We start from the raw sequence: 144,179 nt of genomic DNA, 5'->3' as shown, positions 1-144,179 counted from the left end.
TAGAAAATTTTCTCAAAATTTTATATCTATAGAAAACTTTGTCAACATTCTACTTCTATAGAAAATTTTCTCAAAATGTTATTTCTATAGAAAACTTTGTCAAAATTCTACTTCTATAGAAAATTTTCTTAAAATTTTATTTCTATAGAAAAGTTTTTCAAAATTTTATTTCTATAGAAAATTTTCTCAAACTTTTTTGTCTATAGAAAACTTTGTCAAAATTCTACTTCTATAGAAAATTTTGTCAAACTTTTATTTCTATACAAAGTTTTTCAAAATTTTATTTTTATAGAAAATTTTCTCAAAATTCTATTTCTATAAATTTTTTTTCAAAATTTTATTTCTATAGAAAATTTTGTCAAAATTATATTTCTATAGAATATTTGGTCAAAATTTTATTTCTATAGAAAATTTTCTCAAAATTTTATTTCTATAGAAAAGTTTGGTCAAGATTTGGTTTCTATAGAAAATTTTCTCAAAATGTTATTTCTATAGAAAAGTTTGTCAAAATTCTACTTCTATAGAAAATTTTCTTAAAATTTTATTTGTATAGAAAATTTTCTCAAAATTTTGTTTTTATAGAAAAGTTTGTCAAAATTTTATTTCTATGGAAAATTTTCTCAAACTTTTTTTTCTATAGAAAACTTTGTCAAAATTCTATTTCTATGGAAAATTTTGTCAAAATTTTATTTCTATAGAAAATTTTGTCAAAATTTTATTTCTATAGCACATTTTCTCAAAATTTTATTTCTGTACAAAATTTTATTTCTATAGAAAATTTTGTCACAATTTTATTTCCAAAGAATATTTGGTCACAATTTTATTTCCATAGAAAATTTTGTCAAAATTTTATTTCTATAGAAAATTTTGGCAAAATTTTATTTCTATAGAAAATTTTGACAAAATTTTATTTCTATAGAAAATTTTGACAAAATTTTATTTTTATAGAAAACTTTGTTAAAATTCTACTCCTATTGAAAGTTTTCTTAAAATTTTATTTCTACAGAAAATTTGTCAAAATTTTATTTCTATAGAAAATTTTGTCAAAATTCTATTTCTGTGGAAAATTTTCCAAAATTTTATATCTGTAGAAAATTTTATTTCTATAGAAAATTTTGTCAAAATTCTATTTCTATGGAAAATTTTGTCAAAATTTTATTTCTATAGAAAATTTTCTCAAAATTTTATTACTATAGCAAATTTTCTCAACATTTTATTTCTGTAGAAAACTTTATTTGTATAGAAAATTTTCACAAAATTTTATTTCCATAGAATATTTGGTCAAAATTGTATTTCTCTAGAAATGTTTCCCAAAATTTTATTTCTATATCGGTTCAGATTTAGATGTAGCTCCATTATAACATATGTTATATGTATCTGAACTAATTTTAGCACATTTCATGGCAAGCTCAAAATGAAGCAAATCAATATGAAATTTTGGCCTATAGGGCCATATAAGTATATATCGGGTGAAAGATATATATGTATGAAATATCAAGAAGATCGGTTACTAAACACGTTAATTATGACCATATCGGTGATAAATATATATGTCTGCTATATCTAGGTTAGGTTAAGTGTAATGGCAGCCCGATATTTCAGGCTCACTTAGACTATTCAGTCCATTGTGATACCACAGTGGTGAACTTCTCTCTTATCACTGAGTGCTGCCCGATTCCATGTTAAGCTCAATGACAAGGGACCTACTTTTTATAGCCAAGTCCGAATGGCGTTCCACATTGCAGTGAAACCACTTAGAGAAGCTTTGAAACACTCACAAATTTCACCAGAGTTACTGAGAGGGCATAATCCACCGCTGAAAAACTTTTTGGTGTTTGGTCGAAACTGGGGATGACCAACGACCCTGCAAGGTGGGCATGCTAACCATTGCACCACGGTGGCTCCCAAGTTGCTAGCTATATCTAAATATGAACCGATTTTCCCAAAATTGTCTGTTGGATTATCTTTGAGCCGCAGTAAGACCCTTTGAGGAGGATTGGACTTAAACTGCGAGCTGTACTTTGAAAGCAAAAAATATAACAGACCCGATGTCCGTCTATAAATCGAATTTAATTCTAAGCTGATAACAGACCCGATGTCCGTCTGTAAATCGACCACGAATATAATTCTAAGATGATCCGTATCCTCCGACGTGTCTTTCTTGGAGTTACCAACAATTGCACAAACTTATTATACCATGTACCATAGTAGAGGTAAAGGGTATACAACTTGTGAATTGTGATCGCTCATTTCAATGAACGAAAACGCCCAATTGTACCCCCGATCAAAATTAAATTGATTTTAAAATAGTAGGAGTTTCTAATCTATAAAAAACGTATTAATTGGTGATCATGGTCAAACTACATACTCAATGCCAAGCGTAAAAAGTATATTTCCCATGTATTAATTTTACGATTCCAACTCCGCCCTATCCATGTAGCTAAATCTCTACGATATCAGCACCTAAACTGTCAACTCCATATACAATTAATTTCATATTTCTTTGGTTGAAAACCAGTGAAAGTGAAGTTACAACACAGAAGCTAAAAAAATGGAATGGAAATATCCCCGCACAAAGTTCCTTTAATGCCCGAGACACAAAAACATAAAACGTCCATAATGATTGAACTTGACAGTTGAAGCTACTTTGGCGCTCAGGCATTTCATCCATAATACTTCGATATTGGCCATGAAAGACAACATCATTATTATAGCTCGTGCTTTTTAGGTCTTATGTTATTTTATTTTCCAATCGCTTATTTTGTTGATCCATAAAGACCACATCACCCCAAAAAATTAAATAATGTGTGCAGCATCACGTTATCGCTCGTCCAGTCACTAAAATACCACTCAGTTGGCCATCTTTATGTCCGTCCTCCGAGTCTTTCGTAAGTCCTTGTCCATCCATTTGGAGAACATTATTTTCAGTGAATGAATTCGGTACGTGCATGCTGGAGATGCCAGACTGTATTGGTGCTGATGATTTTGTTATCCATAATAGCCCATAAAATCGAAATGGCTAAGAGAAAACCAACCAAACAAAATTCAAGTGTCAGCTAAGAAATTCGTATAGCACAGCTTTTGTATGGATTTCAAAAATGTTAGTGAAGAGCTGCCTAAATTTCAGATAATTTAAGCAGTGCATCTCTATGGAGGAGAAACGCTTTAATACTGAAAGAAAAGAGTGTTCTGAAATAATATTGCTAACTTTACTGACGGCCATTTTCATGTATCTCTGTTAGGTTTTAACTCCCAGTTAACAGGAAGTAAAATCGAAATATCTTCTCTCCGGCTAACTTTATCTGAGAATTTTTCAGCAGTTAATATCCTAACTGACATATGGATTATATAAGCCAGATTTCATATATGTCCGTAGTACGGTTTAAAAGTTCGTTAGCTAACGGAGCACTAACGGGGATTCATGAAAATGGGCGTGAAAACGAAATCTAGAGTGTAAAGGAACAATAATTATTCAGGTCCAATAACAAAATTTATATATCCAATTATTTTTTTTATTGAAATTCCTTCTCTCATGATAGAAATATTATCAATCACAAAAATTAATAGATGTACCAAATTCGGCAAACCGCTCAAAAGTGAACATTTAGGAGGTGCCCAATTATGAACGGTTCGTTTTAATGTGACAATGTAGCAAACGTCCCATGAAAGTTGTGAACTTTTGAGAGAACACTGCTTTCCAGAGTGTCCAAGTTTGACAGGTTTCACTGTATTCTTTATTAAAAACCCAGTATATATGGCCGTAAGTTCGGCCGGGCCGAATCTTATGTACCCTCCACCATGGATTGAGTAGAAACTTCTACGAAAGACTGGCATCCACAATCGAATTACTTGGGTTGTGGTATCTTAAAACTTCTTAACATCGTTTTCTAAATTGTGAGTTGGTCCATACGTGGATGTATGCTAACCATTGCCACCGTGGTGCAATGGCTAGCATGCCCGCCTTGCATACACAAGTTCGTGGGTTCGATTCCTGCTTCAACCGAATCGAAAGCTTCTCTAATTGGTTTCACTGCAATGTGGAACTCCGTTCGGACTCGGGGTCCCTTGTCTTTGAACTTAACATGGAATCGGGCAGCACTCAGTGATAAGAGAGAAGTTCGCCAATGTGGTATCACAATGGACTGAATAGTCTAAGTGAGCCTGATACATCGAGCTGCCACCTAACCTATCAGACAAAAAAGGTATGTATAGGTACATCTACAAATAATTACGAATAGATATGGACTTTTGCGCGGTACGTAGAGAGCCAGAATTGAAATATGGGGGTTTCTTATTGGGGATCGATTTATCTGAGGGCTATATATAACTATCGACCGATATGGACCTAGTTAGGCATGATTGTTAACGGCCATAAACTAGCACAATGCACCAAATTTCAACTGACCCGGATGAAATTTGTTCCTCCAAGAGGCTCCAAAACCAAATCTCGGGATCGGATTATATGGGGGCTATATATGATTATGAACTGATATGGACCACTTTTGGCATGGTTGTTAAATATCATATACTACACCACGTTCCAAATTTCAACTAGATCGAATGAACTTTTTTGCTTCTCCAAAAGGCACCGGAGGTCAAATCTGGGGATCGGTTTATATGGGGGCTATATATAATTATGGACCGATTTCGACCAATTTTTACATGGATGTTTGAGGCCATATATTAACACCACGTACCAAATTTCAACTGAATCAGATGAATTTTGGTCTTCCAAGAGGCTCTGGAGGTCAAATCTGGTGATCGGTTTATATTGGGGCTATATATAATTATGGACCGATGTGGACCAATTTTTGCATGGTCGTTAGAGACCATATACTAACACCATGCACCAAATTTCAGCCCGATCGGATGAAATTAGCTTCTCTTAGAGGGTCCGCAAACCAAATCGGGGGATCGGTTTATATGGGGGCTATATATAATTATGGACCGATGTGGACCAATTTTTGCATGGTTGTTAGAGACCATGTACCAACATCATGTACCAAATTTCAGGCGGATCGGATGAAATTTTTTTCGCTTTGAGGCTCCTCAAGCCAAATCCGGTGATCGGTTTATATGGGGGCTATATATAATTATGGACCGATGTGGACCAATTTTTGCATGGTTATTAGAGACCATATACTAACACCATGTACCAAATTTCAGCCGGATCGGATGAAATTTGCTTTCTTTTAGAGGATCCGCAATCTAAATTCGGGGGTCCGTTTATATGGGGGCTATACGTAAAAATGGACCGATATGGCCCATTTGCAATACCATCCGACCTACATCAATACCAACTACTTGTGCCACGCTTCAAGTCGATAGCTTGTTTCGTTCGGAAGTTAGCTGTTGAAATCTCTAATGCGTAAATTGGTCCATATCGGTCCATAATAATATATAGCCCCCATATAAACCGGTCCCCAGATTTGACCTTCGGATCCTTTTGGAGAAACAAAATTCATCCGATCCGGTGAAAATTGTTACGTGGTGTTAGTATATGGTCTTTAACAACCATGCCAAAATTGGTTCATATCGGTGCATAACCATATATGTAGCCCCCATATAAACCGATCCCCAGATTTGGTTTTAGAGCCCCGATTCAGTTGAAATTTGTACATTGTGCTAGTATATGGCCGCTTACAACCATGCCAATCTAGGTCCATATCGGTCTATGGTTCATCCAGAAAAAAGGGCTCTAATGCCAACTGAACTTTATTTTAGTTCATGAAGATTAATTGAGTTTAGTTAAATTTTGCACAATATGAGTAAATGTTCCTTATTTGAATAATTTTTTGCTAACTTTAATGACGTGAACTAAAAATAAGAAAAAAAGTTGTTTACAAATATAGTGCACAATTTTACTAAAAAACAAGTAAGGAAAGACTAAAGTCGGGCGGGGCCGACTATATTATACCCTGCACCACTTTGTAGATCTAAATTTTCGATACCATATCACATCCGTCAAATGTGTTAGGGGCTATATATAAAGGTTTGTCCCAAATACATACATTTAAATATCACTCGATCTGGACAGAATTTGATAGACTTCTACAAAATCTATAGTTTCAAAATTTAATTCGGCTAATGCACTAGGATGGAACACAATGTTAGTAAAAAATATGGGAAACATTTAAATCTGAAGCAATTTTAAGGAAACTTCGCAAAAGTTTATTTATGATTTATCGCTCGATAAATATGTATTAGAAGTTTAGAAAAATTAGAGTGATTTTTATAACTTTTCGACTAAGCAGTGGCGATTTTACAAGGAAATTGTTGGTATTTTGACAATTTATGTCGAAATCAGAAAAACATATATATGGGAGGTATTTCTAAACTGAACCGATTTCAACCAAATTTGGCACGCATAGCTACAATGCTAATTATACTACCTGTGCAAAATTTCACCTAAATCGGAGTTAAAAATTGGCCTCAGTGGTCATATGAGTGTAAATCGGGCGAACTCTATATATGGGAGCTATATCTAAATCTGAACCGATTTCAACCAAATTTGGCACTCTTGACTATACTGCTAATTGTACTCCTAGTGCAAAATTTCAACCAAATTGGGACAAAACTCTGGCTTTTAGGACCATATTAGTCCATATCGGGCGAAAGATATATATGGGAGCTATCTCTAAATCTGAACTGATTTCAATCAAATTTGGCACACATGACTATACTACTAATTGTACTCCTGGTGCAAAATTTCAACCAAATTGGGCCAAAACTATGGCTTCTGGGGCCATATAAGTCCATATCGGGCGAAATATATATATATGGGAGCTATATCTAAATCTGAACCGATTTCAATCAAATTTGGCACACATGACTATACTACTAATTGTACTCCTTGTGCAAAATTTCAAGCTAATCGGGATAAAACTCTGGCTTCTGGGTCCAAATAAGTGCATATCGGGCGAAAAATATATATGGGAGCTATATCTAAATCTGAACCGATTTCAATCAAATTTGGCACACATGACTATACTACTAATTGTACTCCTAGTGCAAAAGTTCAACCAAATTGGGCCAAAACTCTGGCTTCTGGGGCCATATAAGTGCATATCGGGCGAAAGATATATATGGGAGCTATATCTAAATCTGAACCGATTTCTTCCAAAATCAATAGGGTTCTATTCTGACCCAAAAAAGGAACACGTGCCAAATTTGAAGACGATTGGACTTATATTGCGACCTAGACTTTGATCACAAAAATGTGTTCACAGACAGACGGACGGACGGACAGACGGACATGGTTATATCGACTCAGGGAACCACCCTGAGCATTATTGCCAAAGACACCATATGTCTACCTTGTCTCCTTCTGGGTGTTACAAACATATGCACTAACTTATAATACCCTGTTCCACAGTGTGGCGCAGGGTATAATAAAATAGTTCATATTTTCCTAAAATGGCAGAAGTTTGCTTAAATTGAGTTCATAAGTCTCTCAAATGAGTAAATTTTACTAAATGTGTACCTGTCTCGAACTTCGTACGGCGCTAAAGACATTTTAACAATTTTTAAATCCAATTTTTTCTTCCAGCATATGAAATTTTCTTAAACAATAGAAAAAAATTATTTTTAAAAAATTATCTTCAATTTGACAAAAAGTATTAACTTATTTGTAACAAGTTGCAATTAGAAAACTATTTTAGTTAAAATTTTCTAAAATTAACCTACATTTTCTTCCACGGTGGGGTCACTTTTTTTTTGGGTGTTCTATAAAGCCCTCAGATAAACCGATCCCCAAACACACAAAAATTTGTCCATAACGGATCATAATTGTATATGGCCTCCATATAAAGCAACCCCCATATTTCAATGCTGGCACTCTAATTACCGCGCGAAAGTCCATATCGGTTCGTAATTAGTTGTGGACTTCCCTATATATACCTTTTTTTGTCTAATATGTATCACGTATGGTCTAATTTAAAATTTAGAAGACGATGTTAAGAAGTTTTGCCATTGGTAAGTATTACCACAACCCAAGTAATTCGTTTGTGGATGACAGTCTTTCTATGCAATCCATGGTGGAGGGTACATAAGATTCGGCCCGGCCGAACTTACGACCGTATATATTTGTTTATAATTTGAAAATTCGATTTTCATCTCTTCACCTCAAAAATCATATTGACTCCTAACGTCACAACCAAAACGGAGTAATTTGCCCAATTAATTTGTGTGTGGTAAATTTTTGGGGAATACCCATTGCATTCAATATCTATAACAGTCTAAATAAAATATTTTCCTCTCTCTCTCTCTTACAATCATAAAGACTCTCTTCAATATCACCTCAAGTCCCTTTAACACTATGATTCATTATTGCAAGCGTTAATATACCGGCAAAATGATATGGAAACATAAAAATTGGAAACTAAACAAAATTGTCAAAATTACTGGCATCGGTGGTATAATTAAGTCTAAATTATATGTTGACGTTACTTGGCAATATTTGGTAAGGAAATGCCACCACGATGTTAGCCAATATGGCAGAAATTCTCGTAAACACTCATTATCTGCGTTAACATGTGCTGATAGGTATATTAGCATAGAGAGAGGAGAGAGAGAAGGTTAAAGAGGTCTATAATAATGATGAGGGCACATGTGGTCTACCTTATCTGTGTGTGTGTGTGTATCCTCCACAACCTTGATAATAATACCTGTATGAAAACGCATGAGGTTTATAATCAAATTTGCAAATATTCGGGTAGTGATGATTGCAAAAAAATTATGAGGGCTATTAAGCAGTTAATATTTTTATGCCCTTCATCACGTAAAGTCCACGTCGTACTGACCATAATCTGTGTACAATGTTAACATTGCATTTTGAAGTTCACCTTGTTTTTCAAATCTTTATGGCTTTGTCATCTCGATGACCAGTATTTCTTTTAAACAGCAAAAGCCACGACATTGTTGGCATTAAGATGATGATATGTGAGCATCGATATGATTATCTTCTAAACCAGGAAAATGAAGGACGAAAGTTATTTTTCTTACACTGAAAAAAATATTTACGTGATATTAAGATTACGCAACCTAAATTTTAGGATGTGAAATTTACAAATTCTTTAAAATTATGAAACTTTAAAATTATGAAAAAATTAAAATAAAGTTTATAATCTTTGTTTCAAAAAATTTTTTCCATTAAATTTATGACACAAATTTTGTAAATTTGCGTCCATCCGTTGCATATCTTTGAACTAAGGCTAATTTTTGATTTAATGAAATTGTCCTTAAATTAACTGAAATATTGAAACTTTCGATTTAAGATAAAAACGCTTCAAATACAGGCTAAGACTTATTTTGAGATTTGTAGTTTTTGGTTTAAAGTTTTTTTTTGCGTTGATTCAAAAGAAAACCTAAATTTAGTTCCTCAAACCTTTTATTTCTGTGTATTCTACATTAATACAATTACTACATTGAACACCACATTGTTTTCATACTCATAATAGAATATCATCCCACTCCTGTTACAAATCGAATAATGTCATGGAAATCAAGACTGATGAATAATTTTGTGTTAATTGAGTGTAATACCATAAAGAACTAATTCAAATTTGATATTAATTCGAAATAAATAATCCCTCTATTCATCTTAATAAATAAATTGAAAATACCTGGTACTTAAAAAAAATATTGTTCCATGCCGGCTCATAAATCCACAAATGGCAATGTAAACCGCCCAATAGAATTAATAAACAGGTTGTGCTCCCTCGATACCATAAACAGTTTAATTATGTTTTCATTATGAGTTTCCTAAAATTACAAAAAAAAAAACGGAAGGTTGTTTTTTATAAAGTGGTCTGGATGAGACGTTTATTTACAATGGCAATAAATTTGAAGATTAAAAAAAAAAAATAAAAGATTTTGATTTATTATTAGAACACCTACACAAAAGATTTTCAAATAACATTGAAGGTAGATCGAGAGTTCATTGATATCATATCACATTACATGAAATCCAAGATGGAAATCATCTAGACATCCACTCATTCATCAGTGAGAAAACGTGTTAAGAACCAACTGTGACATCATTATTGTAAAACAGAACTCATTGAAAAGTATTTTACATTAATAGCGTATTATTTTTTTTTTTAAGAATTATCTAAGCCCTCTTGAGAATTTAGAAAGAATATAAATTTGGAGTTCAAGAAAACTGCGTTTTTGTCATAGGGCACAAGGCTTATATACTCCACCATAAATTTAAATACAGAAGGTATTTTACTAAACCTGCACAAAAACAAAGTGTCGCTAAAGAAAGCAATGAGCAATTGTTCTTTATAGATCTGGAAATGGCGCAACATCGGATCAGAAGAAATGTTTTTTACATTGGCTTGTCATAGGGGGAAGGTTCATATTGGTGAGCAATAAAATGTATTTTTATGAACTTTTTTAACAATAAACGAAAAATACGAAATTTTGAGACAATTTTTATACTGTATGTCTCAAGCAAATGGATATATGGATACAAGAACTATAGCCGATATTTTGTATTTGATATTTTTGTATTTTTTCTTACACTTCGACATACATTATAGGCCAAATAGCGTTTATTTTTGTAAGGCTATTTAGGTTAGGTTAGGTTAGGTGGCAGCCCGATGTATCAGGCTCACTTAGACTATTCAGTCCATTGTGATACCACATTGGTGAACTTCTCTCTTATTACTGAGTGCTGCCCGATTCCATGTTAAGCTCAATGACAAGGGACCTCCTCTTTATAGCCGAGTCCGAACGTCGTTCCACATTGCAGTGAAACCACTTAGAAAAAAACTTTTTGGTGTTCGGTCGGAGCAGGAATCGAACCCACGACCTTGTGTATGCAAGGCGGGCATGCTAACCATTGCACCACGGTGGCTATTTGGTTACAATTCAAGAATCAAGTTTTCAGAACAAACTCATATAACTCTTGAAGTAATTGAGGTAGGTCATCAAAATTAAATTTTTTGTTCTACATCCCAGCAAAAAAATTTGGAAGTTCCTTCTACACACAAAAATTTTTTTTTCTGATTCAATCACCAAATTAATTGATCCAATTAATTTTTTAATTGAAATGTCTTCAATCACGAAAATGATAGTGTCAATCACAGTTTTAATTGGGCATAGAAAAAATTCTTGATTAAAAAATTAATTGATTTTTTCAGCAAATTTCAATTAATTTTTTAATTGATTCAATTAAAAATTTAATTGATGTTGATTGCAAAACTCAATTAATTTATTAATTAAAAAATGTAACTATTTTTAATTACTTTCTGAATTGACTTAGAGTTTTTATTTGGATTAACAAATGATTGTTTGAAATACATTTTTAATTAAAAATTAAAAAAAAATCAGCACTTTTTTTAACTGAATTAGTCTTTCGAATTTGATTAAAAAGTTAATTGTATCAATTAATTTTTTAATTAAAAATTTTAAATTTTTCAATCATTGGCTTAATTAACTTAATGTTTCTATCATGATTAAAAAGTTAATTGTATCAATTAATTTATTAATTGAAAACATTTTCAACTTCAATTAACTTTTTAATTGGAAATATTTTGGTGATATTTTTTTCTGTGTAAAGGCACAACTTTAACAAGTATATACGGCCGTAAGTTCGGCCAGGCCGAAGCTTATGAACCCTCCATCATGGATTGCGTAGAAACTTCTTCTAAACACTGCCATCCACAATCGAATTACTTAAGTTGCGGTAACGCTTGCCGATGGCAAGGTATCTTAAAACCTCCTAACACCATCTTCTAAATTGTATGTAAGTCCATACTTGGTATATATTAAATCAAAAAAGATCGATCCAATACGTATATAATTCAGTTTGACAAAGTAGACATAAAATTTTGACAAAATTTTCTACAGAAATAAACTTTTAACAAAATTTTCTATAGAAATACAATTTTCACAAAATTTTCTATAGAAATAAAAATTTTGACAAAATATTCTATAGAAAGAAAATTTTGACAAAAATTTCTACAGAAATAAAATTTTAACAAAATTTTCTATAGAAATAAACTTTTGACAAAATTTTCTATAGAAATAAAATCTTGGTAGATTATTTGTGGCTCGACTGGCAACCATGATTATGAACCGAATAAAATTTGAACAAAATTTTCTATAGAAATAAAATTTTGACAAAATTTTCTATAGAAATAAAATTTTGAAAATGATGAAAATTTTATTATGAACCGAAAAAAATTTTAACTAAATTTTCTCTAGACATAAAATTTTGACAAAATTTTCTATAGAAATAAAATTTTGGTAGATTATTTTTGGCTCTAGTGGCAACCATGATAATGGGGGCTATATATAGTTATGGGTCGATGTGGACCAATTTTCGCATGATTGTTAGAGACCATATACCAACACAATGTACCAAATTTCAGCCGGATCGGATGAAATATGCTTCTCTTAGAGGCTCCACAAGCCAAATCTGGGGATCGGTTTATATGGGGGCTATATATAATTAAGGACCTATATGGACCAATTTTTGCATGGTTGTTAGAGACCATATACCAACATCATATACCAAATTTCAGCCGGATCGGATGAAATTTTCTTCTCTTTGAGGCTCCGCAAGCCAAATCTGGGGATCGGTTTATATGGGGGCTATATATAATTATGGACCGATGTGGACCAATTTTTGCATGGTTGTTAGAGACCATATACCAACACCATGTACCACATTTCAGCAGGATCGGATGAAATTTGCTTCTCTTTTAGGCTCCGCAAGCCAAATCTGGGGATCGGTTTATATGGGGGCTATATATAATTATGGACCGATGTGGACCAATTTTTGCACGGTTGTTAGAGACCATATACCAACACCATGTACCAAATTTCAGCAGGATCGGATGAAATTTGCTTCTGTTTTAGGCTCCGCAAGCCAAATCTGGGGATCGGTTTATATGGGGGCTATATATAATTATAGACCGATATGGACCAATTTTTGCATGGTTGTTAGAGACTATATACTTACACCATGTACCAAATTGCAGCCGGATCGGATGAAATATGCTTCTGTTAGTGGCTCCACAAGCCAAATCTAAGGGTCCCTTTATATGGGGGCTATACGTAAAAGTGGACCGATATGGCCCATTTTCAATACCATCCGACCTACATCGATAACAACTACTTGTGCCAAGTTTCAAGTCGATAGCTTGTTTCGTTCGGAAGTTAGCGTGATTTCAACAGACGGACGGACGGACGGACGGACATGCTTAGATCGACTCAGAATTTCACCACGACCCAGAATATATATACTTTATGGGGTCTTAGAGCAATATTTCGATGTGTTACAAACGGAATGACAAAGTTAATATACCCCCATCCTATGATGGAGGGTATAAAAACGCTTACCAAAGTGTTCTCCCAATGATGTTCTTTATTTTAACTGCACAGGAAGTTCAATTGAGTTAATTTTTTATAACTCGCTTTTTTCATACTTTTAATGGGAAATTAAATTTTTTTTGTTTCAAATAGGTTAAAAATAGATTAAGCATTAATAAAATTATACAAATTTTTTTTAAATTTTGCGGAAATAAATTTTAAATCCATTCTGGAAAACTTGCGAATTCAGTGCAACGGCAACTGAAACGGTGTACATCCGTCCTATGACAAGCTCGTGTTAAATTCATCGCTTCTGTGCCAATTTTGCACCACTTCCGGATCCAAAAAGAACATTTTCACTACTTTTTTAGCGAAGCTTTTTTGCTGGGATGCTGTTAGTACAAGTAAAACCAGAAGAAAAATTAAGGTTTATAACATTAGGTTTATTTCGGTAGTGAAAGTGTTAATGTTTTTATACCCTCTACCATAGGATGGGGGTATATTAACTTTGTCATTCCGTTTGTAACACATCGAAATATTGCTCTAAGACCCCATAAAGTATATATATTCTGGGTCGTGGTAAAATTCTGTGTCGATCTAAGCATGTCCGTCCGTCTGTCCGGCTGTCCGTCCGTCTGTGGAAATCACGCTAACTTCCGAACGAAACAAGCTATCGACTTGAAACTTGGCACAAGTAGTTGTTATTGATGTAGGTCGGATGGTATTGCAAATCGGCCATATCGGACCACGTTTACGTGTAGCCCCCATATAAACCGATCCCCAAATTTGGCTTGGGGAGCCTCCCGGAGCAGCAAAATTCATCCGATCCGGTTGAAATTTGGTACCTGATGTTAGTATACGGCCTCTAACAACCATGCAAAAATTGGTCCATATCGGTCCATAATTATATATAGCTCCCATATAAACCGATCCCCAGATTTGACCTACGGAGCCTCTTGGAGGAGCAAAATTCATCCGATCCGGTTGAAATTTAGTACGTGGTCTTAGTATACGGTCTCTAACACCCATGCAAGAATTGGTCCACGTCGGTCCATAATTATATATAGCCCCCATATAAACCGATCCCCAGATTTGACCTCCGGAGCCTCTTGGAGGGGAAAAATTCATCCGATCCTGTTGAAATTTGGTACCTGATGTTAGTATACGGCCTCTAACAACCATGCAAAAATTGGTCCATATCGGTTCATAATTATATATAGCTCCCATATAAACCGATCCCCAGATTTGAACTCCGGAGCCTCTTGGAGGAGCAAAATTCATCCGATCCAATTGAAATTTAGTACGTGGTGTTAGTATATAGTCTCTAACAACCATGCAAAAATTGGTCCATATCGGTTCATAATTATATATAGCTCCCATATAAACCGATCCCCAGATTTGACCTCAGGAGCCTCTTGGAGGAGCGAAATTCATCCGATCCAGTAGAAATTTGGTACATGGTGTTAGTATATGGTATCTAACAACCATGCAAAAATTGGTCCATATCGGTCCATAATTATATATAGCAAAAGTCATCCGATGCGGTTGAAATTTGGTACATTTTGTCAATATATGGCCTCTAACAGCCATGTAAAAATTGGTCAATATCGGTTTTTAGTTATATATAGCCGATGACTTATTACACAAAAATTGGTCCATATCGCCAAAAATAATCTACCAAAACTTTATTTCCATAGAAAATTTTGTCAAATTTTATTACTATAGAAAGTTGTGTCAAAATTTCATTTCTATAGAAAGTTTTGTCAAACGTTTATTTCTATAGAAATGTTTGTCAAAATTTTATTTCCATAGAAAGTTTTGTCAAAATTTTATTTTTATAGAAAATTTTGTAAAAAAATTATTTCTGTAGAAAATTTTGTCAACATTTTATTTCTATACAAAATTTTGTCAACATTTTACTTCCATAGAAAATTTTGTCAACATTTTATTTCTATAGAAAATTTTGTCAAGTTTTTATTTCTATAGAAAATTTTGTCAAAATTTTATTTCTATAGAAAATTTTGTCAAAATTTTATTTCTATAGAAAATTTTGTCAAACTGAATTATATACGTATTTAATCGGCCTTTTTTTTGTTTAATATATACCCCTTATGGACTAACTTACAATTTAGAAGACAGTGTTAAAAAGTTTTACGATACCTTGCCATCGGCAAGTGTTATCGCAACCCAAGTAATTCGATTGTGGATGACAGCCTTTAGTAGAAGTTCCTACGCAATCCATGGTGGAGGGTACATAAGATTCGGCCTGGCCGAACTTACGGCCGTATATACTTGTTTTGTTTCTATCTCTACACGCAAAAAAAAATTCTTTCCTCCCAAACGAAATTTTAGACAAACAAAGTTCGTTTCTCATTCGCTTTTCGCTTTAAGGAAGTTTCTTTGGGAGAAAAGTATATACTTTTTGTGATAAACGTTTATTCTTGTCCACGATGTAAAAACAATTTCATAAAGACTAACTCAAACAAGTATATACGGCCGTAAGTTCTGCCAGACCGAATCTTATTTACCCTCCACCATGGATTGCGTAGAAACTTCTACGAAAGACTGTCATCCACAATCGAACTACTTGGGTTGTGGTATCTTAAAACTTCTTAACATCGTTTTCTAAATTGTGAGTTAGTCCATACGTGGTATATATTAGACCAAAAAGTTATGTATAGTTAAGTCTACAAATAATTACGAATCCATATGGACTTTTTGCACGGTACGTAGAGAGCCAGAATTGAAATATGGGGGTCGCTTATATGGGGGCTATATACAATTATGAACTTGATATGGACCAATTTTTTGTGTGATTGGGGATCGATTTATCTGAGGGCTATATATAACTATAGACCGATATGGACCTAGTTAGACATGGTTGGTAACGGTCATATACTAGCACAATGTACCAAATTTCAACTGACTCGGATGAAATTTGCTCCTCCAAGAGGCTCTAAAACCAAATCTCTGGATCGGTTTATATGGGGGCTATATATAATTATGGACTGTAATGGACCACTTTTGGCATGATTGTTAAATATCATATACTACCACCACGTACCAAATTTCAACCAGATCGGATGAATTTTGCTTCTCCAAAAGGCACCGGAGGTCAAATCTGGCGATCGGTTTATATGGGAGCTATATATAATAATAGACCGATAGGAACCAATTCCTGCATGGTTCTTGGATACCATATACTAACATCACGTACCAAATTTCAACCGAATGGGAAGAATTTTTCTCCTCCCAGGGGCTCCGGAGGTCAAATCTGGGGATCGGTTTATATGGGCCTATATATAATTATGGACCGATTTCGACCAATTTTTGCATGGGGGTTTGAGGTCATATTTTAGCACCACGTACGAAATTTCAACTGAATCAGATGAATTTTGGTCTTCCAAGAGGCTCCGGAGGTCAAATCTGGTGTTCGGTTTATATGGGGGCTATATATAATTATTGACCGATGTGGACCAATTTTTGCATGGTTGTTAGAGACCAAATACTAACACCATGTACCAAATTTCAGCCGGATCGGATGAAATTTGCTTCTCTTAGAGACTCCGCAAGCCAAATTTGGGGGTCCGTTTATATGGGGGCTATACGTAAAAGTCGACCGATATGGCCCATTTGCAATACCATCAATAACAACTACTTGTGCCAAGTTTCAAGTCGATAGCTTGTTTCGTTCGGAAGTTAGCGTGATTTCAACAGACGGATGGACGGACTGGCATGCTCAGATCAACTCAGAATTTCACCACGACCCAGAATATATATACTTTATGGGGTCTTAGAGCAATATTTCGATGTGTTACAAACGGAATGACAAAGTTAATATACCCCCCATCCTATGGCAGACGGTATAAAAACCATCTTTTCTGGTTAATTGCATTTTCCATCACATTTTTCTCACTTCCACGAGGTTTTTAGTTCTTAGCACCTTTTTCGGTAATACAAACAATGTAGAAGAAATTATTCGAGTTTATAATTTTTTAAATATTATCTTTCGCCTGGACGGAGAATCGAACCGCGGACCATGCAATTTGTACGCCAGCACAATATCCACTGAGCTACGTAGCTGTTATTGTCATCAATAGATAATTATCCATATAAATTATATTAATATAGCATAGCTTGCGGCGCCCACGATTAAACAAACTTTATTTAACAGAAACAAACATTTAGTTGGGCACCGTGGAGCAGTGGTTTCTACGTCCGCCTTGCATGTAAAGGGTCGTGGGTTCGAGCCCTGCTTCGACCGAACTTTTTTTGTTTTACATATATTCCAGATATATTCGGAAAATTTCGAAAAGATGTTCAACATTACATACTACTATATTAAATTTTTGCTAAGATCTGTAAAATGTGTCTTATTAAAGACTTAAATTTAGAAAAGAACAGTGCTTGATATAAACGAAATGAACTATGTTGTTGGTTCAAAAATATTTTTTTTTTTATTGGAAAAATACAAATTTTGTAACAAACGAATTTTTTTGGTGATAAAAGTTAAAGTTTTCGAAGAAATTCAAAAAACTCTAACAAAAGAAAAACGTTTACGGTACACGTTTTTCAAACTTTATTTTATTTGCGTGTATAGCTTCCATATACAGTGAAATCTCTGAAGGGTAGACACCAACGGTTGAGAGGTTAATTTTAATTTTTTAGACAACTGTCAACATTTGGGAGGTGTCCGGTTTTGAGAGTGACCAAGTTTGAGAGGTTTCACTGTATATGGTTTTCCGATTTGGGCAAAAATGGCCAAAATACCCATATTTTTGTCAGATTTAAATGTGTGTGTGTTTTTTTTTGGGACAAGAACCTCTGTATACATCATCCAACATATTTGACGGAGTTGATATAGTATCCAAAATGTATATGTACAAAGTAGTGCAGGGTATAATATAGTCGGCCCGGCCGACTTTAGACTTTCCTTACTTGTTTTCTTTGGATCCAAGTAAACGTTTTTTAATGCAAATACGATGAATAGCAATTCGATTTTTTTATAAACTCAGTAAGTCGAATCGTTATATTTATACACACAAAACAAAGTTTTTTCTGATTCAATCACGAAATTAATTGAACCAATTAATTATTTAATTGAAATGTCTTCAATCACAGAAATGATAGCATCAATTAAAAAATTAATTGATCCAATTATAAAATTAATTGATCCAATTATAAAATTAATTGATCCAATTAAAAAATTAATTGATACTATTAATTTAGGTGATTGATTTTTATTTCAATTAAAAAATTGTTGAATCAATTAAATTTTTAATTGAATATTTTTTAAAACTCAATTAAGATTTTAATTGGAACAATTTTCGTGAAATTGTTTTATTTTAGAAAGTTATATTAAAGTATGCAATTTTGTGATCTACTGTGAACTTGTAACACCTTTTATCTCGTGTACAAAATATATTTTCTCGCGGTCTGTATGAAACCAAAAAGAAATCGCACGTCGCGTCGGTTGTGTATGAACCAGTGCGGTACCATGGTTAAAGATCTAAATTTTCTTCACCACATGAGCCGTGTTATCTTCAATTCAACGTAGAATTATACCATTAATTAGACATCGTACAGCCATACGATCTTCCTTAGATACAAAAGTTACACATTTCAAAAACCAAGAAAGGAAAGTCTAAAGGCGGGCGGGGCCGACTATATTATACCCTGCACCACTTTGTAGATCTAAATTTTCGATACCATATCACATCCGTCCAATGTGTTGGGGGCTATATATAAAGGTTTGTCCCAAAGACATACATATCACTCAATTTGACAGAATTTGATAGACCTTTACAAAATCTATAGACTCAAAATTTAAGTTGGCTAATGCACTAGGGTGGAACACAATTTTAGTAAAAAAACAAATATGGGAAACATTTAAATCTGAAGCAATTTTAAGGAAACTTCGCAAAAGTTTATTTATGATTTATGGCTCGATATATATGTATTGGAAGTTTAGGAAAATTAGATTCATTTTTACAACTTTTCGACTACGCAGTGGCGATTTTACAAGGAAAATGTTGGTATTTTGACTATTTTTGTCGAAATCAGAAAAACATATATATGGGAGCTATATCTAAATCTGAACCGATTTAAACCAAATTTGGCACGCATAGCTACAATACTAATTCTACTCCCTGTGCAAAATTTCAACTAAATTGGAGCAAAAAATTGGCCTCTGTGGTCATATGAGTGTAAATCGGGCGAAAGCTATATATGGGAGCTATATCTAAATCTGAACCGATTTCAACCAAATTTGGCACTCATAGCAACAATGCTAATTCTACTTCCTGTGCAAAATTTCAACTAAATCGGAGTTAAAAATTGGCCTTTGTGATCATATGAGTGTAAATCGGGCGAAAGCTATATATGGGAGATATTTCTAATTCTGAACCGATTTCAACCAAATTTGGCACTTATAGCAACAATGCCAATTCTACTCAACTAAATCGGAGCAAAAAAGTTGGCTTCTGTGGTCATATGAGTGTAAATCTGGCGAAAGCTATATATGGGAGCTATATCTAAATCTGAACCGATTTCAATATAATTTGGCACAATTGACTACACTACTAATTGTACTCCTAGTGCAAAATTTCAACTAAATTGGGGTAAAACTCTGGCTTCTGGGACCGTATTAGTCCATATCGGGCGAAAGATATATATGGGAGCTATATCTAAATTTGAACCGATTTCAATAAAATTTGACACACTTGATTATAGTACTAATTGTTCTTCTTGTGCAAAATTTTAAGCAAATTAGTGTAAAACTCTGGCTTCTGGGGCCATATAAGTCCATATCGGGCGAAATATATATATGGGAGCTATATCTAAATCTCAACCGATGTCTTCCAAAATCAATAGACTTTGATTACAAAAATGTGTTCACGGACAGACTGACAGACGGACATCGCTATATCGACTCAGGAGCCCACCCTGAGCATTTTTGCCAAAGACACCATGTGTCTATCTCGCCTCCTTCTGGGTGTTGCAAACATATGCACTAACTTATAATACCCTGTTCCACAGTGTGGCGCAGGGTATAATTATTATTATTTTGCATAAAATGTTTCTTAAACGATGCAACTTTCATGTTTCGCTTAAAAAGCTTTCATTTCATGATCGAAAACACCCATAAACACACACACACACACACATAAATACATAGTTTTTACAAAAACTATAAAATAATTTAAAATTAGTTTTAAAATTGACGCTCCTTTATTATTTTCTTATTTTGACTTGTGGTGCTTTTGTGAGAGACATTGATTTGACTTCAAACATTGCTGCATACTATTTGCCATCTCATCTCTCCAAAATGACAAGAAACATATACGATATATCAAACGATATTTTATTGTGGAAATATCAAATTCCTTCTATCCCATTTCAGCTACTAAAACAAATTCATAAAACGCACTTCCTTGTTTTATATTAAAAGGATATATGACACTACACACCATGGGAATCTTTAGGTCAACCATCACATTAGCACCTCACAGAATGACATTGTTAAAATGTCTCAAGAGATTTTCTTAAACGCATACATACACACATACATTCATACAATTTTAAATCGCTCTAATTTTTTGCAGGTGAACAATTGCGTGACATTTGCTCAGCAATAAACAACAACAACAACAAATGACTGCTTCTTACCTGATTTTCATCATTTCTCAAGATGATTCACCTACCCTAGATTCACCTACCTTAGCAACAACAACAGCAGCATAAAAAAGATTTGAAAATCTGAATTGCTATGATACTATTTCCAAAGTAAAACAATAGATGAATAGAAAATGAAAAGCATCCTTTAGTAAACAATACACTAACAAGCACAACAACAACAACATCAACAGCAAAACACATAAACAACATCAATAAAAAGGAGAAGAAGAAGAATCATAAAAGGTATCATCTATCAACTTTTACCACAATCAAACCACCCTTAAACACAACTACCAGAAACAGGCCGACAGGCAGTCAGTCGGTTAGCCGAAAGCCGAAGGCGGCATAGAGATGCACATGTGTTAATACGCAAGCATCACATATCCTTTCAAATAAATATTGGGAGAGAGTGTGTATGTGGATTGTGTGTCTTTTAAGAGCATTATTAGGAAAACCCAAAGCACAGTGGGATGGGAATGACATGCAGAGTTGCCATTTTGGTACGATCGGACCAAAATTGCTCCAAAAAAATATTAAATTTGGTCCGATGGTCGGACCAAATGGAATTTGGATGATTTTGGTCCATTTTCTTCAAATCGGTAGTTTTTCAAAATTTTTTAAATTTTGACAAAATTTTCTGTAGAAATAAAATTTTGACAAAATCGTCTATAGAGATAATATTTGGACAAAATTTTCTATAGAAGTACAATGTGGACAAACTTTTCTATAGAAATAAAATTTTAACAAAATCGTCTATAGAAGTAAAATTTGGACAAAATTTTCTATAGAGATAAAATTTTGACAAAATTTTCTACAGAAATAAAATTTTGACAAAATCGTCTATAGAAGTAAAATTTGGACAAACTTTTCTATAGAAGTAAAATTTTGATAAAATTTTCTATAGAAATAAAATTTTGACAAAATCGTCTATAGAGATAAAATTTGGACAAAATTTTCTATATAAGTAAAATTTGGACAAACTTTTCTATAGAAGTTAAATTTGGAAAAAATTTTCTATGTAAGTAAAATTTGGACAAAATTTTCTATAGAAGTAAAATTTGGACAAAATTTTCTACAGAAATAAAATTTTGACCAAATTTTCTTTAGACATAAATTTTTTATAGAAATATAATTTTGACAAAATTTTCTATAGAAACAAAATTTTCTACAGAAATAAAATTTTGACGAAATGTTCTATAAAAATAAAATTTTGTCAAAAATTTTCTATAGAAATAAAATTTTGACACAATTTTCTATAGAAATAAAATTGTGACAAAATTTTCTATAGCAATAAAATTTTGACACAATTTTCTATAGCAATAAAATTTTGACTTAATTTTCTATAAATATAAAATTTTGAAATTTTTTTATAATAATAAAATCTTGACAAAAAAAATGTTCTATAAAAATACATTTTTCACAAAATTTTCTATAAAAATAAAATTTTGACATAATTTTCTATAGAAATAAAATTTTGACAAAATTTTCTATAGAAATAAAATTTTGACAAAATTTTCTATAGAAATAAAATTTTAACATAATTTTCTATAGAAATAAAATTTTGCCAAAATTTTCTTTAGAAATAAAATTTTGACAAAATTGTCTATAAAAATAAAATTTTGTCAAAATTTTTCTATAGAAATAAAATTTTGACAAAATTTTCTATAGAAATAAAATTTTGACAAAATTTTCTATAGCAATAAAATTTTGACACAATTTTCTATAGATATAAAATTTTGACACAATTTTCTATAATATAAAATTTTGACAAAATTTTTTATAGAAATAAAATTTTAACATAATTTTCTATAGAAATAAAATTTTGACAAAATTTTCTTTAGAAGTAAAATTTGGACAAAATTTTCTATAGGGATAAAATTTTGACAAAATTTTCTATAGAAATAAAATTTTGACAAAATCGTCTATAGAAGTAAAATTTGGACAAAATATTCTATAGAGATAAAATTTTGACATAATTTTCTATAGACAATAACATTTTGACAAAATCGTCTATAGAAGTAAAATTTGGACAAAATTTTCTATAGAGATAAAATTTTGACAAAATTTTCTATAGAAATAAAATTTTGACAAAATCGTCTATAGAAGTAAAATTTGGACAAAATTTTCTACAGAGATAAAATTTTGACAAAATCGTCTATAGATGTAAAATTTGGACAAAATTTTCTATAGAGATAAAATTTTGACAAAATTTTCTATAGAAATAAAATTTTGACAAAATCGTCTATAGAAGTAAAATTTGGACAAAATCGTCTATAGAAGTAAAATTTGGACAAAATTTTCTATAGAGATAAAATTTTGACAAAATCGTCTATAGAAGTAAAATTTGGACAAAATTTTCTATAGAGATAAAATTTGGACAAAATTTTCTATAGAGATAAAATTTTGACAAAATTTTCTATAGAAATAAAATTTTGACAAAATCTTCTATAGATATAAAATTTTGACAACATTTTCTATAGAAATAAAATTTTGACAAAATCGTCTATAGAAGTAAAATTTGGACAAATGTTTCTATAGAGATAAAATTTTGACAAAATTTTCTATAGAAATAACATTTTGAAAAAATCGTCTATAGAAGTAAAATTTGGAAAAAATTTTCTATGGAGATAAAATGTTGCCAAAATTTTCTATAGAAATAAAAATTTTGACAAAATCGTCTATAGAAGTAAAATTTGGACAAACTTTTCTATAGAAGTAAAATTTGAACAAACTTTTCTATAGAAGCAAAATTTGGACAAACTTTTCTATAGAAGTAAAATTTGAACAAACTTTTCTATAGAAATAAAATTTTGACAAAATTTTCTATAGAAATAAATAGAAATAAAAATTTGACAAAATTTTCTATCGAAGTAAAATTTTGGAAAAATTTTAATTTTTAAATTATTTTAAATTAATTTGGAAAAATGGTCCGCTGTTGGTCCAATTGTGGATAAATGTTGGTCCAAAATAAAAATACATTGTTGCAACGCTGATGACATCGCATACTATAACTAAATGGCAATTGATCTGAAGTACAGTGCATATAGAATTGGCAAAAATAAAGAGGATGTTTGGATGCCATAATATCATTGGATTACACGCAAAGAAAAAAAAACGTTTGGAAAACGTGTACCGAAATCGTTTTTCTTTAGTTAGAGTTTTTTGAATTGCTTTGAAAATTTTTTATCTTCTATCACCAAAAAAACCCTTTGTTACAAAATTTTTATTTTTTCAATTAAAAAAATATATTTTTGAACCAACTACACGGTCCATTTCGTTTATATCAAGCACTGACCGACTGAAGGAGGTCCCTTGTCATTGAGCTTAACATGGAATCGGGCAGCACTCAGTGATAAGAGAGTAGTTCACCACTGTGGTATCACAATGGACTGAATAGTCTAAGTGAGCCTGATACATCGGGCTGCCACCTAACCTAACCTAACCTAACCTAACCTAACCTAACCTAACCTAACCTAACCTAACCTAATCTAACCTAACCTAACCACTGACTTTAAGTCTCTAATAAGACAAATTTTACAGTTTATAGTAAAAATTTAATATAGTAGTATGTAATGTTGAACATATTTTCGGAATCTTCCGAAAGTATGTAAAACAAAAAAAAAATTGGAGTTCGGTCGAAGTAGGGATCGACCCACGACCCTTGGCATGCAAGGCGGACGTAGCAACCACTGCTCCACGGTGCCCAACTAAAAAATTTATGTTTCTGTTAAATAAAGTTTGTTTAATGGGCACCTCGTGAGAAAGATGTGAGGGCAAATGCAAGTAGCCATAGAAGATTGTTTTTTGAGTTAGTCTTTATGAAATTGTTTTTACATCCTGGAAAAGAATAAACGTTTATCACAAAAAGTATATACTTTTCTTCCAAATAAACTTCGTCACAGCGAAAAGCAAATGAGAAACGATCTTTGTTTGTCTAAAATTTCGTTTTGGAGGAAATAATTATTTTTTTGCGTGTACTAACGTCATGATTTCTCTGAGACCACATAAAAAACAAACTTCCTTACAGCGACTGGCAAATGGCAACCTATGGTTGTTTGTCTAAAATTTAGTTTGGGAGAATATATTTTTTTCCTTGTATGCACACATATTTATTAACATCCCACAGTGCAGTATGATGATTATAGCGAAACGTTTATTTGTTGTATGGCTAGTGAAGCCTACACAAATCGAGTAATATAAAAGTTGGCACACTCATTCTCCCGTGTGAAGGGGAAAAAACACAAACTCACTGGCACACATATACATACATATATACAAAAAGAACGCCAAGCATATCCTTACATACTAAATATATTTATGAATCTCTTCATACCGTAACGTATCCTTCAACGGCTACTTCAATGATATGCCAACCATTCACATCAACTTTTCTTACTTCAGATATGGAGTGTAAATGTGTATGGCCGCTATGTTGGGTACATATTTCTCTTTCCACATTTATTGTGTTGTTGTTCTTGTTGTTTCTCCCCCCTTATTGATGAAGCATAGTTTTTTTGTTTGTTGGTTTTTATTTGGCTTCCTTATTTACAGAGTACACGTTAGTGTCAATAGTCGTCTGTGTGTCCGTTTATTCGTTCCCCAAATGTGTAAATGCGTGCATGTGTGTTGTGTTTATTCATATTGGGGAGACTCTGAGAGTACGAGCATAAGTGCATTTCAATGTTTACTTTTTCACATGGAGTAAACACCATTTCATCGATGGTTGTTTTTTCTGTTGAAATGTTGGTTGATTCTCCCTCTCGCTATTTGTATTCACAATTTGTGAGAGATGAAATATCCAAAGCATAGGTAAAACGCAGTTCACAAAATTTGAATAGAAGGGCCTTTTATGACGGAATTTTTTTAAATAATGAAGTCGTAAGCACTGGTACTGTTGGAATTTTTGAAAAAGTCGCATTTTCAAAAAAATTATTAGAAAAAAATTCACTTATACGTGTGAAACACAAAAACAATAAAAGACCAGTTCATTGAGATAAACCAATATTTTGTAGTATGCAAAAAATGTCACTTCACCAGTTAAAGGTTAATTTGTATAATTTTTTACTTGGAATCCAATCTTCCATATCCAGTAAATTTAATACTGATAACATAGATACGCAGGTTTATTCGTTAATTTGTTTTTCATTATATTAAGTTTAGAAAAAAAAACTCTTTCAGTGCAAATACGGCTATTAGGTTTATTAAAACACATGCAAATTTAATTGTACCGCTTTTTAGGTTGAAATATATGTATTTGAATTATTGAAATTTTTTAGAAAAAAAATTATTTGACAACAGAAGATCAGCTGACATCGATTAAAATGGTATGCAGGAAAATAACGACTACACAAACCGGAATACCGCGTGGGTTAGGTATAGGTATTCATTCCATTGTGATAAGAACTCCTTTTAACAGGTTGGCTGATAAGTCCCCGGTCTAACAGAGACAAGGCCGTATTCAGGGGGGGGGATGTGGGGGATCAAACCCCCCCCGAAATGAATGAATATTTTTATATTAATAAAAATTTATTTTTAGCTGCATAGAAAAATCTTATCGAAGATGTTGAAGAAAAGCTTGAGGTTTTATTTTGAAAAACGCTTCCCAATAAAACTTGCACAAATCATAGAATACTAGTTGAAAAGCCCATCAAACGACGGTCGAAAAAAAAAAACAAATTATTTTTGTTCTCGCACCACAAATTTCAATTTTGGAAAATGTATTTCTGCTTTTTATGTGTGTTTGTTGTTCTTTTTATGAACATGACTCGCTTTGTTTGGCCATAGCAACAACAACGAAACAGCCAAACACATGTGTAAATGAAATGGCGCAAAACCTGCGAAAAGAACCTGCCTAATTCAGCGATGGGAGCAATAAAGAGATTTTTCCAAACGTGCATATTCTTTTAAAAATTTTAGTCACTTTGCCAGTTACTCAGGGATGGAAAATACAATTTTTAAGAAAGTACAAAAAAGGTATTTTTTGAGCGGAAAGGTACTTTTTACTAAATTTCACTGGAAGATTATTGTCAAGAGACTGAATTTTAAAGAAAATAAAATTTTGGCAAAATTTTCTATAGAAATAAAATTTTGCAAAAATTTCCTATAGAAATAAAATTTTTACAAAATTTTCAATTGAAATAAAATTTTGACAAAATTTTCTATAAAAATAAAATTTTGCAAAAATTCTATATAGAAATAAAATGTTGACAACTATTTCTAGCGAAATAAAAAATCGATAATATAGAATCGCATTCTTTTTTCGACTAAAACTTTCTTGAAGTTCAATAAAATCCTGTTTTTGACTATGTCTTTTACAAAATAGAGATTTTCTTCCCACATGAACATGTCTGTTTTGCCATATTTGTAAAAGACTATTAGCAAATAAGGTTGATAAAGACTTTCTCAAAATATTAAAATATTTTGTCAAAGCTATTGTACCATAAATCTGATATCGACTCGCGGGGGTACTACGGTACTGACCGGGGTGAAAAAGGTTTGAAAAAGTACTATAGTACTGCATTTTCCATCCCTGCAGTTACTACGTGCTCATCCGAACGTTCATTTTCAACAATGAAGAGATTAAAAACGTATCTTAGAAATTCGACTAGCGAGAGTAGACTCAAAGGATTGGCATTAATGTCGGTTCATCGCCGAATAAATGTGTCGACTGAAGAAGTCATTGATTTATTTGCTGCCCAAAAAGCCCGTCGGCTCAATTTAATATTATAACAAGTATATACAGCACTAACTTCGGCCGGGCCGAATCTTAAATACCCACCACCATGAACCAAATATTAGGGTTTCCTTTGAAATTTCTGGAGGGCTTGAGGACTTGAGGATATTCCCGTAGATAAATTTAAAGATTTCACCTATGAGGACTATATCAGATTCTGGATTTATAAGAACCATTTTTGTTTGAGTTTTAAAGGAATCATTAACATCTCTTCTAAGTGTGCAAGAAAATTATAAAATAAAGTCTTGATTTGAAATCTTAAATCTGTAGAAGTAAAATCTGGAAATTTTACATTGAGTTTCAAGCAATTTTCATGATCAGTGCGCCTTCTACACCCTCAAGAAGTGAAGTCGGTCTATATGGAGGCATTACCAAATGGATCGATAAAAACTTAATCCGATACACGTTTTTGTGAGCCTAAAATACCAGAATATTTACAATTTCAGGCAAATGAGATAAAAACTACGGTTTCTAGAAACCCAAGGAGTTAAATCGGGAGATCGTTCTTATGGGGGCTATACTAAAATTTGGACCGATACTCACCGTTTTCGGCACACCTCTTTATGACCCGAAAATACCTCTAGATTTCCAATTTCAGGCAAATAGGATAAAAACTTCGGATTCTAGAAGCCCAAGAAGTAAAATCTTGAAATCGGTCTATATGGGGGCTATACCAAAATATGGACCGATACTCACCATTTTCGGCACACCTCTTTATGGTCCTAAAATACCTCTAGATTTCCAATTTCAGACAAATTGGATAAAAACTACGGTTTCTATAAGCCCAAGACCCCAAATCGGGAGGTCGTTTTATATGGGGACCATACCAAAACATGGACCGATACTCACAATTTTTGGCACACGTATTTGTGGTCCTACAATACCTCTAAATTTCCAATTTCAGGTAAATTGAATAAAAACTGCGGTTTCTATAATCCCAAGAAGTAAAATCGGGAGATCGGTTTATATGGGGGCTATACCAAAACATGGACCGATACTCACAATTTTTGGCACACGTATTTGTGGTCCTACAATACCTCTAAATTTCCAATTTCAGGTAAATTGAATAAAAACTGCGGTTTCTATAATCCCAAGAAGTAAAATCGGGAGATCGGTTTATATGGGGGCTATACCAAAATATGGATCGATACTCACAATTTTTGGCACACGTATTTGTGGTCCTACAATACCTCTAAATTTCCAATTTCAGGTAAATTGAATAAAAACTGCGGTTTCTATAAGCCCAAGAAATAAAATCGGGAGATCGGTCTATATGGGGGCTATACCAAAACATGGACCGATACTCACCATTTTTGGCACAACTCTTTATGGCCCTAGAATACCTCTAGATTTCCAATTTCAGACGAATAAGATAAAAACTACGGTTTCTATAAGCTCAAGACCCCAAATCGGGAGGTCGGTTTATATGGGGACTATACCAAAACCTGGACCGATATAGCCCATCTTCGAACTTGACCTGCCTGCAGACAAAAAGCGAGTTTGTGCAAAATTTCAGTACGATTGCTTCATTATTGAAGACTGTAGCGTGATTACAACAGACGGACAGACAGACGGACATCGTTATATCGTCTTAGAACTTCTCCCTGATCAAGAATATATATACATTATATAGTCGGAAATCGATATTTCGATGTGTTACAAACGGAATGACAAACTTATTATACCCCTGTCACCATTCTATGGTGGTGGGTATAAAAATATTGTATACATACCTATGCATAAATAAAATTTTCTACACATGAGATTATATGAATATTTTTTTTTAAAGTTGAACCCCCCCCGAATTAAAATCCTGGCTACGGCCTTGAACAGAGAAAAACACATTTTTTGCCAAAATTCGTTTTTATTATTCAACATAGTTCCCTTCAAGAGCGATACAACGATTATAAAGACCTTCCAATTCTTTGATACCATTTTGGTAGTACTCCTTCGGTTTTGTCTCAAAATAGGCCTCAGTTTCGGTGATCACCTCTTCATTGCAGCCAAATTTTTTCCCTGCGAGCATCCTTTTGAGGTCTGAGAACAAGAAAAAGTCGCTGGGGGCCAGATCTGGAGAATAACATACGGTGGGTGGAGAAGCAATTCGAAGCCCAATTCATGAATTTTTGCCATAGTTCTCAATGACTTGTGGCACGGTGCGTTGTCTTGGTGGAACAACACTTTTTTCTTCTTCATATGGGGCCGTTTTGCCGCGATTTCGACCTTCAAACGCTCCAATAACGCCATATAATAGTCACTGTTGATGGTTTTTCCCTTCTCAAGATAATCGATAAAAATTAAAGGGTGATACGGTCAAAATTTGGTCAATATAAACTTGACGTATTTCTTTCAATTTTGCATTTAAAAAACCTGAACACCCCTCATTTTGAAGGTGTGTGTGTGTAGAATGTTGCTCCTATTTTGATTTTGGAATTCACTCTTCAGTTGTCAAAATGCCGTCCAAGCAAGAAGAGCAGCGTATCAAAATTTTGCTCGCGCATCGCGAAAATCCGAGCTACTCGCACGCAAAGCTTTGTAATTAAATGTAATTAAAGTGTTTGGGGAACGTTTGTCGACAGCCAGGAAGTCTGGATCGGGGGGAAATCGAAAAACGGAAGCCGCTGAGACGACAAAGAGAGTTGCCGGTAGTTTCAAGCGAAATCCTAACCTCTCTCTCCGAGATGCCGCAAATAAGCTGGGTGTATCGTCTACAACCGTGCATTGAGCCAAAAAACGAGCCGGACTATCGACTTACAAGAAGGTAGTGACTCCAAATCGCGATGATAAACAAAATACGACGGCCAAAGCGCGATCCCGGAGGCTGTACACGACGATGTTGACGAAGTTTGACTGCGTGGTAATGGACGACGAAACCTACGTCAAAGCCGACTACAAGCAGCTTCCGGGACAGGAGTTTTATACGGAAAAAGGAAGGGGAAAGGTAGCAGATATTTTCAAGCACATAAAACTGTCAAAGTTCGCAAAGAAATATCTGGTTTGGCAAGCCATATGTACCTGTGGCTTGAAAAGCAGCATTTTCATAGCTTCCGGGACTGTCAACCAAGAAATTTACGTGACAGAGTGTTTGAATAAACGTCTGCTGCCTTTCCTGAAGAAACACGGTTGTTCCGTACTGTTTTGGCCGGATTTGGCATCTTGCCATTACGGTAAAAAGGCCATGTAGTGGTATGCCGCCAACAACGTGCAGGTGGTTCAGGACAAGAACCCTCCCAACACGCCAGAGCTCCGCCCAATTGAGAAGTACTGGGCTATTGTCAAGCGGAACCTAAATAAGACCAAAAAAAAACAAGTATATACGGCCGTAAGTTCGGCCAGGCCGAAGCTTATGTACCCTCCATCATGGATTGCGTAGAAACTTCTTCTAAACACTGCCACCCACAATCGAATTACTTAAGTTGCGGTAACGCTTGCCGATTCTAAATTGTATGTAAGTCCATACGTGGTATATATTAAATCAAAAAAGATCGATCCAATACGTATATAATTCAGTTTGACAAAGTAGACATAAAATTTTGACAAAATTTTCTACAGAAATAAAATTTTAACAAAATTTTCTATAGAAATAAAATTTTCACAAAATTTTCTTTAGAAATAAAAATTTTCACAAAATTTTCTATAGAAAGAAAATTTTGACAAAAATGTCTACAGAAATAACATTTTAACAAAATTTTCTATAGAAATAAAATCTTGGTAGATTGTTTTTGGCTCGAGTGGCAACCATGATTATGAACCGAATAAAATTTGAACAAAATTTTCTATAGAAATAAAATTTTGACAATGATGAAAATTTTATTATGAACCGAATAAAATTTTAACAAAATTTTCTCTAGAAATAAAATTTTGACAAAATTTTCTATAGAAATAAAATTTTAACAAAATTTTCTATAGAAATAAAATTTTCGTAGATTATTTTTGGCTCTAGTGGCAAACATGATTATGAACCGATATGGACCAATTTTTGTGTGATTGGACCAATTTTGGTATGGTTGTTAGCGACCATATACTAACACCACGTTCCTAATTTGAACCGGATCGGATGAATTTTGCTCCTCCAAGAGGCTCCGGAGGTCAAATCTGGAGAACGTTTTATATGGGGGCTATATATAATTATGGACCGATATGGACCAATTTTTGCACGGTTGCTAGAGACCATATACCAATACCATGTACCAAATTTCAGCCGGATCGGATGAAATTTGCTTCTCTTAGAGGCTCCGCAACCCAAATCTGGGGATCGGTTTATATGTGCGCTATATATAATTATGAACCGATGTGGACCAATTTTTGCACGGTTGCTACCAATACCATGTACCAAATTTCAGCCGGATCGGATGCAATTTGCTTCTCTTTGAGGCTTCGAAAGCCAAATCTGGAGATCGGTTTATATGGGGGCTATATATACTTATGGACCGATGTGGACCAATCTTTGCATGACTGTTAGAGACCATATACCAACACCATGTACCAAATTTCAGCCGGATCGGATGAAATATGCTTCTCTTAGAGACTCCACAAGCCAAATCTGGGGATCGGTTTATATGGGGGCTATATATAATTAAGGACCGATGTGGACCTATTTTTGCATGGTTGTTAGAGACCATATACCAACACCATGTACCAAATTTCAGCCGGATCGGATGAAATATGCTTCTCTTAGAGGCTCCACAAGCCAAATCTGGGGATCGGTTTATATGGGGGCTATATATAATTATGGACCGATGTGGACCAATTTTTGCATGGTTGTTAGAGACCATATACCAACATCATGTACCAAATTTCAGCCCTATCGGATGAAATTTGCTTCTCTTTGAGGCTCCACAAGCCAAATCTGGGGATCGGTTTATATGGGGGCTATATATAATTATGGACCGATGTGGACCAATTTTTGCATGGTTGTTAAGACCATATACCAACATCATGTACCAAATTTCAGCCCTATCGGATGAAATTTGCTTCTCTTTGAGGCTCCGCAAGCCAAATCTGGGGATCGGTTTATATGGGGGCTATATATAATTATGGACCGATGTGGACCAATTTTTGCGGGGTTGTTAGAGACCATATACCAACACCATATACCAAATTTCAGCCAGATCGGATGAAATATGCTTCGGTTAGAGGCTCCACAAGCCAAATCTGAGGGTCCCTTTATATGGGGGCTATACGTAAAAGTGGACCGATATGGCCCATTTTCAATACCATCCGACCTACATCGATAACAACTACTTGTGCCAAGTTTCAAGTCGATAGCTTGTTTCGTTCGGAAGTTAGCGTGATTTCAACAGACGGACGGACATGCTTAGATCGACTCAGAATTTCACCACGACCCAGAATATATATACTTTATGGGGTCTTAGAGCAATATTTCGATGTGTTACAAACGGAATGACAAAGTTAATATACCCCCATCCTATGATGGAGGGTATAAAAAAAAACTGCTAAGGACGAGCAGCAGTTCAAGGCAAACTGGCTTTCTGCGGCGAAGAAGGTGGACAAGGTGGCTGTACAAAATCTGATGGCAGGTGTCAAGCGTGAGGCCCGGCAATTCGGATTTGCAAAAGCGAAAGCCTAACTGAATATTTTCCCTGAATTTTATACTAATTGAACTTGAAAAAGAAATTTAATTTAATTTTTTAAATAAACGATCCCAAAAAACAGAGGCCATTACTTTGCCAGCGGACTTTTGAGTCTTTCCACGCTTCGGAGAAGGTTCACCGGTCGCTGTCCACTCACCCGACCGTCGATTGTACTCAGGATTGTAGTGATGGAGCCATGTTTCATCCATTGTCACATATCGACGGAAAAACTCGGGTGTATTACGAGTTAACAGCTGCAAACACCGCTCAGAATCATCAACACGTTGTTGTTTTTGGTCAAATGTGAGCTCGGGCGGCACCCATTTTGCACAAAGCTTCCGCATATCCAAATATTGATGAATGATATGACCAACAAGTTCCTTTGATATCTCTAAGGCCTCTGCTATCTCGATCAACTTCATTTTACGGTCATTCAAAATCATTTTGTGGATTTTTTTGATGTTTTCGTCGGTAACCACCTCTTTCGGGCGTCCACTGCGTTCACCGTCCTCCGTGCTCATTTCACCACGCTTGAATTTTGCATACCAATCAATTATTGTTGATTTCCCTGGGGCAGAGTCACATAGATGGCGTCGCTAGTATTATCCCGCCTCAGTAATGCTGGTGACATTTCTGAGGGTTTCAAAACTTCTCTAATGGAATGTGGAACGCCGTTCGGACTCAGCTATAAAAAGGAGGTCCCTTGTCATTGAGCTTAACATGGAATCGGGCAGCACTCAGTGATAAGAGAGAAGTTCACCATTGTGGTATCACAATGGACTGAATAGTCTAAGTGAGCCTGATACATCGGGCTGCCACATAACCTAACCTAACCTAACCTAGGGCAGAGTCCGGAAACTCATTATCAAGCCAAGTTTTTGCTTCCACCGTATTTTTTCCTCTTCAGAAAACAGTATTTTATCAAAACACGAAATTCCTTTTTTCCATTTTTTTTCGCAATAACAAAAGTTGCTTCATAAAAGACGCTCCATCTCACAAACTAATTGACTTACAGCCGTCAAATTTTGACACGAATCATTTAAAGGTTGGTACTATATAAAAATAATATGCATTTAATACTAGCGACGTTGTCTATGTGTCAGACCGGGGACTTATCAGCCAACATGTTATACCCCCCATCCTATGGTGGAGGGTATAAAATATTCTTCTATTAAATGAAATAAGGAACTTGATTAGAGTAAAGCGAATATTCTTAATTTCAGTAAGTTATTACTTATATTTTTCTTTTGTTTTTATATTTGTTTCCTAGAAAAATTGCTGATTGGCATTATGTCAAAAAAATTATACAAATATTTTATACGTTCAATCACGGAATCAATTAATCCAATTGAATTTAGTACGAAAATCAAATTTCATATTTTATTTAAACAAAAGTTTACTTTTTTACTCTTAATTAAAATTAGTTTTCTTTCAGTTATCAAAACTAGCCTACCATGAGGTATTTGAGGCCCCAACTCCTATTTACTCATAATGTCTTAGTACAGCAAACACCCATGCTGTCATTGGTGGCGATAAGATATCAATAAACTGAAAACCTGTTTGATGTGCCTAACCAGAGAGAGTGGCAAAAGATGGTTGTAATAAGGGCTCTTTCTCAGTATGGCTAACACACATATGCACAAATATTTAACAATACACAACACAATTGAGCGAGAGAGAGTCAAAAGAGAATATCCATATCCAATTCCCCTACTTTTATGCCGGCTAAAATGTGACATGTTGGTGGTTGAATTTATTTGTATACTGGCAATTAATACAATGAGCGGAGAAGAAGAGAGTAAGAGAGAGAGAGAGAGAGCCAGTGATGGAAGCAAGAGATGTAAACAAAACATTTTAGTAAATCAGTTTTTGGCGGTACACCGAACGTAACACATCGTTGGTCGGGATTCACGTTACTTTGAATCACAAAAATTACAAAACGGAAATAGTTCGAAGTGATTACAAAAAAATTGTACGTGAAATGACAAAAATATCGAAAAATTAAATATTCCAAAAGAGAATAAACAAAAAAAAAAATAATTATCAACCAATAAAGGAATAAACAAATCCACAATGCAGTGAAAATTTTATTATATTTTGGTGTTTTGAGTTAGGGACTATTTTGTTTTTTTAATTTTCCAAAAAAAATATTGCTGTTAAACTAGAGAGAATTCCTACAAAAATTTCGTGAAATTAAAATAATTTAATTGAAAAGCTAAAATAATTTAAAAAAAATGTTTTCTACACCAAAAAAGCAAAAGAAACAACAAATTAATGCCAATATGGATGCTAAAGAAAATAACCCCCATCTAGGCCATATGACAACAAGCAACATCACCCCTAACTCAGCCACCATGATTAAAGCTACAACAACAACAACATCCACCATTAATTCTGGCATGGTTCTATTTGAAAATGATACGCCAAATACAACCAAATTACAGGGAACATCATCCACCTCAACCTCCACAACCACATATCATGATGCAGTACCGGAAATAGTGATTAGCTCAAGCTGCAGTACCAATAGCTTAAACCGTATGACCTCTACCATGGCCAACACCGAGGATATGGCTATGGAGAGTACGGCATTGTTGGAAACATCATCACCAACAACGACTACCATGGAGGGCAATGGTCTAAATAATTCAGGCGACCAACATCCACTCAATGACCAAGAGGATTCGGAACCACATATGCTGGTTGATGAATTCGAACAATTCATCCTAAATCGTACCACATCGGATAGTAATATTTTGGAGTCTAGCATTTACAGTGAATTACAATTTCCACCCTCATTACATGGTAGCAGTATAATCAGTGGTCTGGCTGGCCAAGGGGGTTATGTGAGCAGTAGTGGCGGGCCCATTACCGCCGCTTCCCCACAAGTGGCTGGTCCACAGACACCAGCTGCTCCCAGTAGCCGTACTACAAAACGTACTAAGCGCAAACATAAAACTAAGACCAAATGCACGGCCACAGCAGCCCAATTGGCTGCTGCCGCAGCCGCCAGCCAAAGGAACTCACCTACTGGTCATTATCCTCCACGTTATACGGCCATATTTATGGAACCCCATCACAATGGCCATCATCAATATGGAAATGTTCATCATCATAGTGGCAACGCTGCCAATGCATTAGGACAAATTGCAAGTGCGGCAGCGTCTTCGCCATTCCTTAATGCACCTGTAGCTGGAGATGCTGGTGCAGCAGCAGCAGCGGCGGCATATATGCAACAATTTCAGTATTTCCAGCAAAGACCTATGGTCACTACAATGGCCCCCTTGGGCAGTGGTGGTCATCGGAGACATCATAGGTAAGTGAAGATAAGATTTTTGAGTTGCCACTATTACGTACTGCTGAATTGAGGAGTGGGGAATAATTGAGTTGAAAAAAATCCTATGATGGTTACCTGGCCACAAGGACATTACAAGAAACATCAAAACACATGAGTCAGTAAGGCTAGGATTTATTGGTATGCTACTAGCAACTTTATTAAAATAAAATAAAATAAAATAAAATAAAATAAAATAAAATAAACTAAACTAAAATAAAATAAAATAAAATAAAATAAATAAAAATAAAATAAAACAAAATAAAATAAAATAAAATAAAATAAAATAAAATAAAATAAAATAAAATAAAATAAAATGAAATGAAATAAAATAAAATAAAATGAAATGAAATAAAATAAAAATAAAAAATAAAATAAAATAAAATAAAATAAAATAAAATAAAATGAAATGAAATAAAATAAAATAAAATAAAATAAACTAAAATAAAATAAAATAAATATATGGGAGCTATATCTAAATCTGAACCGATTTCAATAAAATTTGGCACACTTGACTATAGTACTAATTGTTCTTCTTGTGCAAAATTTTAAGCAAATTAGGATAAAACTCTGGCTTCTGGGGCCATATAAGTCCATATTGCTATGCTACTAGCAACTTTATTAAAATAAAATAAAATAAAAATAAAATAAAATAAAAAATAAAATAAAAAATAAAAAATAAAATAAAAAATAAAATAAAAAATAAAATAAAAAATAAAATAAACTAAAATAAAATAAAATAAAATAAAATAAAATAAAATAAAATAAAATAAAATAAAACAAAATAAAATAAAATAAAATAAAATAAAATAAAATGAAATGAAATAAAATGAAATAAAATAAAATAAAATAAAATAAAAAAATAACATAAAATAAAATAAAATAAAATAAATATATGGGAGCTATATCTAAATCTGAACCGATTTTAATAAAATTTGGCACACTTGACTATAGTACTAATTGTTCTTCTTGTGCAAAATTTTAAGCAAATTAGGATAAAACTCTGGCTTCTGGGGCCATATAAGTCCATATTGCTATGCTACTAGCAACTTTATTAAAATAAAATAAAATAAAATAAAAATAAAATAAAATAAAAAATAAAATAAAAAATAAACTAAAATAAAATAAAATAAAATAAAATAAAATAAAATAAAATAAAATAAAATAAAACAAAATAAAATAAAATAAAACAAAATAAAATGAAATGAAATGAAATAAAATAAACTAAAATAAAATAAAAAAATAACATAAAATAAAATAAAATAAATATATGGGAGCTATATCTAAATCTGAACCGATTTTAATAAAATTTGGCACACTTGACTATAGTACTAATTGTTCTTCTTGTGCAAAATTTTAAGCAAATTAGGGTAAAACTCTGGCTTCTGGGGTCATATAGGTCCATATCGGGCGAAATATATATATATGGGAGCTATATCTAAATCTGAACCGATTTCTTCCAAAATCAATAGGTTTCTATTCTGAGCCAAAACACATACTTGTGCCAAATTTGAAGTTGATTGGACTAGACTTTGATTACAAAAATGTGTTCACGGACAGACGGACCGGCGGACATGGCTATATCGACTCAGGAGCCCACCCTGAGCATTTTTGCCAAAGACACCATGTGTCTATCTTGTCTACTTCTGGGTGTTGCAAACATATGCACTGAGTGCAATAGAAGGTTAAATGGGCTATTCCTGTTTCACGATTCAGGGCTGTCTCTGTACTTCACCTCTAAAATATTTCTTTAAAATGGCAAAACCACACATTTAAACTACAAATTATCTTATGCTTGCTCCAAAATCCCAAAAATTTTAACATCTGGGTGTTAACCATATCTGTTTTTTTTTTTTTTTTTGTAAAATCACTTTTGTAATTTTATATTACCTTGGTAGGCTGGCATATCACTCACCCTTTGAACATAGTTTTGTAATACCAATTAATTTCAATGTTATTCCATCATGACAATCCCTACAAATTCACTCTCATTTTGGGTAGATTATGATGAAATCAAGAGTTAAACATTAGGCCTATTTGAACGCGATATCCCAATCAAATCGCCATCATCAGCTCCACCATCATCTAGCACCACCAGCATCATTTTAAGTTTCCGGTGTAATCACAAGACCCTCGTGCCCCAACTAAAAACAATTATCTTTGAGTAATTTTTAATAGTGAATTTTATGTGTTTTTTCCTCTAATTTTAAAACCTTTTTTTCCTAGGGATTGTTGGGTAATTACATAGAGTAGACCAAATTGTCTTGCCGATGTAAATGTAGTTTAATGATTATCATTATTTTCTTTTGGAGGAACTCCTCAAAAAAAAAAAAGGTTTCCTCAAAATGTAGGTTAAAGTTTGCTTTCATAAGATTTTGAAAGTAATTTCTTAAAAATTGTTTGTGGCTTCGCTGAATAGGTTCGTGCGGTTTGCCAGTCATCCAGCCTAACTGAAGAGACCAACTTCGTTAGTAAATAACTTTAAGCCAAGATAATTACATTTATAAGAGGCTAAACTCAAATTGCTTGATTGGCATGTACTGAGATTTCGTTTTTGTTTTTCGTTTTTGCAATGGATTAAAAGAAAATTAACTTTCATTGCTGGAAAAAAAAGCCAAGCTTGTTGGCATGGTTTTATTTTTTGGCTCAAAGATTTTGATGTTTGTATTTGGAGGTGCACATTACACTTTGGGATAGAGGTTTACATATCTCCCAGAAATATTTTAGAAAGCCCAAAGACATTTCAGCATGGGAAGAAAATAGTTGTATCAATGAGAGCAGCTTGATTCTACTTCCATTTTAATGATAAGGACCATTTGTAAGGGATTATTAGAAGTTTGAAAAATTTTGTCAAAAGTGTATCGCTATAGAAAATTTTGAAAAATTTCTATACAAATTTTCTAAAATAGTTTTATTTCTATAGAAAACTTGTCAAAATTTTATTTTTATAGAAAATTTTGTCAAAATTTTATTTATATAGAAAATTTTGTCAAAATTGTATTTCTATAGAAAATTTTGTCAAAATTTTATTTCTATGGAAAATTTTGTCAAAATTTTATTTCTATAGAAAATTTTGTCAAAATTTTATTTCTGTAGAAAATTTTGTCAAAACTTTATTTCTATAGAAAATTTTGTCAAAATTTTATTTCTATAGAAAAATTGTCAAAATTTTATTTCTATAGAAAATTTTGTCAAAAATTTATTTCTTTAGGAAAAATTTTATTTCTATAGAAAATTTTGTCAAAATTTTATTTTTATAGAAAATTTTGTCAAAATTTTATTACTATAGGAAATTTTGTCACAATTTTATTTCTATAGAAATTTTTGTCAAAATTGTATTTCTATAGGAAATTTTGTGAAAATTTTATTTCTATAGAAAATTTTGTCAAAATTTTATTTCTATAGAAAATGTTCCCAAATTTTATTTCTATAGGAAAAATTTTATTTCTATAGAAAATTTTTTCAAAATTTTATTTCTATAGAAAATTTTGTCAAAATTTTATTTGTATAGAAAATTTTGCCAAAACTTTATTTCTATGGAAAATTTTTCAAAATTTGTCAAAAATTTAATTTCCAAAGGATTTGCTTTGAAATTTTTATTTCTAGGAAATTGTCTCAAAATTTTTTCTATAGAAAATATTGTCACAATTTTATTTCTATAGAAAATTTTGCCAAAAATGTATCACTATAAAAAATTTTTTCACAATTCTATTGCTCAGCAAATTTAGTCAAAATGTTATTTCTATAGGAAGCTTTGTCTTTTTTATTTCTATAGAATATTTTGTCAAACTTTTATTTCTATAGAATATTTTGTCAAACTTTTATTTCTATAGAATATTTTCCCAAAATTTTATTTCTATAGAAATTGTTGTCAAAATGTTTATTTTTATGAACAATTTTGTCACAGATTTATTTCTATAGGAAATTTTGTAAAAATTTTATTTATATAGAAAATGTTGTCAAAATTTTATTTCTATAGAAAATGTTATTACTGTAAACGTTTTTGTGAAAATTTTATTTCTATAGAAAATTTTCTCAAATTTTTTATTTTTATAGAAAATTTTATCAAAATTTTATTTCTATGTAAAATTTTATTTCTATAGAAAATGTTGCCAAATTTTATTTCTATAGAAAATTTTGCCAAAATTTTATTTCTATAGAAAATTTTGTCAAAATTGTATTTCTATAGAAAATTTTATTACTGTAAACGTTTTTGTGAAAATATTATTTCTATAGAAAATTTTCTCAAATTTTTTATTTTTATAGAAAATTTATCAAAATTTTATTTCTATGGAAAATTTTGTCAAAATTTTATTTCTATAGAAAATTGTGTCAAAAATGTATCACTATAAAAAATTATGTCACAATTCTATTTCTATAGCAAATATTATCAAAAATTTATTTCTGTATATTTGTTTTTTTATTTCTATAGAATATTTTGTCAAACTTTTATTTGTACAGAAAATTTTGCCAAAATTTTATTTCTATAGAAAATTTTGCCAAAATTTTATTTCTATAGAAACTTTTGTTAAAATTTTATTTCTATAAAAAATTTTGTCAAAATTTTATTTCTATAGAAATTTTTGTCAAAATTTTATTTCTTTAGAAAATTTTGTCAAAATTTTATTTCTTTAGAAAATTTTGCCAAAAATGTATCACTATAAAATTTTTTTTGTCAAAATTCTATTTCAATAGAAAATTTTGTCAAAATCTTATTCCTATAGGAAGTTTTGTCTTTTTTTATTTATGTTGCCTTTTTTGTCGAACTTTTATTTGTATATAAAATTTTGTCAAAATTTTATTTGTATATAAAATTTTGTCAAAATTTTATTTCTATAGAAAATTTTGTCAAAGTTTTATTTCTATAGAAAATTTTTGTCAAAATTTTATTTCTATAGAAAATTTTGTCAAAATTTTATCGCTGTAGAAAATTTTGTCAAAATTTTATTTATATAGGAAATTTTGTCAAAATTTTATTTCTATAGAAAATTTTGTCAACATTTTATCGCTGTAGAAATTTTGTCAAAATTTTATTTCTATAGAAAATTTTATCGCTGTAGAAATTTTGTCAAAATTTTATTTCTACAGAAAATTTTGTCAAAATTTTATTTCTGTGGAAAATTTTGCCAAAATTTTATTTCTATAGAAAATTTTGTCAAAATTTTATTTCTATAGAAAATTTTGTCAAAATTTTATTTCTATAGAAAATTTTGCCAAATTTTATTTCTATAGGAAATTTTGTCAAAATTTTATTTCTATAGAGATTTTTATTTCTACAGAAATCTATAGAAAATTTTGTCATAATTTGTCAAAAATTTAATTTCCAAAGGATTTTTTTGTTTTAATTTTATCATAATTTGTCAAAAATTTAATTTCCAAAGGATTTTTTTTTTCAAAATTTTGTTTCTATTAAAAATTTTATTTTTATAGAAAATATTTTCAAAATTTTTTGTTTTTAAATAGAAAATGTTGTTAAAATTTTATTTCTATTGAAAATTTTCTCAACATTTTATTTCTATAGAAAATTTTGTCAACATTTGATTTCTATTGAAAATTTTGTCAAAATTTTATTTTGATTTAATTTTAGCTAAATCAAGGAAAATGTCAATTTTTACGAATTTCTTTAGCATACTGACTTTAGGTTTCCTCTATTGAAACTCTCAAAAATTTTCTAATTTTTTCTAAGAAACTTCAAATGACACATTTCAACTGAATTACCCTGCCCCAACAAGAAAACCCAAGACACGAAATAAATGAATATTATAACAATAGCAATAATGATAATGATAATAACAACTTGACAGTGGCATATATAAATATTGTAATTGGCATGCTTCAAAGATCCCTTCCCCCTCTTCCTAAAACCAAAAAGAAAACAATAACGACAAGATATGATACTACTCAGAATAAAAGCCAAAAAGGAAAAAAAACAACAAAACTAAGTTGCTTTGGTCTTAAATTTGACAGTCCCTTATTGTGGATTGTCTAAACGTTTCAAAAGATTACCATATTGACACACACATGCCGCAGCCAATAGTCCCAGTCCCAATCCCTCTTTCGGAAGCGGAGACGAAAAAAAAAACTAAAACGCTTTAGAATATCAACAAAAAAGGGCCTTCTGTGGTCATAAAACTTTTTTGGGGGAACAAAAGTTGGACACGTAGATGGAGCAGAAGGGAGGGGGCTGGCTTATTGAGTGGAAGCTTTGCCTTTGACACTGACAAAGAATGTCCATTATAATATTTGAAATGTACAAAAATTCAAGACAACGTAACAAATAAAAAAATCCCTTGAATACGAAAAAGCAGCAGCAACAACAACGAAATCAACTTGATGGAGGGAATAGAATGTCCAATTTACAAAAACAAAAAAGAACTAAAGCAGCCAGCAACAACAGCAAAAGCGACAGCGACAGCCCCAAAACAATAGAATGGTCTCCTCCAGTTAGGCTGACTAGCCGCCTGCCACTTCATAGTACCACTCATGCAACATCAAAAGCACTTATTGCCACACAAAAACCCAAGACGGACAAATGGACAGACGATTGGACGGACGGACACAAATTTAAGCGTCAAACAACAATGCCAATGATACGTTTAGTTTTCGGTTTTTATTATTGGATATATACCCCCCTACTCTAGCCGACATAATAATAAGATGAAAAGACTGAATTAGGGATGGCAGTAGAGATGTTTTGTTGGGGATAGAAAATTATCTTAAAATTACGAATTTGGTGTATAGCCTCACGCAAGATTATATTAAGCGATATTGAAAGGCAATAAAAGTTTTCGATTTTTTCAAAAATTTAAAAAAGTCGATTTCGATTTTTGGATTTTTTTCAAAGTTGTATGACTCGAATTTTGAAATATTCAATTTTTGGGTTTTGGATGATGCTATTGGAATTGTAATGCAAGATAAAAGTCGAATTTTTTAGTTTTTTAAAAAATTTTTCGATTTTTTTTAAATTATAATAGTCGAAAAAAGTCCACTTTTGGTCTATTGCAATGAGTGAAGAATCGGAAGCTTTTGATGTTGCAAATTTTGATTTTTTGGTGAATTTTCATTTAAAAAAACTGGATCATTTGGACGGACGGACACATAGTTAAGGTATTTCATATAGAGGGTCGTAGGTTCAAGCCCAAATTCATTCGAACAACAAAAAGTTTTTCAACGGTTAAATCTTTAATCGTTTTGAATAAAATATCCTATTCTGTATTGCTATCCCTATACCAAAAACACAAAAAGGAAAATACTGACTGACGGATATTCTCCATCCAAAATAACAAAAGAAACAAAACACCATGCATATCCAGCAAATAGTAGTTGTGACGACTCCAAATTGTGTTTTTTTTTTATGAAAATATCCCAAAACGAAAAAAACACAACCGAAAAACATACAAAAAAAAAGTCCAGAAAACAAAAAACATGTCACGCATGCAGCTATTCAAACTAACAATTGCTAGTAGCACATTTCACAAAAGAAGCAAGAAAAAAATGTAAGAGGTATCACCACCGTCATCATCATCATCATCATTATGATAATGATGACTAAGATAGCCATCTTCATCATTAAGTTTGGTTTTGTCTCTTCGAGTCCATCAATTCGTATACGGTCCGTCCATTTCATTACCATCCATGGTAATATCTGTGCGTAAGCTTTGCTACCATGGTTTGTCTTTCCGTCTCTGTAAGACACTTCAGAAAATCCAAGTAAGTACTGAAATGATCCAGCGAACAGCTTAAACCTCTTCACGAAAATCATCACACATATCGCCATATACTCCAAACCAGAGTTGAGAAGGCAGGCCGGAATAAAAAAGAAAAATCTACATGGAGTAGTAAGTAGCAGCCGTGGATGTAGTCTTTCATGGGCTTCCACAACAATGTTGTTGTTATATGCAGGGATTATTATTCGTATATTAAAATCAGATCAAGAGACAGTAGCCCGAAAACAAATAAACCAGAAAAAAGAAAACAAAAATACACAGAAGGCTTGCAGAATGGCCAATTGGAAAAAGAGGGCCGAATTAAAGATTTCGGGAAGAAATGAAAAACAAAAAGGATAGTTTTTCTATATGAATTAAATCTTATTAAAATTAAAATAATTTGTAATTAAAAAAAAAATAAATAAAAAAGTAATTTACTTTTAAAGTAAATTACCTTTAAATGAAAAAAAATCCTCTACTTTTCCCCAAAATTTCATCCCTACTGCTTCTACTTCAAAAAAAAATTGTAATTTTCTATCTTTGGTTAAAAAGCCTCTAAGCGAGGCCTTAATGACGCTTTATTAATCCACTCGCCATTGCTTAATATTCAACCATCTTTGCCCTGTAGAATATTTTGATTTGATTTTTAAGATTTTTTTTTAGGTTTTTATTTTCATCTTAAGGGTTAGCAAAATGGTCATTAAAATGCACATTATATAAAAAAATCAACATTTGAAAGAGATAATGGGGTTTATTTTGTTTATAAAAAAAAATTATGAATTTTCATTCAATTATTATTTATTTATTTTTTGCTTTACCATGTGGTAGTCATTGAATCAAATCCTAAAAGAAAATCAGGACATTGCTATATTTACGTATTTGAAAGATTTCTTCTCATTTTCTACTTATAGTGGATTTTTCAAAAATTTTCTATTTATAGTGAATTTTTCCAAAAAAAATATATACAAAATATATGTATATGAAAATCTCAAAAATTTTCTATTTTTAGTGAATTTTTCAAAATCTATTTTATTTATAGTGGTTAAAAAAAAGATCTATTCGTAGATAAAAATTCAAACACCTTTTTGGTGAATTTTTCATAAATTTTCTATTTATAGTGAAGTTTTAAGAAATTTTCGATTTTTAATGAATTTTTCAAAATCTTTTTTATTTATATATTGTTATTTTTAGAAAATCTATTTCTAGAAAACTTTTCAATAAATTTTATTAACAGGGAATTTTAAAAAAATATTCGCAGTAAATACAAAATATACATATGGGAAAATTTTTACAAATCTTATAGAATATTTCAAAAATTTTCTTTTTTTCAAAGAATCATATATGATTTTCGACAATTTTTCAAAACATTTTCTATTCACAGTGAAATTTTTAAAATATTTTTTTTGTAAATAATTTATAAAAATTTTCAATATGTTACAAATTTGTTTTTCACCATTCTCATCATTACAAAAAAAAATCTATTTCTGGTGAATTTTCCAAAAATGTTATATTTTTAGTGAATTTTTCAAAAACTTTTTGTAGAAAAATGTTCACAAGTATTTATTAACAAAAAAAAATAAATTTTTTCACAGGAATTAAAAAAATATATACATCGGAAAATTTTTAAAAATCATATATGTACTGTAAATAATAAATAAAATCAAAAATGTTCTGTTTTTCAAAGAATCATATATAATTTTCGATAATTCTTCACAAAAAAATCTATTTACAGTGACATTTTTTTGTAAATTTTTCGTTTTGCAAGGAATTTATTAAAAAATTTTCTATTAATAGGGAAATTTTCCAAATTCGTTTTTCATAATTTCCATCATTAAAAAATCGATTTCTGGTGAATTTTCCAAAAAGTTTTCTATTTTTAGTGAATTTTTCAAAATCTATTTGTAAACAATTTTTCAGGATTAAAAAAAATGTTGATATATAGGAACATTTTTAAAAATCATATATGTACTGTAAATAATAAAATAAGTATTTCAAAAATGTTTTGTTTTTCAAAGAATTTTCGATATTTTTTTACAGTGACATTTTTTTGTAAATTTTTCATTTTGCAAGGAATTTATTAAAAAATTTTCTATTAATAGGGAAATTTTCCAAATTTGTTTTCCATAATTTCCATCATTAAAAAAATCTATTTTGGGTGAATTTTCCAAACGTATTCTATTTTTAGTGAATTTTTCAAAATCTATTTGTAAACAATTTTTCAGGATTAAAAAAAAATTTTGATATATAGGAAAATTTTTAAAAATCACATATGTACTGTAAATAATAAAATAAGTATTTCAAAAATGTTCTGTTTTCCAAAGAATCATATATAATTTTCGATAATTTTCCAAAAAAAAAATCTATTTACAGTGACATTTTTTTTAAATTTTTCGTTTTGCAAGGAATTTATTAAAAAATTTTCTATTAAAAGGGGAATTTTCCAAATTCGTTTTCCATAATTTCCAATATTAAAAAATCTATTTTGGGTGAATTTTCCAAAAGTTTTCTATTTTTAATGAATTTTTCAAAATCTATTTGTAAACAATTTTTCAGGAATTAAGAAATGTTGATACATAGGAAAATTTTTAAAAATCATATATGTACTGTAAATAATAAAATAAGTATTTCAAAAATGTTCTGTTTTCCAAAGAATCATATATAATTTTCGATAATTTTCAAAAAAAAAAATCTATTTACAGCGAAATTTGTTTCAAAAATTTTTCGTTTTGCAAAGAATTTATTAAACAATTTTCTATTAATAGGTAAATTTTACAAATTCGTTTTCCATAATTTCCAATATTAAAAAATCTATTTTGGGTGAATTTTCCAAAAGTTTTCTATTTTTAGTGAATTTTTCAAAATCTATTTGTAAAAAAAATTTTAGGAATTAAAAAATGTTGATATATAGGAAAATTTTCAAAATCATATATTTACAGTAAATAATAAAATAAGTATTTCATAAATGTTCTGTTTCCCAAAAAATCATATATAATTTTTGATAATTTTTCACAAATCTATTTACAGTGACATTTTTTAAAATTTTTCGTTTTGCAAGGAATTTATTAAAAAAATTTCTATTAATAGGGGAATTTTCCAAATTCGTTTTTCATAATTTCCATCATTAAAAAAATCTATTTTTGGTGAATTTTCCAAAAGTTTTCTATTTTTAGTGAATTTTTCAAAATCTATTTGTAAAAAAAATGTTTACAAATTTTTATTTACACGAAATGTTCAAAAAAATATTTACAGGAATTTAAAAAAACGTTGATATATAGTAAAATTTTTAAAAACCATATATGTACTGTAAATAATAAAATAAATATTTCAAAAATGTTATGTTTTTCAAAGAATCATATATAATTTTTAAAAAAATTTTCTATTTATAGTGATTTTTTTTTAAATTTTCTCTTTGCAAAGAATTTATTAAAAATTTTCTATTTATAGGAACATTTTCCAAATTCGTTTTTCATCATTAAAAAAAATTCTATTTCTTAAAATTCTATTACTGACGTGAAATGTAAAAAAAAAAATTACAGGAATTAAAAGAAGAAAAACTATTTATGTATAGGAAAATTTTTAAAAATCTAATTTTTACTGTAAAAAAAATCAATAATAAAATAATTTTGTCAAAAATGTTCTACTTTTCAAAAAATTATATATAATTTTTCAAAAAAATTTATTAAAAATTTGAAGAACGTTTTTTCAACATTTTTGTAGTGCATTTTTAATAGTTTCTAGTAATGCGTTGTTTAAAATAAAGATAATTTTTTTAATAAATTATAATTTTAAATAAAAATAATTTTCGAAAACAAAATTTTTTATTGTTATTTTTTTCATAAAATTGCTATTTATATGGAATTTTTCAAAACTAATCTATTTATAGAAAAATTTTCAAAATATTTTTATTTATTGGGAATTTTCCAAATTGTTTTTAGTTACAGAAAATTGTGAAAAAAAAATTAAAAATTTTATTTATAGTGAATTTTTCATAAAATTTTCTATTTATAAGTAATTTCTTAAAAATTTTCTATTTCTAGAAAGTTTTCCAAAATATATTTATTTATCGGGAATTTTTCAAAAAAAAAAATTAGTTACAGAAAATTGTACAAAAAATATTGAAACTTTTATTTATAGTGAATTTTTCATAAAATTTTTAATTTTGAGGAATTTCTCAAAAATAATCTATCTATAGAATTTTTTTCAAAATATTTTTGTTTATAGAAATTTTTTCAAAATATTTCTATATCTGTCCATAAAGCTCGAAAAATAATTGTATAATTAGATATAATGCATTTGGACGTCAATTGCCTGTTTCGGTATCAGGTATCATAATGCATTTGGATGTCAATTGCCTGTTTCGGTATCAGGCTAACATGAAATATAATTTTGGTTTATAGAAATTTTTTCCAAAAATTTTTAGTTATAGAAAATTGTGAAAAAAAAATGTTAAAAAAATATTTATAGTGAATTTTTCATAAAATTCCTATTTATGAGCAATTTCTCACAAATATTCGATTTATGGAAAATTATTCAAAATATTTTTATTTGTTGGAAATTAAAAAAAATCTTTAGTTATAGACAATTTTGCAAAATATTTTGTTTTTAAATTTTTCAAAAATTAAAAAAAAAAAATTTTTAAATTCTAGTTTTTGTGAATTTTTATTTGTTTCTTTCCATATATTAGTCATTCCATCAAATTCCTATCACAAATATTTTTTCTAATTTTAAATTTTTCCAAAAAAGTATAAATCAGGTCATTACTATATTTATGTATTTTGCGGATTTCTTCATAACCCATATGGTTTTGGTTGACAAATTGTGCAAAAATTTAAAAATTTTATTTATAGTGAAGTTTTCATTTCTATTTATAAGGAATTTCTCAAAAATTTTCTATTTATAGAAAAATTTGCAAAATATTTTTATTTATTTGGAATTAAAAAAAAAATAATTACAGAAAATTTTGCAAAAATGTTATTATCCAACTTTTCAAAAAATTTACAGTACATCTATGAATAAATTACTAGTTTTTTTGTGAATTATTATTTCTTTTTTTCCCATATGTTAGTCATTGCATCAAATCCCAATCACAAATATTTTATCTAATTTTAAAATTTCCCAAAAAAACATCAAAAAATCAGGTCATTACTAAATTTATGTAGTTTGAAGATTTCTTCCCATAACCCATCCCAAAACTAGGGTAACTGATCCCATATGTTTTTTGTTGACAAAGATTTTTTTTCAATTTATCCACATTTTCTTGTCGTTTACTGGAATGACTTATGAGAGGCAGTGGTAATTCCTTTAGACTTATAGCACTTGTCACGCTTTATTGGTAGCCCAAATTAATTATTATGAATTTATCATTGCCAATGATTGGAGGGAGGATTATGGCATGGACATATGCGACAGATAGATGGGACAAATTTGTCTATAAGTATATAGAACTTAACATTTGGTCATCAAAGGGGGATAATATATCTATAGAGTATAGGGAGATTATTTTATCATTCGGTAAATGAGCCATGCATGGTTAGTAAAGACATCTTTTAATGATGATTATTTGTCACTAAATTGATTTGAGGGCTATATATAAGCTAATATAATATAAGACAATATCACAATGGGTGAGTCTGAAACTTAATCAGGCTGCCACTTTAACCTAATATAAGACAAGACTATAATTATATCACCAATTATATATTGGTAATATGTAAAATAGTATTTATATTAAGTCATAATATTTTTATAATAATGCATTCAACAAATTTATTGATTTTCAGAAAAACCAAATTTTAGACCAACGAAGTTTTCGTTTGTTCTAAACAAAGTTCGTTAGGCCCAACTTGACAACGGCTACAATGAACAAAGATTCATTCAATTTTAAAGTGACAGTTTTACCAATAAATAATCAGAAGAAAGAACCAATTTTTATGGGGGTTACCTCCAACAAGGTTTATTTAATGCTAACGATATTTTAATGGCCTAAAAATTTTTGTTGATCTAAAAATTTCGTTTCGGACGAATAGTTTTTTTTTTTTTTGATTTTCTTCTAATTTATTGCCAACGATGTTTTGTTGACCTAAAAATCTTTTTTTTATCATTTTTTTTTTTTATTTTTTCTTAACATTTTTTTTGTAATTTTTTTCTTAACCCAGAAAACCAAATCCCTTTAACCAAATCAATGTCATATTATATGTTTAGATATTGACATTTAATTAACACATTATTGTCAAAGATAAAATTCTGTTGGCTTAACGCCTTTGGTTTAATTAGAGCTATGGCCTTATCGATGCCATCTATGGTATTATGGCTGATAGAAGAAAAATAAATAGATTCGAAAAAACAAACTAACTACAAAAAATTGAGTAGGCGCTAAAATTACTATATTTATTCCTTCAATTTTAACCAAATATAAGATAAATAAACGTCATGATTTTTTTTGTATTCAAAAAAAAAAAAAAAAAAAAACTATCGATTTTTCCAAAACAAAAACATTTCTCATTTTAATGCTAATTATATAAACAAATGATAAGTAAAGTAAATACCAAAACTAACAACACCAAATCTATTTATGCTGCTATATATTTTTGTTTATTTCTATTGCCGCCTCTAAAAGCACCATTAACAAAATTTTGTTTTTGGTGATAACACTGATATTCTTTAAGGGCAAATGAATAAAAACAAGAAGCCTCACACAATCGACCACCATATTTAGACGGGAAATGTAATGTAAATATTTGAGTTTCTTGGTTTTTTTTTTATTTTTACGCTTACTTTTCTTGATATCTTCAAGTCAGTAGATATGCATATAAAATCACACCATTATATTTGAAAATAGCAAAAAAAATTGAGAAAACTAGGAAAAACTCTAGAGTGTATAAAACAAGTGTTTGACTGATTTATGGCATGCGGAACAAATCAAAAAATAAAAAAAAAATTATAATAATAAATAATCAATTGATTTATGATTCGGTTATAGCTAGCTGTAGAGTTGTAATTGTGTTAATAATTGTTACTAATAAACAAATAAAATTTATATTGCTGAAATTCGAGAAAAATTTTGTATGCAAAGTCTATGAGTAATATTTGTTGAGAGAAGGATAAATGTTAAATACATGGTTATGGTAAACTTTGTTTTATATTATTTTATTTTAGTTTACTATAACAAAAAAATTGAGAAAACAATGAAAACGTCTAGGGTATATAAAAAAAGTGTTTGACTGATTTATAGTATGGGGAAGAAATAAAAAAAAAGTAAAATAATAATAAAAAAATTATCAATTGATTTATATCTCGACAGATATACGGCTGTAATTGTGTTACTACACAAATGAAAAAGGCTGTTTTTCATATGTTTGGCTATAAACATTATATGTTTGGAACACAAATTTTTAAACACAATATTTTTGAGTGCAAGCATATAATGTTCATAAACTAGCATAAAATGTTTGGGACATATATGTTAATATGTTAGAACATATTATGTTTGGGACATAAAATGTTTGTAAATATAATATGCTTAGATGCAAACATATATTAATTTAGAAATAGCCTATAAACATATATGTGTTTAGTAGCTTGGAGCGCTATTTAACAGGGAGCGATATTGAATTAAGTTGGTGGTTGTTGCTTGTTATTACAAAATTAACATTTTATTTTTCCTTGGGCAATTGATCAGCTACTTCTTTGATCCTTACAAACTGTGTGGTCCGCTGTTCGAATCCCCGTCCGGCAAAAGGTAAAATTAAAATAAAAAAAATCATACAATTGAATAATTTCTTCTACAATGTTTGTATTACAGAAAAAGGTGCTAAGAACTAAAAAATCTCGTGGAAGTGAGAAAGATGTGGGGGAATATACAATTGGGCAGAAACAACATTTTGAGCATTCAGGTCGAAAACCTATGTTGTTAGCACCTATATTACCTGTTTATTTTCATAATTCGTTATGATTGTAAATATATAAATAAATAAATAAAATTTTGAGCACAATATTGTTTGGGAGAAATTTTTTTAAGCATATAATATTTTTGGGTGCAAAATGCTTCCAAACATATTATATGTTCACATAATAACATATTGTTTTTTTGGAAGACAACATTATTGAATTTGGATGCAAAAATACAAAATGTTTGGAACTTAGACTACCCAAACATATATTGTTTAGACTAATATGCTTTCAAACATATTATATATTGGAAGAGATCAAACATATAAATGTTTGGGCAATACCAAAAAATATATATGCTTGAAGCAAAATATGTTTGGGAGTATATGTTACAGAAGCGATTTTTTGTGAGCGTGTAGTTATTACCACTAAACAATAAAATTTTCCGAATTTCAAGAAAAATGTTATATACAAACAAAGTCTGTGAATAGTACCTGTGTATAAGAATAGGAATCATTTTTTATTTATTTTATTTAATTTCAGTTCAGTTCATTCAATTTTAGTTCCCTTTTTTATTTTATTTTATTTATTTTTTATTTAAATTTATTATTATACAAAATGAGAAAACATTGAAAAACTATATACACAAAACAGAGTTTAACAGATTTATAGTATGCGGAATGAATAAAAAAAATAAAACAATAATTAAAATAATTTGGATGTTCAGCAACATAAAATTTATATTGCTGAAATACAAAGAATTCTAAGCATAGGAACCATTTTTAATTTAATTTAATTTCGTTTTATTTTATTTTATTTTATTTAATTTCAGTTCAGTTAATTCCATTTTAGTTCACTTTTTTATTTTATGTTATGTTATTTTATTTTATTTTATTTTATTTTATTTTATTTTATTTTATTTTATTTTATTTTATTTTATTTTATATAATGTTATTTTATTTTAATTTAATTTAGTTTATTATTTTATTTAATCTCAGTTCATTCAATTTTAGTTCACTTTTTATTTTATTTTATTTTATTTTATTAAATTACATTTTATTTATATTTTATTTTAATTTATTATTATACAAAATGAGAAAACATTGAAAAACTATATACACAAAAAAGAGTTTAACAGATTTATAGTATGCGGAATGAATAAAAAAAATAAAACAATAATTACAAAAATTCGGATGCTCAGCAATATAAAATTTATTTTTCTTTATTTTACTTTTTTGTTTTATTTTTTTTTTTTTCATTTAATTTTGCTTTATTATAATTTATTTTATTTCATTTTATTTTATTTTATTTTATTTTGTGTTATTTTATTTTATTTTACTTTATTTTATTTTACTTAAATACTGTTTATTTTTATTTCATTTTATTTTGTTTTATTTTATTTTATTATTTTTTTTAAATTTAGCTTTATTTTTCTTTATTTTACTTTTTTTTCATTTAATTTTGCTTTATTATATTTTATTGTATTTTATTTTATTATATTTTATTTTATTTTAAAATTATCAATTCAGTTATGAATCGGATTTACACGTTATCATTTCATTTGATTCCATTTTATTTCATTTTAATTTATTTCATTTTATATAATGTAACTTTATTTTATTTTATTTCGTTTTATTTTATTTTATTTTAATGTATTTATTTTTATTTTGTTATTATTTTTTATTTTATTTATTTATTTTACTTTATTTTAGTTTATTTTATTTAATTTTTCCTTTGATTTTATTTTTTTAATTTTATTTATTTTTTTTTTCATTTTATTTTAATTTATGTTATGTTATTTTAATTCCTTTCATCTTATTTTCTTGTTTTTTTTTTCTTTTATTTTATTTGCATTTATTTATATATCTTATGCTGTGGTCACACTGGGAAAATATTTGACAGAAATCAAAAAAGATTCAGTCGCCATAGCCAAACCAGAAAACACATTTAGCTCATATTGGATATTTAACATCATGGTAGGGTTATTTTCCAAACCCCATATTCAGATATTTGGAAAATGGTTCTGGAAAAATGTTTGACGCTCAATTTGGTCAACTATTTGCCTAATGTGATCATAGCCTTAGTCTTATGTTTTCAGTTTCCTACACTTTAGCTAATAAACAAATATTCGAATTTTATTCCTTAAAAATTATCACAACCATTTATAGCAATAACAATTACCACTTTGATTTATGACCATAAACTGAACATGACTATTCATTTAGTATATCATTAGGGATGCTAAAAATGTTAATTAAACCTTCATTTTGGTCTACGAATAACCCTTAAAAAGTGAGAAAAAGATAAACTCTAAAATACCAGATTAACTCTTAAAGAAGTAAAGTAATATAATCGGTATATTAATTTGAATTTAGATATAATTTAAATATCACCCGAAAAAATAAAGCTTATGTTATAAAGCGTTGGAAAATGGTAGATTAAACAATTCTCTTCGGTTGAAATCGTTTCAATGAGGTTCTTAAAAGGTTCACTTTGTTATCGGACACCATCATGGCACCTACTAAATACAGACAATTTATGAGGCAGACATCTAACAACTCAGGCATGTGTCGTTACTTTCACAAGTGTTGGGTGCATTTTAGTAAATTATCTGTCCGTCCTAGTGTCTGGCCATTCATCCATGTGCTTGTCCATACCTTGTTCTTAATATCTGTCGTATCTCTGCAGCCTGTCAATTTTGTCCTCTTGTTTCCCTCAATGGTTTTGATGATTGAAGAACGCCTCTCAATATCAGTTTTCATTTTAAAATGTCTATCGTTTTTTTTTTGCTTTTGTATTCCACCCCCTTACTTTTATAGAATATCGAATAAAGACTTTTTAGTTTTGAGTCTATTTGAAAGAAAACCAAAGTGGGAGAGGATATTTGCCTGGTTTGAATGGGTCATGATGTTTTTTGTTTTTCAAACATTTATAAGATTTGGAATAGGGATGTCATTCTCTGAAAAATTTGATTACAATCAACTTTTCAAAATAGTAACTAAATTATAAGACATCTTCAACGTTTTTTTTTGTTTTGATTTTTCTATTTACAGTTTTTTATTAAAAATATTTCTTTTAATATTATTTTTTTATTTTTAAAAATTCAATTAAATTTCAAAATATTTCTCATAAATGGATATACTTTAAAAGGATTTTCTACATAAAGGATTTTTTCGTTTAATTATCTATTAAAAGGACATTTTTTTAAATTTCTCCATTCAATGAAAATTTGTTAAAATTGTTGTAGATAAAGATTTTTTTTAACTTTTTATTTAGGATTTTTTTTAATTTTTTATTTACAGGTAATTTTTTACAAATTTTCTATCAAAAGGAAAATAGAAAAAAATATTTAAAGGAATTTATTAGAAATCTTCTATTTAGAGGAATTTAAATTTAGAATTTTTAATTTTTCCATTGTAAACACATTGTTAAAAATTATTTTTTTGCAAAGAAATTACAAATTAATATATTTGAGAGAAAAATTTAAAAATTTTTGTATTAAAAAAAAATAAAAATTTTCTTTTTAAAGGAAATTTTCTTTAAAAATTCCTATTCAAAGGAAAATTTCTTACAAATTTTCTATTCAAGGATTTTTTTACTTTTCTATTTAAAGGTGATTTTTTAAAAAGGAAATTTTTAAAAAATTCTTTATTTAAATAAACTTTATAGAAATTCTCTATTTAAAGGCGATTTTTGGAAACTTTCTATTTAAAGAAACGTTTTAACAAATTTTCTATTAAAAGCACATTTTTGAAAAAATTTCTTTATAAAGGAAAAAATAAATAAAAATATTTAAAAAATTTTTCTATTTAAAGAAGATTTTCTATTCAAAGGAAATTTTCTTAAAATTTTTCTATTTAAAGGATTTTTTTAATTTTCTAGTTAAATGTAATTTTTTAGAAATTTTGTATCAAATGAAATTTTTGCAAAATTTTTTATTTAAAAAATTATTTAAAGGAATTTATTAGAAATCTTCTATTTAGAGGCGTTTTCTTTAGAAATTTTCTATTTAAAGATTTTTTTTATTAATTTTTCCATTGTAAGCACATTGTTAAAAATTATTTTTTTGCAAAGAAATTACAAATTAATATATTTGAAAGAAAAATTATAAATTTTTTTTATTAAAAAAAAATAAAAATTTTCTTTTTAAAGAAATTTTTCTTTAAAAATTTCTATTCAAAGGAAAATTTCTTACAAATTTTCTATTTAAGGATTTTTTTTTAACTTTTTTATTTAAAGGTAATTTTTTAGAAAATTTTTTTAGGAAATGAAAAAAAAAATATATTTAAAGAAACTTTATAGAAATTCTCTATTTAAAGGCGTTTTTTGGAAACTTTCTATTTAAAGAAACTTTTTAACAAATTAAAAAACACATTTTTGAATTTTTTTTTTATAAATGAAAAAATAAATAAAAATATTTAAAAAATTTTAAATTTTCTATTTAAAGAAAATTTTCTATTCAAAGGAAATTTTCTTAAAATTTTTCTATTTAAAGGATTTTTTTAATATTCTAGTTAAAGGTATTTTTTTAGAAATTTTCTATCAAAAGGAATTTTTTACAAAATTTTTTATTAAAGGGATCTTTTTAGAAATTCTCTATTTAAAGTTATTTTCTTTAGAATTTTTTCCATTTAAAGAAACGTTTTTTTTTTTTTTAATTTTTCTATTAAAAACACATTTTTGAAAAAAAGTTTCGATATAAAGGAAATTAAAAAATAAATACATTTGAAAGAAAATTTTATAAAGTTTTTAGTTAAAAAATTCAAATATTTTCTGTATAAAGAAAATTTGCTTAGAAAATTTCTATTCGAAGGAATTTTTATAGAAATTTTCTATTTAAGAATTTGCTTTTAAATTTATTTTTAAAGGTATTTTTTAGAAATTTTCTGTCAAAGGGAAATTTTTAATTTTTTTTTTAATTTATTAAAATTTTTCTATTGAAAACTGATTTTGTACAAATATTTTTATATAACGGAAATTAAATATGTTTGAAGGAAAAATTTAATTTACAATTTTCTTTAAATTTAATATTTAAAGAAAAAAGTAAATATCCTTAGAAACTTTCTATTCGAAGGAATTTTTATAGAAATTTTCTATTTAAGAATTTCTTTTTAAAGGTATTTTTTAGAAATTTTCTGTCAAAGGGAAATTATTTTTTTTTTTTAATTTATTAAAATTGTTCTATTGAAAACAGATTTTTTACAAATTTTTTTATATAAAGGAAATTAAATATGTTTGAAGGAAAAAATTTATTTATTAATTTATAGTTGATACTAAATTTATAGTAAATATAATATTAGTATAAAGATATAAGAAAAGCATTGGCAACTGAGGCCATCACTAAGGAAAAAATTTAATTTACAATTTTCTTTAAATTTAATATTTAAAGAAAAATTTCTAAACATTTTCTATTCAAATGAAATTTTCTGAAAAAGGTGCTCTTCAAAGGAAATTTTCTTAAAAATTTTGTATTAAAGGAATTTTTATAGAATTTTTTTTATTTAAACAAAATGTTTTTTTTAGTTTTAATTTTTGAGTCAAAGAACATTTGTTCGCAAACTTCTTATGTATAGAATTTTTTCCAATATATTTTATTTATAGAATTTTTTTTTTGTAAAACTTATATTTATTTTATTTTATTCTTAGTTTTTCGTCTGATATTTGTCTCTTCCTATACCAAACGACAACCCTAATTCAGAGATTCCTATTTCTTTCCCCGTTTAGTTTTTATTGTATTGTAATCATGAATTTTCAGTTTTACCTCCTTCATCATCACCATGCATTTGCTGATAGGGTCTTTTGTGGTTTTTGTTACGGGAGGCGGTCCGGGTCTTTTGATGTCGTTCAATGAAAGATTTCGGTTTTCACTCAAACGAAATGCAAGAAAAAAAAACACATGTGTGAAATGAAAAGGGTTTTTCAAACAAAAAAAAAATTTTTTGACATTAGAAAAGACTCCCAATTTTATAACATGTGACATGAATTTGATTTTTTCACAATTTGAAAATACAAAAAAAAAACACATTTAGTGGTTTTGCTAGAGAACGAACAAAAAAATATGTCCATAAAACCTCAGAATGACATACACATAAAATTGACTTCTGACACTTCATTAGGTAGCAATGCCACAAAAAAAAAAAAATACCGTCACCTCTACTACCAACCATCTAGTTAATTAACCAAACTACCTTTTTGTCAAAAGAGAATTTGAATGATTTTGCCATATACGTCTGTCTGTCTGTCTGCCCGTCGGTCTACCCAAAGGGATTGCCGCCACCTCTTTGAATATGTAATGTTCCATTGCCAGTGATGTTCTGCCATCTAACGTTAAACAAAATTAATTAAAAGTGTAAATAAAACAATTTGTTATTTTAATGAGAGCTACAACATTTTAACCCTTAAAACCGGTTTGCTTTTTTTTTGGGGGGGGGGGGGGGTTATATCAAACGTTAGACAGCAATAAGGCTAATTAAGAACCCTTCATGAACTTGGTGTGAATTGTCATAGGTTTTCAAAGCACCTTTCATCGTTGCCACCCTTAATTTAATATCATGTTCTTAAGAACTGGAACGAAATAGTTGACTTTATAGTAAAGTTGAAGGAGTGCTTGAATTTTGGATTTGGATTTTTTTTTTTTTTGAAAAATTACTACAAATATAATTTCTTGAATTTTCTGAAAAAAAAAATATTGAAGATTTTCCTGTTAAGAGATTTTTTTTTTAATTCCTGTAAATAAATGTTTTTAATTCTTAAATTAAAAACAAGTAAGGAAAGTCTAAAGTCGGGCGGGGCCGACTATATTATACCCTACACCACTTAGTAGATCTAAATTTTCGATACCATATCACATTCGTCAAACGTGTTGGGGGCTATATATAAAGCTTTGTCCCAAATACATACATTTAAATATCACTCGATCTGGAAGAATTTGATAGACTTCTACAAAATCTATTGACTCAAAATTTAAGTCGGCTAATGCACTAGGGTGGAACACAATGTTAGTAAAAAAAATATGGGAAACGTTTAAATCTGAAGCAATTTTAAGGAATCTTCGAAAAAGTTTATTTATGATTTATCGCTCGATATATGTGTATTAGAAGTTTAGGAAAATTAGAGTCATTTTTACAACTTTTCGACTAAGCAGTGGCGATTTTCCAAGGAAAATGTTGGTATTTTGACCATTTTTGTCGAAATCAGAAAAACATATATATGGGAGCTATATCTAAATCTGAACCGATTTCAACCAAATTTGGCACACATAGCAACAATGCTAATTCTACTCCCAGTGCAAAATTTCAACTAAATCGGAGTTAAAAATTAGCCTCTGTGGTCATATGAGTGTAAATCGGGCGAAAGCTATATATGGGAGCTATATCTAAATCTGAACCGATTTCAACCAAATTTGGCACACATAGCAACAATGCTTATTCTACTCCCTGTGCAAAATTTCAACTAAATCGGAGTTAAAAATTGGCCTCTGTGGCCATATGAGTGTAAATCGGGCGAAAGCTATATATGGGAGCTATATCTAAATCTGAACCGATTTCAACCAAATTTGGCACGCATAGTTACAATGCTAATTTTACTCCCTATGCAAAATTTCAACTAAATCGGAGCAAAAAATTGGCCTCTGTGGGCAACTGAGTGTAAATCGGGCGAAAGCTATATATGGGAGCTATATCTAAATCTGAACCGATTTAGCTGATATTTTGCAAGTTTTTCGAGACCCATAAAATATTCGGATTTACGGAATTTGAGGAAGATCGGTTGATATACACGCCAATTATGACCAGATCGGTGAAAAATATATATGGCAGCTATATCTAAATCTGAACCGATCAATAGGGATCGTCTTTGAGCCGAAACAGGACCCTATACCAAATTTTAGGACAATCGGACTAAAACTGCGAGCTGTACTTTGCACACAAAAATACATCAACAGACAGACAGACGGACAGACAGACAGACAGACAGACGGACATCGCTAAATCGACTCAGAATTTAATTCTAAGCCGATCCGTATACTAAAAGGTTGGTCTATGATTACTCCTTCTTGGCGTTACATACAAATGCACAAACTTATTATACCCTGTACCACAGTAGTGGTGAAGGGTATAAAAATATTATAAATAGAATTTTTTAATGTATTCTACTTATAATAATTCATTCTACTTATATAATTTTGAAAATTTTCCTGTAAATAAAAATATCGAATATTTTTTTTCCTCTTAATAGACATTGTTTTGTTAAATTAAAAAAATAATTTTTTCTCACAAAACGAAATTTTAGACCAACGAAATTATCTTTTGTTAAAAGTTACGAAGTCAATTTGTTTTTCATTTTAATTCATTGTATAAAAAAAACCCTAAAATCCCTAAAAAACAAATTTCTATTCTATGTTACGTGATGGTACAGAGGTTATTAATAAATTTCCCTATTGTTACCATAAATGGAGGAGGCAAAATTGGCAAAATCCCTCAATAAATATTTGTACAATATATATATATGGGATATATATTACAAGTCAACAAAATCCTTCAATTGAAAAATAAAATAAAACAATCCCATTTTCTTGTTTTGGAAAACAACACAACCCTCTTCGTCTATAGCATATTATATGTTCCAACGCCTTTTTAATAAATCAACTTTTATTTAAATTTGTTGTTTTTCGTTTTTTTTTATTGCTTGGGACTATAGTGAACCCTACTAAATCTCAATACTGTCTGGTTATTTTTATGAACTCATGACAATATCCTTTACAGTATCCTATCTTAAAGGATAGTAAACAGCCTTATTATTTTATTTTGTTTTGAATGAGTTTTTTTGTGTCTGTCTCACAGATAGACAATAAAAATATCTTGTATATATATTATATTCATCCCTTTAGCACAATAGGCAATTTGTAAAACAGATCTACCCTAATTATATTTCCAACAAAAAAAAAAAAAAACAAAAACAAAAACAAAATGTCATAGCCAACAAAAGCCTTGGCAAAATTCTTGGAAATCGTATTGCTGAAAAATGATATTTTTCCGCTAAGAAAACAAAAAAAGGCGAAAACAAAACCCAAATACTTTTCGAAAATAATATTTTATTTTGCAAGAGTTCTTATCTCTAGACATTATTATTTTGGCACCAATTATCTCTGTTGATATCTACAATGGTGGAGTTTTATTATTATTATTTTTTGTGTTATACTTATTAAAATAGAAAGAGTTAATTTTCTTTCTTCGTAGAAACTCGTAGAAATTAGGTCTTAGAAAGTTTTTGTGGTAGAATACGAAGTATAAATTTTTAATGATAGTATAACTTTTATAAAACAAATAGCTTAGCAAGAGAGTAAGTTAGGATAAATATTTGCGAAGAAAATTTTTAATTGAACAATTTTCTGTTATTTTTATACCCTCCACCATAGGATGGGGGTATATTAACTTTGTCATTCCGTTTGTAACACATCGAAATATTGCTCTAAGACCCCATAAAGTATATATATTCTGGGTCGTGGTGAAATTCTGAGTCGATCTAACCATGTCCGACCGTCCGTCCGTCTGTCCGGCTGTCGGTCCGTCTGTGGAAATCACGCTAACTTCCGAACGAAACTAGCTATCGACTTGAAACTTGGCACAAGTAGTTGTTATTGATGTAGGTCGGATGGTATTGAAAATGGGCCATATCGGCCCACGTTTACGTATAGCCCCCATATAAACCGATCCCCAAATTTGGCTTGCGGATCCTTCCGGAGCAGCAAAATTCATCCGATCCGGTTGAAATTTGGTACGTGGTCTAAGTATACGGTCTCTAACAACCATGCAAAAATTGGTCCATATCGGTCCATAATTATATATAGCCCCCATATAAACCGATCCCCAGATTTGACCTCCGGAGCCTCTTGGAGGGGCAAAATTCATCCGATCCGGTTGAAATTTGGTACCTGATGTTAGTATACGGTCTCCAACAACCATGCAAAAATTGGTCCATATCGGTCCATAAATATATATAGCTCCCATATAAACCGATCCCCAGATTTGACCTCCGGAGCCTCTTGGAGGAGCAAACTTCATCCTACCCGATTGAAATTTGGTACGTGGTGTTAGTATATGGTCTCTAACAACCATGCAAAAACTGGTCCATATCGGTCCATAATTATATATAGCTCCCATATAAACCGATCCCCAGATTTGACCTCCGGAGCCTCTTGGAGGGGCAAAATTCATCCGATCCGTTTGAAATTGGGTACCTGATGTTAGTATACGGTCTCTAACAAGCATGCAAAAATTGGTCCATATCGGTCCATAATTATATATAGCTCCCATATAAACCGATCCCCAGATTTGAACTCTGGAGCCTCTTGGATGAGCAAAATTCATCCGATCCAATTGAAATTTAGTACGTGGTGTTAGTATATGGTCTCTAACAACCATGCAAAAATTGGTCCATATCGGTCCATAATTATATATAGCTCCCATATAAACCGATCCCCAGATTTGACCTCCGGAGCCTCTTGGAGGAGCAAAAAGTCATCCGATGCGGTTGAAATTTGGTACATTTCGTTAGTATATGGCCTCTAACAGCCATGTAAAAATTGTCAAATTTTATTGCTATAGAAAGTTTTGTCAAAATTTCATTTCTATAGAAAGTTTTGTAAAAAGTTTATTTCTATAGCAGTGTTTGTCAACATTTTATTTCTGTAGAAAATTTTGTCAACATTTTATTTCTATAGACAATTTTGTCAACATTTTATTTCTATAGAACCTTTTGTCAACATTTTACTTCCATAGAAAATTTTGTCAACATTTTATTTCTATAGAAAATTTTGTCAAGTTTTTATTTCTATAGAAAATTTTGTCAAAATTTTATTGCTATAGAAAATTTTGTCAACATTTTACTTCCATAGAAAATTTTGTCAACATTTTATTTCTATAGAAAATTTTGTCAAGTTTTTATTTCTATAGAAAATTTTGTCAAAATTTTATTTCTATAGAAAATTTTGTCAAACTGAATTATATACGTATTTAATCGGCCTTTTTTTTGTTTAATATATACCCCTTATGGACTAACTTACAATTTAGAAGACAGTGTTCAAAAGTTTTACGATACCTTGCCATCGGCAAGTGTTATCGCAACCCAAGTAATTCGATTGTGGATGACAGCCTTTAGTAGAAGTTCCTACGCAATCCATGGTGGAGGGTACATAAGATTCGGCCTGGCCGAACTTACGGCCGTATATACTTGTTATACCCTCCACCATAGGATGGGGGTATATTAACTTTGTCATTCCGTTTGTAACACATCGAAATATTGCTCTAAGACCCCATAAAGTATATATATTCTGGGTCGTGGTGAAATTCTGAGTCGATCTAAGCATGTCCGTCCGTCCGTCCGTCTGTCCGTCTGTCCGTCCGTCCGTCTGTCCGGCTGTCCGTCCGTCTGTGGAAATCACGCTAACTTCCGAACGAAACAAGCTATCGACTTGAAACTTGGCACAAGTAGTTGTTATTGATGTAGGTCGGATGGTATTGAAAATGGGCCATATCGGACCACGTTCACGTATAGCCCCCATATAAACCGATCCCCAAATTTGGCTTGGGGAGCCTCCCGGAGCAGCAAAATTCATCCGATCCGGTTGAAATTTGGTACGTGGTCTTAGTATACGGTCTCTAACAACCATGCAGAAATTGGTCCATATCGGTCAATAATTATATATAGCCCCCATATAAACCGATCCCCAGATTTGACCTCCGGAGCCTCTTGGAGGGGCAAAATTCATCCGATCCGATTGATATTTGGTACCTGATTGTCAAATTTTATTACTATAGAAAGTTTTGTTAAAATTTCATTTCTATAGAAAGTTTTGTCAAAAGTTTATTTCTATAGAAATGTTTGTCAAAATTTTATTTCTATAGAAGTAATTCGATTGTGGATGACAGCCTTTAGTAGAAGTTCCTACGCAATCCATGGTGGAGGGTACATAAGATTCGGCCTGGCCGAACTTACGGCCGTATATACTTGTTTTTTTTTTGTGTTATACTTATTAAAATAGAAAGAGTTTTCTTTCTTCCCAACTCGTAGAAATTAGGTCTTAGAAAGTTTTTGGAGTAGAATACGAAGTATAAATTTTTAATGATAGTATAACTTTTATAAAACATATAGCTTAGCAAGAGAGTATAGTTAGGATAAATATTTGAGAAGAAAAATTTTAATTGAACAATTTTCTGTTTTTTATTTTATTTTTTTTTTTTTTTTTGGAAAAGTTCCTTTAAATAGATTTTTTTGGACAATAAGCCAGCAGGAATTTTCGAAAGCTTTTCTATAAACATTTAGAACATTTTTGAAAAAATTATTCTATACTATAATTTTGAAAAATTTCCTCTTAATAAAAAATATGGAATATTTTCCACTTAGCATTTTTTTTAATATCTGTAAATATTTTTTTTAATAGAAATTAGGTTCTAGAAAGTTTTTGGAGTGGTATAAGTAGTATATAATTTTTAATGAATTTAACTTATATAAAATAATTGCTTAGCAAGTGAGTATATTTAGCATAAATATTTGAGAAGCTATGTGGTGTGTGTATAATTGATCAAAAAAATTTTTATACACAGATCAAATTGAAGGTGGTACATCAAAAAATATTTTACTAATTGCAACATGATATAAATAAAATAATATTTAATTCATTTTTTTTTCATATCATATTTTCATATTTTGAAGGAGTTAAAAATTATTAGAAACACGTAGAATTAGAAGAAAAAAAAATTAACTTAAATTTACAGATTTTCGTAAAATATAAACTACTCTGTATGAATTGCGAATGTAGTAAAATTGTGTTCTTTATGTATACAAAACATTTTTTTTTTTTTTTTTTAATTTAAATTTAGTTCATGGAATTCAAGTAAGGAAAAAATAATTAGAATATGGAATTTTTTCTCACATTTGGCAAAATTTTACTAAAATCATATAATTTTCATGGGCTAATAAAATTAAATAGAATATAGGGATTTTTGTTGACTTTTTTCTATTGGTGATTTATTGTAACCAATTTAAATGAAATTAAATGAATTTTAATAAAATTTAAATATTCTTAATTTTATTTTAGCTTTTATTAAATTCAACTATATAAAATTTAAATTAATTTAATTTAAATTAGATTTTAATACTAATGTCAAATTATAAATCTAGTTCTCATTTAAGACAAATATTTACAAGACCAGTCATGAATAGATAAGCCTCAACTTAAACCAAAGATGAATGGACTGAATAGTCTAAGTGAGCCTGAATCTTAATCGGGCTGCCACTTTAACCTAACCTTTAAGGTGCTTTAAGAAAAACCCGAAAATACTTTAACATTTTGTTTATCTTTAATGCAAAAATTAATAAAATCAGTTACGTTTACAAATCGCCTAGGAAAATTTGTCTTTGTATTAAGGAGAATATGCCTTTCTAACAAGGAATGCAATTTTAACGATAAAACGTACTTTCAATAAAGACCACTATTCTATTCAATTAAAAAAAAAATATTTGAAAAAAAGCGTGTAAATTTTCTTTGATTTAAATATGCTTTGATCAAAAAATTTTGTTGTTTTTATACCCTCCACCATAGGATGGGGGGTATATTAACTTTGTCATTCCGTTTGTAACACATCGAAATATTGCTCTAAGACCCCATAAAGTATATATATTCTGGGTCGTGGTGAAATTCTGAGTCGATTTGAGCATGTCCGTCCGTCCGTTGAAATCACGCTAACTTCCGAACGAAACAAGCTATCGACTTGAAACTTGGCATTATTGATGTAGGTCGGATGGTATTGCAAATGGGCCATATCGCTCCACTTTTACGTATAGCCCCCATATAAAGGGACCCTCATATTTGGCTTGTGGAGCCCCTAAGAGAAGCATAATTCATCCGATCTGGCTGAAATTTGGTACATGATGTTGGTATATGGTATCTAACAACCATGCAAAATTGGTCCACATCGGTCCATAATTATATATAGCCCCCATATAAACTGATCCCCAGATTTGGCTTGCGGAGCCTCAAAGAGAACCAAATTTCATCCGATCCGGCTGAAATTTGGTACATGATGTTGGTATATGGTCTCTAACAACCATGCAAAAATTGGTCCACATCGGTTCATAATTATATATAGCCCCCATATAAAACGATCCCTAGATTTGACTTGCGGAGCCTCAAAGAGAAGCAAAATTCATCCGATCCGCCTGAAATTTGGTACATGATGTTGGTATATGGTCTCTAATAACCATGCAGAAATTGGTCCACATCGGTTCATAATTATATGTAGCCCCCATATAAACCGATCCCCAGATTTGGCTTGCGGAGCCTCAAAGAGAACGAAATTTCATCCGATCCGGCTGAAATTTGGTACATGATGTTGGTATATGGTCTCTAACAACCATGCAAAAATTGGTTCACATCGGTCCATAATTATATATAGCCCCCATATAAACCGATCCCCAGATTTGGCTTGCGGAGCCTCAAAGAGAAGCAAAATTCATCCGATCCGCCTGCAATTTGGTACATGATGTTGGTATATGGTCTCTAACAACAGTGCAAAAATTGGTCCACATTGGTCCATACTTAGATATAGCCCCCATATATACCGATCCCCAAATTTGGCTTGCGAAGTCTCCAAGAGAAGCAAATTTCATCCAATCCGGTTTTAATTTGGAACATGGTGTTAGTATATGATCTTTAACATGCGTGCCAGAATTGGTCCATATCGGTCCATAATTATATATAGCCCCCATATAAAACGTTCTCCAGATTTGACCTCCGGAGCCTCTTGGAGGAGCAAAATTCATCCGATTCGGTTCAAATTTGGAACGTAGTGTTAATATATGGCCGCTAACAACCATACCAAAATTGGTCCATATCGGTCTATAGTTATATATAGCCGATCTCCAATCACACAAAAATTGGTCCATATCGGTTCATAATCATGGTTGTCACTCGAGCCAAAAATAATCTACCAAAATTTTATTTCTATAGAAACTTTTGTCAAAATTTTATTTCTATAGAAAATTTTGTCAAAATTTTATTTCTAAAGAAAATTTTGTTAAAATTGTATTTCTATAGAAAATTTTGTTAAAATTTTTTTTCTATAGAAAATTTTTGTTAAAATTTTATTTCTATAGAAAATTTTGTCAAAATTTTATTTCTATAGAAAATTTTGTCAAAATGTTATTTCTATAGAAAATGTTTTCAAAATTTTATTTCTATAGAAAATTTTGTTAAAATTGTATGTCTATAGAAAATTTTGTTAAAATTTTATTTCTATAGAAAATTTTTGTTAAAATTTTATTTCTATAGAAAATTTTGTCAAAATTTTATTTCAAAAGAAAATTTTGTCAAAATTTTATTTCAATAGAAAATTTTGTCAAAATTTTATTTCTATAGAAAATTTTGTCAAAATTTTATTTCTATAGAAAATTTTATTAAAATTTTATTCGTAGTCATGGTTGCCGCTCGAGCCAAAAATAACCTACCAAAATTTTATTTCTATAGAAAATTTTGTCAAAATTTTATTTCTATAGAAAATTTTGACAAAATTTTATTTCTGTAGAAAATTTTGTCAAAATTTAATTTCTATAGAAAATGTTGTTAAAACTTTATTCGTAATCATGGTTGCCACTCGAGCCAAAAATAATCTACCAAAATTTTATTTCTATGGAAAATTTTGTCCCAATTTTATTTCTATAAGAAAATTTTGTCAAAATTTTATTTCTATAGAAAATTTTTTCAAAATTTTATGTCTATAGAAAATTTTGTCAAACTGAATTATATACGTATTTGATCGATCTTTTTTGATTTAATAAATACCACGTATGGACTTACATACAATTTAGAAGGCGGTGTTAGGAGGTTTTAATATACCTTGCCATCGGCAAGCGTTACCGCAACTTAAGTATGTTAATTCGATTGTGGATGGCAGTGTTTAGAAGAAGTTTCTACGCAATCCATGATGAAGGGTACATAAGCTTCGGCCTGGCCGAACTTACGGCCGTATATACTTGTTTTGTACTACTTTGAACAAAATATCTTAATGAAAAAAATCTAAATCAAAGATAATGAAATGTCGTATGTGCTCAATATTCTTCAGTAAAAAAATATACCTAATACGAGTTTCTATAAAATAAAAAAAAAAAAATATTAAAATGAAATTATTATCTTTGATTTAGATTTTTTTTTCATTAGGATACTCCTCCTCGTAATTAGCATAATGACGTTAAAGTTTCACGTCATAAAAATAAGATAATTTTTCTTAATGTAAAAAAAAATATTGAAGTATACCCTACAGAGTTAATTTTTTTTTTAATTTAACAATATGAAACTTTATATTAAATAAAATTTTCTTAACATAAAATAATTTTTTCTTACTTCTACGGCATGCACCTTTAATGGTGGATGCTAGTTTCTACACTGAAAAATGTTTAACTTGAATCTACTTTTTAATTGGAAATATTTTGGAGATATATTTTTTTTGCGTTGGCTATGATTTATCTAGAGGATATCATATCCTTAAATTATTTTTTTTTGTAATTTTATTTTTAAATTTAATAAAACTTTTTTAACGTTGTGGTTGTTATAACTGAGATCTATCTGTTTATGAAGACCTTTATTAATATATCGCAAAAATAAAAGGGGAAAAATTCGCTAACTTAGGATCATGATTGTTAATATTACGAATTAATGGATCTACTTTTTAATTGGAAATATTTTGGAGATATATTTTTTTTTGCGTTGGCTATGATTTATCTAGAGGATATCATATCCTTAAAATATTTTTTTTATTGTAATTTTATTTTTAAATTTAATAAAACTTTTTTAACGTTGTGGTTGTTATAACTGAGATTTATCTGTTTATGAAGAGCTTTATTAATATATCGCAAAAATAAAAGGGGAAAAATTCGCCAACTTAGGATCATGATTGTTAATATTACGAAGATATCTTGAATGAAAAACTTTTATTTAGAAAAAAAAACTTTTTTTGTAGTACGGAAACTTTCGTTTCCACTTATTATTTATATGCCCTTAAAGGGTTATCAATTTGGCTTTTTTGTTAATTTAGTCCCCCGTATGTTATGCAACTTTAGTAATGAACTTTAACTAAAAGAACACCCATCGAAGGATAAATGCCATTTTCTGTTTTCCATATCCATATCTCCTTTAAACGCTATCTCTTTCACGGTGAATAAGCCTACTTGGGAAATGTGATAACAGCTTAACGCCAAAAGAGGACCAAAAAGATTTATGGTTATATTTTCATATAAACCTTAAACCTTTATGGGTGGTTCATGCAGAGATAAAATGATTCTTCTTCTTTTTTTGTTTCCCATTCCAATGAAAATCCTTTGCTGAGGAAAGAAAAGCCAATGTAATGAAGCTATGCTATGTGTATGTGTGGTTGTCTATATCTTAACCACAGAAAAAATATGTCCATGGTTTGTAGACCATATTGGGTGCTGGAAATTGTGGTTTGGTAAATCTACTTAAATATATTGAATTACCATTTAAATATACCCACCACATTACCAACTAAAGCATGCAACAATGGCAAAATATAGCCAGGTTAGTATGGGGATGTGAGACCACAGAATTTACACTTATTTTGCCTTTTTTTCGTTAGTAGTGAAACAGAAGAGACAAAGTGATAAGAGATGGAAAAGCAAATTCACAACTGCCAGGATGATTGTGTGGCTAGATCAATGTGGCAACAACAACGATGCCTTATTTACACATCCTTATCTGGGCCCCTTAAAATTGTGTTTGACTTCAGCATCTCAGTCATATATGATGACATCTGTTCAGTTTTTCCTCTTTTCAATCCCCTTTGGTTTTTAAATTTTCAAAAGATATGAAGATTCCACGTAGGCTTTTTTGTATCGTTTGAGAATAAATTGTTTTAAGCTTTTTGGAAAACGATTTTCAATTTTCTCATTCTATTCCTTTAAGGACAATTTTCAATTTAACCTTACTTGGCTTTCTTTTTATGGGGGGAGTGAAGCAGGGATTTTCTTTTATTTTCCTAAATCCAAAGTTAAGGGATGATATTGCATTGACTGACTTAATGATACACGTGTGGAGCGAACATTTAACACCCTCAATTTTATTTACTTATTTTAAATCTAATACCATTTAAATTGAATTTTTCATAAATGACGAATATAAAAAAACACACAAATGTAGGAAAATATTGTCTTTGGGCAAATTACAAATAAGGACAATTTGCCCTTAAGCAGACAATAATTGTTCTGAGAGGGTGAGTGGCGGAGAAGTTGAAAAAGTTTAAGTGCTTGGAAAGATAAATATTACAAATATTTTTTGTAAATCTTCAAACCTTTTTTAATTGGATTTTGAACTGAAGCCTAACCTCCTTGAAACAGGCATAGAAAACTAAGAAAACCCCAGTTTTCAAACCGAATAACAAATTTTAGGTCGAAAAAAACTGTAGCATTTAACCCTCTTAAGATTGATACTTTACAATTGGGGTCCTTCACATAACGAAAAGTTGTCTTTTCTGAGAAGAGAAATTGTAGACAAACGAAGTTTTATTTTCAGCCAAAATAATCTATCAAAAAGAAAAATTAATTTTGCAAAGTTTTATTTCTATAGAAAATTTTGTCAAAATTTTATTTTCACAGAAAATTTTCTCAAAATTTTATTTCCACAGAAAATGTTCTCCCAATTTTATTTCTATAGAAAATTTTGTCAACATTTTTTTATAGATATTTTTAAAAAAAATTTTATTTATATAGAGAAATTTTTCAAAATTTTATTTTACTAGAAAATTTTGCCAAAATTTTATTTTACTAGAAAATTTTGCCAAAATTTTATTTCTATAAAAATTTTGTCACAATTTTATTTCTATAAAAATTTTGTCAAAATTTTATTTCTATAGAAACTTTTGTCTAAACTTTGTTTCTATAGAAAATCTTGTTAAAATTGTATATCTATAGAAAATTTTGCCAAATTTTGTTTCTGTAGAATATTTTGTCAAAATTTTATTTTTAGATTTTTTTTTTCAAAATGTTATTTCTAAAGAAAATTTTGTTAAAATTTTATTTCTATATAAAATTTTGTCAATATTTTATTTCTATAGAAATTTTGTCACAATTTTATATCTATAGAAACATTTGTCTAAACTTTATTTCTATAGAAATTTTTGTTAAAATTTTATATCTATAGAAAATTTTGTTAAAATTTTATATTTATAGAAAATTTTGTTAAAAATTTATTTCAATAGAAAATTTTGTCACAATTTTCTTTCTATTGAAAATTATATCAAGATTTTATTTCTATAGAAAATTTTGTCAACATTTTTTTCTAGATATTTTTAAAAAAAATTTATTTCTATAGAGAAATTTTTCAAAATTTTATTCCAAATTTTATTTTACTAGAAAATTTTGCCAAAATGTTATTTTTATAAAAATTTTGTCAAAATTTTATTAAAATAAAAATTTTGTCAAAATTTTATTTCTATTGAGAATTTTGTCAAAATTTTATTCCAAATTTTATTTCTATAGAAAATTTTGTCAAAATTTTATGTCTATAGAAACTTTTGTCAAAACTTTATTTCTATAGAAACCTTTGTCAAAACTTTATTTCTATAGACAATTTTATAAAAATTGTATTTCTATAGAAACTTTTGTCAAAATTTTATTTCTATAGAAACTTTTGTCTAAACTTTATTTCTATAGAAAATTTTGTTAAAATTTTATATCTATAGAAAATTGTGTCAACATTTTATTTCTATAGAAACTTTTGTTAAAATTTTATTTCTATAGAAACTTTAGTCAAAATTTTATTTCTATAAGAATTTTCCAAAATTTTATTCCAAATTCTATTTCTATAGAATATTTTGTCCAAATTTTATTTCTGTAGAAAATTTTGTCAAAATTTTATTTCTATAGAAAATTTTGTCACAATTTTATTTCTATAGAAAATTTTGTCAAAATTTTATTTCCATAGAAAATTTTGTCAAATTTTTTATTTCTATAGAAAATTTTGTCAAAATTTTATTTCTATTGAGAATTTTGTATAAATTTTATTCCAAATTTTATATCTATTGAAAAGTTTGTCAAAATGTTATGTCTATAGAAACTTTTTTCAAAACTTTATTTCTATAGAAACATTTGTCAAAACTTTGTTTCTATAGAAAATTTTGTCAAAATTTTATTACTATAGAAATTGCTCGTCAAAATTTTATTACTATAGAAATTGTTCGTCAATTTTTTTTTTCTATAGAAAATTTTGTAAAAATTTTATTTCTATAGAAAATTTTGTCAAAATTTTATTTCTATAGAAACTTTTGTCTAAACTTTATTTCTATAGAAAATTTTGTTAAAATTGTATATCTATAGAAAATTGTGTCAACATTTTATTTCTATAGAAACTTTTGTTAAAATTTTATTTCTATTGAAATTTTAGTCAAAATTTTATTTCTATAAGAATTTTCCAAAATTTTAGTCAAAATTTTATTTCTATAAGAATTTTCCAAAATTTTATTCCAAATTTTATTTCTATAGAATATTTTGTCAAAATTTTATTTCTACAGAAATTTTCTCAAAATTTTATTTCTATAGAAAATTTTGTCAACATTTTATTTCTACAGAAATTTTCTCAAAATTTTATTTCTATAGAAAATTTTGTCAAAATTTTATTTCTATAGAAAATTTTGACAAAATTTTATTTCTATAGAAAATTTTGTCAAAATTTTATTTCTATAGAAAATTTTGACAAAATTTTATTTCTATAGAAAATTTTGTCACAATTTTATTTCTATAGAAAATTTTGTCAAAATTTTATTTCTATAGAAACTTTTGTCAAAACTTTATTTCTATAGAGAATTTTGTCAAAATTTTATTTCTATAGAAAATTTTTTCAACATTTTATTTCTATAGAAAATATTGTCAAAATTTTATTTCTATAGAAACTTTTGCCAAAATTTTATTATAATAGAATATTTTGTCAAAATTAAATTTTGAAGTTAACAATAACTCCCAATTGTAATCATCGTAATGAAATATTTGCCTAATTTTGGGGACTGTTTTTTATTTAATTAAATAATAAAATATAATTACATGATACTTTCAAATAAAAGATAAAATTCAAAACTTAAAAAAAAAATCATCTTTCCCTTCTTAAAGAAATTTGTAAGAATTTTTTTCTTAAGATAATAATAAACGCTCAAAAGTCATTATCTACTTTTTATTAAAGATTTTCATTTCCATCTACATTAAATGATCCACAATGAAAATATCGTAAATCATTACACTATCCCATGATAAATGAATCTCTCCGTTTAATTGCGGATTATAGCTTCTCCTCGTTTTTCTATTAAATACCACCGTTAAACCTTTCCCTTACAACATAACAAAAAGACCAGTAGTTTTTTTTATAAAACCAAAAAGGCAAATGAATAGTGTTACAAACGACCAAATAAAATTCTAAATTTCTTTCTTTTACTTTGGACAACCTTCACGAGCTCATAACCCAAGGTAGCAACAGCTTAAACATCTAAGCAGCTTAGAAAATTGAGAGTCATAAAATATAAAAATCCACTACCCCTCTTCTGGTAACTCTTTGGGTTTAAAATTATCATAAATTTCGGCTTTTTATTTATAAAAGTGTTAAACATAAAACCTAAAACATCTTAAACGAAGAAGTTTATGTCATCAAAAAGTTAAAAGGTGTTTTAATTTTTTTATTAATGTTCACCCTTTTGAAAAAAAAGAAAACTTTAAAGTTTTCAGCATAAGCTTCTTATAGAAGCTAGGTGAAGTTATTTATTATATGGAAGCATTATTGTTATAAATTAAAGTATTTTCTTTATAATCTGAATATTAGAATTTTTTACTTAACAATATGTGTATGCAAAGTAACGAATTTTTAAAATTTTTGGAAGGCTAAACCAAGTAGAGTTTTTTAAAACAAATGAAGTCGTAAAATTAAATAGATAAGAAAGTTTTCTAAGAAAATTATCCATAATACCCACGTAGAATGAAGATTATGGAGAATATGAAGGAGATAATCTTTTCATTCTATATAAATATATATATATATAATTTTATTTATGAAAAGCAAAAATATCCTATAAAAATAGCCCATTTAATAGTCTTTATTAGGTTAAAGTGGCAGCCCGATTAAGATTCAGGCTCACTTAGACTATTCAGTCCATTGGGATAAATAGTCTTTATTAACCTTAATCCATATTGGCCTTTAACGAAATGTGGAAAATTATTCTCAGAAAAAAGATAACAAACATTTCCATATCCGAATTGACTTTATTTTAGTTCATGAAAATTGGTTCGAGTCAAAAATAATCTATCAATAATCTACCAAAAACTCTTATTTATCAAAATTCTATTTCTATAAAAAATTTTGTCAAAATTTTATTTCTATAGAAAATTTTGTGAAAATTTTATTTCTATTCAAAATTTTTGACAAATTTTTATTTTTATAGGAAATTTTGTCAAAATTTTTGTTTTTATACGAAATTTTTACAAAATATTATTTCTATAGAAAATTTTGTGAAAAATTTATTTTTATAGAACATTTTGTCAAAATTTTATTTTTTTTCGTCAAAATATTTTTACTATAAAAAAATTTCAAAATTTTATATTTATAGAAAATTATGTCAATATTTTATTGCTATCGAAAATTTTGTCACAATTTTATTTCTATAGCCAATTTTGTCCAAATTTTATTTCTATAGAAAATTTTGTCAAAATTTTATTTCTATAGAAAATTTTGTGAAAAATTTATTTTTATAGAAATTTTATTTCTATAGAAAATGTTGTAAAAATTTTACTTCTAAAGAAAATTATTTCAAAATTTTATTTTTATAGAAAATTTTGTCAAAATTTTATTTCTTTAGAAAACTTTGTCAAAATTTTATTTCTATATATATAGACATTTTTGTCAAAATTTTATTTCTATAGAAAATTTTGTCAAAATATTATTTCTATAGAAAATTTCGTCAAAAATTTTTTTTTTATTTCTATAGAAAATTTTGTAAAAATTTTATTTCTATAGCAAATTATGTCAAAATTTTATTTTTATATAAAATTTTGTCAAAATTTTATTTCTATAGAAAATTTTTGACAAAATTTTATTTCTATAGAAAATTTTGTGAAAAATTTATTTTTATAGAATATTTTGTCAAAATTTCATTTCTATAGAAAATTTTGTCAAAATTTTATTTCTATAGACAATTTTGTCAAAATTTTATTTTTATAAAAAATGTTGTCAATATTTTATTTCTATAGAAAATTTTGTCAAAAATTTATTTCTATATATATGTTATCAAAATTTTATTTCTATACAAAATTTTATCAAAATTCCATTTCTATAGAGAATTTTGTCATTTTATTGTATAAGGTCCCATGAATTGTATAAAATATTCACAATACTCTCACAAGTCCTCCCTCATCATTGAAATTCTCTAAACAAGAATCTATAAATTAAAAGAAAATATCAAAATTTAGCTTTTAAATAGCAGTTAATTATGTAAATTTTATTGCTCACCTCTTTGTGGAATATCAAAAGCCCTCGAAAAAAAAACAGAAACTTCCCACCATTACAAATGTCAATGTCGGGCCACAAAGCAATCACCATGCAGACTTGACAAATTGAAAAACAAAAAACAACGAAAATTCACATCAAGTGTCATTTAAATCATACAATCGATGTTGAAGACACCTGCATAATTTTACCATATATAGAAAAAATAACAAAAAAGCCGATGACAAAAAATTTAAATATTTATGAAAAAATACACATTTTTCTTTCTCATACATTTAATAGCACTTTACAACACATCATAAAGTTTTTTTTTTGTATATTTCTCCTCATAAATTTATATTTCCTTTATTGATGTCTTCAAAGCATTTCCAAATAAGGAAGTGAATGAAGTTCCAAGACATCTAAGACTTGTCCTATTGATGACAATTATATGTAATTACTCAAACTCAAATGGAAACAATATTTGATTAAACGAAGCGTCGGAAAGAGGGAGAAACCACCCAAAAAGATCCCATATATGCCCACGAACCTTAGCAAAAGGCAAAACTAGGTAATTAACCCTATAATTAGTTGGTAAATGGAACCTTCCAATTTTATACGAAGAATATTCAACTGTGAAGTTAACTGAAGTGTAATTATGCTTTGAATCATTAACTACCATTTTGGTCATTCAAAGTCGTTCACACTTTAAAGTTTCCTCCTTCCTAGACTATAACCCCAGTACTCATCACAGCATGGGGATTTTAGAGGCGAGCCAAAAGCACCCAAATACTTACAATTGCCCATTGGTTTGTCTGTCTATCTGTCTAACGGCATAGTTGGAGCCTAACAATTATCATCTGACAGCCCCATTTGAATGTTGAAATGAAATAAAGACCTGCGGACAGGAAATGGCGGTTTTATAACAAAGACTGGAATTGTTTAAATGTAATTAAATTATTCCTATGACCATTTACCACTAAAGAACTATTCGAATTTCATTATTTTATCTATGGAATATGGATGGGGAAAATCCAAGAAAACAAAAGGAATCAAACCAATTCAAATTGAATTAAATTAGCAACAACAAAGAAGTTTTTAAAAACAATTCAGAAAAAATAGATTTCTTGATTTAGAAAAAGCGAATCTTAAATTTGCATTGAATTTTTATTGATATTCACAAAAACAAATAGACATTTATAGCATTTCTAACTTCCGTTATTTTTCATACAAACAAAGCAAATGGTTTCTTCGTGGAAATTGTTTTCAGAACAAAGCTCTGTTATATCGTTCCTTTAAGTGAAATAAAGACAATACAAAAATTCTGATTCAATCGAGAAATTAATTTTAATAGAATTTTTTAATAAAAATGTTTTAAATGGCGAAAATGATAGTAATATTCACAGAATTAATTACAAATTAAAAATATATTTTTGACTTAAATTAAATGATTTCTTTACTTCAATTAAATTTTCCTTAAATTTTTTGTTACAAAAAAAATTAATTTATTTTTTTTTAATTGAGGCAGTATTTATAATATTTATAAATATTTTAATTTTCATGTAATTTTACAAGAGTTTATATTTTCTAATGATTTTTTCAATTTCAGTTGGATTTTTCTTTAGATTTGAGTCAAAATTTAATGAACTGCAGTGAAACTAATTATTTTCGAACAAAATAGTAATTTATATTTTTATTGGAAATTTTTTATTTAATTAAACTGTTATTTGGTATAATTAATATTTTAATTAGAAATGTAAAAATTTGAAATCTTTTTCATAATTAAGTTGAGTTATTATTTAATCAAATTTTTTATTTAATTAAACTGTTATTTGGTATAATTAATATTTTAATTAGAAATGTAAAAATTTGCAATCTTTTTCATAATTAAGTGGATTTTAAAATTTTTAAATCGTGACTCAGTATGATTAATATTGGACCTTAAAGCAAATCCTATACCACTAATTTAAGTGAAATATGAATAAGATCGATATGTTTTTTCAGGAGCTATACCTCTTATGAGGATTGAAGAAAAATTTAGACCTCTGTCTTGCGAACAACAATTAAATAAACGGATGGTCAAACAAACAGATGTAAATCGACACTTGTGATTTTATTATTTATGGAATATATTTTTTTTAATATTTATTTATTTATTTATTTATTTATAATAAATTAAATATATTAAATAATTTTAATTATTTTCGAAACGAAGTTGAAGCAAAATTTAATTTGTTTTTTTTTTATCCATTTTTCTTTGCAGGTATGGACAATAAAATCTAAGTTTGAAACAAAGGGCATAATGTATACGGTAACTTGTCAAAATTTTAACTCATTCAATTAGTTTTAAATAAATTAAATTATTTTTTTGGTTACATAGATTTATTTAAAATAAATTAAATTAATATAATTTAAATTTATTTATTTATCCGTATTGTCCGTCCGTCCACTATGATACCTTACTAGTGAACTTATCTTTTTTGCTGAGTTTACACGTTTAGCTATTGACAAAAGACCCCATTTTTAAAGTCCCAAAGGCTTTAAAAATGGGGGTTATACCCGCTGAAAAACTGTTTGGTGCACAGAAAAAAATTTCACAAATTTGTTTCCAATTAAAAATTTTATTGAGTTTTGTAAAATATTCAATTGAAATTTTAGTTGATTCAACAAAATTTTTAATTGAAACCAAATTCAATTAATTTTTTAATTCATTTTGGTGAATTCTGTGATTGAAGACATTTCAATTAAAAATTCATTGGATCAATTAATTTCGTCATTTAAGACAAAAAATATTTTTTTGTGTGTTCGTTGGAATTATTAACCATTGTACACTGAAAAAACAGTGAACCCACCAGGAAGAAAACTTTTGATTAATTTTAGAAAATTTTGAATAGTTTTAGAAATGTTTAACTAAACAGTATTACAAGCGCTGGCATCACGCCGATATCACAAAAATAAGTAAATATTTTTCGACGAATTCAAGAAAATTTATTAGACATAAATAATTTTTTTCACCTTTTAAAGAAAATGTTGTTGTTGTGAGTTCAAAATTGCAAGAATGTCTTTAGTGACATACGAAGTTCATGATGGACGCTGTTGTAGTAAAATTTAAAAATTTAAAGAAATAATGAACTATTTTGTGAGAAGTACGAATTTAGTAAAACTTTTTACTTCATTTGTGTAAAATTTTTTCCCGTCTTTTAGTTCATTTAACTAACGTACGCAAAAAATTATTAGAATAAATGAAACTCTCTCCAAATATAATAATTTCATGAACTAAAATATAGTTAAATTGGCTTTAGTGAAATAGTAAGTTCACTTTTTTTTTGAGTGTAGGGAACGGAGCAGCTCTATAATAAGTCCGATTTACTTTGACATCATTCTGGATAAAAACTCGATTGTTAGTGGACCTTAGCGATCTTACCAGTCCATACTTGAGATAGAAAATTATTTCTGATATCACCAATTTTTGGCTACATAAACTTAATAACTTTGAAACTTTACGGATTTGCACAGTTGGGAAATTTATCTACACTCGAAAAATAGTAAATCCACCGGGAGGGAACACTTTAGTTAATTTTAGAAAATGTAGGTTAATTTTGGAACATTTTAAATAAAAAAAAATACTACTAAAAAAAAAATACTATAAAAAATTCAACAACATTTATTAGCCACTTGTTGAAGAAAAATTCGTAGTTTTTAGGAAAAAAATTGGAGTTTAGAATTGCAAAAAAAAAGTTTTAAGTACACAGAAAAAATTTTCACGAAATTTGTTTTATTAAAATTTTAATATATAACAGGTTGTCTGATAAGTCCCCGGTCTAACAAAGAAAAACACATTTTTTTGGTCAAAATTCGTTTTTATTATTCAACATAGTTCCCTTCAAGAGCGATACAACGATTATAACGACCTTCCAATTTTTTGATACCATTTTGGTAGTACTCCTTCGGTTTTGCCTCAAAATAGGCCTCAGTTTCGGCGATCACCTCTTCATTGCAGCCAAATTTTTTCTCTGCGAGCATCCTTTTGAGGTCTGAGAACAAAAAAAGTCGCTGGGGGCCAGATCTGGAGAATACGGTGGGTGTGGAAGCAATTCGAAGTCCAATTCAGGAATTTTTGCCATCGTTCCCAATGACTTGTGGCACGGTGCGTTGTCTTGGTGGAACAACACTTTTTTCTTCTTCTTCATATGGGGCCGTTTTGCCGCGATTTCGACCTTCAAACGCTCCAATAACGCCATATAATAGTCACTGTTGATGGGTTTTCCCTTCTCAAGATAATCGATAAAAATTATTCCATGCGCATCCCAAAAACCAGAGGCCATTACTTTGCCAGCGGTCTTTCGAGTCTTTCCACGCTTCGGAGACGGTTCACCGGTCGCTGTCCACTCAGCCGAATGTCGATTGGACTCAGGAGTGTAGTGATGGAGCCATGTTTCATCCATTGTTACATATCGACGGAAAAACTCGGGTGTATTACGAGTTAACAGCTGCAAACACCGCTCAGAATCATCAACACGTTGTTGTTTTTGGTCAAATGTGAGCTCGCGCGGCACCCATTTTGCACAGAGCTTCCGCATATCCAAATATTGATGAATGATATGACCAACACGTTCCTTTGATATCTTTAAGGCCTCTGCTAACTCGATCAACTTCATTTTACGGTCATTCAAAATCATTTTGTGGATTTTTTTGATGTTTTAGTCGGTAACCACCTCTTTCGGGCGTCCACTGCGTTCACCGTCCTCCGTGCTCATTTCACCACGCTTGAATTTTGCATACCAATCAATTATTGTTGATTTCCCTGGGGCAGAGTCCGGAAACTCATTATCAAGCCAAGTTTTTGCTTCCACCGTGTTTTTCCCCTTCAGAAAACAGTATTTTATCAAAACACGAAATTCCTTTTTTCCATTTTTTTTACAATAACAAAAGTTTCTGCTCAAAAGACGCTCTATCTCATAAACTAATTGACTTACAGACGTCAAAATTTGACACGAATCATTTGAAGGTTGGTACTATATAAAAATAATAGGGAGCCGCCGTGGTGCAATGGTTAGCATGCCCGCCTTGCATACACAAGGTCGTGGGTTCGATTCCTGCTACGACCGAACACCAAAAAGTTTTCAGCGGTGGATTATCCCACCTCAGTAATGCTGGTGACATTTCTGAGGGTTTCAAAGCTTCTCTAAGTGGTTTCACTGGAATGTGGAACGCCGTTCGGACTCGGCTATAAAAAGGAGGTCCCTTGTCATTGAGCTTAACATGGAATCGGGCAGCACTCAGTGATAAGAGAGAAGTTCACCACTGTGGTATCACAATGGACTGAATAGTCTAAGTGAGCCTGATACATTGGGCTGCCACATAACCTAACCTAACCTAACCTATATAAAAATAATATGCATTTAATACTAGCGACGACATCTTTGTGTCAGACCGGGGACTTATCAGCCAACCTGTTAAACCGATCACCAAATTTGACCTCCGGAGCCTCTTGGAAGACCAAAATACATCTGATTCAGTTGCTATTTGGTACGTGGTGTTAATATATGGCCTCAAACACCCATACATAAATTGGTCAAAATCGGTCCATAATTATATATAGCCCCCATATAAACCGATCCCCAGATTTGACTTCCGGAGCCCCTTGGAAGAGCAAAATTCATACGATTCGCTTGAAATTTGGTACGTGGTGGTAGTATATGGTATCCAACAACCATGCAGGAATTGGTTCATATCAGTCCATAATTATATATAGCCCCCATATAAACCGATACCCAGATTTGACCTCCGGTGCCTTTTGGAGAAGCAAAATTCATCCGATCTGGTTGAAATTTGGTACGTGGTGGTAGTATATGATATTTAGCAACCATGCCAAAAGTGGTCCCTATCAGTCTATAATCATATATAGTCCCCATATAAACCGATCCCGAGATTTGGTTTTGGAGCCTCTTGGAGGAGCAAATTTCATCCGAGTCAGTTGAAATTTGGTACATTGTGCTAGTATATGGCCGTTAACAACCATGCCTAACTAGATCCATATCGGTATATAGTTATATATAGCCCTCAGATAAATCGATCCCCAATCAGACAAAAATTGGTCCATATTAAGTTCATAATTGTATATAGCTCCCATTAAGCGACCCCCATATTTCAATTCTGGCTCCCTACGTACCGTGCAAAAGTCCGTATCGATTCGTAATTATTTGTAGACTTACCAACACATACCTTTTTTTCTAATATATACCACGTATGGACTAACTCACAATTTAGAAAACGATGTAAGATACCACAACCCAAGTATTTCGATTGTGGATGACAGTCTTTCGTAGAAGTGTCTACGCCATCCATGGTGGAGGGTACATAAGATTCGGCCTGGCCGAACTTACGGCCATATATACTTGTTTTTTTTTTTTTGGCAATACTGCCAGTATCATTATAACGTTTTATGGTACGATACATAGCTTGATAACAGTAGATTGTAATTTTCCGACCAAATCTGAATCTTTTATTCACGCTATTACGGTATAACTCGATCACGAAAAATTTTCTTCACAAATAAACACAAAAGCATTTGGTGGCCTGTAAACAATATAATAAACTATCAATTAAACAAATATCTTATACCTCATTCACATTACACTTCCAAAATCCACTTTTACTAGATTTCAACTGTCATTTGCCTTCTAAAAAGTAGATTTCAAATCTCGAAAATGTAGATTTTGAGCGTAATGTGTAGAGCCTATTAGAGTAGTCATTACCCTATAGGTAACTGAAATATGAGGCTTCGTGAAAGACATACCCATTTTTGAAGAATTAATTTTGTACAATTTATTTTATTTATTTACGAGTATTTATTTTTTTAACTTGTAAACTACTTACTTGGTTTATGAAGCCAAGCTTATTGGCTTCATTTTCCCAAATTTCTGATAAATAATATCGTTGTTCATTGACTCAATATATGTATAATATTTTCTTTTATTGAAACTTTCTGAATACTTTTCTCCCATTTTATTTTTCCAACTAAACATTAGCACGATACTCTCATTTTAACCTAATGAGAATTATAGATCTCTCTATAGGTATTGACATTGATTGATGGTATATCCATGCCTCGTTCCCTATATATATATATATATATATATATATATATATATATATATATATATATATATATATATATATATATATATATTTTTTTTTTTTTCTTGACAATTTCTATAAACGCTACTCAACACTTGGGGTATACAAATGAAAACACTTCATAAATATAGACACGTGATTTTTGAGTTATTAATTTTCTTTTTTGTTTTATAATTTTTGATAGATGATCAACATGAAACTTCTATCAAAAGATATAAAAATTCCCTGCTGACATATACCTGTGGTTCCAGAAGATTACAACAGTTTTACATAGCCTAAGTTAAACTGAATAGAAAAATTTCAAAACTAAAAAAAAGATGAAATCAATGGGAATGCTATATACAAACAACATATGAGCTACAAGTGATAGGTCTATATCATGAATATCGTGTTTGATAATTTTTTTTACTAAAATTATTTTACGATATTGACGAGAAGAAAGGGGAATGTTAAACTTGTCATGATTTTTAATTTGAAATAAAAACAAAAAATAATTTACATTTTGAACTACTTACTACACTACATGTCTTAGACATTCTTTTCATGCATGTTATATTGGCCATAGCAATGGAATAATAAATATCGGTTTGTCTTTTAAGTGTTTTTTTTTTTTTTTGTGGAGTTAAAGTGTTCATAAAATCAAAGCTCATAAATTAACCCAAAAACATTTATGTCTATTGTGATGAAAAAAATGACACTTCCAATTCGTTTCTTTAATATCTATTGTATTCCATGTTTTGACCATTGTCTTAGGGGTGATAAAGATGAACATCTTCTTTTTGTTTTTTCTTTGAAACATATGATGCGTGATTTTTGAAAGTATTTGGATGATGGATGAGCATACATGAGAATAAAAAAAAGAGTTTTCTCGTAATAGGAAGGGGAAAGCTATGAAGTTTACGAAAAAATATCTAAGGCAAGTTGAAGTAAATGGGGGACTAACTTATTTTATTATATTAATATAAATAAAAATAATAAATATATTTTTAAATAAATTGTTATAACTAAAATAGAAGTACATCAAATATATTTCAAAAGAATTTTTTTTCTTTATTATTTTTTGTTGCAAAAATTTTGATTTCTTAGCAAACATATATATGAGTGCCCAAATCAGGTACATAATTTTCGAGAAATAACAGGGTTGCGATAAATAGTTTATTTGTTCCCCGTACAATAATAACATTTTGCTCTTGAAACAGGTTTGAGTGGATCATATTCAGACTGCCAGTCAGATCTGCTCTCTATGTATTGATGGGAGCCACCATGGTGCAATGGTTAGCATGCCCGCCTTGCATACACAAGGTCGTGGGTTCGATTCCTGCTTCGACCGAACACCAAAAAGTTTTTCAGCGGTGGATTATCCCACCTCAGTAATGCTGGTGACATTTCTGAGGGTTTCAAAGCTTCTCTAAGTGGTTTCATTGCAATGTGCAACGCCGTTCGGACTCGGCTATAAAAAGGAGGTCCCTTGTCATTGAGCTTAACATGCACCCAAAAAAAAGTGACCCCACAGTGGAAGAAAATGTAGGTTACTTTTAGAAAATTTTAACTAAAATAGTTTTCTAATTGCAACATGTTACAAATAAGTTAATACTTTTTTGTCAAATTGAAGAAAATATTTTAAAAATAATTAATTTTTTTCTGTTGTTTAAGAAAATTTTATATGTTGGAAGAAAAAATTGGATTTAAAAATTGTTAAAATGTCTTTAGCGCTGTACGAAGTTCGAGACAGTTACAATTTTAGTAAAATTTACTCATTTGAGACACTTATGAACTCAATTTAAGCAAACTTCTGCCATTTTAGGAAAATATGAACTATTTTATTTTTTAGTAAAATTGTGCACTATATTTGTATACAACTTTTTTTCTTATTTTTAGTTCACGTCATTAAAGTTAGCAAAGAATTATTCAAATAAGGAACATTTACTCATATTGTGCAAAACTTAACTAAAATCATCGTCAATCGTCATGAACTAAAATAAAGTTCAGTTGGCATTAGAGCCCCTTTTTTCTGGGTGTGGAATCGGGCAGCACTCAGTGATAAGAGAGAAGTTCACCAATGTGGTATCACAATGGACTGAATAGTCTAAGAGAGCTTGATACATCGGGCTGCCACCTAACCTAACCTAACCTAACCTATGTATTGATATCCTCTAAGAAATGAACAGTTTGTCCTAAGCCATGTCTACAAGGAGGCTTATGACAATCTTTTCATTTCATATAGGAGATCATTACATAGAGAGCAGATCTGACTGGCAGTCAGAATATAATCCACTCAAACCTGTTGAAAAGTTAGAATTCGTCAGAGGATGAATTTTAAAACTTTTCAATCATTGCAATTTATAACTATCTCACTGAAAGTCCAATGAGCCAAATTAAATTAAAATTTCAGTAAAATAAATTAAGATATCAATTTTAATGTCAATTGCTTTTAATTAATATCTGAAATATTGAAGGACAAATTCCAAGGAGTCAAATTAAATTAAGTTACACTAAAAAAAATTAAAATAATAAATATTAAATTGATGCCAATTAATTTAATATCAATTATTTTAAATTAAAAACAAATTATTTATTATATAATAATAATTATATAATAATAATATAATAAACAAAAAAATAATTTAGCCCTTAAATGCGCACTGTATCTTTTAGGTTAGGTTAGGTTAGGTTAGGTGCACCCAGAGAAGGAATATGATCACCTCAAACATGTTTCAAGAGCAAAATGTTATTTTTGGATGGTGACCATGTTACATTTTTATCGCAACCATGTTATATTCTCTCAAATTATATATCTGTTGTCGGAAAACATGTTATGTTTGTCGAGAAAACAACATTTTTGCGATAAACATGTTACATGGTCACCATCCCAAAATAACATTATGCTCTTGAAACATGTTTGAGGTGATCATATTCCTTCTCTGTGTGTGGCAGCCTGATGTATCAGGCTCACTTAGACTATTCTGTCAATTGTGATACCACATTGGTGAACTTCTTCTTTTAAGATACAGCAAGAAAAATTCGTATGACTTAAACTTTTGACCGATTTCTACGAAATTAAGTTTGTTGAATCTAGAACATCACAATGCAGTTTCGAAAAATAGTAAAAAAAGTAAAACAAGTCCTGTGTAATCTAAAACCAAAATTGAAAATCAAATTTTGTCCCATTATTTTTGAAAAAGAAAAACGCATTTTTTTGTAAAAAACCACAGTTTTTCTACCATTTTGCATATTATATATTTGTTCGGAGGAATCGGGGTTCTTGTGCATTTAAACAAATTCATTAAAATTAAACTATATATTAAAATTAAGAAAATAAATTACGCCCATCTAAAAATCAGAAATTTCAAAGACCAACTAAAAACGTTAGAAGGCTACATCCACAGCCAGAAATCAGCCAAATAAATTAAAACCTAAAGCATATGAAATAGCATTTTATTGTATAGGGAAATTCATCGTAATGTCTTAGATGCGTACGATGATGATAATGATGATGAATACCCAGCTAAGATACCATTTCGATATCGTGTCTCATTCAAATGTTCTTTTTTTAATGAAGCTATAAAAATATTGAATTAACCATCAACAGATACCATCTATCCCAATTTCGGTAAAACAAATACTAAAACATTGATATTGAAAAGAATTTCAGAAAATTTCGAATCTAACCCTAATTTTGTTTGACATTCTATTTTCTATTCATTTGATATTTCTTAAAGTTTTGAGCATTTAATTGCCCAATTATTTATATAGATGAAAATCAAAATCACTTAACTGTATTTTAAAGACACACAATTTACATATTTCAATATAAAAAATAATGGAACATTTTTATGGATTTATAATCTCCTCTAATGATTTGCTTGGTCAATGTAAACAAAAGCTATCATTTACTTTAAAAGTTCAACAAAGCTTTTAAGAAAATTGAAAATTCTTATGATGTTTGGGATGGAGGAGGGGTTTGTACGATGACTAAAAGATAGATTAGTTGGAGAGAAATACACTAAAAACTAGAGTATTAAATTAAACATACGTCTCCCGTCGTATGCCGGACACGATCGATATATATCGATAATACCGACTAAAAACACCGACCCTTATGTTTATTTTATATTTTTTTATACCCTCCATCATAGGATGGGGGTATATTAACTTTGTCATTCCGTTTGTAACACATCGAAATATAGCTCTAAGACCCCATAAAGTATATATATTCTGGGTCGTGGTGAAATTCTGAGTCGATCTAAGCATGTCCGTCCGTCCGTCCGTCCGTCCGTCTGTTGAAATCACGCTAACTTCCGAACGAAACAAGCTATCGACTTGAAACTTGGCACAAGTAGTTGTTATCGATGTAGGTCGGATGGTATTGAAAATGGGCCATATCGATCCACTTTTACGTATAGCCCCCATATAAAGGGACCGTCAGATTTGGCTTGTGGAGCCTAAAAGAGAAGCAAATTTCATCCGATCCGGCTGAAATTTGGTACATGGTGTTAGTATATGGTCTCTAACAACCATGCAAAACTTGGTCCATACCGGTCCTTAATTATATATAGCCCCCATATAAACCGATCCCCAGATATGGCTTGTGGAGCCTCTAAGAGAAGCATGTTTCATCCGATCCGGCTGAAATTTGGTACATGGTGTTGGCATACGGTCTGTAACAACCATGCAAAAATTGGTCCATATCGGTCCTTAATTATATATAGCCCCCATATAAACCGATCCCCAGATTAGGCTTGTGGAGCCTCTAAGAGAAGCATATTTCATCCGATCCGGCTGAAATTTGGTACATGGTGTTGGTATATGGTCTCTTACAATCATGCTAAAATTGGTTCACATCGGTCCATAATTATATATAGCCCCCATATAAACCGATCCCCAGATTTGGGTTGCGGAGCCTCAAAGAGAAGCAAATTTCATCCGATCCACCTGAAATTTGGTACATGATATTGGTATATGGTCTCTCACAACCATGCACAAATTGGTCCACATCGGTTCATAATTATATATAGCCCCCATATAAACCGATCCCCAGATTTGGCTTGCGAAGTCTCCAAGAGAAGCAAATTTCATCCAATCCGATTGTAATTTGGAACATGGTGTTAGTATATGATCTTTAACAACCGTGCCAGAATTGGTCCATATCGGTCCATAATTATATATAGCCCCCATATAAACCGATCCCCAGATTTGGCTTGCGAAGTCTCCAAGAGAAGCAAATTTCATCCAATCCGGTTGTAATTTGGAACATGGTGTTAGTATATGATCTTTAACAACCGTGCCAGAATTGGTCCATATCGGTCCATAATTATATATAGCCCCCATATAAAACGTTCTCCAGATTTGACCTCCGGAGCCTCTTGGAGGAGCAGAATTCATCCGATCCGGTTCAAATTAGGCACGTGGTGTTAGTATATGGTCGCTAACAACCATACCAAAATTGGTCCAATCACACAAAAATTGGCCTATATCGGTTCATAATCATGGTTGCCACTAGAGCCAAAAATAATCTACCAAAATTTTATTTCTATAGAAAATTTTGTCAAAATTTTATTTCTATAGAAAATTTTTTCAAAATTTTATTTCTAGAGAAAATTTTGTTAAAATTTTATTCGGTTCATAATCATGGTTGCCACTCGAGCCAAAAATAATCTACCAAGATTTTATTTCTATAGAAAATTTTGTTGAAATTTTATTTCTGTAGAAATTTTTGTCAACATTTTCTTTCTATAGAAAATTTTGTCAAAATTTTTATTTCTATAGAACATTTTGCGAAAATTTTATTTCTATAGAAAATTTTGTTAAAATTTTATTTCTGTAGAAAATCTTGTCAAAATTTTATGTCTACTTTGTCAAACTGAATTATATACGTATTGGATCGATCTTTTTTGATTCAATATATACCACGTATGGACTTACATACAATTTAGAAGATGGTGTTAGGAGGTTTTAAGATACCTTGCCATCGGCGAGCGTTACCGCAACTTAAGTAATTCGATTGTGGATGGCAGTGTTTAGATGAAGTTTCTACGCAATCCATGATGGAGGGTACATAAGCTTCGGCCTGGCCGAACTTACCACCGTGTATACTTGTTTTATTCTATTTTATTTTAGTTTATCATACATTCATTTTATATTATTTTATTTTATTTTTATAATCTATGATGCCCATTAGGTTAGGTTAGGTTAGGTTATGTGGCAGCCCGATGTATCAGGCAGTGTTCGGTCGAAGCAGGAATCGAATCCACGACCTTGTATATGCAAGGCGGGCATGCTAACCATTATGCCCATTAAAGACGAAATACATTTAACGTAGTGATCAAAACCGGTGTACCGGTTTGTCTTCTTATACCGATTGTCGGTTTTCGTGAAACTCCCATTTTCGGGGGACCAGTAGAACTGGTGTTTTCAAGGTCTCAAGAACCGGGTTTCGGTTTTTATATTTTCATTGTAAAATTGCCAATTTAATGTCAATATGGAATAACTTCCAAATATGTGCAAGATAAATTTAAATTTAAAAAAAAATTGTGGCCAACTTTTAATAAATTTTTGAGTTCTTTTTTTCGATGTTCTTTCGCGAAAATAAAATTAGATTTCCCTTTCAAAATAACGTATTTTTATGAAAACCGGTTGAACCGATTATGTCGGTTATGTATTTCAAAAAGCATTGTCCACCGGATTTTTGAAAATGTCCGGTTTTTAAAAACCAGACAAACCGAATTTCAAAAACCGGGTTTTTTGATCTCTCTAACATTAATAATTTTTTTTATTATAATTTTTTTATTAGCCTAATATTACAGATTTTTATGGGTATGGAAAGATATTTTATATATTTATATTTTTTATTATTTTATTATTTAATATTTTAAATAAAATAAAATAAAATAAAGTAATACAAAATAATTGTATTACTTTATTTTATTTCATTTTATTTTATTTTATTTCATTTTATTTTATTTTATTTTATTTTATTTTATTTTATTTTATTTTATTTTATTTTATTTTATTTTATTTTATTTTATTTTATTTTATTTTATTTTATTTTATTTTAATAATACGCATTCAAGATTGTCGTTATAAGACAAAATGACTTATTTATTAGTCTATCATTACTGATTTTTATGGTGTTCCAGAAAAATATTTTATATATTTAAATTTTCTATTCCATTTAGTTATAGTTTATTTTACTGCATTTCATTTTATCTATTGTATTTTATTTGATTTTATTTTATTTTATATATTTATACTTTTTATTCTATTTAATTATATTTTATTTTATTGTATTTTATTTTATTTTATTGCATTTTATTTTATTTTATATATTTATATTTTTTATTCTATTTAATTATATTTTATTTTAGTTTATTCTATTCTATTTTATTTTATTTTATTTTATTTTATTTTATTTTATTTTATTTTATTTTATTTTATTTTATTTTATTTTATTTTATTGTATTTTATTTTATTTTATTTTATTTTATTTTATTTTATTTTATTTTATTCTATTTTATTTTATTTATTGTTTTGTTTCTTATTTTATTTTAATCTCATTTAGTTACATTTAAATCTCACAACTCTGAGTGTACTCTACCAAAGATCGTTCATACTGCATTTCATTTTATCTATTGTATTTTATTTCATTTTATTTTATATATTTATACTTTTTATTCTATTTAATTATGTTTTATTTTATTGTATTTTATTTTATTTTATTGCATTTTATTTTATTTTATATATTTATATTTTTTATTCTATTTAAATATATTTCATTTTATTTTAGTTTATTCTATTCTATTTTATTTTATTTTATTTTATTATATTTTATTTTATTTATTTTTTTTGTTTCTTATTTTATTTTAATCTCATTTAGTTACATTTAAATCTCACAACTCTGAGTGTACTCTACCAAAGATCGTTCATACTGCATTTCATTTTATCTATTGTATTTTATTTGATTTTATTTTATATATTTATACTTTTTATTCTATTTAATTATATTTTATTTTATTGTATTTTAGTTTATTTTATTCTATTTTATTTTATTTTATATATTTATATTTTTTATTCTATTTAATTATATTTTATTTTATTGTATTTTAGTTTATTTTATTCTATTTTATTTTATATTATATATTTATATTTTTAATTATATTTTATTTTATTTTATTTTATTTTATTTTATTCTATTTTATTTTATTTTATGTTATTCTATTTTATTTTATTTTATTTTATTTTATTTTATTTTATTTTATTTGATTTGATTGTATTTTATTTTATTTTATTTGATTGTATTTTATGTTATTTTATTTTATTTTATTCTATTTTATTTTATTTTATTTTATTTTATTTTATTTTATTCTATTTTATTTTACTTTTATTTTATTTTATTTTATTTTATTTTATTTTATTTTATTGTATTTTATTTTATTTTATTTTATTTTATTTTATTTTATTTTATTTTATTTTATTCTATTTTATTTTATTTATTGTTTTGTTTCTTATTTTATTTTAATCTCATTTAGTTACATTTAAATCTCACAACTCTGAGTGTACTCTACCAAAGATCGTTCATACTGCATTTCATTTTATCTATTGTATTTTATTTCATTTTATTTTATATATTTATACTTTTTATTCTATTTAATTATGTTTTATTGTATTTTATTTTATTTTATTGCATTTTATTTTATTTTATATATTTATATTTTTTATTCTATTTAAATATATTTCATTTTATTTTAGTTTATTCTATTCTATTTTATTTTATTTTATTTTATTTTATTATATTTTATTTTATTTATTTTTTTTGTTTCTTATTTTATTTTAATCTCATTTAGTTACATTTAAATCTCACAACTCTGAGTGTACTCTACCAAAGATCGTTCATACTGCATTTCATTTTATCTATTGTATTTTATTTGATTTTATTTTATATATTTATACTTTTTATTCTATTTAATTATATTTTATTTTATTGTATTTTAGTTTATTTTATTCTATTTTATTTTATTTTATATATTTATATTTTTTATTCTATTTAATTATATTTTATTTTATTGTATTTTAGTTTATTTTATTCTATTTTATTTTATATTATATATTTATATTTTTAATTATATTTTATTTTATTTTATTTTATTCTATTTTATTTTATTTTATGTTATTCTATTTTATTTTATTTTATTTTATTTTATTTGATTGTATTTTATTTTATTTGATTGTATTTTATGTTATTTTATTTTATTTTATTTTATTCTATTTTATTTTATTTTATTCTATTTTATTTTACTTTTATTTTATTTTATTTTATTTTATTCTATTTTATTTTATTTCATTTTATTTATTTTTTTGTTTCTTATGTTATTTTAATCTCATTTAGTTAAATTTAAATCTTACAAATCTGAGTGTACTCTACCAAAGATCGTTCATAAATCGTTCATTTACTCTTTCATCTTTTTAAATTCTTATCAATTTTTCTGTAAGATGTTGTTGTTGTTTTGAATGCATTTGTAATCAATTAGTTAAAAATACAAGAACATTCATGCCAGACAAAATGCAAAGTAAAGAGTCAGAGGATGACCCATCCCGAAACCAAAGACAATCGTTAAAATATTCCAATTCTACAAAAAGAAAAGAGAACAACATTTGGAAAATAAAACAACTGCAGCTGCTTGCACTCGATGAATAATTAACGACCTTAACACATTTGTAGATGTGTGTGTATGTGTGTATGAGGTTCTTTAGAAATATTTGTTAGAGCTACCCGATTGGATATATGTTCTACATCCCCACGCATCAACAATCTCCAGGGATCTTGTTGTTGTTGTATGCCTAACATGTCCTAAGAGAGATCTGTTGATGATGCCAGTGTTAGTTTCTCATTCTCCTAATGAAATGAGATTGGTAAAGTTGTAAGGTTATAAATTTTCGATTTGTCAAGTTGTTCATATAAAAATTGTCTCCATTTAGCCGACACCTCATAAATAGTATCTACGATTTCATTTTATACAGCTACTGTAAAAGCTGACAAATGCAAACATTCTTTGAACAAAATCTAAATCAAATTTAAGATCTCCATCAAAACGTGCTATTTTTCCTAATTTTTTTGAAAATAAAATCAAATGGGGTTGGTTGGACGCTCGTGCGTTTCACTTTTATGGGTTTTCACATAAATGCCCCAGGGTCCATTGCACCACATTTTTTTTGAAGAGCTGGTATTTGAGTTCATATTTTTGAGAAAAAATAAAGAATATATTCAGAAATTATAAAGGGAAATCGTACAAGTGAATTGCCATGAAAGCAAAAGTTCAACGGTACATGTCTGTAAATCAAAAATATTGTACTCTGTATCGATCTATAATAACTGATTGCTTTTAAAGAAAATTATTCAGAGTCAAAAGGTAACTTAGTAAAAAAAATCCTACAAAATTCCCTAAAGCTTTGCCCTCACTCAGAGAAGGACTATGATAACCACAAACATATTTCAAGAGCAAAATGTTATTTTTGGACGGTAAATATGGAACATGTTTGGCCTGATAGGTTCTTTTAAAGCTATGGAGTAGAGTGAAAGTCAGTTTTTGCGGTTAAAAAAAAAACGGAATTTTTCCTAAAATCGGTCGACTGTTTTTTTAAATATATACCATCCACAACCGCCTTAACCCGTTCAACCAGTTTTCACATAAATATATAATTTTGAAAAGAAAATCAATATTTTTATGTAAAATTTACGTTGCCCCTATATGGACGTGATTTCATTGTAGATTGTTGAAATACCCCGAAGTGTTTGTCTAATTTTGGCATTAAATTGGAAATTTTAAAATGAAAATATAAAAACCGAAAGGCGGATTTTGAGGCCTTTTTTAATTTGTTTTTTCAGCTTTTGCTGGTCTAGACAATTATTCGTAATTTTTTAATCCCAATCTAAATATATGAACACTTGTTCATCTACCTCATTTTCTAACATACATCCGTGCCGTCTAAAAAATACTCATAAAATTCAAATTCTAAAATAGGAAGTTCTAATGAAGCTACGGTGTCATTTAGCCACCAGCATTTTAATACAAAGACTTCAAAATAATTAAAATGCATAACATGACAATTGATGGGAATAAAAGGAATATTTCTATAAACACTCACACACACACAAAAATGGGTCAAGTCCATAAAATGAAAATAAACAATTGCTTGTGGCGGGGCCAGCATAGGGAAAAGTGTTGATAGGTCATTCCGAACTTTGTCTTCCTTTTGGGAAAACAATGTTTATTTCTTTTTTGTGTATAGACTTCCAGAATAATTGAACTTTTTTTATGGAACTTGGGGAGAGTGATTTTCAAGCTATATGACAGGCAGCAAGAACTTCAAATGATTTCCAACCAAGCAAAAGTTTTCTATGCATTCCAACCAGAAAATCTATACGTTTTATTGGTAAATTTGCCCCAAAAAACAAGAGAGCTATTATAGTGATTCAATCAAAAATTAGATGCAATTTATTTTCCTTATTTTTGAGCACCAATTCCTTCACATCCATTGGTGGTGTTGGGGAAAACAAATTATGGCCCATTAAAAAATACCCGCAGCTGTGTTTTTCATTTTTGCCCCTGTGCTGTTTGATACCATTATGGGTCATCGTTTTTTGAGCTATTAAAGCATAAATATACCATATTGTTGTTTTCCAATAAACATTTCTTTCACACTTTTTCTTTTTCTTTTCGTTTTCAGTTTATGTTTTTCTGTTGAGAGTCTTTGCTTTCAATGGCCAAAGGCTATTTTTTTAATTTTTTCTTCAAGTTCTTCACCAAGTTTTGTGTTTGTTTTTAGGGGTTTCTTTGAGGTTTTCTTGGCTTTTCATTGTTTTGCCATACCAAGGTGATACCTTGATGTACTATATTCTTCTTGCTATTTTGTGGTAATAGTGGTTTATATTGTGGCGAGATTGAATTTGAGGAGTACAAATGTAGAAGAAGAAGGCCTTGTATTAAAAAAAATCAAAATTTTATTTCTATAGGAAATTTTGTCAACATTTTATTTCTATAGAAAATTTATTCAGAATTTTATTTTTATACCATATTTTATTTCTAACATAAATTTCTCAAAATTTTATTTCTATAGAAAATATTCTCCAAAATTTATTTCCATTGAAATATTTGTCTAAATATTATTTCTATAGAAAATTTTGTAAAACGTTTATTTCTATAGAAAATTTTCTCAAAAATTTATTTCTATAGAAAACTTTGTAAAAATTTTATTTCTATAAAAAATTTTCCCAAAATTTTATTTCTATAGAAAATTTTCTCAAAAATTTATTTCTATGAAAAATGTTGTCAAAATGTTATTTCTATAGAAAATTTTGTCAACATTTTATTTCTATGGAAAATTTTGTCAAAATTTTATTTCTATAAAAAATATTCACAAAGTTTTATTTCTATAGAAAATTTTTTTAAAAATTTTATTTCTACAAAAAATGTTCGCAAAATGTTATTTTTATAGAAAATTTATTCAAAACTTTTTTCTATATAAATTTGGTCCAAATTTTATTTCTATAGAAAAATTTCTCCTAATTTTATTTCTATAGAAAATTTTGTCAAAATTGTATTTTTATAGAAACTTTTCTTAAAAGTTTATTTCCATAGAAAATTTTCGCAAAATTTTGTTTCTATAGAAAATTTTGTCAAAATTTAATTTCTATAGAAAATTTTCTCAAAATTTTATTTCTATAGGAAAATTTTGCAAAAATTGTATTTCTATAGAAAATTCTGTCAACATTTTTTTTCTTAAAAATATTTTATTTCTATTCAAAACTTTGTCAAAATTTCTGTTTAAATTTTTGTCAAAATTTTATTTCTATAGACAAATTTTGTCAACATTTTATTTCTATAGAAAAATAAAAATTTTTCTCAAAATTTTATTTCTATACAAAATTTTGTCACAAACTTATTTCTATAGAAAATTTTCTGAACATTTTATTTCTATATACAATTTTGTCAGAATTCAGTTTCTATAGAAAATCTTATCAAAATTTTATTTCTATAGAAATTTTTATCAAAAGTATATTTCTATGGAAAATTTAGCCAAAATTTTATTCCTATAGAAAATTTTGTCTGCATTTTATTTCTATAGAAAATTTTCTTAAAGTTTTATTTGAATAGAAAAATTTTTACACTATTTTATATTATTTATTTTTGTCAAAATTTTATTTCTATAGAAAATTTTCTCAAAATTTTATTTCAATAGGAATTTTTTTCAAAATTTTATTTCTATAGAAAATTTTCTTAAAATTTTATTTCTATAGAAAGTTTTCTCAAAATTTTATTTCACAAAGAATTTTTTTTCAAAATTTTATTTCTATAGAAAATTTTCTCAAAATTTTATTTCAATAGGAATTTTTTTCAAAATTTTATTTCTATAGAAAATTTTCTCAAAATTGTGTTTCGATAGAAAATTTTGTTTCTATAGAAAATTTTCTCAAAATTTTATTTCAATAGGAATTTTTTTCAAAATTTTATTTCTATAGAAAATTTTCTTAAAACTTTATTGCTATAGAAAATTTTCTTAAAATTTTATTTCTATAGAAAATTTTGTCAAAATTTTATTTCTATAGAAAATTTATTCAAAATTTTATTTCTATAGAACATTTTATTTCTAAAAAATTTCTCAAAATTTTATTTCTATAGAGAATTTTCTCCAAAATTTATTTCTATTGAAACATTTGTCTAAATATTATTTCTATAGAAACATTTGTCTAAATATTATTTCTATAGAAAATTTTGTAAAAATTTTATTTCTATAGCAAAATTTTATTTCTATAGAAAATTTTGTAAAAAGTTTATTATTTTCTCAAAATTTTATTTCTATAGACAACTTTGTAAAAATTTAATTTCCATGGAAAATTTTGTCAAAATGTTATTTCTATAGAAAATTTTGTCAAAATTTTATTTCTATAGAAAAATTTTGCAAAAATTTTATTTCTACAAAAAATGTTCGCAAAATGTTGTTTTTATAGAAAATTTATTCAAAACTTTTTTTTCTGTATAAATTTGGTCCAAATTTTATTTCTTAGAAAATTTTGTCAAAATTCTATTTCTATAGAAACCTTTTTTAAAAGTTTATTTCTATATACATTTTTCGCAAAATTTTATTTCTATAGAAAATTTTCTCAAAATTTTATTTCTATAGAAAATTTTCTCAAAATTTTATTTCTATAGAAAATTTTCTCAAAATTTTATTTCTATAGAAAATTTTCTCAAAATTTTATTTCTATAGAAAAATTTTGCAAAAATTTTATTTCTATAGAAAATTCTGTAAAAATTTTTTTTCTTACAAATATTTTATTTCTATTCAAAACTTTGTCAAAATTTTATTTCAATGGAAAATTTCGTCTTAATTTTATTTCTGTTTAAATTTTTGTCAAAATTTTATTTCTATAGAAAAATTTTGTCAAAATTTTATTTCTATAGAAAAATTTTGTTAAAATGTTATTTCTATAAAAAATTTTCTCAAAATTTTTTTTCTATAGAAAATTTTCTCACAAACTTATTTCTATAGAAAATTTTCTGAAAATTTTATTTCTACATAAAATTTTGTCAGAATTCTGTTTCTATAGAAAATCTTATCAAAATTTTATTTCTATAGAAATTTTTATCAAAATTTTATTTCTATGGAAAATTTAGCCAAAATTTTATTCTTATAGAAAATTTTCTTAAAGTTTTATTTGTACAGAATTTTTTTTCAATATTTTATTTCTATAGAAAATCTTCTAAATATTTTTTTTATTTTTTTCAATATTTTATTTCTATAGAAAATTTTGTCAAAATTTTATTTCTATAGAAAATTTTGTCAAAATTTTATTTCTATAGAAGATTTTCTCAAAATTTTATTTCTATAGAAAATTTTCTAAAAATTTTATTTGTATAGAAAATTTTCTAAAAATTTTATTTCAATAGGTTTTCTTCAAAATTTTATTTCTATAGAAAGTTTTCTTAAAATTTTATTTCTATAGAAAGTTTTCTCAAAATTTTATTTCGATAGAAAATTTTGTCAAAATGTTAATTCTATAGAAAATTTTCGCAAAATTTTATTTCTATAGAAAATTTAGTCAAAATTTTGTGTTCTATAGATAATTTTGTCAAAATTTTATTTCTTTAGAAAATTTTGTCAAAATTTTATTTCTATAGAAAATTTTGTCAAAATTTTATTTCTATAGAAAAATTTGTCAAAAATTTATTTCTATAGAAAAATTTGTCAAAACTTTATTTCTATGGAAAATTTTATCAAAATTTATTATTTTTATTGAAAAGTTGGTCAAATTTGTATTTCAAGAGAAAATTGATGTACCACTTACTTGGTAGAATTCTACCAACTGTGGCAACCTTACTTCCGGATCCAAAATGAAAATTGTCGGTTTTTTGGCCACTCTTTTTTTTAACGGGAATCCCAAAGAAAGGCCTTTCCTCGTAGTGCCTTCGTGATAATGCCTATTCTCGATTGTAATATTTTTTTTCATGCAATGAGTAGAATATTTTTTATTAACATTATTATTAATATTATCTTCTTTCTGGGTGTTAATAAAGTCTTTAATTTATGACTAGACAGACGAATAGTTGTATTGTGAATATTTTTTCTTTAGAATTTTTATTTTTTCTTTCTCTCATGTCTTAATCCAATAGGTTCGAACAAATATGAATGAAGAAATTTTTTTCCAATAAACAAAACAAATGCCATAAATTTTCCTCAGGGTTTCCCTCAATTGGAAATATTAAATATCAAGGTTTTGGTTTTTATATCATCACCGGGTATCATGTTTGTCTCACCATAATGTGGTGTGAAAAGCATTCACTATATGTACATATCTCGTTTACTTGGAAAAATATTTACATTTTGTTTTTTTTTTTTTCAAATTCATTCATTCCTTGGGGTATTGGGGTTTTCCATGTAAGTTTTGAAAACTTAACTTTATGAATAGCCTATACCGCCGATTAGCTAACTGTAACAAATAACAACAATAGAATGCGTGCATGAGATATGTGGAGGTTTATGCTCTAATTTCTGGGAAATTCAATCTTTTTCGAATGCATACAGCGTGACAAACTAGTGGAAAATGATATGTCATTTATCTTCTTTGGAGGTGGAAAACGATGAGACGATTAGAAACCAAAAAACAAAAAAAAAACAATTGAAATTTAAGAAATCAAGATATTGGTATGTTATGTGAATTCGAGTGGGAGATTGTATACAGAGAATATTTAAAAAATGATTAATATTTTTATTTACAAAATTAAAATTAAGATAAATTGTAAAATTAAATTAAATTAAATTTAATTCAAATTAATTTAAATATTGTATACAGAGAATTTTCAGAACAAAATTAGAATTAAATTGATTTTAAATAAATTCAACTACATTAAATTTTTTTTTTAATTAAAATTAAGATTAATTATAAAATTAAACTACGTTAGGTTAGGTAAGGTGGCAGCCCGATGTATCAGGCTCACTTAGACTATTCAGTCCTTTGTGATACCACATTGATGAACTTCATTGAGTGCTGCCCAATTCAATGGATCTACTTTTTATAGCCGAGTCCGAACGGCGTTCCACACCGTAGTGAAATCACTTAGAGAAGCTTTGAAATACTCAAAAATGTCACCAGCATTACTGAGGTGGGATAATCCACCGCTGAAAAACTTTTTGGTGTTAGGTCGAAGTAGGAATCCGAACCACGACTTTGTATATGCAAGGCGGGCATGCTAACAATTGCACCACGGAGGCTCCCAAAAATTTTAACTAAATTAAATTCCATTTAATTTAAATTAATTTAAATATTGTATACGGAGAATTTGCAGAACAAAGTTAACCCATTCCCTGCCATTATACTAGCTTGAGTACAGAAATTTGGCAACATCCCAGCAAAAAAATTTGGAAGTTCTTCCAAAGGCACAACTTTAAAAGCACTTCCAGGAGATGTACTTCCAATGATGTTCTTTATTTTAACTACACAGGAAGTTATTTTCATTCAATTTTTTATAACATGCTTTTTTCATATTTTTAACGGGTAATTTTAACTTTTTTGGTTTCAAATTGGTTAAAAACAGTTTAAGAATTCATAAAATGGTACAAATTGTTTAAATTTTGTCGAATAAAATGCTAAATCCAATCTGAAAAAATTGTGAATTTTTGAAAATATTTGAGGCCAAACGTTTCAGACAAGCGTTAGAATCCATTAAAAATTATAAAATTATAAAAATAAATAAAATTATAAAAATAAATAAAAATTATAAAAATTTATAAAAATTATTTATTTGACAAAATATCACAGAATTTTTTAATTTACACCCAAAAATTGAATTCGGATCACACCTAAAGAAGTGATGCAAATTCAGTGCTCCGGCTGTTGAGCACTTCCGTCCTATGACAAGCCCATGTTAAATTCATCGCTTCTGCGTCAATTTTGCACCACTTCCGGATCCAAAAAGGACATTTTCATTACTTTTTTTGGCAACGCTTTTTTGCTGGGATTTGTTTATAAATGAAATTAGGCAAAGAGTCTTTTTGTTTTTTGTTGTTTTTGTTTTTTATGTTCTTTTTTTTTTTTGTTTTTTTTTTTAACTGAAGTTAAGTTTAAATATATAAATGAATTTTATTTTTTTATTTTAAATGGTCTTGGCGTGTAATGGGTTAAGAGTGTATTTAAAAATATTTATTATTTTTATTTACAAATTCAAATTAAATATTCAGAAAAATGTTGGGATTAAATAAAATTTTATTTAAATATTACATTAAATTTTATTTAAATATAATTACATTAAATCATATTAAATAATAATTAGAATATGATACAAAAAATAATTTAGTCGATTGGAAGAAAATTTATTATAAATAATGATGATTTTTTAAATTAAATGAAGTTAGTTTCTTTTCTTTTAATTTTGTTTAAGTGTTTTTTATTTAATATTTTGGACGTGAATTAATTTTACTTAAATTAAATTAAATTAAACTATCTTATTTTGAATTTTAGTTCAGGACACATACAATTTTTGTAAATTTACCCATTTTAGAAAATTATTCTTAAGATCGAAATTTCTCAAAAAAAAAATATTGTTTGTTTTAATTTAAATTGTATGGTCGCGATTTATGATTTTCATATGAAAAATCTTTTGTCAAAAAATAAAATCTCATAAAACAATGGGTACCTGTTACAAAACTCACATTATTAAAGATCCAACACTGTACATCCACTGTACATCTGTCGTTTCTATCCTCAAAGACAATTATCAGAATTTTGTTTTTTTGAAAACCATAACAAAATCGGTTATCACAGCATAGACATTTGAAATTTTAAACAATGGAGCCGTTAGATAGAATACAAAGCGAGGAAAAAACATCTGCTTGATTTTCAAACAAAATCTCCTCCTAATGATTAATGCCGGACAAGAATGAAAAAAAACTCAAAAATGGTATCTAAGATACAATGTGAATCAGTGAAATGAAAAGAACACAAAAAATCATTTCTGATAATAAATTCCGACATGGTTGATATGGAAAAGGCATTTGAATTGCTACTTTTGGGTGCGTATGTGTGTGTGTGTTTGACAAGCGGCTAAATGAGTAAATACTTCATGTGTAAATAACAAAAAATGCCATAGGATAAAAGAAGAAATGCTGCAGCAGCCGTGAAATAGACAGCAGGTGGTGCTTGCCATGTCTAATATAAAGAATTTCTTAAGTGAAACACCCACCAGTACCACTGCACAAAACCATGCCCAAATGCATTTTCTATTGTAAAGCATCCTCTAACAAAAAGGATATTCATGTATGTTCTAGGCATGTGAGTGTATATGTGTATTACTCTTGGAATTTTCTCTGCTCATATCTTAATAGCAAAATACATACACTCACAAACGCATTGTAATTGCCCATACGAATGGAAACGTTGGTGTATAACAACATAAATGCATCCGTCGAAGCATCCTTCATCAGAGACATACGTATTCCAAAGTCTTTGTTTATATATTTGGTCCTTTATCACCGATAGCAAAACGGCAGGAGAGAAAGTGGAAAATATAGAGAATTGTGTAAAAAATATTTCGAACAGAATCTTCCTCCTATTGTACTTGTCTACCTGTAAATCATGTAAAGATTGCTGTTGTTATTGTTGTTTCTGGTTATATGAAATCCCTCTATCTATCGCCCAGAATCTCTTTTGAAATCCTTTCACATAGCAATGTGAAAAGATCTTTTGATGAGGATAGTGAATGACTGACTGAATGCCAGCCTATGTTTCACAGCGTGACACAGATATTCCTATGCCTTTCCTACTTGGAAGGCTTCATAAAGATTTATGTCATAACGAAAACTGGTAGTGATGGTAATGTTTGCTCTATTTAAATAGAACCTATATTCTTGTCCAGGATGTTACCCAGCCATCCAAAGGATCCAAACGACTTTATTTAATATGTACTTCTAGAATACTTGAGTCCTTTTTTCTGCATTTTTATTGAGGTAAATATAACAAGAATAAATTGTAACAGTTGTTCATGGAAAATGTCTGTTAATCATAAAGGATAGCAGGTACTAAAAATTAATAAAAAAAACTATGTAATGTAAGGGACAATATAAAAAAAAATAAATAAAATGAACACAAATAAGACAAGCAAAAAAAAAGATTTAACTCTATTTTAGTTCATGGAAATTAGTTAATTTTAGTAAAATTTAGACAAATGCGTTAAAATTTTCCTTATTTTGTACTTACTTTAATGACATAAACTAACGGATATAATAGTTCATATTTTTCTAAAATGAGTATTTTTTTTTTTAAATTTTTAAATTTATCTTTGTATACCATTGTAAACATTTAGCCTTTTAATTAAAATTCAACTAAATAAAAAATAAAATTAAAGTTAATTTAATATGATTAAATGTAATTAAATTTAAATTCAACTAAATTAAAATTTAGTTGAATTTAATTTATATCAAAAATAAATTTGTTTGATTTGTTAATTTAAAAATTCAAATTAAATTAAATTTATTTTGTTGTTAAATTTTTTGGTACGACTTATTTAATTTTATTAAATTAAAATAAGCAAGTTTTTTTTTTAAATTTAAATTAAATCAAAGTTAATTTAATATGATTAAATGTAATTAAATGTAAATTCAACTAAATTAAAATTTAGTTGAATTTAATTTATATCAAAAATAAATTTGTTTGATTTGTTTATTTAAAAATTCAAATTAAATTAAATTTATTTTGTTGTTAATTTTTTTGGTACGACCTATTTAATTTTATAAATTAAAATAAGCAAGTTTTTTTTTTTTAAATTTAAATTAAATCAAAGTTAGTTTAATATAATTAAATTTAAATTCAACTAAATTAAAATTTAGTTAAATTTAATTTATATCAAAAATAATTTTTTGCTTTGATGTTTTAATTTAAAAATTTAAATTAAATTTAATTTTATTAAATTAAATTAAAATAAACAAGTTTTTTTTTAATTTAAATTAAATCAAAGTTAATTTGATATGATTTAATATAATTAAATTTAAATTCAACTGAATTAAAATTTAGTTAAATTTAATTTATATCAAAAATAATTTTTTGTTTTGATGTTTTAATTTAAAAATTCAAATTAAATTTAATTTTATTAAATTAAATTAAAATAAACAAGTTTTTTTTTAATTTAAATTAAATCAAAGTTAATTTTATATGATTTAACATATTGTAATTAAATTTAAATTCAACGAAATTAAAATTTAGTTAAATTTAATTTATATCAAAAATAATTTTTTGCTTTGATGTTTTAAATTAAATTTAATTTTATTAAATTAAAATAAGCAAGTTTTTTTTTTAATTTAAATTAAATCAAAGTTTATTTGATATGATTTAATGTAATTAAATTTAAATTCAACTGAATTAAAATTTAGTTAAATTTAATTTATATCAAAAATAATTTTTTGTTCTGATGTTTTAATTTAAAAATTTAAATTAAATTTAATTTTATTAAATTAAAATAAGCAAGTTTTTTTTTTTTTTAAATTTAAATTAAATCAAAGTTAATTTGATATGATGTAATGTAATTAAATTTAAATTCAGCTAAATTAAAATTTAGTTAAGTTTAATTTATATCAAAAAAAATTTTTTGTTTTGATGTTTCAATTTAAAAATTTAAATTTAATTTAATTTTATTAAATTAAAATAAGCAAGTTTTTTTTAATTTAATTTAAATCAAAGTTAATTTGATATGATTTAACATTTTGTAATTAAATTTAAATTCAACTAAATTAAAATTTAGTTAAATTTAATTTATATCAAAAATAATTTTTTGTTTTGATGTTTTAATTTAAATTTAATTTAATTTTATTAAATTAAAATAAACAATTTTTTTAACTTAAATTAAATCAAAGTTAATTTGATATGTTTTAATGTAATTAAATTTAAATTCAACTAAATTAAAATTTAGTTAAATTTAATTTATTTTAAAAATATTTTTTTGTTTTGATTTTTTAATTTAAAAATTTAATTTAATTTAATTTTATTAAATAAAAATAAGCAAGTTTTTTTTTAAATTTAAATTAAATCAAAGTTAATTTGATATGATTTAATGTAATTAAATTTAAATTCAACTGAATTAAAATTTAGTTAAATTTAATTTATATAAAAAATAATTTTTTGTTTTGATGTTTTAATTTAAAAATTTAAATTAAATTAAATTTTATTAAATTAAATTAAAATAAGAAAGTTTTTTAAAAATTTAAATTAAATCAAAGTTAATTTGATATAATTTAATGTAATTAAATTTAAATTCAACTAAAATAAAATTTAGTTAAATTTAATTTATATCAAAAATATTTTTTTGTTTTGATGTTTTAATTTAAAAATTTTATTAAATTAAAATAAGTTAGTTGCTTTTCTTTCAATTTTGTCTAGTTTTTTATTTAATATTTTGGACTTGAATTAAGTTTACTTAAATGATTTTTGTAACTTAAATTAATTTGGTTTTAATTTAATTCTTTATTTAATTAATAACTAAAATTCTACTTTTAAATTTTTAATTAAGTTTATTGTATTTAAATTTAATTAAAATTTATTCGATTTTTTTAATTATTTGTTTTTTTTTTTTAATTTAATTTAACTAACGTTTTTTTTAATATTTTGGATTTTATAGGGTTTGATTTATTAATTTAGAAATTCAAATTAAATTCAATTTTATATGATTTTTTAAATTATATTATGTTAGTTTTTTTTCTTTTAATTTTGTCTAGTATATTTTTATTTAATATTTTTGACTTGAATTAAGTTTACTGCATTAGTGTTTAATTAAATTTTACTTAATTTTTTTTAACATAAATTAATTCAATTTAATTTTTGGATATTAATTAAGTTTATTGTATTTAAATTTAATTTAAATTTATTCGATTTTTTTAAATTAATTTTATTTTTCTTAATTTAAAATAACTAATGGTTTATTTTATATTTTGGATTTTAATTATGTATATATTTTATTTTGTTTGATTTATTAATTTAAAAATTCAAATTAAATTCTATTTTATATGATTTTTTAAATTAAATGAAGTTAGTTTCTTTTCTATTAATTTTGTCTAATTTTTTATTTAATATTTTGGAATTGAATTAAGTTTACTGCATTAGAGTTAAATTAAATTTTACTTAATTTTTTTAACATAAATTAATTTGGTTTTAATTTAATTTTTGGATATTATTTAAGTTTATTGTATTTATATTTAATTTAAATGTATTCGAATTTTTCTTAATTAATTTGGATATTTTAAAATTAATTTGATTTCTCTAATTTGATTTAACAATTTTTTATTTAATATTTTTGATATTAATTATGCATATATTTTATATTGTTTGATTTGTTAATTTGTGTAATTAATACATTTAATACTTTATTTAATATAAATTATTTTTTATTTTAATTATATTTAAGATAAATTTTATTTGTTTTTTAGCATAAATTATTTTTGTTTGATATTTTGATTTAGTTTCTTTTAATTTATTCAATATTTTATTTTATTATTATTTCAGCTTAAGATCCTCTTAATAAAAATTCGTTTTTACTATTTTTGATTAATTATTAAATTTATTATCCAATATTTCGACTTGGACGGGGATATTAAATTTTTTTTTTTAACAAATAAACAAAAATGTAGAGAGAGAGGGTTTACGTCTTTTTTTATGAAAGTTAATTTATTTCTTTCTTAGTTGAATTGAGTTTGAAAGAAAATGAACTAAGCTGATTTATGTTAAAAAAAAACGAATAAAATTCAATTTAATTTAAAAACAATAATTTTTTTATTGTTTTTAAATTAAATTGAATTTTATTTTTTTTTTTAACTTAAAACAGCTTAGTTCATTTTGTTTTAATTTAACTACATTTTATCTTTTAATTTTATATAATATTATATATTTTAATTTTATATTTGTACTTTTACTTACTTCTATTAATTATAAAATAATTTTAATTTCTTTTTTTTTATTAAATAATTAGATTTCTTTTAATTTATTTGATATTCTATTTTATTTTATTGAAATAAACCAAAATTTTTTTAAGCATCATTTAATTTAACTAAATTTAATTTAATTTTATTTATTTTTTTTTTATAAATTGGTTCACTTAAAAAAATAATTTAATTTAACAATATATTATTTTAAATATGTTGTTTAAAAACTTTATATTAACCTGATACCAATGCAGGCTTTTAATAGTATAAAAGACATTTAATTCAATTGTGTTTAGTTTATTTATTTATTTTTTTTAATTTATATATTTTTGGACATTTCATTTGCTCTAATTTAATTTAATAAGTGCATATCGATTCTTTGAGAAAAGAAATAGTAGAATTTTAATTATAAAGTATAATAAAATGTTTGGGCTCAATTATAAAAATAGCGCCTTTTATAGCCAAGTCTACACCACTTATCAAAATTTTTACCAGATTAAAATTATCCGAAATGTCAGCTGCTCGACGTAGCTTAAAAATTTTTTCTAGCTAAATTACATAGATATTTAATTTATTTACACTTAATTTTATTTATATCACAAATTCATTTTTTTAAATTTATTTATATTTACAATTACTTAAAAAATAAATATTTATGAATTTTTTTCTTATTTTTCTTTTTTTTTCAGATCACTTTTTGAATCTACCACAACAACGACCAATGCCATTGGCCTTGATAATCCTTTGACAGCTTTAGCAAATGGCGCCACGCCCTCAGTACCCACGGGAACTGGTCTATCACCACCATTGCGTTTGAGTTTTCGCAAATGGTTCTCACGACCCTCATTGCCATTTGTCATTGGTATATTAGCTTTGGGTGGAGTGGCATGTACTTTGGGAGGCATAGTCTTAGGATCCACGGGTCTAATCGAACACTCTACACAATATCTAAGTGCTGCCTTATTAATGATAGGCATTGGTGTATCACTGCTGGTTATATCTGGAGCAATTTGGCGTCTTAGCTTACCGGATGATGTAGATGAATGTCCTTGTTATCGTCATATGGAAATGTGTCGTAATTGCAATAGCCCTTATTGTAATAGTCGTATTATGGCCGGAGGTTATTTATATCCTGAATTCCAGCATAGGCCACCACCACCTTCGTATTTGACATCATTGAATGAATGTGCTGGCATGAGTTTGCTATTTCATCCAACAGCTTCGGCCCAACAGGCTTCACATTACAGTACCATAAGGGTTAATACACCACCACCACTATATCGTTCTACAAACTCATTGAGGTAAGGATTTTAGATTTTTGATTTGAATATTTCGAGAAATATTAACTTAATTTTTTTTTTCTTTTTGTTATTTTTAGTGTTTTTGGTCCCAATTCAACAACGACTGCCAATGGCTCTTCTACACAATCCTCAAATTTAGTTCCTAATGTAACCAGACCTGCTATTGGCAACTCTGTTGGCATTGTGCCGGATCACAGTGTTATAACAATGAGTACCGTCATGGAAAATTTACAAGCCCAAAGTCAGCCTTTAATTAAGGAATTCAATTATTTGGAATTAGATTAAAACTGGCGAATAGAGAGGAAAAAATCATTGAGCAACAAACAAACCAACAAATGACTGATGTTTTCTTTTTATTTTTATTTTTTACATATAAAAATCAATTTTAAGAAAAAAATATATATATTATTTTTATTATTATTTATTTAAATTTAACAGGAGAGCTCCTGAAAAATTCGAACAAAATTTGTAAAAGAGTTAGAAGAAAATACATTTTCTATTTAATTTTTATAAATATGAAAAAAAAAAATATATATACTATTTAAGATTTTAAAGAAATTGTACAAATAATTAATTATACATAAATATTTAGAAATTAAAAACGGAAAATAATATTTTATAAGAAAATAAAAATTGCCAAAAGAAGAAATTAATGTACCACCTTGAACCTCAGAAAAACAACAAAGACAAAATCCACAAACCCATTAGTAGCCAAGGGGTCCAATTCCAGAAAGAGTGTGTTTCCCTTAGAAAAGGAATCTCATTTAATGTTTAATACACAATCTGTCCAACAATAATCCAGAAAATCCATATATACAATACCATAAATATACACATATATACACTATTATATACATACCTATACACAATACATATATATGTATTTAAATGTTAACTACATATACTAAATAATTTTGTTATGTTTTTTGTTTTACCTGTAGACACAATAATTCATTTCTATATAAAAAAAAAAACAATATTCTTTCTGTTTTAATTTTCACTCGCTCACCAAATTTTTATTTTTTGGATTTTCTTAAAAAAAACTGTATATATGAAAATTGCATTTTTTTTTGATAAAATAATTTTTATAAAATTATGCTCATTTTTGTGCATAGTTTTAATTTTATTAGTGATTTTGTTTAGTTAGATTAATTTTTTCCCTTCATTTTCATTATTAATTTTAAAATTCCCTAATATGTTATTGTATTTCTCATATGCCAAATTAATATTTAATTGAATATATTTTTCTTTTGTCTTCAAAAAAAAAAACCGTAAAATTTTATGAATAAACAAAACAGAATGTTTATCTTTGATGTGAAATGAAAGAAATAATTGGAGTTTTATTTTTTCGGAGGAAATTTCACTTAAGCCTAGACATTTATCTTTGGTAAAAGTGACAACGCTAAATTTCATTTTTGAGCTAAACCGTATTTTGGTCGATTGGGAAATGACAAATTTATGTTATTTGAATTCAAAGGAGTTTTGTATATTATTAATTAAAAATCAACTGAATAAAAAATTAAACTAAATTTTGGCATTTTAAAACGCCTTGAAATAGACCTTAGTCAAAACGGCAAAGTGTATAAAAAAGTAAGGATGACTTTCCAGGGTTCAAAAATATTTATTTTGATCTAAAGATTTTGAAATTTCGACATTCGATTTTCCGATTTTTTTTTTTTTGACAAAAAGTAGATTTTGACTTTTGTTATCATGTACCAAATTTCTGCTAGCTACACACAAAGAAAATTGCATTGAAATGGAACCAATGAAATGTTTTCATTGATATAACGAAATACTTTCATTATGGCAATGAAAATATTCATTAATAGAATGAAGGATTACTTAACATTCATTACTTAACAGAAAATTCGTTACAATAACGAAAAGTTTCTTTGTACTTTCGAGCTTTTTCGTTGGCTCAATTTTAACCACACTTTTCGTTTATATAACGAAGTTTTTTTACCAGTGTATGGTGAAACATAATCCTCTGGAACGCTCAAGATTTTAAACAAGATAAAGGTCTACATGAGGGTTACATTCAGCTGAGGACCAGTTTAAATGTCGTTGTCACGGTCGATGGTATTATACAAACTCTGGTAGATTTTTTACGGTTTGGTAAATAGATAGAATTATTGGCTTTTTGGTAGATTTTTATACCCTCTACCATAGGATGGGGGTATATTAACTTTGTCATTCCGTTTGTAACACATCGAAATATTGCTTTAAGACCCCATAAAGTATATATATTCTTGGTCGTTGGTAAATTCAGAGTCGATCTGAGCATGTCCGTCCGTCCGTCTGTTGAAATCTCGCTAACTTCCGAACGAAACAAGCTATCGACTTGAAACTTGGCACAAGTAGTTGTTATTGATGTAGGTCGGATGGTATTGCAAATGGGCCATATCGGTCCACTTTTACGTATAGCCCCCATATAAACGGACCCCAAAATTTGGCTTGCAGACCCTCTAAGAGAAACAAATTTTATCCGATCCGGCTGAAATTTGGTACATGGTGTTAGTATATGATATCTAACAACCATGCAAAAATTGGTCCACATCGGTCCATAATTATATATAGCCCCCATATAAACCGATCCCCAGATTTGGCTTGCGGAGCCTCTAAGAGAAGAAAATTTTATCCGATCTGGCTGAAATTTGGTACATGGTGTTAGTATATGGCCTCAAACACCCATGAAAAAATTGGTCGAAATCGGTCCATAATTATATATAGCCCCTATATAAAACGATCCCCAGATTTGACCTCCGGAGCCCCTTAGAAGAGCAAAATTCATTTGATTCGGTTGAAATTTGGTACGTGATGTTAGTATATGGTATCCAACAACCATGCATGAATTGGTTCATATCAGTTCATAATTATATATAGCCCCCATATAAATCGATCCCCAGATTTGACCTCCGGAGCCCCTTGGAAGAGCAAAATTCACCCGATCCGCTTGAAATTTGGTACGTGGTGTTAGTGTATGGTCTCAAACAATCATGCAAAAATTGGTCCATACCGGTCGTAATTATATAACCCCCATTTAAACCGATTCCCAGATTTGACCACCGGAGCTCTTACAGGACCAAAATTCATCGGATCCGGTTAAAATTTGGTACGTGGTGAAATTTTGTACATTGTGCTAGTATATGGCTAACAACCATGCCAAAATTGGTCCATATCTATCTATAGTTATATATCTATATATCTTATATCTACCTATCCCCAAAAGTAATCTAGCAAAATTTTATTTCTATAGAAAATTTTGTCAACATTTTATTTCGATAGAAAATTTTGTTAAAATTTTATTTCTATAGAAAATTTTGTCAAAATTTTATTACTATAGACAATTTTGTCAAAATTTTATTTCTATAGAAAATTATGTCAAAATTTTATTTCTATAGAAAATTTTGTCAAAATTTTATTTCTATAGAAAATTTTGTCAAACTTAATTATATAGTATTTAATCGACCTTTTTTATACCCACCACCATAGAATGCTGACGGGGGTATAATAAGTTTGTCATTCCGTTTGCAACACATCGAAATATCGATTTCCGACTATATAAAGTATATATATTCTTGATCAGGGAGAAATTCTAAGACGATATAACGATGTCCGTCTGTCCGTCTGTCTGTCTGTCTGTCTGTTGTAATCACGCTACAGTCTTCAATAATGAAGCAATCGTGCTGAAATTTTGTACAAACTCGTCTTTTGTCTGCAGGCAGGTCAAGTTCGAAGATGGGCTATATCGGTCCAGGTTTTGATATAGTCCCCATATAAACCGACCTCCCGATTTGGGGTATTGGGCTTATAGAAATCGTAGTTTTTATCCGATTTGCTTGAAATTTGAAATCTAGAGGTATTTTATGACCATAAAGAGGTGTGCCAAAAATTCCAAATCGGTCCATGTTTTGGTATAGCCCCCATATAGACCGAACTCCCGATTTTACTTCTTGGGCTTATAGAAACCGCAGTTTTTATTCAATTTACCTGAAATTAGAAATCTAGAGGTATTGTAGGACCACAAATACGTTTGCCAAAAATGGTGAGTATCGGTCCATATTTTGGTATAGCCCCCATATAGACCGATATCCCGATTTTACTTCTTGGGCTTCTAGAATCCGAAGTTTTTATCCTATTTGCCTGAAATTGGAAATCTTTTCGGGTCATAAAGAGGTGTGCCGAAAACGGTGAGTATCGGTCCATATTTTAGTATAGCCCCCATAAGAACGATCTCCCGATTCAACTCCTTGGGTTTCTAGAAACCGTAGTTTTTATCTGATTTGCCTTAAATTGTAAATATTCTGGTGTTTTAGACTCACAAAAACGTGTATCGGATTAAGTTTTTATCGGTCCATTTGGTAATGCCTCCATATAGACCGACTTCACTTCTTGAGGGTGTAGAAGGCGCACTGATCATGAAAATTGCTTGAAACTCAATGTAAAATTTCCAGATTTTACTTCTACAGATTTAAGATTTCAAATCAAGACGTTATTTTATAATTTTCTTGCACACTTACAAGAGATGTTAATGATTCCTCTAAAACTCAAACAAAAATGGTTCTTATAAATCCGGAATCTGATATAGTCCTCATAGGTGAAATCTTTAAATTTATCTTCGGGAAGTGTCCTCAAGCCCTCCTGAAATTTCAAAAGAGACTCTAATATTTGGTTCATGGTGGTGGGTATTTAAGATTCGGCCCGGCCGAACTTAGTGCTGTATATACTTGTTTTGTTTAATATAGACTCCGTATGGACTAACTTGCAATTGAGTAGACGGTGTTAAGAAGTTTTAAGAAACCCTGCCATCGGAAAGTGTTACCGCAACCCAAGTAATTCGATTGTGGATGACAGTCTTTAGTACAAGTTTCACTGCAAGCCATGATAAGATTCGGCCTGGCCGAACTTACGGCCAGGCCATTTGCAATACCATCCGACCCATATCAATAACAACTACTTGTGCTAAGTTTCAAGTCGATAGATTGTTTCGTTCGGAAGTTAGCGTGATTTCAACAGACGGACGGACATGCTCAGATCGACTCAGAATTTCACCACGACCCAGAATATAACATATATACTTTATGGGGTCTTAGAGCAATATTTCGATGTGTTACAAACGGAATGACAAAGTTAATATACCCCCATCCTATGGTGGAGGGTATAAAAATATCACCAAAATTTTTCCAATTAAAGTTTTAATTGAATTTTAAAAAATATTCAATTAAAATTTTAATTGGTTAACCGATTTTTTTAATTGTAACAAAAATCAACCACAAAAACTAATTGTATCAATTAATTTTTTAATTGACTTTGGTGATTAATACTATAATATCTTTGATTGAAAACATTTCAATTAAAAATGATTTGGATCAATTAATCTCGTGATTGCAGACAAAAATATCCTTTTTTGTGTGTGAAGGGTGTAAAAATTGACCAATATTCAGGAATTCAGGAATTTATGTGAATCGGGTAAATATTGAAACTTCTAGACGAAATACAACGATACAAAAGATATCCCTAAACTTTAAATAGGTATTAGAGCGAATAGTCAAAATAACACAGAAATGTCACCAGCATTACTGAGAGGAGATAATCCATCGCTGAAAAATTGTTTGGTATAGACATTTATTTCTAGAGGAGATTCGGGTTTCAAAAAAAATATTCTGAAGAAGAAGAATGTATCTTGGATGGCATATCGGAAGCATACTGGCTCTAGAAAATAACACATTTGCCAATAATGAGTACCTTGCGATGTAAGCAAAGTTATGTATATAATGTAAAATGTTCCGTTAAAAGAAACATGTATATACAATAGTAAGTTCGGCCGGGCCGAATCTTAAATACCCACCACCATGAATCAAATATAATAGTTTCCTTTGAAAATTTCAGGAGTTCAACCAGTACGCTTCCCACAGATAAATGTAAAGATTTTACCTATAAAGACTACATCAGATTCTGAATTTATAAGAACCATTTTTTGTTTGAGTTTTAGAGGAATCATAAACATTTCTTGTAAGTGTGCAAAAAATGATTTAATATTTAAAATCTGTAGATTTTCATCCCAATTATTTAAATGATTACGAGAAGTAAAATCTGGAAATTTTGCATTCAGTGTCAAGCAAGTCATGATTAGTGCGCCTTCTATATCCTCAATAAATGAAATCGGTCTATATGGAGGCCTTAGCAAATGGACCTAAATCATATACACTTTGTTATGGGTCTAAAATGCCAGTATATTTTCAATTTGTGGCAAATAGGATAAAAACCACAATTTCTAGATACCCTGGGAGTTAAATCGGTAGTGTAATGGGGGCTATTACACTCCCGATCAGCACATTTAATTGAAGTTCTAGATTCTAGACCCCAAATCGGAGGGCCGGTTTATAAGGGGGCTATGTCAAAAACTGTACCGATACTCAATATATTCGGCACACCTCTTTATGGTCCTAGAATACCTCTAGATTTCCAATTTCAGGCAAATTGGGTAAAAACAACGGATTTCAGAAGCCCAAGAAGTAAAATCGGGAGATCGGTCTATATGGGGGCTATATCGAAACATGGTCCGATAATCACCATTTTCGGCACATCTCTTCTTTATTTTCCTAGAATACCTCTAGATTTCCAATTTCAGGCAAATTGGGTAAAAACTACGGAAGAAGCCCAAGAAGTAAAATCGGGAGATCGGTCTATATGGGGGCTATACCAAAACATGGGCCGATAATCACTATTTTCGGCACACCTCTTTATGGTCCTAAAATACCTCTTATTTTCCAACTTTCGGCAAATTTGATAAAAACTACGGATTGTAGAAGCCCAAAAAGTAAAATCCGGAGATTGGTGTATATGGGGCCTATAGAAAAACATGGACCGATATTCAGCATTTTCAGCACAACTCTTTATGGTCGTAAAATACCTCTAGATTTCCAATTTCAGGCAAATTGAATAAAAACTACGGTTTCTAGGAGCCCAAGAAGTAAAATGGGGAGATCGGTCTGTATGGGGGCTATATTAAAACATGGACCGCTACACGCCATTTGTGGTCCTAAAATACCTCAAGATTTCCAATTCTTGCAAATTGGATAAAAACTGCGGATTGTAGAAGCCCAAGAAGTAAAATACGGAGATCAGTGTATATGGGGGCTATATCAAAACATTGACCGATACACGCCATTTTCGGCACAAGTATTTGTGGTACCAAAATACCCCTAGGTTTCAAATTTCAGGCAAATCCGATTGAAAATACGGTTTCTAGAAGCCCAGGAAGTAAAATCGGGAGGCCGGTCTATATGGGGGCTATACCAAAACATGGACCGATAGACACCATTTGCGACACACCTATTTGTGGTCCTCTAATACCTCTAGATATCCAATTTCAGGCAAATCGGATAGAAAATACGGTTTCTAGAAGCCTAAGACTCCAAATCGGGTGGTCGATTTCTATGGGGGCTATATGAAAACATGGACCTATATAACCCATCTTCGAACTTGACCTTCCTGCAGACAAAATACGAGTTTGTGCAAAATTTCAGCACGATTGCTTAATTATTGAAGACTATTTCGATGTGTTACAAACGGAATGACAAACTTATTATACCTCCATCACCATTTTATGGTGGTGGGTATAAAAAAAAAACTGAAAATGCTCATCCATGTGCTTACTGGGAACATAATGCATACTAGCGCCATCTATGATACAATAAAGTAAATATAATCTATAGAGGTTGTTGTCTTCACTACATTTTCTACACATGGTTGAAAAGAAAAGTATACATGAGTGAAATTAATCAAGCACACAATATATTAACAGTGATGTATTCCAGCATATTGTGGTTAAAGGTGCATACTATTTTAGTAGCCACGGTCATATTGTGTCCAGCCGACGTCGATTACATTGATTGCGATTAGGGCTGTCATTCGGGATCGATTTGGGATTTCAAAATATAGAATCCCAGGATCCCGGTATTTTCCGGGATTTTTCGGATTCCCGAAATTTTCGAGATTCTTTAAATATTTTAAGTTATAAACAATCTAGAGTGCCAAATAATTGTTGTACATTAACCAATTTAGTTTAATTCAATATTATTAACCAAAAACAACAAAAACATAAGAGTAAATTAAATAGCAATTTCAAACTGCTGTCATACTTAACGAACACTTAGTCCAACTCAACAATATGAAGAAAAGAAAAATAAAAAATATTACCAAAATAAATTTAAAAGCAATTTCATATAGCTAACTTACTCAGCAAAACATTTTAAGGATTTTTATTAGATTAGGTATATTTTCGTACACTTGTGTTAATCCTGTTGTACGTCATCGTTTTAAGTAACTAAAAACTAAACAAATCAGTCAACATTTTTTTATTTTTATTAATATATTTATTACACTTTTATTATCTAATAATCTAATTTTACAATTTGAAAAATTTTTTCGCTCCAACCGCGGGGTTGAACCTGGGTTTGTTGGCACCATAACAGAACGCCTTAGCACACTCAGCCACAAACGTCATTGAATATGATGCATCGAAGTGTTTGTGATATGATCGTAATCGATCGACACCAGAGCATAACATTCTGAGTACTTCTCGAGATGTTCTTTATTATTATGAGTGAACAAATAAATAAAGAACGCAGGTTCAAATTTCACCTCTGGTGATTTTATTGCAAATATTTCCAAAAGTTTTTTTTTTTTAATGTTTTAAATTATTTTTATTTTGTTATTTTGGACATATGTTTTTGTATAAATATATCTTCTTTCAAATTCAACAAAAACCTTTAAAGTTCTCGTAATTTGCAAATTATTCTCAAAAGAACTTCCACGGAAGTGCAGCAGTGCCAACTCTGACGATTTTTCGTCATTTTGACGATTTTTATACCCACCACCATAGAATGGTGACGGGGGTATAATAAGTTTGTCATTCCGTTTGTAACACATCGAAATATCGATTTCCGACTATATAAAGTATATATATTCTTGATCAGGGAGAAATTCTAAGACGATATAACGATGTCCGTCTGTCCGTCTGTCTGTCTGTCTGTCTGTCTGTCTGTTGTAATCACGCTACAGTCTTCAATAATGAAGCAATCGTGCTGAAATTTTGCACAAACTCGTCTTTTGTCTGCAGGCAGGTCAAGTTCGAAGATGGGCTATATCGGTCCAGGTTTTGATATAGTCCCCATATAAACCGACTTCCCGATTTGGGGTCTTGGGCTTATAGAAATCGTAGTTTTTATCCAATTTGCCTGAAATTGGAAATCTAGAGGTATTTTATGACCATAAAGAGGTGTACCAAAAATGGTGCGTATCGGTCCATATTTTGGTATAGCCCCCATATAGACCGATCTCCCGATTTTACTTCTTGGGCTTATAGAAACCGCAGTTTTTATCCAATTTGCCTGAAATTTGAAATATAGAGGTATTTTATGACCATAAAGAGGTGTGCCAAAAATGGTGCGTATCGGTCCATATTTTGGTATAGCCCCCATATAGACCGATCTCCCGATTTTACTTCTTGGGCTTATAGAAACCGCAGTTTTTATCCAATTTGCCTGAAATTGGAAATCTAGAGGTATTTTATGACCATAAAGAGGTGTGCCAAAAATGGTGAGTATCGGTCCATGTTTTGGTATAGCCCCCATATAGACCGATCTCCCGATTTTACTTCTTGGGCTTATAGAAACCGCAGTTTTTATTCAATTTATCTGAAATTGGAAATCTAGAGGTATTGTAAGACCACAAATGCGTGTGCCAAAAAGTGTGAGTATCGATCCATATTTTGGTACAGCCCCCATATAGACCGATCTCCCGATTTTACTTCTTGGGCTTATAGAAATCGTAGTTTTTATCCAATTTGCCTGAAATTTGAAATCTAGAGGTATTTTATGACCATAAAGAGGTGTACCAAAAATGGTGAGTATCGGTCCATATTTTGGTATAGCCCCCATATAGACCGATCTCCCGATTTTACTTCTTGGGCTTATAGAAACCGCAGTTTTTATCCAATTTATCTGAATTTGGAAATCAAAAGGTACTTTAGGACCATAAATAGGTGTGCCGAAAATGATGAGTATCGGTCCATATTTTGGTATAGCCCCCATATAGACCGATTTCCCGATTTTACTTCTTGGGCTTCTAGAATCCAAAGTTTTTATCCAATTTGCCTGAAATTGGAAATCTAGAGGTATTTTCGGGCCATAAAGAGGTGTGCCGGAAACGGTGAGTATCGGTCCATATTTTAGTATAGCCCCCATAAGAATGATTTCCAGATTTAACTCCTTGGGTTTCTAGAAACCGTAGTTTTTATCTGATTTGCCTGAAATTGTAAATATTCTGGTATTTGAGGCTCAGAAAAACGTGTATCGGATTAAGTTTTTATCGGTCCATTTGGTAATGCCTCGATATAGACCGACTCCACTTCTTGAGGGTGTAGAAGGCGCACTGATCATGAAAATTGCTTGAAACTTAAGATTTCAAATCAAGACGTTATTTTATAAGTTTCTTGCACACTTACAAGAGATGTTAATGATTCCTCTAAAACTCAAACAAAAATTGTTCTTATAAATCCAGAACCTGATATAGTCCTCATAGGTGAAATCTTTAAATTTATCTTCCGGAAGTGTCCTCAAGCCCTTCTGAAATTTCAAAGGTAACCCTAATATTTGATTCATGGTGGTGGGTATTTAAGATTCGGCCCGGCCGAACTTACTGCTGTATATACTTGTTGATAGTAAATTTTGCCTTTGACGATTTGACGACGATTTTAAACAACGTAGTTATGAGTTGACGATTTTTTAAAATGCTCGACATAAGTGTTTTTTTTTTTTAACGTTTTTTATGACGATTTTTCAGAGTGATGTAGTTATAAGTTGACGAATTTCATAAGGTGTAATGTAAACAATTTTTTTAATCTCAAAATATGACAATTTATATGTAGCTTGCTCCCAACCGTCTTCAATGTAGAAAGAAATTTCAAAGCAATCAATATAAATAAACCTAAAATGCGGAATTCCTTTGAAACTTAAACATTGCAAGGTATTCTTTTGTCTTGGTTTAGTTAAATTCACTTTATTCATTTATTCATTACTGATAATAGAAATAATAAAAATTATACATGAGCCAGTAATAAGGATTTAAATTCACTTGGAGAATAGGAAATTTAAGAAAATTTTGTTAAACAATGTAGTACATGTAGTCACAATCAGAAATATTATTTTTAATTAATTAAAAATTTAATTTAATTAATCTTCGTTTAAAAAAACTGGAAACTAGATGACGTAATTAGAGGGTTAAACGGAATTATTAATGTTTTTTTAATAAAACTTTTAATTTGTTCCTTCACTGAAAAAAATATTGACCTAATATGGAAGATTATGCAACTTAAATTTTAGGAATCGAAATTTTCCCAAAGTTAAGGACAAGATTCTTTAAAATAATGACATTTTAATTAAATGAAAGTTCATAATCCTTGCTTCAAAATTTTTTTTCATTAAATTTAGAACACAAATCTTGAAATTTTCTGTCTCTCTGCTGAAGTTGTAGATCTTTAAAGTAAAACAAATTTTCCTTAAAATAAAGAAAGACATTTTTAATTTAAAGAAATCGTCTTTAACTCAATTGACATATTGCATTTTTAAATTTAAGATAAAATCGCTTCAAATATAGGCTAAGACTTATTTTAAGGATTTGCATCTTTGGTTTAAAGTTTTTTTTTTAACATTAAGAAAACTGTTTTTACTTTGAAGTACCTGTCATAATTTGGATTTTAAATTGGAATTTGTTTGTACATAAATACCTCTATAAATATATCGCAAAAAGAGGATAAAAATTCGATGAATGATATCTGTATACAATTTCAATTTTATTTATCCTAGATTTAAAGCCAGGTAGGTCCGTCAAAGATGTCTTTATTTTAAAGAAGCCGTATCTTTGGATCGGAATCAATACCAAAATCCTTAAGGGAAGGTGAAAATCTTTGGATCCAAGTAAACTTTTTTTTGAGTGTTTCTCAGATGTTTTATGGGTGACGATTTTTTGAGGAACTTTTTGAGACAAATTGACGATTTTGACGAAAAATATTTTAAAAATTTACGATTTTCAGACCAAAACAGTTGGCACCACTGCGGAAGTGAAAAAGTCAACTACAAAAAGTCAAAAGGTTATGATCACAGCTGGGTTAAAATTTTTTAATTTTATCTTCATTGTTTTTTTGTTTTGTTTTTTATTGCGACTTTTAAATTTACATGTCCAAATAATGTATTTTCTGAGCCTTGTCCAAATTATTTCATCGGAAGTGGAAAAAAATTATGGACGACTCCGGGTTTATAATTTTTGTTTGCTGGGTATTTCAATGGATCTACCAGTGTCTCACTTTAGTTTACCTTGAACTCACATTCGATAGTAATATTAGCACCAATTTGACTAATTAAGGGCGTTTTCGTTTCGCAAAAAATATGTTGCCTTGGTGTTACACTACTTTTCCCCTCATTGTATTTTCGCCCAAATGATAGTGTCATTCCAAAGTTATTATTAATTCATAACATTTTGAGGGATACAGGATCCAAAATCTATGACAGTGTCCTTCATATGTGGCAATCAATTTCGAGAATGTTGCTCCTTTTTTCCCAATCGAAATCGCCATAAGATTTGTATATATCATAATTTTTTAAAACAATTAATTAGACGGACTAAACGTGACACAAAAAATGTCTGAAATGGTAAAAATTTTTCTTAACATTGTTCTTGTTAAATATTCATTTCGATACATTTTAAGTTGCTTCATTTTCATATTAGGTAGTGCACTGAAATAAGTACAAAGATTTTGACACTTTCACATTCTTCATATTTGGATATTTACCATTACACAGAAAAAAAATAATCAACAAAATATTTCGAAATAAAGAGTAGTTAAAAAAATGGCTAGAAGACTATTTTATGTATATATAAAATAATTATAAATAAATAAAAAATTATACAATAAATAATGAATAATTAAGGCAATCAATTAAAAAATTAATACAGTTTTGCGACCAATCACCAAATTAAAAAAACAATTGAAAATACGGAAGAAATCAATTATTTTTTAATCAAGTATATTTCTTATTTATAATTGATATTGTAATTGATCCTTTCATTTTCGTGATATAGGCAATTTTAATTAAAACAATTAATTGGATTAATTAATTAATTTTATTAATTGATTGAATCAGTCCATGGTTTCTTCGTGTAAGATGAGATTTATTAACTTTATGTATGAACATTCTCTTTGTATCAGAAAAATTTTTGCAAATAGACGATTTTTTTTTTTGATAATTTTTGTTATTACCAAATATATTTTCAGTGTCGTTTAATGTCTAAATAACACAACATTAATTTAATATTACAAAAGTTTGTAATACAAAAAATGAAAAGCTATGTACAGATTTATTAATATCGAAAATTACTTAATATATTTGGGTCTAGCCCAGGTCATTGACAATGGCATGTCTTAGGTGGGAATTGAACAAAATGTTAGGACAATAATCCTTCGTGAAAACACCCACCAATTAAGAAAACCACTTACCATCCGCCTAAGGAAGGACAATTGTTTTTACAAATGTATCAACAAAAACGCCTTAAATTAAAAATGTAAAACATACCACCTTGCATGAGGCATACTCTCTAATGACTTTATTTATTACAAAAAATCAAAAATATTTTTGGAGGGTGGGGAAAAATTTTAATTCCTTCGCTATGTCTATAAAAACCTTTAGTTTCATTGAAATACATAATAGTTATTTTTTGTCTGTTGTTGGAAAATTGTGAAAACTATCCTATAGCATTGCGTTTAAAATGTCGGAAAAACTTTACAGAAATGTAGCTATCGGATGCATTGCTTTCGGTTTATTTGGTGTCTTAGTGGGCTTGGGATTTCCACATCTAATGAAAAAGATGATAAAAAGTGTAAATATTGCAAAATAATAACCGAAAATATTTCTAAAAATATAATTATTGCATATGGATATGTTACAGAAATGCTCTACCAATCAAGTTATTAATTAATGTCCAATATGTATAAAAAAAAACTAATTCAAAAAATAATTTTAAAAAAATAGTCAACAAATAAAAAAAATTCAAAAATATATTGTGAGATTTAGTCAAATGTATGAGAATTTAATCCGTAAGGATGATCAATCAAAGTATTAGCCCTCTAACCCTCTAGGGCAGTAAATTTAACTTGATTTTAGAATTATTATCCTTTGAGAAAGTTTCCTTGACATTAATAACTTTATGCGCACATTAGTTAAATAAACTAAAGAAAGAGGAAAAAATTATACACAAATGAAGCATAATGAAAAATATTTACTTATTTTTGAGATATCGGCAAATTTAGTTATAATTATCTAAAATTCACCAAAAATTTACCTTTCTGGTGGATTGGTAGTTTTTTAGTACATCACTTTTTCCCATCTTTCTGGCAACATACGGACACCGCTCGTCCTTCAACGCAATCCCCGAATCGTCCCAACATGTTGCATTCTCATAAGAGAGAAAATGCCAATCAACCAGGTCATGCGTCATCGACCCGAATAAGTGGTAATCTTAAGGAGCAAAGTCAGGGCTATACGGCGGGTGGTTAAAACTCCCCAAATAAGTTTTTCGGGTTGTGCAAGGGAGAACTTACAATGGACTTTGAAAGTCCCTGGCCATATAAAAATGACCTAACACGAAATTTAATTTTTAAAATTATTGACTTAATAGTTATGTTATTTCCATAGCAAATGTTGGCAAACTTTAATTTTTATAAATCTAATTCAAATCAATTTTTATTTCTTCTATTTTTATAGAAAAAATTGTCAAAATTTTATTTCTTTAGAAAGTTTTTTTCACAATTTTATTTTAACAGAAATTTTATCAAATTTTTATTTCAACAGAAAAATTTTCAAATTGTTTTTCAAAATTTTCGTAATTTGTTTTTTTTTGTTTTTTAATTTCATTTCAATTTCAATTTCCGAAAATTATATCAATTTTTACAATCAATTTAGATTTGTTCGAATTGACTTCATTTGACAAGAATTATGACCTTCATACGTCCGACGAAGCCATAACCGCTGCACGAAAGTGGCTCTGCGGTATTTTGCCCATTCCTTTCGAAGCGCAGTCTTGAGATGATTGGCACTTTGGTATTCTTTGGCGCCAATCTTACTCTCCCAAGTGTCTCAGACACACAAATCCAACAAATTGAAATTTTGGTGATCACTGTGCGGTACAAGAGAAACAAGGTACCTCCATTCTTGGTTGACATGTGTTGAGTCCTGTTAGAATGTCAAAATTTTCCTTTCTATAGAAAATTTTGTCAAAATTTTATCTCCATAGAAAATTTTGTTAAAATTTTATATCCATAGAAAATTTTGTCAAAATTTTAATTTTATAGAAAATTTTTTCAAAACTATATTTCTATAGAAAATTTTGTGAAAATTTTATTTCTATAGAAAATTTTGTGTAAAATATTATTTCTACAGAAAATTTTGTCAAAATTTTATTTCTATAGTTTTGTCAAAATTTTATTTCTATAGAAAATTTTGTGTAAAATATTATTTCCACAGAAAATTTTGTCAAAATTTTATTTCTCTAGTTTTGTCAAAATTTTATTTCTATTAAAAATTTTGTCAAAATTTTATTTCTATAGAAAATTTTGTCAAAATTGTATTTCTATAGAAAATTTTGTCAAAATTTTATTTCTGTAGAAAATTTTGTCAAAATTTTATTTCTATAGAAAATTTTGTCAACATTTTATTTCTATAGAAAATTTTGTCAACATTTTATCTCTATAGAAAATTTTGTCAACATTTTATATCTATAGAAAATTTTGTCAAAATGTTATCTCTATAGAAGATTTTGTAAAAATTTTATCTCTATAGAAAATTTTGTCAAAATTTTATCTCTATAGAAAATTTTGTCAAATTTTATCTCTATAGAAAATTTTGTCAAAATTTTATATCTATAGAAAATTTTGTCAAAATTGTATATCTATAGAAAATTTTGTCAAAATGTTATCTCTATAGAAAATTTTGTCAAAATTGTATTTCTATAGAAAATTTTGTCAAAATTTTATTTCTGTAGAAAATTTTGTCTAAATTTCATCTCTATAGAAAATTTTGTCACAATTTTGTCTCCATAGAAAATTTTGTCAAAATATATAAAATTTTGTCAAAATAAATATCCATAGAAAATTTTGTCAAAATTTTATTTCTATAGAAAATTTTGTCAAAATTTTTTATCTATAGAAAATTTTGTCAAAATTTTCTATCTATAGAAAATTTTGTCAAAATTTTATATCTATAGTGTTTATGTTCATAGCGTTGGTGGTTTCGCGGGTCATCGAATAACAAACCTCTTTGATTCTGAATAACCGTATAGAAAATTCAAAGTCATCGCGTTTATTAATTCGTTATAATCCAATCAAAATAATAAATCTTTTATTATTAACATATTATTTAATCCTTAATTTTACTTTTGAGACATCACTGTCACTAATTATGGTTTATAAAAGGGTTTCTTGTTTAAGATGACAATACACCACTTTGTTCTATTCGTCTCACATCGTTTCGCTTTTTCACCGATCACCGCGTTTGCTATATGGTCACCAACTAACTGTGTCATCAAGTTCTTTTTTACTTTTTGAAAAAACCCAGGAGAACGAACAATATATAAAAAAGAAGGAAGAAAAAATACTTACTGGAATATACCCGTTGTATGTCTGTCCAATTTATTTACAAAAATGAACTTTGATTGTATTAGTGTGTGTGTGAGCATAGAAACATTACAAAGCACACGAGATATTACGAACGGCGTTTAATAAGAACGTTAACGACGGGAACATACCCGTGCCATTACAATGAAAGCGGTTTATGTTGTTGCGGTTTGCGTTTGACGTGAACATACCGCCTCCCTTGCATTATGTGATGCAAAAAATAGGAATAGTGTTGATAATGAGACGAATAGAACAATGAAGCTAGAAAAAAGCACTTAAAACTTAAAATATTAATTTTATTAATTCAATTTCGTGAGCAAAGGAAATTTCAATTCAAATTTTTTGAACATTAAATGTTTAATATCACATAACAAGTGGAATTCAGTATGTAGTAATATATAAAGTATAAGGCTTATGTTAAGATTTAATACACATTTGAATAAAGTAAATTAAAAAAAAATGAAATAAAAATTCTAAGGAACACTTCTTGAGGTATATTTCTTCATTGGCTTGGTAAACTGGACTAGTTGATGTCAGGATGGACTGAGCCAAAATATGCGTAGCCAAAAATGGTTTCTTGTAGCATGATCTGCTTTCGACCGTGGTGTGGTCGACTACAAATCACCGCTCCTGCAGCGTTAGCACCCAGTATAAGATGACTAGGAAATTTGCAATGCCAAAACGGATCAGCAGCCTCTTGGATGGAGAAATGGTCATTTAGTTGTTCTGGTTTCAGGTCAAAAGGTGGTGTTTCTATGGAGCTCGTTGAATCGATAAGGCATTCAACGGTGATACGATTGCGACAAGGAATACCCGTACGGGGTAAAATCATCACATTAATTTTGTTATGCACGCCCTGTTGTAGTTGAGTGGCCAGTTCACGGGTTATAGTTGATCGTGGTCTTCTGGGATCAATTATGATTCTGCGGTGTGCTCCTTCTTTAGAACTTGGGTTTCGAATCTCTACGTAAGCAGTCATTGCAAACCATACCCGTCCTGGGTCGGTTGGATGAAGCAAAGTGTGATGAGTGCATTGACAAATGTGACAGCGGCCACGAGAGCGACACTCATGAAATGGATGTGTTTGAGCCAAGCAATTAGAACATAGATAGTGGCGCTCTACAAGTCGTTGTCTTTCCTCAGGGGTGTTGATGAGAAATCGAGCACAGTGCCGAATAGAATGGCGACCATGGCATAAAAGGCATTTGTACGCGTCATCAAATGGCCGTATTGGTAACATTTCTGCAAGAAGATATGATTAGAGATGTGCAGATTAGTGAAGTATAATTAAGAATAAGTATAGACGTAATTTAAGCAGTGCGAGGTGTTTTTTTTTTTTTTTTTTTTTTTTAATTTTTGGAGTCTGGGGCATCAAGCGGCAACACCACAAGTTTATGTATGGGTCTGGTAAGAGTTCCGCTTTGGGTTTTGACGATAGCGACTCGTACTCTATCGTCTGAGCCACGAACAGTTTCAATTACCCTTCCCAATTGCCATTCGGTGGGACAGGTGAAATCCTTATGAATGATAACCAAGTCATTTGGTTGAACATCTTTTTGGGGGGTTTTCCATTTATTACGTTTTTGTAGTTCATGGAGATATTCTGTTTTCCATCTGCGGCAGAATTCTTGGTTCATGGCCTTAACTTTTCTCCATCGGCTAAGCAGTGAATAGTTCAATGAAATTTCTTCAGGTTCAGCAGGACTAAGTAGGGTGGATCCAATTAAAAAATGTGCTGGTGTTAGGGGTGACAAATCTTCAATGTTGTTTGACATGGAACATAAAGGCCGTGAATTAAGACAGGCCTCGATACTAGCCAATAATGTACAAAATTCCTCGAAGGTGTAACGAATTTGGCCGGAGGTTTTCTTTAAGTGAGACTTAAAGCTTTTCACGCCCGCCTCCCATAAACCGCCCATATGAGGGGCAGATGCGGGAATAAAGTGCCATGACAGGTTTTGGTGACCATAATGTGAGACAACATTGTCTTTTAAGGTGATAATATGTTGTTTGAAGTTTCTTTCTAGTTCTCGAGCAGCTCCTAGAAAATTTCTCCCATTATCAGAATAAACTTTGTTGGGACATCCACGTCTGGATATAAAGCGGGAGAATGCGGCAAGAAAGCAGGAAGTTGTTAGGTCACTAGTCATTTCTAAATGTATGGCCTTAGTGGCAAAGCATATGAATATACAAACATATCCTTTAGTTGTCCTACAGCAACGACCCGCAAAGCTTTTTACGTCAAAGGGGCCGGCAAAGTCGACGCCTGTATTGACGAAAGGGCGACTAATTGTGACGCGTTCAATTGGTAGCTGAGCCATAATTTGAGTTTGTAATTTACGACGATGAATCATACAGACTTTGCAATTATAAATTACTGTTTTTATCAGATTTTTGAGCTTTAATATCCAGCATTCTCGTCTGATTATGTTCAACATGAGTCGATGACCTCCGTGGAAGGTTATTTTATGAACAAACTCAACATAAAGTCGAGATAATCTGCTATTATATGCGAGAATAATTGGATGTCGCTCATTGTGAGACATACATGTAGCAGCTGCTAAACGTCCATTCGCACGTATTATTTTTCTATCGTCCAAATATGGATTTAGTGATATTATAGAACTGTGGGCTGGTATTGGTTTATTTTGAGACAAACACCAATATTCTTCGGAGAAGGACAACTTTTGAGAAAGGTGGAATAACCGGTTCCTGGCAGTTTTTATTTCATGATATTCGAGGTTACATGAAGTATAAGTGATATTGTGACGGTAGGAAGGGTGTGAATTGTTGTAGAATCGAAAGATAAATGCCAGTACACGAATTGCACGATTCAAACTGGAGAAACGAGTGAGGATATCTACCTTTTCTGACGATCTGGTAAAATATACTTTGATATTCTTTTTTTCTTCGGTGGTTTCTATATCATTGGGACATGACGGCCAAATAAAATTTTTCTCATGAAGCCATGTAGGTCCGTTCCACCATAACCTGTTATCTTTTAATTCCGAAGGAGTCAGCCCCCGCGTTGCCAGATCGGCGGGGTTGTGATGAGTATCGACATGAGCCCAACATTTGTTTCCGACTTTTTGTAGAATAATGCTGACTCGGTTTGCGACAAACGTTGTCCAAGTACAGGGGGGTTTCTTGAGCCATGCTAAGACAATGGTTGAGTCCGTCCAAAGAAATAAGTAATATTTTTTGATGTTGAATTTTGGTATACTACTATTGACTAATTCAGCGAGCAATACTGCGCCACATAGTTCTAAGCGGGGGAGCGATTGTTTTTTAATGGGTGCCACTTTAGTTTTGGCGACTAGTAAGTGAACAAAAATTTCATTATCCATATATATTCTGACATAAATGGTAGCGGAGTAAGCCAACTCCGATGAGTCACAAAACCCGTGGAACGAAACATCACATTCTGGCGAATAATGAACCCATCTAGGGATAGTAATAGAATCCAAATCGTTGTATGTATAAATAAATTGTTGCCATTCGCACAGGGATTGAGGCTTTAGGTAATCATCCCAAGCAAGATCATCAAGCCACAGCTGCTGCATAAAAATTTTTGCCTTTACAACGACAGGAGCCAGCCAACCCGCGGGGTCGAATAGCCTGGCGATTATAGAGAGCACTTCCCTTTTCGTGTAAGACGATTTTTTAGGAAATTTTTCGGAAACAAAAAAGAAACTGTCGACTGAGGCGTTCCACCGTACACCCAAAGTTTTAGTTGTGCTGTTATCGTCGAGACATACAAAACTTTCATTTAATAAATGTTCTCTAGGTAGGTCAGATAATATATCAGGTGAATTTGCAGTCCATTTGCGCAATTGAAATCCCGCGGAGTTTAGTATATTTCTAAGTTGATTTTTGGTTTCTAAAGTCTCTTTCAAAGTGTGAGCTCCTGTGAGGACATCGTCCACATACATGTCGTTTAATAGAACTTTAGCTCCTAAAGGATAATTTTCTTCTTCATCAGTTGCAAGTTGATGTAGCGTGCGCAGGGCTAAAAACGGCGCACAATTCAATCCGAAAGTAACCGTTTTTAGCTGGAAATCTTGAATGTATTCTTCAGAGGATTTACGGAACAAAAGCCGCTGGTATGGGGTGTGGTCTGGATGTATTAAGATTTGTCTATACATTTGACTTATATCGGCATTAAAAACAAATTGAGGAAATCTCCATTTTAAAATTAGACAGGAAATGTCCGCTTGCAATGTGGGACCCGTATATAATAAATCATTAAGGCTGTAACCATTAGACGAGGTGCAAGAAGCGTTAAAAACTACTCGTAATTTGGTTGTAGTTCGATGGGGTTTGAAAATACCATGATGTGGGAGATAGAAATGGGGTGGGTTGTCACTGTTTACCGGAACATCAACCGGCTCCATATGGTTTTGACTTAAGTAATCGTTTATTACTTCTTCATATAGTTTCTTGTATTCTGGATTACGATTCAAAGATTTTTCGTTTCGTAAAAATTGTATAAGTGCAATATGTCTGCTAGAGCCCACTCTTAATGTAGTAGAGCAAATTCGTTTGAATGGTAGTTGGACCATATATCTACCATTTTCTAGACGCTTGGTAGTAGATGCATAAATCTTCTCACACTCTTTGTCATCCTCGGACAAAATAGGTTGCTGAGAGATTTCTTCAAGTTTCCAAAATTTTTCCAGTTGCTCATTTATTGAAACTTGGGTAAAATGGGATAATCTTGTCTCACGAAAAGTGTTACTATTGGGGGCTGGACCTGTTAATATCCAGCCGAAAATTGTTTTTTGAGCAATCAAGGAACCAAAAACACCATGTTGAATTCCTTCTTGTACTATGGTTGGATACAAATCTCCTCCAAGAAGAATTTCGATGGGATTGCTCTGGAAAAATTGTGGATCAGCAAGTTCCAAATGTGGTAAATTTTCCATCTGTGGTGGAGTGAAAGAATATGTAGGTATTTTCCCTGTCACTTCTTTTACCACGAGAGCCTCAGTATTGATTTGTAGTTGAGGTCGATTAATTGAAGATATGGAAAATGTAGCTAACTTCTCTGATTTGGTTATCACCATGCCTCCAACACCGACTATTTCTGCGGAAATTGGTTTAGTTGGTAATTTCAAACGTTTTTGTAAACTTTCAGTGATAAATGAATCGTCAGAGCAAGGATCTATAAGCACGCGAGCTTTGTAAGAGACATCAAGGTGATTGATGTTTACCCACGCAGTTGCAAGAACCACCTTCTTGCCGACTGAAGTTGCATGAGTTTGGACTCTTTCAGAATCTGAGGTATTTGCTGTTGTGGACTGTATATTCATGGTAGAGGGTTGTATTTGAGTGACATGTGAAGCATGAGCCTGTTGATTTGGATTTATACGAGCTTCAGATGATGTTGGCTTTGGGTTATCATCATATGCTCTATGCAAGAGACTGTGGTGTTTAAGACGACATGTAGAACAGGTGTTAGAACTTTTGCAGTTGGGGACTAGATGACCCGGGGAAAGGCAATTTAAACAAAGTTTAAATTTTTTTACTAATTTCGATCGATTTTTAACGTCCATGTTTAAAAATTGGGAACATGATCGAATTGAATGTGATTCGTGGCATAAATGACATTTTTGAAGATCCACTTTAGTATGATGAGATTTGAAGCGATTGTGCGGTGGCGGGTTTGGTAACTTAGTGGTTTGGCGGTCGGTCGATTTTGTAGAGAGATTAATTAAGTCGGCGACACTTTCTAGGGCCAAAAAGCGTTCGGTTAAAAATGAATTAAAATCTTCCCATTTGGGTAAAGATGTTTTATCTTTTACGGATTGTTCCCATAATGTCAATGTGTGTTTAGGAAGCCGAGTGGAACATAAAAATACGAATATTGGGTCCCAAGACTCGGTCTTGATGTCATATAATTGTAATACAGAAATACAGTTATTTATTTCTCTTTGTAAACGTTTTAAATTTGGGGCAGTCTCTTGAGAAATAATTGGTAAATTAAATAGAATCTTTAATTGTGAATTTACCAGTATTCGTTTATTCTCGTATTGTGACCTCAAGTTCTCCCAAGCGATTCGAAATCCCTCGTCTGTCATTGGAACATTCCTGTTAATTTCCCGAGCTTCTCCCTCGGTTTTCTTTAACAGATGATAAAGTTTTTCTACCGGGCTGAGATTTGCATTATTGATATATATGGCGACAAATAAATCCCGAAATGTGGGCCATGATACATAGTCTCCATAAAAAATTCCCGTATCGCATGGAGGGACTGAGACATTCGAAACTTTCTTAGTTTCTGGTGTGACAGTGGAAACACCCAAATTTTTTATGGCTTGGTTTATTATACGATTACACCTGATATAGCATTGATGGTTATTTTCTTGTTTGTTAACAGCACTAAGAGCGTCATTGCCGTCTAATTTGTATTTTCCTACAATACAAACTTTGTAGGCATTTTCGCATCTCTCCCATTTTTTCATTAATTCTTGCCTTTCTAATATCCAATCATCTTCTAAATATTCCTTGCGATCTATTCTATTTAAATATTCCTCAAATTTTACAAGCTCATCAGCATAGGCGGTGAAATCATCGAGGACAGTCATTGTGACAAATTATTGTATATGTTTGGTTTATATATAAAGTAATGAGACAGCCAACCTTCGTTGTAGGTATAAATGCGGAGCAGCAAATTCTAAATTGTTGTTGCAAAAAGGGGAATTTTCTCACCTTATGTGAGAATGTAGAGATATGGTTTCTTGCTCTTGTGCAAAGAGAACCAGAAATTGGAATGGAAGTTTCTCTTTTTGTTTTATGCGGCGAAAATTGAACGGTATCTGTCCAATTACGGTATCGAAATTTCGCGAAATTTTTAAGACATAAATGATTATGTAATAATTATGTTGTGTAATTCATGTGACGTGTGATGTGAGCGGGTATATCGTTTAGGATCGACATATAAATAAATATAAAGGAAATCAGAGTACGCACCTTGTGATTTCAGCTCTGTTTATTTATACCTGTTGTATGTTATTGTGGGACATACTAGTTCTGCAGTTTGGTTCCTCTTTCTTATATTTATATTTTGTGTGTATCATCACTGCTTGTATTTTTTTTGTTTTTGTTAGATTGTCACTCCACTTTTCACTTGGAATATTTTTTTTTTTTTTTTGTTTTATACATAAGTTTTTATGTATTCACTTTATATGCGTTTGCGTTATTATTGTTATTTATTTATTTTATAAGGTTTTCATACACGTATGCATATTCATTTTCCGAATGTTTTATTCCTATATTTGAGCCATACACGGCTTTATGAAAGATTTTGTTATTATTTTTTTCCACAATGTTTTTTTTTTCATTACATTTTTTATGGTAATTAATTTTCACTGTCTTTTTTTTGTCACTTGCACTTTAATCCGGTTCCGATGGATCATGTTTATGTTCATAGCGTTGGTGGTTTCGCGGGTCATCGAATAACAAACCTCTTTGATTCTGAATAACCGTATAGAAAATTCAAAGTCATCGCGTTTATTAATTCGTTATAATCCAATCAAAATAATAAATCTTTTATTATTAACATATTATTTAATCCTTAATTTTACTTTTGAGACATCACTGTCACTAATTATGGTTTATAAAAGGGTTTCTTGTTTAACATGACAATACACCACTTTGTTCTATTCGTCTCACATCGTTTCGCTTTTTCACCGATCACCGCGTTTGCTATATGGTCACCAACTAACTGTGTCATCAAGTTCTTTTTTACTTTTTGAAAAAACCCAGGAGAACGAACAATATATAAAAAAGAAGGAAGAAAAAATACTTACTGGAATATACCCGTTGTATGTCTGTCCAATTTATTTACAAAAATGAACTTTGATTGTATTAGTGTGTGTGTGAGCATAGAAACATTACAAAGCACACGAGATATTACGAACGGCGTTTAATAAGAACGTTAACGACGGGAACATACCCGTGCCATTACAATGAAAGCGGTTTATGTTGTTGCGGTTTTCGTTTGACGTGAACATATAGAAAATTTTGTCAAAATGTTATCTCTATAGAAAATTTTGTAAACATTTTATCTCTATAGAAAATTTTGTCAAAATTTTATCTCTATAGAAAGTTTTGTCAAAATTTTATCTCTATAGAAAATTTTGTCAAAATTTTATCTCTATAGAAAATTTTGTCAAAATGTTATCTCTATAGAAGATTTTGTAAAAATTTTATCTCTATAGAAAATTTTGTCAAAATTTTATCTCTATAGAAAATTTTGTCAAATTTTATCTCTATAGAAAATTTTGTCAAAATTTCATCTCTATAGAAAATTTTGTCACAATTTTGTCTCCTTAGAAAATTTTGTCAAAATATATAAAATTTTGTCAAAATAAATATTCATAGAAAATTTTGTCAAAATTTTATTTCTATAGAAAATTTTGTCAAAATTTTATTTCTATAGAAAATTTTGTCAAAATTTTATATCTATAGAAAATTTTGTCAAAATTTTATATCTATAGAAAATTTTGTCAAAATTTTATATCTATAGAAAATTTTGTCAAAATGTTATCTCTATACACGCTCACAAAAAATCGCTTCTGTAACATATACTCCCAAACATATTTTGCTTCAAGCATATACATTTTTGGGTATTGCCCAAACATTTATATGTTTGATCTCTTCCAATATATAATATGTTTGAAAGCATATTAGTCTAAACAATATATGTTTGGGTAGTCTAAGTTCCAAACATTTTGTATTTTTGCATCCAAATTCAATAATGTTGTCTTCCAAAAAACAATATGTTATTATGTGAACATATAATATGTTTGGAAGCATTTTGCACCCAAAAATTTTATATGCTTAAAAAAAATTCTCCCAAACAATATTGTGCTCAAAATTTTATTTATTTATTTATATATTTACAATCATAACGAATTATGAAAATAAACAGGTAATATAGGTGCTAACAACATAGGTTTTCGACCTGAATGCTCAAAATTTTGTTTCTGCCCAATTGTATATTCTTCCACATCTTTCTCACTTCCACGAGATTTTTTAGTTCTTAGCACCTTTTTCTGTAATACAAACATTGTAGAAGAAATTATTCAATTGTATGATTTTTTTTTATTTTAATTTTACCTTTTGTCGGACGGGGATTCGAACAGCGGACCACACAGTTTGTAAGGATCAAAGAAGTAGCTGATCAATTGCCCAAGGAAAAATAAAATGTTAATTTTGTAATAACAAGCAACAACCACCAACTTAATTCAATATCGCTCCCTGTTAAATAGCGCTCCAAGCTACTAAACACATTTATGTTTATAGGCTATTTCTAAATTAATATATGTTTGCATCCAAGCATATTATATTTACAAACATTTTATGTCCCAAACATAATATGTTCTAACATATTAACATATATGTCCCAAACATGTTATGCTAGTTTATGAACATTATATGCTTGCACTCAAAAATATTGTGTTTAAAAATTTGTGTTCCAAACATATAATGTTTATAAATATGAAAAACAGCCTTTTTCATCCGTGTAGAAAATTTTGTCAAAATTTTATCTCTATAGAAAATTTTGTCAAAATTTTATCTCTATAGAAAATTTTGTAAAAATTTGATCTCTATAGAAAATTTTGTCAACCAAGTAGTTTATCTTGGTTGAATAAGTTTTTTTGGAGAATATTATTTTTTTTTTGTTTGCTTTCTATATACCATATACTCAAAATATACTGAATCTAAAGTTTTCTTATTTTCTTTTAGCAAATTAATTTAAAGCCTGGATCCGAAACGAGACAAATGTGGGAAAAATTCCCTATATCGATCAAATTCTCAATATATGTTTTTAATGTTACAAATCCTGATGAATGTCAAAATGGCGGTAAGCCTAAACTTCAAGAAGTGGGACCCTTTGTATTCGAGTAAGTTATTATATAAAAAAACTAAAAATTTTAAACTAATTCGAAACTATCACTATCCCATCTAGAGAATGGAAAGATAAATACGATCTTGAAGATATAGAAGAAGAAGATGCAGTGGAATTCAATATGCGCAATACTTTCATATTTCGTCCTGATTTAGGTTTGAGTGGTGAGGAAATTGTAGTATTTCCGCATCCTTTGATACAGGTCAGTATTGTTGACATAGACTAATATGTCAATAAGTTTAAAAAAATATCTATGTTCCAAAGTTTTTAAATAGGTTAAACGGAGCATAAAAACTTATTCAAGGTTTTGTTTCTTCATTATTTTCCAGGTCATGGGTATTTCAATAAAACGTGATAAAGTCGCCATGTTGGGCATGATAGCCGAGGGAATTGAAGAACTATTTAAACCCACTTCACCATTTCTTCGAACTCCGGCATTGGATATATTCTTCCGTGGTTTTGATATCGATTGTTCTACTGACAATTTTGCTGCCAAGGCCATTTGTTTGAATTTTCATACAGGTGCTGTAAAAGGAGCCGAAAAAGTTGACGACACTCATTTTAAATTTTCCCTACTGGGTGGGGTGAGTAAAAAGAGTTTGTAAAAGTCTAAAATAAATAGGATAGCAATCAAAGGGAAACACAAACAATTAATAGGATACGTTTGCATTGAGCCACTGTAAATCACATGAAAAACGTTTTATATAAATGAGAGAAAATTTATAGTCGGCATATTATAAATTTGTGTTAAATATATAATTGCAAGAGCCAAAGAAGATGGTCTTCTGGTATCTGCTAATTAAAATCAAGAAAGTGATATTGAACAGTCTTTTTCATTTTAATTAGCAATATTCGTCCGTCCCGCCAAATGTCTGTCCGTCCACCTTATAATCGTATATATTTCGTGATCATAACGAAAAGGTTCACATACTATTAAATAAAGTATTTTTACATCGGCTCGTGGACGCGCACAACTATGCTCTGTAAATAAAACTGTTTAACTGTATGCGTTGATTGTGCGTTGATGACGATAATTGTCTGACAATGACAGCTACGTAGCCCAGTGGATAGTGTGTTGACTTACAAACATTACGGTCCTCGGTCACAATTACCACAGTTGATAGAATTCTATCCAAAATGGTAGATGGTAGAACTAAGTAACTCTTACTTCATAAATTTTCTATAGAATTAAAATTTTGAGAAAATTTTCTATATAAATAAAATTTTAAGAAAATTTGCTATAGAAATAAAATTTGAGGAAATTTTCTATAGAAATAAAATTTTGAGAAAATTTTCTATAGAAATAAAATATCGAGAAAATTTTCTATAAAAATAAAATTTTGAAAAATTTTCAAAAAAATAAAATTTTGACAAAATTTTCTATAGAAATAAAGACTTTTAATTAAATTAAAATTTTCTATAGAAATAAAATTTTGAGAAAATTTTCTATAGAAATAAAATTTTGAGAAAAATTTCTATAGAAATAAAGTTTTGAGAAAAAGTTGTATAGACACAAAAATTTTGAGAAAATTTTCTATAGAAATAAAATCTTGACAATATTTTATAAAGAAATAAAATGTTGACAAAATTTTCTATAGAAATAAAGATTTGACAAAATTTTCTATAGAAATAAAATTTTGAGAAAATTTTCTATAGAAATAAAATTTTGAGAAAAATTTCTATAGAAATACAATTTTGACAAAATTTTCTATAGAAATAAAGTTTTGAGAAAACTTTGTATAGACATAAAATTTTGAGAAAATTTTCTATAGAAATAAAATCTTGACAATATTTTATATAGAAATAAAATGTTGACAAAATTTTCTATAGAAATAAAATGTTGACAAAATATTCTATAGAAACAAAATGTTGAGAAAATTTCCTATAGAAATAAAATTTGGACAAAATTTTCTATAGAAACAAAATCTTGGCAAAATTTTCTATAGAAATAAAACTTTGATAAAATTTTCTATAGAAATAAAATTTTGACAAAATTTTCTGTAGAAACAAAATTTTTACAAAATTTTCTATAGAAATAAAATTTTGACAAAATTTTTTGTAGAACTAAAATTTGGACAAAATTTTCTATAGAAATAAAATTTTTACAAAGTATTCTATAGAAATAAAATTTTGACAAAAGTTTCTATAAAAATAAATTTTTGACAAAATTTTCTATAGAAATAAAATTTTTACAAAATTTTCTATAGAAATAAAATTTTGACAAAATTTTCTATAGAAATAAAATGTTGAGAAAATTTTCTATAGAAATACAATTTTGAGAATATTTACTATAGAAATAAAATGTTGACAAAATTGTATATAGAAATAAAATTTTGAGAATATTTTCAATAGAAATAAAATTTGGAGAAAAGTTTCTATCGACATAAAATTTTGATAAAATTTTTTTAGAAATAAAATTTTAAGAAAATTATCTATAGAAATACAATTTGGAGAAAACTTTCTATAGAAACAAAATTTTGAGAAAATTTCCTATAGAAATAAAATTTTGACTAAATTTTCTATAGAAATAAAATTTTGACTAAATTTTCTATAGATATAAAATTTTCTTTAGAAACCAAATCTTGGTAAAATTTTCTATAGAAATTAAAATTTTGACAAAATTTTCTGTAGAAATAAAATTTTTACAAAATTTTCTATAGAAATAAAATTTTGACAAAAATTTCTATAAAAACAAGTTTTGACAAAATATTCTATAAAAATAAAGATTTGACAAAATTTTCTATAGAAATAAAATTTTGAGAAAATTTCCTATAGAAATAAAATTTTGAGTAAAATTTCTATAGAAATACAATTTTGACAAAATTTTCTGTAGAAATAAAGCTTTGAGAAAACTTTCTATCGACATAAAATTTTGAGAAAACTTTCTATAGAAATAAAATCTTGACAATATTTTATTTAGAAATAAAATGTTGACAAAATTTTCTATAGAAATAAAATTTGGACAAAATTTTCTATAGAAACAAAATCTTGGCAAAATTTTCTGTAGAAATAAAATTTTGACAAAATTTTCTTTGGAAATAAAATTTTGACAAAATTTTCTGTAGAAATAAAATTTTGACAAAATCTTCTATAGAAATAAAATTTTGACAAAATTTTCGTTAGAAATAAAATTTTTACAAAATTTTCTATACAAATGAAATTTTTCCAAAATTTTCTATAGAACTAAAATGTTGACAAAATTTTCTATAGAAATAAAATTTTGAGAAAACTTTTTATCGACATACAATTTTGAGAAAATTATCTATAGAAAAAAAATTTGGAGAAAACTTTCTATAGGAAAGAAAATTTCCTATAGGAATAAAATTTTTACTAAATTTTCTATAGAAACAAAACCTTGGCAAAATTTTCTATAGAAAAAAAATCTTGGTAAAATTTTCTACAGAAATAAAATTTTGACAAAACTTTCTATGGAAATAAAATTTTGAAAAAATTTTCCTTAGAAATAAAATTTTGACACCATTTTCTACAGAAATAAAATTTTGACAACAATTTTCTATAGAAATAAAATTTTGAAAAAATTTTCGTTAGAAATAAAATTTTTACAAAATTTTCTATAGAAATAAAAATTTGACAAAAATTTCTATAAAAATAAATTTTTGACAAAATATTCTATAGAAATAAAATTTTTACAAAATTTTTTATAGAATTAAAATTTTGACAAAATTTTCTATAGAAATAAAATGTTGAAAAAATTTTCTACAGAAATAAAATTTTAAGAATATTTTCTATAGAAATAAAATTTTGAGAAATCTTTCTATCAACATAAAATTTTGAGAAAATTATCTATAGAAATAAAATTTGGAGAAAACTTTCTATAGAAACAAAATGTTGAGAAAATTTCCTATTGGAATAAAATTTTGACTAAATTTTCTATAAAAATAAATTTTTGACAAAATATTCTATAGAAATAAAATTTTTACAAAATTTTTTATAGAATTAAAATTTTGACAAAATTTTCTATAGAAATAAAATGTTGAAAAAATTTTCTACAGAAATAAAATTTTAAGAATATTTTCTATAGAAATAAAATTTTGAGAAATCTTTCTATCAACATAAAATTTTGAGAAAATTATCTATAGAAATAAAATTTGGAGAAAACTTTCTATAGAAACAAAATGTTGAGAAAATTTCCTATTGGAATAAAATTTGTACTAAATTTTCTATAGAAATAAAATTTGTACTAAATTTTCTATAGAAATAAAATTTTTACTAAATTTTCTATAGAAATAAAATTTTTACAAAATTTTCTGTAGAAATAAAATTTTGACAAAAATTTCTATAAAAATAAATTTTTGACAACATTTTCTATAGAAATAAAATGTTGAGAAAAATTTCTATAAAAGTAAAATTTTTACAAAATTTTCTATAGAAATAAAATTTGGAGAAAACTTTCTATATAAATAAAATTTGAGAAAATTTTCTATAGAAATAAAATTTTTACAAAATTTTCTATAGAAATAAAATTTTAACAAAATATTCTAAAGAAACAAAATTTTCTATGGAAAAAAAAAATTTGGTCTAAATTTTTTATAGATATAAAATTTTCTATAGAAATAAAATCTTGGCAATAATTTCTATAGAAATAAAATTTTGTTTTTTTGATTTCAGCTTAAGGTTTTAAGCTGAAATCAAAAAAACAACAACAATGATTAAAGAACAAAACCGACAATAACAAAACAAAATAAAACTTTGATAAAATTTTCTATAGAAATAAAATTTTGAGAAAATTTTTAATAGAAATAAAATTTTTAGAAAATTTTCAATAGAAATAAAATTTTGAGAAAATTTTCTATAAAACTAAAATTTTGAGAAAACTTTCTATAGAAATAAAATTTTAACCAAATTTTCTATATAAATAAAATATTAACCAAATTTTCGATATAAATAAAATGTTGAGAAAATTTTCTATAAAAATAAAATTTTTACAAAATTTTCTATAGAAATAAAATTTTTACAAAATTTTCTATAAAAAAAAAAAAACATTTTGACAAAATTTCTTAAGATATAACATTTAGACAGAATTTTCTAGAAAAATAAAGTTTTGAGAAAATGTTGAAATAAAATTTTGATAGAATTTTCTATAAAATAAAATTTTGAGAAAATTTCTTATAGAGATAAAATTTTGAAAATTTTTTCTATTGATATAAATTTTTTACAAAGTTTTCTATAGAATTAAAATTTTGAGAAAATTTTCTAAAAAAAGATTTTACAAATTTCTCTCAGACATAAGGTTTTGACAAAATTTAAAATGTTAGTATTTATCGGGCCACCCTAGAGAATTGTTGATTCCTTGGAGGAGAACTTTATTCGTATTTGCAATGTGAAGTTGTTGCACTTGCTTTTGTTTAACATTTCTTGGACTTTCGAATTGTCTCTTTTTCATTTCCAATCAGGGTAATCATACTGATGGTGGCCGATTCAAGGTTTCAAGAGGTATGCGTAATTATCGTACCATAGGAGAAGTTCTGGAATTCGATGGCGATACAGAATTAAATGTCTGGCCTGGAGATGAATGCAATAAGCTACGTGGTACTGATTCAACAATATTTGCACCACTAATGAAACCCAGCGAGGGTCTATGGTCATTTTCAGCGGATTTATGTCGTTCATTAGGGCCACAATTTGAAAAGAAAGTTACCTATAATGGATTGCCAGCCTATCGATATATAATGGATTTTGGCGATATACAGGCAAGAGAGCATATCTATAGAATGCAAAACACATTACGAATCTATGGTATTTATGCAACTTTCAGAATGAACCTGAAAATCATTGCTATTGCAAAGATTATCCCGATGATTGTCCTGCCAAAGGTACCATGGAATTGGCTTTGTGCAATGAAACACCCATGATTGCTTCATTGCCTCATTTTTTCAAGGCTGATCCAAAACTATTGGCCGGAGTGGATGGTTTGCAGCCCGATGAGAAAAAGCATAGTATTTTTATAGATTTTGAAATTGTATGGGCTGGGTTTTTAAATCTATTTGGAATTGGGTTAATTTAAATTTATTTTTTGTTATTGCAGATTTCCGGTACACCCATGAATATAGCCAAACGTTTACAATTCAATCTAGATGTAGAACCAATTGAAGAAATTCCAGTTATGAGCAAACTAAGACCTTTAGTTATGCCCTTATTTTGGATTGAGGAATCTGTAGCTTTAAATCGTGATTTCACCGATCTTATTAAGGGCAAAGTATTTACGTAAGTCATTAAAAAACCCTTCAACAAAAAAAGGTTACAAATTTTGAAAGTAAAAGGGAAATTTAAACGCTTACTTAACGAATTCTAAATTCTTTACTCTTTGACTACTGATGTCCACTTAGGAGGACATTCGAAAACGACATCAAACTCTATTTCCCCACTTAGTTTCGATTTATTTCTCGATGTTGTTTTAAACTAGAGGCTTTAATATAAATAAGCTATAAATATTTCCCATATTGGTGAGCACTAAAATGCATTTTTATAAACTTTTTTAACAATAAACGAAAAAGTCGAATTTTTGGGGATATTTTCCTACTCTATGTCTATGGTAAATGGATATTCATACAAGAACTAAAGCCGATATTTTTCGCGATTTTTATACCCTTCACCACTACTGTGACTTATTATACCCTGTACAATAAGTTTGTGCATTTGTATGTAACGCCAAGAAGGAAAAGTCTGAGACCCATCGTTTAGTATACCGATCGTCTTAGAATTAAATTCTGAGTCGATTTAGCGATGTCCGTCCGTATGTCTGTCTGTCTGTTCATGTATTTTTGTGCGCAAAGTACAGATCGCAGGTTAAGTCCGATCGTCCTCAAATTTGGCATAGGGTCGTTTTTTGGAACATAGACAATCGCTATTGATTTTGGAAAAAATCGGTTCAGATTTAGATATAGCTGTCATATAAATTTATCCACGATCTGGTCATAATTGACGTGTTTATCAACCGATGTTCTTCGAATTCCATACATCCGAATATTTTATGAGTCTCGAAAAACTTGCAAAATGTCAGCCAAATCGGTTCAGATTTAGATATAGCTCCCATATATAGCTTTCGCCCGATTTACACTCATTTGCCCACAGAGGCCAATTTTTGCTCCGATTTAGTTGAAATTTTGCAAAGGGAGTAGAGTTCGCATTGTAACTATGCGTGCCAAATTTGTTTGAAATCGGTTCAGATTTGGATATATCTCCCATATATAGCTTTCGCCCGATTTACACTCATATGACCACAGAGGCCAATCTTTAACTCCGATTTAGTTGAAATTTTGCACAGAGAGTAGAATTAGCATTGTTGCTATGCGTGCCAAATTTGGTTGAAATCGATTCAGATTTAGATATAGCTCCCATATATATTTTTCGTCCGATTTAGACTCATATGGCAACAGAGGCCAAAGTTTACTACCGATTTTCGTGAAATTTTGCACAGAGAGTAGAATTGACATTCTACCAATGCTTGGTAAATTTGATTGAAATCGGTTCAGCTTTAGATATAGCTCCCATATATATCTTTCGTCCGATTTGCACTTATATGACCTCAAAAGCCAGAGATTTGCCCTGACTTGCTTCAAATTTTGCACGAGAGGTACGTTTAACGGTGTCGTTATGTGTATCAAATTTGGTTAAAATCGGCTCAGATTTAGATATAGCTCCCATATATATCTTTCGTCCGATTTGGACTTATATGGCCTCAAAAGCCAGAGTTTTGCCCTGAATTGCTTCAAATTTTGCACAAGGAGTACGTTTAAGTATCGGTAAGTGTGCCAAATTTGGTTGAAATCAGTTCAGATTTAGACATAGCTCCCATATATATCTTTCGCCCGATTTACACTCATAAGACCACGTGAAATTTTGCAGAGATTGCAGAATTATTATTCTAACTATGCATGTCAAATTTAGTCAAAATCGGTTCAGATTATATATAGCTCCCATATATACGTACACCAGATTTGGGGAAATATGGTAGACTGTTTCATATTTTAGACCCATTTGCAATGGGATTTTCCTCCAATTGACTGGATAGTTTCCACAGAGAATATATTTAATATGATATTTAAGTGTGTCAAGTTTGATCTAATTTGGTTCAGATTTAGATAAAGTCTCCATATATTCGTTTTTCCGGGTTATACAAATATGGCCAAAGTTCCCACCCTTTACACAAAACGGTTGATTTTTAAATAATGCTCCAAGTCGCCCAACTTGACCAAATAATATATCACAACCACACATCTTGGCGAGATCTAACCAATATCCTTGTAAAATCGCCACTGATGAGTAGCAAAAATTGTAAATATTACTAAAATTGTCCTATATCTCGAATACATATGTATCGCCTGATAAATCAAATATGCTCATTTGTACAATTGCATTAAAATTTCTCTCGCTTCATATTTCCCATATTTTTTACTATGTTTCATCCCAGGGCGTTAGCCGATTTAAATTTTAATACTAGAGTTTTTGTAACAGTACAAAAAATTGTCTCCATTAAAAGTATTTGTATCTGGAAATGAAAACCTTTATATAGCTCCCAAACCTTTATATAGCTAGCTTCGGTAGTGAAAGGGTTAATTTTGCTGATTGATATCCCGATAATCGACCCACAGAAAATTTTTGGAAATTTTTTTCCTGCACTGAAAAAAATATTGTCGTGAGGTCAAAGATTTCATGTCTTTAAAATACGAATGCAAATTTTGCTTAGCATATAAGACGCATTTCTCTAGTATAAAGTTTTTTTCCTTGACCAAAGGTCGATAAACTTTTCAATGAAGTCGTATTGTCCTTATAATTAAGTGATTTGATTTAAAAATGGATATCATAACATGAAAGCAAAAATGTTTGGGCTAAGGTCAACTTGACTTTAATAAATAAATTTGTTGTCTTTTTGCATCTTAACTACAAAGCAAAAAATCGTTCAAATATAGGACATGTTTTTCAACACTTTATTTTAAAGACGTTTTTCAGTTGAAACACAGCATAATTTCTACTAGAAGTCGAGTCTTAATTTGGAAAATAAAGTCGTCGTTAACTTGTTTTTAAAGGACTTTGATAACATATGAAGAAAAAAAGCTGAAAAAGCCAAAAATTAAAATTTGCTTCCTAGCTACACAAAACCTAAATTTAAAAGAGAATTGTGTCTTAAAAGTATCCTTACTTGTATTCTCCGCTTCTTTGGCTCGGAATCAATACCAAATTTTTTAAAGTAAAGACAAAATCTTTGGAACCGGGTATGCTTTTTTTCAGTGTGGGTTTAGATACGATTAAGATAAATCTCTCATATATGTGTGTTGTCCAATATTTATATATTTGTTATTCATTTATTATTATTTGGATTTCAGTAATTTTCTAAATTAAACATTTAGAAAATTACTGAAACTTGTTTATTAAAAAAAGTTCCAGTTTTCAATGTATTCGTAAGTAATAAATTCTTCTCTACTTATTTATTGCAGAACTCAAACAATTGTGAAGGTGTTTATGTGGAATGCTATCGTAATTGGAGTATGTGGTGCTTCATTTGCTGCACTGATGGTATATCTCCGCCGACAGGATAATAAACAAATATTCGATGTTAAATCGTAACTTTTTTCACACAAAAAATAAGGAAATCAATTAACCAGTGCGTTTCTGAATTTCTATTTTTAAATAAAACTTTAGCAATGAATAAAACAAGCATCCGATTTAACAATTTTTTTTATAATCCAATAAATTTATGGCACTGAAAAAAAATTGTTCGGCTCCATTTTTTATATTTTGTCTGTACACTAATAATTTTGGTATTGATTTTGAGCCAAAGAAGCAGATAAGTATGCACTGAAAAAAATATGACTATGAAAGATTATGCAGCCTAAATTTAAAGACACG

At 28.9% G+C, this 144,179-nt stretch overlaps 3 protein-coding genes across 3 annotated transcripts; 2 read left to right on the top strand and 1 right to left on the bottom strand.

The window, feature by feature from the left end:
• Positions 1 to 35,215: 35,215 nt before the first annotated feature.
• LOC142240656 (uncharacterized) lies at positions 35,216 to 108,859 on the top strand. Its single transcript, XM_075312361.1, has 3 exons — positions 35,216 to 36,643; positions 107,056 to 107,667; positions 107,745 to 108,859. The coding sequence occupies exons 1-3, from the start codon at positions 35,562 to 35,564 to the stop codon at positions 107,950 to 107,952; spliced, it is 1,902 nt and encodes a 633-aa protein (XP_075168476.1). The 5' UTR covers positions 35,216 to 35,561; the 3' UTR covers positions 107,953 to 108,859.
• Positions 108,860 to 125,745: 16,886 nt separating this feature from the next.
• Positions 125,746 to 130,983, bottom strand: LOC142240000 (uncharacterized). The gene has a single exon (XM_075311723.1). The coding sequence runs from the start codon at positions 130,981 to 130,983 to the stop codon at positions 125,746 to 125,748; it is 5,238 nt and encodes a 1,745-aa protein (XP_075167838.1).
• Positions 130,984 to 131,024: 41 nt separating this feature from the next.
• LOC142239999 (sensory neuron membrane protein 1-like) lies at positions 131,025 to 143,897 on the top strand. Its single transcript, XM_075311722.1, has 8 exons — positions 131,025 to 131,120; positions 134,150 to 134,307; positions 134,373 to 134,514; positions 134,642 to 134,896; positions 139,727 to 140,023; positions 140,089 to 140,292; positions 140,359 to 140,537; positions 143,768 to 143,897. Exons 1-8 carry the CDS (start codon positions 131,025 to 131,027, stop codon positions 143,895 to 143,897), a joined length of 1,461 nt encoding a protein of 486 aa, XP_075167837.1.
• Positions 143,898 to 144,179: the final 282 nt, after the last annotated feature.

The sequence above is a fragment of the Haematobia irritans genome, chromosome 5, assembly GCF_050003625.1.
Source record: "Haematobia irritans isolate KBUSLIRL chromosome 5, ASM5000362v1, whole genome shotgun sequence".
NCBI classification, from domain to species: Eukaryota; Metazoa; Arthropoda; class Insecta; order Diptera; family Muscidae; genus Haematobia; species Haematobia irritans.
This window is presented reverse-complemented; position numbering and strand designations above follow the sequence as displayed.

What these genes read in the sequence shown, in the direction of transcription:
- LOC142240656 (XM_075312361.1), top strand. Translation starts at nt 35,562, where the DNA reads ATGTTTTCTACACCAAAAAAGCAAAAGAAACAACAAATTAATGCCAAT. An exon ending in GGTCATCGGAGACATCATAG is followed by an intron (nt 36,644 to 107,055) that starts GTAAGTGAAGAT and finishes TTTTTTTTTCAG; the next exon opens with ATCACTTTTTGAATCTACCA. An exon ending in CGTTCTACAAACTCATTGAG is followed by an intron (nt 107,668 to 107,744) that starts GTAAGGATTTTA and finishes TGTTATTTTTAG; the next exon opens with TGTTTTTGGTCCCAATTCAA.
- LOC142240000 (XM_075311723.1), bottom strand. Translation starts at nt 130,983, where the DNA reads ATGACTGTCCTCGATGATTTCACCGCCTATGCTGATGAGCTTGTAAAA.
- LOC142239999 (XM_075311722.1), top strand. Translation starts at nt 131,025, where the DNA reads ATGAGACAGCCAACCTTCGTTGTAGGTATAAATGCGGAGCAGCAAATT. An exon ending in TTCCGCATCCTTTGATACAG is followed by an intron (nt 134,515 to 134,641) that starts GTCAGTATTGTT and finishes ATTATTTTCCAG; the next exon opens with GTCATGGGTATTTCAATAAA. An exon ending in ATTAAGGGCAAAGTATTTAC is followed by an intron (nt 140,538 to 143,767) that starts GTAAGTCATTAA and finishes TATTTATTGCAG; the next exon opens with AACTCAAACAATTGTGAAGG.